Source organism: Ptychodera flava, chromosome 5, assembly GCF_041260155.1.
Source record: "Ptychodera flava strain L36383 chromosome 5, AS_Pfla_20210202, whole genome shotgun sequence".
NCBI classification, from domain to species: Eukaryota; Metazoa; Hemichordata; class Enteropneusta; family Ptychoderidae; genus Ptychodera; species Ptychodera flava.
In genome coordinates, this window is record NC_091932.1 from 27,521,466 (window position 1) to 27,665,644 (window position 144,179).

The window sequence follows — 144,179 nt, forward strand, 5'->3', positions numbered from 1 at the left end:
GGCTCGGCTTCTGCAAGGGCATTATCGTTGTTTATGAAGGATGTTTCAGCAGTAGCGTCATCATCATCATTTAAATTTGCATCATCGAAATCCTGGATTGGTATATCTTCTCCTCCTTCTGCCATATTGTATTTCTATATTACTACAATTATTTTTTATCATCCCTTACATATACAGTAAAAAAAAAATGCACATCTCAGTTGTTGAAAGCGTTGAACAATTGGCTGATTACATAGAAAGAACAAGTGCTGCATATCGACGAAGTTATAAATTAATGGGTCGAATTGATATGGCTCTCAATATTACTAAGGGAATTCTTGTAAGCTCTGCTGTAATAGCAGCAATTCCAACAGTTCCGGTACTGTTAGCCTTAACTCCTATACCAGGTGTTGTTATTGATGTAATACAAGGGAAAACGGGTGTAGCAAAGAGACGAGAGAAATATAAACATTATTATGTTCAATATAAACAGCTGCTTACACAAATACAAGAAAAAGGTGCAACAACAGAGGCTCCGGGGTCAGAACTTATTCAGGACATATTTCATCAGGCGCTAGAAATTCAAAAACAAGAAGGATTTAGTCCACCTCTGGAAAGATACCTAAGACATTATGGATTGAATGGATATGAAAGTTAGATTCAGAAAAAATTCTACAGAAACCTATCGGAACGCTGAAAACTGTAGAATGACAGACATTGAACATGACATCACAAGTTACTAAGCAACTGAAGTCCGGTATTGCGAAAGCGGTATTGCGAAATTCCCTGCTGGAAAGTCCCTGCCTGAAAACGTTCCGATAGGGGTATTGCGCAACATCCCTATGGTTCCGGTAGGGGAAAATCTCGTTCCGACGACTCCAACATAGTGAAAATGGACCAGCCAGCAGATAAAATTCACATCCAGAAACGAGACCCGCAGCTCCGATACGGGTCTTTGTAAGAGCTCCGGTACGGCTCAGTCAGAATCTATCTAACAAATGAGAGAGAGAATAGAATGTCGTTCTGTTTTGCTCAGTGGGGGTGAGTCATAGCTACTGTATTGCGCAAGTTCCATTTGGAATGTGAATGACTCAGCAGGGAATTTCCCCGCTTAGTACAGGACAATGCACTGCTGCGCGTGCGTGAGTTCGTATATAGGTCAGGGTTATACTTTAGTTACATGGATGGTTAATTTTTCCTTCGCTTCATGTAGATAAATGAATAAAATGGGTGTAAAATTCTTACTTCATCCCAGTTTGCCCCACGTTTACTTTACTACTAGCGCATTGCAATCTCCAACGAATGGAGTCAGGCAAAAATAAATTTGTCGGCATGCTTCCTTGGACTTTGGTCTTGACCAGGCAATGACCGGGTATTTTGACATCCTTTGGTGAGCAGAAATAATTTGCAATAGATCCCAAAAGTACAAAAACTTTCGTCAGGCGTCTGCCTTTCAGCGACATGAACGTGTATGTGGAAATCTGTCTGAATTTCGATGTTGCCCGCCTTCAATAATATATGACAAAAGTGCCATGTACAAAACAATGGGAACAGTGAAATCATGAGCAGAGCAATAGCAATTCTAAAGAGAATTTTCGTTTTGGTGGCGCCCAACGATATCAACAAATTCTTACAACTATGTATTGTCTGAATTTAATCATGACTATCAACATAAAATGTATCGACACATCACCATCTTCAAAGTATTTTCATTTGTTAGAAAAAAAATGGCGATATTGAACACTCGAAGACAATTATGCAAACGACGTACTACGGCGCGCCAATGTTTCAAAAATATTTATCGTCATAGAGTAAAAATAAACTGTCAAATTTTCTTTCTAAAAAAGTCTTAAACGTGTATGAATAATAAAGAAAAAAGTTCTTTCGTCCACTGATCATTGCATTTTATTAATGTACCTTTTCATAAAAATAGCATTCATTTGAAAATACGTGTCATTAAATATTTGAATGTGTCTGTACAGATAAAAATGACGTGCAACCGTCTTTCTCGATTGAAATAAAAATTCGATGGAATTACGGAAGAAAATAAACGAGAAAGGTATTAAAGCAAAAAAGGGCAGAATGTTATGTAATGCTTAATTGTAAAATATTCTTTAAACCGTAATGAGAAGATAAACTGTTTGCAAAAATTTAGAAATACCACACTCCCATACTTATTGACGTACACATACACGTGTATTTGATATAAAGGTGCAATGAATGCTGATTATAAGGGAAAAAAATCAAGTAAACACACAAAAAATATTGAAATGATTAAAAACAAAACCACAAATAGTACTCACACTACTACCAAAAACCAAAACGAACAACCATCAGGTCTGACTAAAAAAAGAAAGAGAATCACAATTGAAAAGTCGACCGAGATCGCGCCGGCGTTGAGGCTGAAAAGAAACCAAAACGAGGTCAGCTTGGAAAAAAACCAAAGCGAGGTTACCAAAAAAAAAAAAAAAAAAAAAAAAAAAAAAAAAAAAAAAAAAAAAAAAAAAAACCAAGACGAGGTTACAAAAAAAAAAAAAAAAAAAAAAAAAAAAAAAAAAAAAAAAAACTCAGTAGAAAAAAAAAGAGGCCCGTTCGAGAAAAGAAAACAGAGTGGGACACCCCGCAGAAAAGCCCAACATGAAAATTGAATAATTGTCAATGTCATCATTGTTACAGTTTAATGCCAGAGGGTTTTGGATCATCACACTCGGATGTTGGACAAGATATTTTGGGGTATTTCAGCGATAACTCTCAGCCCTTAGTCTGGGGTATTTCAGCGATAACTCTCAGCCCTTAGTCTTCAATATCATCTCATGGACGTCCAAGTTAGCGACACGTCCCATTCTATATTAAACTGTTGCAAGTGGACAAAACACTCGTGGTGGTTAGTCGGCTGCCAGCGGTCCCCTCGCTCATGGCGTGCCTCAATATACACTCGAGGTGGTAAGCCAGCGACCGGCGGTCCCGTCGCTAGTACAGTAGGCCTACACGCCGGCAACCAGCGATCCCCTCGCTGTACAGTGTAGGGCCGCCTCTCCCAAACCATAGACAGTCTAGGCCCAAACCATGGAGTCCTACCCCAACAAAACGATGGCTAGCCACTAGCCCACGGTTACGTGTGGTTCGATACATAGCGGCCGCTGTGTGGGTATGCATAGTAAAATTGCATACCACGCAGCGGCCGCTATGCATCGAACCACACGTAACCGTTGGTTTAGCCTCTGAACGGAGTGTGACAAAGGCAAAAATACTCAGGCTAAAACACTCTGTTTAGATTCGAGGCAACGTTTTCACTAGTGCATGTAGAACGCGAACGCGCCCGACTTGACAAACACTGATCAAGCAGCCGCTATTTCTCTGTATACTGTAGCTCCGGGTGGCAGGGCTGTGATACGCCGGTAGCGCACAGCCTAGTCCTGCGTACATGTCGGTGTGTTCCCGGCGTTATACGGCCTCCACTACTGTGGTGGAGGCCGTATAACGACGGGAACACACAGACCTGTACGCAGGGCTACTCACAGCCCTGGCACCCAGAGCTATGTATATAGGCTACTGCAGAAATATCGTAGCTCCATATATTGGACTGTGTGAATATAAAGTTTTCAGCAATGGGGATCGACATGTCTTGTATGTGCCGGTCGAGCCCTGCGAGTATAGTGAGAGTGTCTGGCGTTGCGAAGGCCGGACACTCTCGCCATACTCGTAAGGCTTGTGCCGATCCTGAGGGATCGCGGTTGCATTGCATCGCTCGTCATGTCGCGACCATGGAAAACGATGGACATTCTCTCAACACGCGGCAGATTTGTTCAAAACTATTCATTTCATCATGATTTGGGTGGTCTTTGAGGATAGACGAGGAATTCTACCAAACAACGAGGTGGTTTATTATCATGGTATTTGAACGCGATGTATTTAATCACACGTAACTGTGTAGAAATCATGTAACGGCGATGACAGAGCGGCTCGGTGGAAGGCCTGCAGTGCCCCCCTTGTCATACCGCACCTAAGGCATCCATATGTTCGCAGTGTTGCTATGAAGGGTCATGGGTTGTACGTCTCGCTCGTGATCTGACCTGTGGACTGCCTGAAATTGGCTCAGTTAACTTGACTCTCTGGAACTATTCACTGTTAACCTGGACGTTCTTTAGGTGATATTGCCCACTTCACTTCATCAAGTACGGTTTCATGTAGCCCTACGAGTATGGCGAGAGTGTCCGGCTTTGGCTACGCCCCTCCCGGAGGCTGGGAGGCGGCGTAGCCAAAGCCGGACACTCTCGTCATACTCGTTGGCTAGGTTTCATGTAGCTCTGCGTGGCAGGGCCCAGCCACCAAACAGAGCTAGGATTCAAGTATGTCAAAGTTATCACTGAAATGCTCAATTAATATTTCGTCAAACATTGGAGTATGTGGTGATCGGATCCCAGCTGTTTGGGATAAATCAATTGTAATTTCGCGCGTTTTATTTTTTTTTCAGTGGCGAGTGCTCGTTTTTGTTTTTTTTTTTTTTTTTTTTTTCCTTTTTTTTTTTGCTGTGGCGAGTGCTCATTTGTTTTATCTTTCCACAGGCCCACGCTTTTTTTGTATTTGCTGTGTTCATGGCATTTTTTTTTTTTTTTTTTTTTTATTTTATTTTATTTTTTTGGTAGATGATGTCCACTTTTGTTTAGAGCCATCACTGCCGAATTTTTTCTCTGATTTTCTCTCTTTACTGTCAAAGCGGCTGGTGGTTCATATTATATTTTTGATTATCTATAATACGTTTTTTATGAGACGTACTGCTTTTTAATTTTCTTAAGTACATAAATAATTTTATGTATGCATGGCTTTTTTTTGTCTGATTCTTTTATAATGATTTTGTGTATGTGGTTCACATTTTAATTTTTTGTAATTTTTTTCCGAGTGGTAGTAGTGGTTTTTAGTGATTTTCTTGTGATTTTGTATACGTACCACTGTATAACATATTTTACTTTTTGTTTTGTAAGATCAGCACTCATAGCACCTTTTACGCGAACTATTATACGTGTATGTATGTCGATAAGTATGAAGTATGACTTTTTCAAATCGTTGAAAATTGTTTATTTCCTAATTATGCTTTAAAGAATATTCTCAAGTTAAAATGAAGTATTAAATGACATTTCTGTCTTTCGATTTTTAATTATTCTTTTCTTATTTATTTCTTTCCCAATGACACCGAATTTTTATTTCAATAGAGAAAAGACAGTTTATTTTTGTACTGAATCGATAAATATTTTGAAAACATTTGGCGCGCCGTAGACAGACACACAGACGGATAGTCAGACGACAGGAAAGAAGGGGCAAAAGAGAGTCAGTCACGTTAGCAAGCCAAAGAGAAGGAATAAATTACATTATCTTTGCTAACCAACACTTTGTTTGTCTGTCTTTGGTTTCGAAAAAATCCCCACATTTGTGAGTCGGGACTTTATATGTATTTAGCTCAAACCTGTGTTGCTTGTAATTAACACTTGCCTTCAGTTATCGGCGACAGAGGTCGGGTGTACTCTTAATCAGTACATCAACCTGACGTGATGTCAGTGAGCCAGTAATGTTGGGGAGGGGGGGTCATGAAAAACTGATAACCATACGCTTTCGTGGAAACGACTGACTAATTCTGAGAATAACATCAAATAATTCACTGATATGTTTATTTCGTCATGTGTCAGAGTTCAAGGGTCACCATTCTGAAAGCAAGCGATGAACTTTCTACAGGGGAAATATCCGTTAGAAGCCGATCTAGCCATCAAACAGACTCGAGGAATTGTATCACATGGGAAGAACGAGACTCCACTTTTGGCAGTCTTGTTTTATAAAATGAAAAGAACTAAAGAAAGAGTCGGTGAAGAGATAAATTTTCTAAAGCATTACAAATTGAAGAGTAGCATAGTCACTGAATATGATCGCGTCAAATAAGGCGATTAGGCACTCCTCTATGACCCGAGGACAATTTTGTTCTGTGGCGAATACCAGCTTTTGACGCTTAAATACTGAAAATCTTTCTTTGTGTTCGTACGCCCATCCATCCATACTGAAAGTCTTTCAACCCAATGACCGTTAACTTATTCGTCTCCATGTCAGCTTTCAACAAAAACGTCTTTCAAGTTTCTTTTTCATCACAAAACAATTTAAAACGATTTCACAGAGTAAAAACAGGACGACAACGAGAAAGTCGTGAACAGTCTTATTGACCTTTATCCTCATAAATCAAAATTCACCTGTCAGTATTTCTGTTCGCACCTTTGTTCGTACACCCATCCATCCATTCATAAATCACTGAGGCAATCAGTAGAATTCACAGCATTACGCTGTTTGCAACAGTCGCCGCGTATTTACATGAAAAAGTTCTTAAAACATAATTAAAATATTCTGTTCAGTATGTTCTTTTTTAATCTCAAATGATTGGGTTATTTTTTCAGAAAATCCCTTTCTGTCGGAAAGAGGAGGTGAAATCAGCGATAATTCCACGCTGCGCAGATGTTATTTTTAAAGGTTTTTCACCAAATATTGGAATACAATAATTTGGGTTTGCATTCTAATTTCTTTTCAGCCGTCACGATTGGCGCGATTATTTGTGTATCAATCATGTCAGTACGTTGCTTAAGTCTTGCCAATTCATGAATGTGCTTCTGATTGCTTTGGTGGGGGGGGGGGGGCCGTCTGTAGAAATTCCTAGTACAGAATACTCGAATTCCTGTTCCACTGACAGCTTTAATGACCAACTATCTTTCTGGGATCGAAACAAATTATGTCAAACCTTCGCCCAGTCGTCGCGAAAATGTATAAACGAAAACAAGGTCTGCATAAGGTGTGGGCAATTGCGATTTTTCGAATGCAAGTAATCTGACAGACTGAGTATTTGCAGGATTCCTAACATGAATAATGTATCGCCATACCTTTATTAAAACACATAAACATATTTTCTATACTCCTATATGAATGTACAAACAGTCAAGTTACATAAAGGAAGTCGACGAATGGAGCAATCTTTTAAGTTACTGCAGTACGCTTGGCATTCTGTATATATATATGTTACGTGCAGAGAAACGAACAAAAGGGTGAACTCAGCAGTTTACGTTTAAAAAAAATTTATTACGAACATAAAACTAATTGCTAAGTCAGGGATAGAGTACAAGCTTTAAAAGTGTACAGACTACTTATCTCAGCTGGGACGGCAAAGCTCCAGTCTCAGAGTTGTAACAGTCAGTCGGATGAATGAACAGTCCTTTGGCTTGCAGGCTTGAAGCTGCACAAAGTCCACAGTATAAATCCAGCGTTGACAGTGAAGGTCTTGAAAAGTCTTGAGAATGACTACTGCTGGAGTTTAGTAACACACAAGAGACACGATCCCAAAAGTCTGACTGGAAGCTGTGCACGTCCCTTTTATAAAGGCATATAAGAACAATCTAGAACTTTTATTGACATGCTAATTACTGTTCTAAAATTATCTCCCTTACACAACTAATCAACTTTCCAGAACATTCCAAACATGACTAATTGAATTCAAGGTTGTGAGGTCATCAAGGGCAGTGACCTTGAGAATGTTCTAGACTAATTGAACTCAGGTCATGATGAGTGTGGGGGAAATGACCTACATAACACACCCCCTCTTCAAAAAAAAGAAAATTTTTCAAAGAAAAATCTTTCTTTTACAAATGTAATCTTGAAAAGGATTTAAGTACTCAAATTTTGTTTTACTCTAAAGTAAAATTTCTTGAAAGTGAACAACAATAAACTCTAAATACGAGAGAGACAGTCTGCAATTAAATTGTCTCTGCCTTTGATATGTCTAATGTCAAGATTAAACTCCTGTAACATTAAACTCCATCTTAGCAATCTCTGATTTTTGCCTTTAAATTTCTGCAGAAAAACAAGAGGGTTGTGATCAATATAAACCACTATTGGCTGATTTGAAGAAGTACATAAACTTCAAATGCTGTAAAGCTAATATCAAAGATAAACACTCTTTTTCAATTGTAGAGTAGTTTCTCTGAGATTTGTTAAATTTGTGTGAAAAGTAGCAAACAGGATGTCCCATGACTATCTTCTTGCAATTTGTTGTTGGAAAACTTGAAATGGCACTGAATTTGGCATAAAGTATGCACGGCAAAGTCCGGTTATTTTTACTGAGTTCGATAAAGTCATTGTTCGGCAAATACTTGGCTTCCTCCTGGAGATATTCCGCTTTCGCAGGATTCAGTCCGTCTGGATGTTGTTCCACTGGATTACTGTCGCAGACATCTTCGTTGTGGTAGATGATGTTTGTCCTCGTTGGAACATCTTGAAACAGGTGTTTATATTCATGGAGCAGTTCTTTCACCTGTTGTTGTTGTTCTGGCTGGAGGTGTGCCAACTTTGTAGACTCCAGCTTCTCCAGGATTTCTGAGTTCTGAAGCTTGACCGAGCCCAGCTTTGAGTTTAGAGTATTTTCACTCAAGTCAGTTTCAGTATCACTATCTTCATAATGGCCATGAACTGACTGCACTGACAGGCTGAGTTATAGTAGGATTATCCCTATCCAAATATGGCTTAAGCATATTTTATGTGACATAGCTGTTTTTGTTTTCGCCTGTCAGGTGTTATTATGATGTAATTTAAATCACTCAATTTCTTATCAATTAGGTATGGCCCAAAGTAACGAGCATGGAGTGGTTTGCCAGGAATTGGAAGTAGAACAAGAACTTTTTGACCTGGTTCAAACTTCCGTTTTGAGGTGCTTTTATCATATTTGGTTTTCATTGACTGCTGAGATGACTCAAGATTTTCTCTGGCTAATTCACATGCTTTAGAGAGTTTCGTTACGAAATCTGACACATATTGCAAAATATCAGACAATCATCATCGTCTGATAGGAATTTCTCTTTAACGAGCTTAAGTGGGCCACGGACTGTATGTCCAAATACAAGCTCAAATGGGCTAAAACCAAGAGACTCCTGAATTGACTCTCTAACAGCAAAGAGCAAAAAATGAATTCCTTCATCCCACTGCTTCTCTGTGTCAAAACAGTAGGTCCTAATCATGTTTTTCAAAGTTTGATGAAATCGCTCAAGAGCACCCTGACTTTCTGGATGATAGGCGGATGACCTATACTGTTTAATGCCTAGCTGATCCATTACTTGTTGAAAAATACCAGACATAAAGTTGGAGCCTTGATCGGACTGGACACATTTAGGGAGGCCAAATAAAGTGAAAAATTTGACTAAAGCTCTCACTATAGTCTTTGTCTTATATTTCTCTTTGTCTTTATATTTCTCAGTGGTATGGCTTCTGGGAACCGAGTTGATGTACACATAATTGTCAACATGTACTCATTTCCTGATCTTGTTTTTGGTAGGGGCCCAACACAGTCTATTAGAATCCTACTAAACGTTTCTTGAAATGCAGGAATTGGCTGTAAAGGGGCCTTTGGAATGGTCTGATTCGGCTTTCCTACCATTTGACATGTGTGACAAGTTTTACAGAAATGTGCTACATCCTGCCTGAGATTAGGCCAATAAAAGTGACTGAGAATTTTATGATAAGTTTTTCTGACTCCTAAGTGACCAGCCCAGGGCGTTTCATGGGCCAGGCGCAATATTTCAGCACGATAGGGCTTTGGAACCACAATTTGATGTTTTATAGCCCCCAATCGTCATCAACCAAAACATCTGGAGGTCTCCATTTACGCATGAGAATACCAGATTTTGTATAATAGGAAACAGAGCTATCTGAAGTTTTACCTTCATCATCTACCCTGTCAAACAAAGACAAAATATCTGGGTCTTTGTGTTGTTCTGCAATGAGATTTGATCTAGAAAATGTCTGACTTTGGTCAGCAGAAGTTTTACTGGAAGTTTCAAATCCACGAGGGATAACGGAATGATCCGTGTCAAACACCTGACTGAGAAAGGTGTCATTTAAGTCAACATCTGTGACATTATTTTTGAGAGTATTTTGATTCTCGGAAGTTTTCTTTGACATGGCTCGAGTAATGGCACATGAAGGAAATAAATCGGGTATCTCTTGTTCAATGGCTCTGGATCCTGATCTAAACTAGGATTATCAGTCACAAGTGGATTAGTAATGACCTTGTCCCCAGCAAGGTCGTTTCCAAGAAGAAGGTGAATCCCTTCAAAAGGCAAAAAGGCCTAATACCTAAAGCCACAGGTCCAGAAACAAAGTCCGAAGACAAATAGACATTATGGAGAGGAACAGGAATGTAGTCATTACAATCTACCCCCTTAATAAGAACTTTAGAACCTGAAAATGACTTTTCAGAAAACGGCAGGGTATCTGCCAACAAAAGAGACTGGGAAGCCCCGGTATCTCTTAAAATTTTGACAGGGGTAGCGGAAGAGAAATCACTAGAAAGTGATATAAAACCATTATGAATAAATGGCTCGAAAATACCCATAATGCTATCTTGAGAAGAATTGACCTTGACCTCATTAATTGGGGATAAGAGGGGTTTAACCTCAGAAAATGTGTTACACACATTATTAGACTCTAATTGAGTTGATGAAGAAATAAAGCCGGTGGGCTTAGATCCACTTTGACCACTTTGACCTTCACGTTTTCTTTTCAATTTGAAACACTCTGACATTAAATGGCCGTCTTTCTTACAATAATTACAAGAAAGTGTACCGAACTGTTTGTCAGAAGGAGATTGAGACTTGGGATCTGATGATGTGGGAGTGTTACTTGAATTTTGTGAACTGTTGTCATTTGATTTCCTACTCTCCTTTGAAAAATTCTTGGATGAAAAGGAGGAGTTAAATTTACCTGCATTGTTTCTGTATGAAAAGGACTGGGATGGTTTGCTGAGAAATGAAGATTTGTGGGTCAATGAATAATCATCGGCCAAACGTGCAGCAACCTCCAATGTATCTGCCTTTTGTTCATTGATAAACGTCTTGATGTCACTCCGGATGCACCTTTTAAATTCCTCAATCAAAACAAGCTGTCGTAATTTGTCATAATTCTGACTGACCTTTTCAGAAGAACACCAACGATCAAACAGTTGTTCTTTTGTTCGAGCAAATTCAACATAAGTTTGATCCTTCACCTTCTCACAATCCCTAAATTTCTGACGGTAAGCTTCAGGCACCAACTCATAACCCTTGAGAATTAATTCCTTCACAGAATCATAATTTGAAGCCTGCTCTACTGACAACTGAATGTAAATTTCTCTGGCTTTACCCACCAAAGCACTCTGCAAAAGCATAGACCAGGACTCCTTAGCCAATTCAGACTCTGAGCAATTTTCTCAAAATGAAGGAAATATTTATCAACATCCTTTTCTTGGAAAGGGGGAACTACCTGAAATGCTTAGTGATGTCAAACTTGTCTGAAGGGAAGAATTTTCCTGACTGTCCAAGCTCTAAACGTTTTATTTCTAACTGCAGTCGGTGTTCTGCTAATTCTCTTTCCTTTTCTTTTTCCTCTCTTTCTTTCTCCCTTTGTCTTTCTTCCATTTGCAATTCTTTTTCTTTCATTTCCAATTCCCTCTCTTTCTGTCTTTCTTCCATTTCTAACTGCATTTGTATTTTTTCTTTTTCTAATGCCTGTCTCTCCTTTTCCATTTGTAATTCTTTTTCTTTCATTTGTAATTCTTTTTCTTTTTCTAATGCCAATTTTTTTAGCTCGAAATCTGCCTGTATTTCTAATTCCAATTTTTTGAGTTCGAAGGAAGACTCAAGCTCATAATCTTTTAAGGCAGACTCTCAAAATGGCCAGAATTAACTAAATGTTTTGCAATCTTGAACTGTATTTCTCGCTTGCGCATAGATCTTTTGACATCTACTTTAAGGAAATTGGCCAGTGCTATGAGGTTGTCTTTTCTGAGGGAATTAAATGTGTCCTGATCAAGGTCATCCATAAATTCGTCTGGCTTGAATTCCGCCATGATTGAATTTGCTGAGTTCACAGTATACAGTAGTTTTGAAAAGGTAGGCAAAATGTTGTCAAACGGCTCAAAATATTCGTATCCCGGACAAGCCCCCAATTTGTTACGTGCAGAGAAAACGAACAAAAGGGTGAACTCAGCAGTTTCCGTTTAAACAAAATTTATTACGAAAACAAAACTAATTGCTAAGTCAGGGACAGAGTACAAGCTTTAAAAGTGTACAGACTACTTATCTCAGCTGGGACGGCAAAGCTCCAGTCTCAGAGTTGTAACAGTCAGTCGGATGAATGAACAGTCCTTTGGCTTGCAGGCTTGAAGCTGCACAAAGTCCACAGTATAAATCCAGCGTTGACAGTGAAGGTCTTGAAAAGTCTTGAGAATGACTACTGCTGGAGTTTAGTAACACACAAGAGACACGATCCCAAAAGTCTGACTGGAAGCTGTGCACGTCCCTTTTATAAAGGCATATAAGAACAATCTAGAACTTTTATTGACATGCTAATTACTGTTCTAAAATTATCTCCCTTACACAACTAATCAACTTTCCAGAACATTCCAAACATGACTAATTGAATTCAAGGTTGTGAGGTCATCAAGGGCAGTGACCTTGAGAATGTTCTAGACTAATTGAACTCAGGTCATGATGAGTGTGGGGGGAATGACCTACATAACAATATTTATATATATATATATATATATTATATAATATCATTTATATATTATTCGTCCCAAATGTATAAGGCCAAAAACCTAAGGGTAAAGGTAGTCTAATGATTGCTGGATCAACGAAACTGAAAATAACAGATGTTATAACTTTGTGCTTGAAATAATTTGTGTAATATTTATGACGCTCTTCTTTTAGCATCGAGCGATGAAACTTCCCATGAAGACATCTGTATACTTTGATAATATATATATATAATATATATATATATATATATATATATATATATATATATATATATATATATATATATATACACGCACACACATTATGTATAGATGCAAAGCCAGACAACAGACAGACAGACATACACACATATACATACATATGTTCGTACGTACATACATACATACATACATACATACATACATACATACATACATACATACATTCGGTCAGTTAGACAGAGAGGCAGACAGCCAGACAGAGTCGAGACACATCAGAATATTGATAAAATATGTCTTGTGCGGGCGCTCCACGATCTCAGCGGACTGCCTGTCCAATATTGAGGGTAAATGATGGGATGGAGAGAGACAGAGAGAGAGAGCAGAGAGAGAGAGGAGAGGAGAGAGAGAGAGAGAGAGAGAGAGAGATGAGAGAGAGTAGAGAGACAGACAGACAGACAGACAGACAGACCGGACAGACCAGGCAGTGGTAGAGGCAGACAGAGAAAGACAGAGACGGGGAAAGACAGAGTGAGATACATTGACTTACAGACAGACAGACAGACAAAAACAAACAAACAAACAAACAAACAGCTTAAAACAAATTCATCGTGATTAATATCGTCCCCCACACTAAGTATTTTTACTGAACGAAAATTTAGAAAATCGACAAAACTGTAAGACAGCATTGTTGACCATTATCGGTATTGTGACGCATTGCTGAATTCAATACAGAGAGAAGCAAATGAGAAAAATCTCATGCTATTCAACTTACATATTTCATGCAAAGCAATAAAGCCCATGTGCACACATCATCACGCTCAAAATCACGTGGAGTTAGGGGAGCGAACTTCCTTTCTTTTTATACTGTTATACACTGTTTTATACTCAGAATATTTTACTAATTGCAAAATCTGTACTATGGCGTATGGTTGGATTTTGACACATGGAAAATCAAATTACACCCGACCGCTCCCGCCCCATCCAAAAAGGAGGAATTACGTTTCACAAGCATCCGCGACAGGCTTAGTTTCGGTCCACTCGTGCGCGTTTTTGCGCATGAGCGAAGTGACACCAGTATTCTCAAGTGCTGACAAGGACGATTAGATTTACACTCGTTTTTAGATAACTTCTACAATGAACTTGGTTGAAAGCTAAGGCGATTACTATGGCATTAAGGTTTTACAGTATGATTGAAGTCATTTCAAAAACCTCGTGAGCTCATGTTGTTTGTTTCAAAAATGTTTGGTTGAGTGAAAAGCCTGTACAGACCCAATGAATAAATTCCAATAGAGATAGCTATCGAAATGCTTTCTGGCGCTAGAGGGCGAGTTTGTTGCCAATCTCAAAATTAATCCTCTAAACCCTGGCCCCTCGGTGGCATATGGCATAATGCAGGGATTTAAAGGGGCCGTAGCAATAACTTTTGATTTTTTTCACCATCTGTATTTTCATGTCAATCCGAGTTCTTCTAAAGGCATGTTGAACCATCAGCTGCTGAGCTTGTCAACAGAGGGTCTGTATGTATGCATGCAAGATGCACGGTTATTGTGTACATTTGAATTTCAGTCCGGACGAGAATTTACTCATCAACAATATCAATGCAGTTTACACATGTACAAGCTCAGTTGAAAACCCAAATACCGTGCAGCTCAACACGATTTGAGGAGCAGAACAAGAAACTGCAGTTGACATTGAAGACTAGAATGGTGAAAAAAGTAATTAACAGCTACTCTGGCCCTGTAACCCTTCCTCATACTGTTCCTTTTGATAAGCTACGCTGGATTTAATTAAACGTTCGCCGACCAGGTAGCTTCAAAGCAAAGAGTATAGCTCCAGTTGATGTCGGTGATGGGCTTCTGTGACGCTGTCCATAGTATTAGAACTAACGTGGAATGTGAGCCTCGTTCTGTTCCAACTTTATGTGTCTGGTTGCTAGGCCTGACTCCACATGACGTGCTCGGGACATAGTACTAGTGTATGCTTAAATCTTGTGCTTCTGAACCAACTTTCCTCGAACGCTGAAAAAACGAAAAATGGACATTTTATTGTAGATTTTCTTAAAGGCCCAGTAACTGAAACTGTAGACAATTTCTTCAGTATTTTTGTTCTGTGCATCAACTACAATTCCTGGCTTGGTCTACTCTATAAAGAACATGGAAGTACCCGGTATTCGGCTGGTCAGCACAGCTTGGCTTTGTCTGACATTCATATATATAATAATGAATTCATGCCCGAACAGAAATACACGTGTTAACAACAGCCGTGCACGTAACACACATACTGGCTGTGTTAAGAAAGCAAATACCTTTTTCCAGCTCTCTGTAGGCAGTGGACACTGAATTTGGAATATACAAAAAGAGCGCAAAAATCGTCAAAACGTTACTGAGTCTTGCACAAAAGCTGAGTTCAATATTTGATTAAGTTAGTATGAGCCTTGAAAGTGAAAGACTTAAACGCTTGCTCAAACTTTCCCCAATGGAACTTTCGATTATTCTCTTACCAAATCGAGGATAAAAATATGTGCAATCTGAGAGGTGTTTTTAATTTGATTTTTATTAAGTAAAACTGTTAGAACATCCGAAGGGGCAGAGCACGACAGGGGGTCCCCCTCTTGTATCGAAAATTTTGAGAAATTGATGTGTGTAATGGTGCAATCTGAGAGGTGTTTCAATTTATTTCGCAAAAAAAATTGCGTAATCCCCCTTCTTCCTCTCCACATTTTGAGCCCCCTTGAAGTTTTCAATATTTTGAGTGAACCCCTCACATTCCTCCGACCCCCCCCCCGGGCCGTCAATAATAACGGCTCCCTGACCACGGTCAACATAAGCGTTCGCCGTCAGTAAATCCTGGCATTCTGGCCCATACCGTCCTGACACTACACTGCTCGTCGACGCCCTCAGGCGGTCATGATTAAACTATCCAGGGTATCGACCGTTCTGTCTGTGATGGTGGTCCGTGTTGTAAAATCTACTGCATTGCATTGATGTCTCCCCTGTCCCCAGTACAAACTCTGTAAATACCAAAAAAATGTGTCACCAGGCGTGCCAGATACATTGATCATACATTAAAAGGAAACGTTTGTTTGTATTCATCGAATCAATGAATATGACAAATCTGAGGTACATAAGTAGCGGTTGAAGTATGGCACTCAAACGTTAAAATTTGTCAAAGTGGCGGTTGCAGTCTGGATCTCAAACGTTAAAATTTGTCGAAGTGGCGGTTGCAGTCTGGAGCTCAAACGTCAAAATTTGTCGATAAAATGTTCGGCAATTCACTGGTTGTCTTCTCCAGTGTTACAGTTTTCAGAAGAGCGTACAGTTTTACAGTTTGACAGTGATGTCACAGTAGAGTGAACAAGTCATCGTTGATGACACAGTCCCCACTTGTTAATCGGTACTTTGATTACAGGTCCTCAAAGAGGATAGAGTCCTCTTCATTAGGTCTGTGATAAAAATACTTTTGAATGAATTCGCTTGATACATGTCTGAGTTATGGTTCAGGACATGAAAAAAATGGTAACAAAATGGTCGCACAGCGGCCATATTGGATCGCATCACAAAACAAATTGATGTGCATAGCTATGACATTGGTCGATGTCCTTGTACCAACTTTGAATAAAATTGGTCAAAACATGCGGATATGCCTGAGAAATGGCTCTGTACATGAAAAAATCGTAATAAAATGGCCGCCTGGCGGCCATATTGGATCTTATCACAAAACAGATTGACGTGCATATGTATGACATAGGTCAATGTCCTTGTACCAACTTTGAATAAAATCGTTGAGATATGCCTGAGTTATGGCTCTGTACATGAAAATACGTAATAAAATGGCCGCACAGCGGCCATTTTGGATCGTATCACAAAACAAATTGCCGTGCACAGCTATGACATTTGTCAATAAGCTTGTACCAACTTTGAATAAAATCGGTTGAAACGTGCCTGAGTTATGGCTCTGTACATGAAAAAATCGTAATAAAATGGCCGCCTGGCGGCCATATTGGATCGTATCACAAAACAAATTGACATGCATATCTATGACATTGGTCAATGTCCTTGTACCAACTCTGAATAAAATCGGTCAAAACATGCCTGAGTAATGGCTCTGTACATGAAAAAATCGTAATAAAATGGCCGCCTGGCGGCCATATTGGATCGTATCACAAAACAAATTGATGTGCATATCTATGACATTGGTCAATGTCCTTGTACCAACTCTGAATAAAATCGGTCGAAACATGCCTGAGTAATGGCTCTGTACATGAAAAAATCGTAATAAAATGGCCGCCTGGCGGCCATATTGGATCGTATCACAAAACAAATTGACGTGCATCTGTATGACATTGGTCAATGTCCTTGTACCAACTTTGAATAAAATCGGTTGGAACATGCCTGAGTTATGGCTCTGTACATGAAAAAATCGTAATAAAATGGCCGCCTGGCGGCCATATTGGATCGTATCACAAAACAAATTGACGTGCATCTGTATGCCATATGAAGTAATCCTTGTATCAAGTTTGAATGAAATCGCTCCAGGCATCTCAGAGATATCTGCGTGAACGGACGGACGGACGGACGCACGCACGCACGCACGCACGCACGCACGGACATGACCAAACCTATAAGTCCCCCCGGACGGTGTCCGTGGGGACTAATAAAGGACTGATGATCTACCAGTCTGGATTACCCAGACTGCTCTGCGGGCTCTGTGTAGGGGCGGCCGGAAGAGAGCCTCGCTCTGCGCCCGGGGGGGGGGGGTACTTCCATTACTTGCCAATATGTATACGTGCCGCCCAATGGGGTGGGTATTTCAGCAACTTGGTCTAAAATGGGGGTATCAATTCACAGTAAACCAGGGTCTAAAATGGGGTCGATTTTGAGAGCCACACAAGAACAAATTCCAGCCGTCAGTTCCCGTCTTCCTAGCAGGGTTTTGAGCTGCCCTCAATAAGCATCGATATCTTTTTGTGTGGCAGGGAACCATTAAAGAGACCCCCTGCTTTAGCCGAAATAAATATAGACTTTGTTTTAAAACACTGTCACTAATTGGTCAGAATTCCATATATGGAAGAATTTTGCCCAATAGAAAATATTGAAACAAAGTTGCTATCGTAACAGGTCGATCATGGAAAACTAGCAGTGCCTTGTTGAAGAACGGTGAGGCTTCTTGTAGTTTGGAATTTTAAAAACCACCAGTTAGACTGTAACTGCAGATAGCTGATAATTTCAGAAGCTTGACAAAACTTTGGTGAGGGTGAAAAATAGTTTCTTTCACTCACCAAAACGTTTTTGGGAAATCATTGCTTGGCCAGCAACAACATAGCCGTAATGCAGTATAGTGGTAAGCTCTGCCGGTAGCTCGGTCACGCAAAATATGCTTGCTTTTTACCCGATTACGTTTTTGCAAATTTTGACACTATGACTTTTGACCTGGGTCAAAGGTCATAAGTTAAAATGGGGTCCTAAAATAACGAGATTTTAGGTCTAAAATGGGCCCCGGGTTTTTTACGTGCGGCCGCACACCCTACCACTTCTCAGAGCAGGAACCCCCCCGGAGTCTGCGTAACCGAGACAATGATCTCACACTCACAGTGCTCCATTGACTGCTAGTACTTCAATAAAAGGTTTGGTCCCAGATAGTGGTACAGACAACAACATTAGACTACATGGACGTGTTAAACAGTGCCATTGCTCTATGCAGCATTGGCAGTGGCTGTGACTGTATTTTAAAATTATCTCTCCCTCTCTTACATTCTGTAAATTTAGGGGATAATTTTTGTCAAATTTTCTCTCATATTTTTCAAAATAAAGATGTGAATTTTTTTTCGAAAAAATCCAAGATAAAGGGTGTTTTGAAATTTGAGGGAACACGAATAGGTACCCAGTAATCCCGTGATTGCCACCACCGGGGTTGTGGTTGCAATGTTTTCTTTGTAACACTGAACGCCATCAACAACTTCAACCACATCCTCTGGGAGTCTGAATGTCTAAGCGGATGTGATGGATTTACTTATGAACTTGATGAAAAGACGGAAATCTTTTTATCGTTGTGGGGCTCGTGATTGAAAAACGGCAATAGAGAAATAAGCCCCTTTACAGTTCCGCGCACCAGTGTTCTATACCCATGATGCCTTTCGAAACTAGCGGCTTCGAGGGTACATATGAATATAACAGTTCGCCAATTATTTACTGTTTTATGAAAATCTGGAGGAAATTTGTGTCGTTCTAATTTATACGAATGTTGATCACAATAAACGGCGTTGCTTTTGACAAGAGATTTCATTGAAAAGTATACAATTACTGCCGTTAAATTGAATGTAGAGACTGCACTGAACAATGTAACGATTACGTACAAAAAGTAATGGTGATTTTAATATCTACAGACGACATCTACTGAACAAAATTTTTAACTAGGAGACAAATGGGAACCCCCTCTCATGTAAACAAACACGTAAAACTTGATACGGACACAACGGAGACCGGAGAATAGAACACCACCAGTCTGACGTTAGTTGAAGGAGACATGTCCTGAAGGTGTCTCCTGTAAGGTTTTCGTTGCAACCTCACAAATCTAACTTAGTAAAATCAGGAATGCTTGCTACATGCACACTGACTGTGGATGAAAACAAACGTGAATCCCACAAACATTATCCAGATTTCCGTAAAATTGATGCACAATCGGCAAAGTGTTGCAACAGACAGCTGTAAATACACCGACATATAAAATATTACTGCGTAGCTCACGTTTTCTCACAGAATGAGTCTAAAAACACGCGAAAAATGATATAGTAGACCTGTGTTAAAGAATAGGCGATACGCACAAAGTGGTACCCTCGAAGCGGCTAGTTTCGCAAAGCATCATGGGTATAGAACGCTAGTCCGCGGAACTGTAAAGGGGGTTATTGTATCGGCTGAGCATTCGTTGTATTCTCTGTGTAGTCATCAGATACGTCATGCCAGGTCGAGTCCTAGATAATTATATGATATCAATTCAAATACATTACAGTTTTTGCGGGAGAAAGCTCGGAAGCAGTTCAGATTTTTTGCCGGTTGCACAGGAGTCTTTTATTAGGAAAAACTATTCGATTTGAAGGAAATTTTGGCTTAAAATGACAATCTGACTTTATCGACACTGCATGAAAACGCAATAATACAGATAAATTCACATTAATGAGTTGCCTGTATTATAGAATAATACACGTGAATTCACATGAATACACATGAATACAGGCTTTCTGAATACAAGCAATGGATTATTAACTGTATTCACCTGTATATGCACTATTCAGCTAAAATACAGGCAATAATTCATGCTAATACAGTAAGTATTATAGCGTTTTTATGCAGTGTGACTTTATCGACACGGCAGGCAAGCTACGAGAGGATTCTGCGATATATCCATCAACCACTGTGTAGATTTTCTTGCCAGGGGCATGCATGTGATTTCTGCAGCTAGATCTAGCGTGATCATGGTGTAAGAAGACCAATATAATTATTTTCTATGAACTTAATGGAGATAACAACTTTGAATTCAACCAAGACTCCAAACTGTAGCTGTCTGTGAGCTTCCCTTCCAGTCCTGTCTAACTCCATTTTACCACGTTCCGACTAAGGGGGTATGCTAACGATGAGAAATTGTGTTAAAAAGAGGAAGCTCAAAAACTGGGGCGAACCCTTTGACACTAGTGCAGCCGCTGTACGAAATGGGGCCACGTTAATTGGCAAGCTTTGTTACAAATGTCTAGAACGTAACGCTCTACATATAACTGTAGTTCACTGGCAAACTAGACATTAATAGTCTAAAAATATAATATTATTTTGGTAATTATTGAAAATAATAAATCGTAATTATGAAACATTGATATCACTAAAACCAAGTTAGTATTTCATCCTGGTTTAGCTTCCTGCGGAGCAGCACTCGATAAAAACATTGTATTTGTATGAGTTGTGTATGACATGGGCAGGCGGCCGGACAGCCAGGGCGTCCAATATATAGAGTATATAAAAAGAGCCCTTATTTCAAAACCAAAACAGAAGCAAAGATGTCCGTAGTTTAGTCAGAAACAAGTTTTTGAAGAGTACTATCCCAAGCATTCCATTTCAAATAATTCGCCCAAAAGTTAAGGGGCTTCTATGCAATGCGGCGGGTAATACCATCAACATTCCTCCCCGATTTAGTGCAATATCATGTTTTCGCTAATTTAAAGTCATCCGTCTTCATAGGAGAAAACAGGAAGCCGTCTTTTTATTATTTGTCGAAATTATATGAGGTTTTGAGAACTGAGATATCTCCAAACTGATTACCTGCCGGTGAGATGAGAAGTCCCATGGAATGACAGTTCAGAAATCGTTCGTTGATTGTGTCAAAGGTCAAGTATCCAAACGAGGAAGTTAATTTAATCATGTACAGGAGAAGCGCGATGATTTAAGTAGTACCTTAATCAGTATTCCGGCTTAAACGTTTGGGGAAAGAACTATTGCATTCTGTCGCTGTTATCAGAAATCGTGTATTCAGTTGAGATAGTAATTTCCCATACAATTGTCGATGATTCATTTATCTGTTGTCCAAATCACCGATGAGGGCAAAGGGAGCAATAGATTGACGAGGAACTTTACGACCTCGCTTTTTATCATTCCGCTGTTTTTTATCAATTATCATAATGGTCTGTGGATAATGGAAGCATGATTTTACACGGAAGTCGTTGCGTTTAGGAGACGGGATATAGCTGTAGTTCGATTGTCGATTCCAGACATTTTCTCGCGCACTGTTAAAAAATTTCAAGTAAATTGTCTGAATTTTACCGTATTTTATGGCCAACAAAATGAAAAATTAAAACGAAATGCTTCGACCTACGTACCCTAATTTACCGGAAATTCATTTTTAGCTCACGTGTGTAAACACGTGGGCTATTGTCATAGCGATGTCTGTCTGTCTGTCCGTGTGTGTGTGTGTTAGTGTGTGTGTGTGTGTGTGTGTGTCTGTCTGTCTGTCTGTTTACACGATAACTCAAAAACGCGTGAACGGATTCAAGTCAGATTTGGTACACAGGTACCATGTGCTACTTGCAAGAACTGATTAGATTTTTGATAGTGTGACTTGCATATTAATGAAGTTATGCAATATCGTTTTTTTCCATACAATGGTTTCCCTATGGAGACGGTAATGACAGTGTAGACATATATCAAGAAATACTGCACAAAATTTCATGAAACTTTTCACAGATGACAATCTAAGAACATTATGATGATACTGTGAGTGTCATGTCAATTATCTTCTCATTTGCATATTTAATGAACTTTTGTTATTAGTGACATAACTCTGAAATTCCTGCACCAAACTTGATGATACTTGCAACAAATATTGATCTGATATATATCTAATCATACTTCGAAGCATTAGGCAGTGTCAAGTTAATAAATAGCTCATTTGCATATTTTATGAAGGTTTGTAATTAGTCATATAACTCCGATATAACTTCACCAAATGTGATGAAATTTGCTGCAGATACTGATCCGACTGATATCTAACTGTAGTGTAAAGCATTTAGTAGTGTGAAATTAATTAAGGGTTCATTTGGGAGGCATCATGGGCAGTGGCTAGAGCAGTGGACTCACGATCACAGGATGGTGAGTTCGAGCCCCGGCATGGCCATGGTGTTGTGTCCTTGAGCAAGGCACTTTATTCCTCATTGCTTCTCCCCACCCAGGAGTGATGGGTACCTGGTAGGACAGTGGTTGCAATGTGTTTGTTTAGCTCTGCTGCGCTTATTGGCTGCACATGTGAGCTGTAGTTTGCTCCCCAGGGAGTTGAGTGGTATCATATTAGGTCCAGTGACCAGGGGAATAATAATTGTAAAGCGCCTGAGCACATGTACTTGTGGATATGTGCGCTATATAAGAAACCATTATTATTTTATTATATTATTATTTACATATTTAATGAACTTTGTAATTAGTATATAACTCTGAAATTACGGCACCCAAGTCAGTGAAATTGGGTACAGATATTGTTTTGATAAATATCTAATTGTACTAAGAAGCATTTGGCAGTGTCAAGTTAACAAATAGGTCATTTGCATATTTTATGAAGTTTAGTAATTAGTGATATAACTTCAAAATAACTGCACCAAATGTGATGAAATCTGCTGCAGAAACTGATCCGTCAAATATCTAATTGTGGTGTAGAGCACTTAGTTGTGTGAAGTTAATTAAGGGTTCATTTGCATATTTAATGAACTTTGTAATTAGTGATATTACTCCAAAATTACAGCGTTAAATTTGATGAAACTTGCTACAGATGTTGATCTGATAAATATCCAATTGTACTGAGAAGCATTGAGCAGTGTCAAGTTAATAATTAGCTCATTTGCATATTCCATGAAGTCTTATAATTAGTCATATAACTCCGAATAACTGCATCAAATGTGATGAAACTACTGCACATACTGATACGACAGATATCTAACTGTGTTGTAAAGCATTTAGTAGTGTAAAGTTAATTAAGGGTTCATTTGCATATTTAATAAACTTTGTAATTAGGTATATAACTCTGAAATTTCGGCACTAAAATTTTGTGAAACGTGCTACAGATATTGATTTGATAAATATTTAATTGTGCTATGAATCATTGAACAGTGTCAAGTTAATGTAGGGTTTATTTGCATATTTAATGAACTTTGTAATAAGTGACATTACTCTAAAATTACAGCATTAAATTAAATAAAACGTGCTACAAATGTTGATCTGATGGATATCTAATTGTCCCATAAAGCATTGTGCAGTGTCAAGTTAATTGACAGCTCATTAGCATATTAAATAAAGTTTTGTAATTAGTGATTAAACTCTGAGAGTACTGTGTGAAGTTTTAAAAAACCTGCTACATATAGTGATAACACATATCTCATTGTTCTGTGAAGCGCACTACTATTAATGAACCTGTTGTAAAACACGTGAGCATATTCAGTTCATATCTGGTTTTTATTTGGCCTCATATCGCACCCGCCGTACGCTACTCATACGACATATGCAGATATGCAATATATATTATGCATATTCGCCATTCAGATTTTTACAATTTTTTTTCAGAAAAACTGTCAAAAGTTTAAAGTAACAACAATATTTTTTACCAATTATCATACTTTCGCACTTGCAAGCTTACCTTTTAGGTTTATGAGACTGGTAGGGGTGTTTGGTCGAAGGCGATGAGTTTGGTTTGCCATGTGCGTCTTTTAATTACCCACAGTTCCTTGCGCTGCGTTAACGAACAACTCTCGAGGGGACCGCAGAGTCTAAGAATATCTGATTGCTTAAGTACCCCATACAACCTCAAAATAATTTTATTGGTCCGCCCCTTCAAACCATAATAATTTGAAGCCCCCTCCAATTACATTTTGGTCTGCAGTGGCTGTGGCGGGATGCACATTCAAATGTTTTGCACATGCAAAACATGTGTTATCTTTTCTTGTAGAAAAGCAAAACTGATCATTTAAAAAAAGGAAACTAGATTGACTTCCCTTCCTTGTATATTGAAAACTGGAAAAACAGTCTTGTTTGCATGTGATGATGAACATAGTCGTAGCAGTATAGGCCACGATAATAAACTGAACATCAGACCTTCAAGACACGCTGAAGGAATAGAAAATACTGGAAACTTAACATAAAACATTACATGTACTTCACTCCATAGAGCCTAGAAAATATCTCTTCTAGGGTCTGTGTTCAGTCTGACTCTGATGTTTAATGGTTTACATAACCAGAAAACAACAATACATTCTGGACAATACATTCTGCAATTTACAGTAGGTGAAACAGACCTGAAAAGTTGCCCGCAAAATTTAATTGATAGCCATGACTTGGCCAGTGACCGGCAAAAAAGTGTATACGCTGCAAGGAATGCAATATTTTACATATAATTGCTGGTAATATCTGGGTATAGCAATACAACGTCTTATTAGCCTTTGGCCTGTCACTTTAAATCTCACAAAAATCGTCTAATCCTTGAGACCGTATCAGAGAACCCAGGTCAAAGGGTGATAGAATTACTGTCAAGCCAAAGTTGCGAGTGGAGTGATACGTACCGGCCGCCGCGTACTATGCATAGTATGTATCACTCCACTCGCAACTGTGTGTCAAGCCAATATCGCATGGCCAGTCAAATATATGTGCATACTGTTCTACTTGAATACTCTGTCATCCAGTGTCGATGCGTAGGAAGGGGGTCCAATATGCTCTGTCATAACCACAGGTGTCTATCAGTCCCACAACTTAACACACGAATACTACAATTGTTGTGCGTAGACTGTAGGCATTAATTCCCACACATTTTGTCCTAGACGATAAGGTCACAGTAATCCAGATCACTACGCTCGTATAAGCAACTTACAAGCAACGTCTTTTTGACACAACAAAGTGGCTAGCTACATTCGATCAACAACGTTATTTTTTTCAAGTCCCCCATTTCAGTTTCTACAGTATTTTCAATCCCCTTCCTTCAAGCTTTCAAGCCTAATCAATTCTCCCCCTCAAGAACGTTTGTGTATAATAATATTTTATTGCTTGCGTGTAAATATAGGATTTACATCACATTTGTGGCAATAAAAGTGTGATACAAAAAATAGTTCAAACTTTTCTCAAGTAATACAGTATAATAATAATAGCAGCTAATAATAAATATAACTAGGTATTTCTTTGTTTTTATAAAGTAAAAATATAATCTGCAAGTTGTTCATTAAAGGATAACTCTTGTTTTGTTAGAAGAGAAATAACCTGATTTTCAATTGTATCATTTGGGAGATTGATTTTTACTGAAAAAGTTCTTTCTTTGGACTTTGTATTTCTGATAGACTAATAAAAAAGTGCATTTCATCTTCAATATGATTGTGTATGATCACGGCCCGTGGTATGATGCCGCTTGAGACAGAGTCGGGCAGTTTAATCACGATCCCTCCACGTGGTTTAATACTCTGTGAAAGAAGAGAATGCTGTACTGAATTTCGAAGATTCACTTTAAAATTGAATTATATCTCATGACAATGACCCGGGGAAGTAAAGGACTTCACAACTCCATGCTGTGACCTACATTCAGGATGCTCTTGTCCATGTCCCAACATAATGCCATTTGTCCAAATCCCACAAAACGTGCAGCAAGCAAGGAAATGGGCAGGCATGGAGGAGTCATTTTCTGGTTCTGTGCACCAAAACGCATTACGGTTTGCAGAGCTGGAAGACACGTTCACTGACGACAAAATTCGACTGATTTCATACTAGCTGAGCAATAAACGTAATGCTTGCACACCGGTTGACGCCATCCATGGTGGAGCGACCGAGCACCACCAAACACAGCAGTGAAGAACCACATTTTTTTAAAGTTGCCGCATAATTGTATTTTTTGCATGCCACAAAAACGGGTCTTAAAAAGGTATTGTGACAAAACGCTTGGGTTTAATAGAGTATGACTGAATAGACCGTATTTTCTCTTAAACGTCAATGTGAACATGCCCAAATACAGGCTTCGTCCACAGGCAACGCGACGCTGGATGACTCACTCACCGGAGTGACGTCATGGTCGGCCCTCGATTACCTTATGTAGGCAGGTTCGGTTCACCACAGCTGCGGTTTTGTAGGTCGTGTCAAAGGTCGAATTGCGATGACACTGATTCAAAGGTGAGCAGAAGGGGCAAAAGTCTTCCCAGTTTACTATTACAGGAGTATAGAGTTGATTTCATGGTGCGGGTGATTGTATGCAGAAGACACACTGGACTTCAGTGAGGCAACTGTGTTTCTGTATTAATTAACAGGGGATCAAAGATTTACGTACAGTCTCGAAGGGAAATAACTAGGTTCTAATAAAACTGGTTCGTGGACCGGACCAGTAACCTCTCTAAAAGTGTGAAGATAGCAGTCAACACTTCAGTAAACGATGTGACGTACTGTGGCAAAAATCTCTTCATTGTTTGAAGAAAGCTTTGTGTGTGTGTACCTTTTAAGGAAATGACTGCGACAGTTGAGGAGATAATCTCCAAAGCACTGTCATCCATCTTTTTATTCTCCTGTGCATTGTTCTGCATCACAATAATACTAAAAACAGTCGTGTGTGGTTACATAAATTCGGAGAATCCCCGCCCTACCCCTCCACCTCCCACCAGCAAAACAGGCCCATGCACATACGTTCAGAACCCGTATATTTCCTGGATGTAAATAGAGTATCATTCGCCCGGACGAGTTTGATGGTAGACCTATTTATGGCGTGTGTTTATCTATCGGCTTATTTTTTATTTCAATATGACACCACTATAAATGTCAAACTACACGGAAAAGGGCATAGCGAGGTATAGGTAATGTGCGATGCTATACCATGCCCAAGATCGCATCATACCCGGTAGGAAATACCGTATAACTTCTATTAGTGATTCTGTCATATAAGCGGGTTATTCATGTCCGATATTTGATCTATTTTCACGTTTTCGCCCGTTTATGGACGCACTTCTTGTTCTCATACTCCCAGTTTGTATCTCTCATGCAAGATACGTAAATTTTATCAGAACAGCTTGCCTCTGGAATTTGATTATTTGGAGACGGTTCTCTTTGAGACGGTTCTTCGCAAAACAACTGATACCGGCATACGGTATGCTTCCTTCCATCTTGAGAATATTCTTGCAAAATCAAAGACCACACTGTTTTGCTATCCTCATGATAAGCCTGTCTATTGTCCTTAAAATACAGACGCCATCACATGTTGAACCATATAAACTCCACATCCGCAAACAAATTTTGGCGCAAATTTTGAGCGGCTCCGCACCATTTCAATGAATCTGTTTAGCGACAAGATAGTACTGTATCTAATGACATACTGGAAGCAGCAAAAATACCAATTTCTAGATACAAAGGGACATTTTACAAGCAGCATTGATCTCTCCAAAGCCATATCATTATATATCATTAGATTTTGGACTGGGAACTAAAATTATTCGACTGATATCATGGCTAATATTCTTCTTCACATACTGTCGTTCAGTTCGCATACGGCGCAAATGGGCCGAAATTAAAGAAAAACATTAAACAACATCCCGAGGTATGATCTTCTGTAGCGATCGTCGTCGTTGCTGACTACTTTATAGTTTTACTATTGGCAGCATTTGGATAAATATGCTCCTCCATCAAAAAAATTGCGTCTGACGACTCAGTTTCAGAAGCGATGTAAGCAATAAAGCTTGATAAACATGATTTTAAAATAGGACGAACAGCTGTTAGGATTAACGTTCAGTCCCACTTATCTGCGTCTTTATGTTTTGATGCATATTTCCATCACAAGACATAATGCAATTTCACTTTCATCGGATGTAAATCACATCTATTTTACAAATATAAGCTGTCTCAATGTTGACTCGTCTGCCCCAGCACTGACCTAAGTGTCATATGACAACAAATTTAGCTGTTTACCCATCAGAAAATTTAGCCGTTTACCCATCAGAAATAGCCCAGCTTTTTAATATAATAATGGCTGCAAGTTGGTCAGTGAATAAAAAAGGTTCAGTTAATGCGTTCGTGTTATTTCGCTTACATAGTTGGTATAATAATGTTCAGATTTTACGTAAATCCTGTATATTAGTAGTGTCCAAGGCAATTATTATTTCTATATTAACGTTTAGCTATGTAATACCATCATAAGCCATGGTGTACTGACTACCAAGCGTTATTATATGTACAGCAACATGACTTTACATTAGTTGATGAAGACCACAGATGATCAAGATTAAATGATGAACATCCAGAGAAGCCATGATGTTGTTAAATCTCTAGCCACAGAAATATCAACGTTGCACAAGTTTACAGAAAGTATTGCAAGTTAAGACATATAAACAAGTGTTTATTTTTATTTCAAAATTTCAATGGTCGCTCTCAGGTGTAGCTAACGAGAAATACACATGTAGGTATTGGACTTGCTCCAAATCTGTGAACATACACATATCAAAAGAGGACAAATTAAAGAAACTTCAGCAGACTGTCGCGTTTAATAGTGGTGGGCTGTCGCATGGATCGTGGGGTGAACGCCATTTGCTGGGCCATGCTTGCTTGGCCGGCCCGTAACTGCTGCAGAGGAAAGCCAAGCGAGTGGGGGCAGTCTATGTAAGTATGTCACAAATTTTATCCCAAACACGTGTCGATATAATGAAAAACAAAAAGCCGCCAATGACTAGCACCCTTCGTTATTGCCTACATTGATAGTACACAGCAAACGTAGTCCTGTACTAGTAGAACTGATACAATCAGTGTCCAAACCAGAGCCATATGCGCAGCCTTCGGAAATTCAACTCAGAATAGGTGAATTTGTGTAACACCAAAAGCACTTGGCGAATACCCCCCCCCCTCCCCCCGCTTACAGGAATGCTTCACTTCCCAAAAGTACAGCTGTTCTTTTGATCCGATGAGTTACTATTTGACCAAATCCATCGTAATGCCATTTCAGCCATTTCCTGCTGGATACACATTTGTATGTAGACGTACCAGTGCTAATAAGGGTATGACGGTACGATGTTTGTTTGCGTGGGCCACAGTCCCTCAACATAGAGGTATGGCTGTACTCAGGCGATGAATATACAATTAGAATATTTGAATAGTACAGTGCGCGATTCAGTTGGGTGCCACACCTCCGTCAACGACAGTCTACCGAAGCTTGGTCCACCAGTCATCAGTTTAAGCCAAAAACCGGCGTTTTTCAGGTAAGTTGAACAACCTTCCCTCTCATGTTAACTAGGGCACATTCGTAAGCGCGTGCAGAACTGGTGAAACTGTCCACCAGTTCTCGATCAAGTGCCTGCGATTTTTTCGACTTTGCATTGACCACCCCCAGTGTGGAAAAAGGCCGTTTGAAACGTGACTGCCTCTCCATAGTGAAGCTGTGGTCTTTGGAGCCTGGACGATGTTTATTTTGGATCGTATGCCGAGAAAGCCAACGTGCGGGCATGTTGACTGCAAAAACAGCACTTCTAGATCTGTATGCTTTGGTTAATTGGACCGCCAAGGCCGGACCTTAAAGAAGGTTTCTTAAGTATCTCTTTACGGGACGGAAATTCAAGCATTAATTTACATGTAAAATTGTTGCTGTTAGAACAACCTTATTGGTGTAGGCCAACATCTGATACACTGAAAGTATTTGTCACGCATCTTCTTCCGTTTTCGGGTTGTGCGTCGTGATAAGGGCTTTAGTGGACGAATCAATGGATCGGTGAAAATGCATCACGTGCAAGACTGGCCTACAGGTGATTTTTTTGAGTCACTCGGGCGTTCATTGTGTAAAGACCAGGTCCTTCTTCACCGAGTGTATGACAAAAGAAGTTGGTGGCGTGCGGGCTTGTACGTCTTGCATTGCGTGGGTGGACCTACAAAAACACCCCACACGAATCCGGTTGCTCTCTCCAGTGAGTGCCCGTCTGACCTACAGAGGACCTGGGAATGTGTCTGGAAGGCCACATCTGGTTTGCATAACCTGTACTTGATGGAAAAAATACGTCTGGTTACTTCGTTTTTTTCCCTGGTACATGTTGGCTGTCGTTTTTTGTGTGCAAAGTTCCGGGTTCTGAATTCACGGCGAGTATTTATTGACAAGAAGTCGTGTCCCTCTCGCAATGCAGTGGAGGTAATAGACGTTTTACCTCCGTGCAGTGCAGGTGAACATCAATGCAAACTTTGATACAAGCACTATTCCTGCTTTCAGATTCAAACATAGTTTTTAAATCCAATATCGAACCGGGGACACTGCACAAATATCACTATGTTCGCGAGTTCGCAAAAGCGCATACACCAACATTCATCCGGGTTTTTTTGCGGTTGACCTTCACGTGACCTCGTTTAAATTGGAACTGATGGCACCCAAAGGGCGTGTCAGGGGTCAAAACCATACCCAGGGACATTGACAGAACCACGGTTCCTTCACAAAACCAATAGAATAAGCTCCTCATTAGTGGACATCCAAATCTTGTAATAATACAGTCCTTTAATTTGCAGCGCTGGTAACACCGCGCCCTTTCTAAAAGAGGCATTCTTTACCGTTGTACATCTTTTGTCGCGGTGTACTTTTTGTTCACAGAATGTGCAGCGCCTTTGACACGTCACTGATGCCTTTAAAATCCATACACCGTCAGTAATAAGTCCACTCAGCACCTGATTCACATGCAGAGAAAATTCCAAGGTTTGCAGTAATATCTTCAGGTGAACTAAAAATGTACGTGCCGACTAACATGCAGCTTTTGTAAAATCTGTATTATGTAATCTGTGCAGTAGTACCATGGATGTCTATTTTTTTACATCCATGGTAGTACCAAGTAAAGTAACACAAAAGGCATAAACTAACCCTTCCGTGTTCACTGACCAAAACTGCACTAGAGTTTATTATTTTAGGCAGCTACATTGAATTTGTCCGGTCTTTGAATGTGACCCCAAGTTCAGCGTGCACGGGGTGGGCATGCCAACACAGGCATGGGCTGTATTGCTAAGCAGACGACAAGTATGACAAGGGGGCGCACATGTACAACTGTCTGTATTCGCGCCTTTATGCGTTTTCTTTCTGTCAAATATTCCCTCCCTTTATCACCGAGGATGAAGGCGAGGGGTCATTTATGGGTCAGACGGTAAATTAACTAAAAAAAGTTATGAATTTCTGAAATTAAAAATAGAATAGCGCCATTGATTAACTCTATGGAGAAGGAAAGTATCTATTTTCACGTGTACACGATGCGATAAAGGCTTAATTTTTCTTTAAAAGTTTCAAAGTGGGTCCACACAAGCTAATAATAGTATGATTTTGAGATCTCAAATAATGATGTTATGTTCCCCGCATTCAACTGAAAGCTGAATTATTATGTTTGTGTTCTGCAGGCCAATTAGTTTTATGTCGATGTCTGGACGGTATAGTATAGTTTTCATGCGAGTACTCTAGAGTGTTAACGAGCTCCGATCCATGCAATCTGTGCACCAACGGAACACACCATGTCAGTTCTTCATAGAGTGAGATAAAATCGATGGTGTAATGTTCGTTGAGAGAGAGGAAAAAATGAAAGACTTCAGGAGGAAAAGTTACATAATGAAAACTGCTATTTAAACAACATATTCATGCGAGGAATATTACGGTATGAGATCTATGAAGCAACAAAAATCCGAGCTAGTTTTGTCAAAAATATAATATAAGATAAACTTTGGAAACAAAACAAAACTTGCTGAATCGAAAGTTTCTGGTTCCGCTACGCTGTTCTGTTTTCTCATAAAATTTTACGCTTTGTCAGTGAAGATACATTCAGAGTACTTCCCATTGATGTGAGGTGGCGCCATGACCTTTGACCCCGTTTCACCATATTTGTCGTGTTGTCTGTTGCCCCTTGCACTGACATCCATGGCCGCCGGCTGTGCACGCTCTGTAAAAGATATAAATGTTACGACGTGCCCTTAAGCGGCAGAAGTAAACGTAGCGAAACCGATTTAGTTGCAGCGGTAGGCGATTTGAGCTTTTGAGGGCCCTCTGTGCGAAATAAACTTTTGTATCTGTGCGCATGATACCCAGGAGTCCCTTCATGTACATACGTAATATCGCTGTCTTTCCCCGGAGATCCATCGCGAAGGTCGATGTCGATCTTGAAATTACCATAGTACATGTGACCATGCAAACATGTATGTTTGCACGTTATCCGTTTGTAGACATATCGTAAAAACACTTTCGATGACGTAAGTTTCGACTGAAAAGTTATGTCATCGAGTTGAGAAGAAATTCGACAACCGCCTATTCATCGCTGCTTTTTCTTTGCTTTGTTTTGTTTTTGTTTTTGGTGTATGGGTGTGTGTGTGCTTTAATACACCTTAAAATTGTCGTGGCAGTCTCGTTGCGAAATGTTGATCATGTACGACAGACATGGTTATTTTACGCAAAGGCTTGAAGATTTCTAAAACGATCGGTGGCTTACTTATGATATCGTTAATTTCGCACGTTTTTATCGAAGATGCACGACTTTGTGGTTGTTTTATCGCGTCTGTCAAATTTGTAAGTTGATAGCTTCAATACCTGTTTTTCCGAATACTTATGGCATTTAAAGAAGTTCTTTACAACCGTGACACTTGCCAAAAATCACGTGAAAACAAGGTGAATGTTCATGGTCATCGAATCTGTCCCTGTGGATGCAGATAGAAAAGATGACAACCTTGTGCCTTCGGTTGTATGTAGACGACCTTGAACTCTGTGGCCTCTAAGCTTTCTGAGGGCGAAAACTCACGTGGCGAAAAGCTTTCATCTCCGCCAGCGTGCTGTTCTGTTTACACATTGTCAGAAAGTGCGTTTAGAGGGCAACATTGTCTTTGATATACGATACACAATGAGGCTTTGTCACGATGGAAGGTTTACAGTAATCGACCAGTGAGAAAGTGAAATTTGAGTGACTCTGAGAAATCGACTCTAGGTGGCGGTACGGTGCTGTAGTCATACACCAGGACACAGAAAGAAACATCCCTGTATGTGCTTCTTTTTGGAAAAAAGTTTCCCAGATGATCCAAAGGCGATTACGTGATCGAATTGTACTTTAATCTTATTCATTTTCATTTTGTTCAATTATTTTTGTTGAAATAATTATTCTGCCAGGCTTCGCAAAATAACCATCACATCGCAGTATTTTTCTTTGAATAACATTTCTTCGATATTACCTCATTATTTCCCTAACTTTATTAAAGATATTTTATCAAATGTCAGAAAGAAACGTAGGAAAGAAACGTAGGTATCCAACTTGACATATACTTCCAGTGCTCGGAGATCGCAATAAGCGGTTTCGAGAACGAGAAACGCTCCGTACAGCGGCCCCTGACGTTGTCTTTGAGATTGAATATTAACTGTATCTATATTTGTACACGTATAGAATAATAAACAAAAGATTAATTTGATTGCGTTAACGTTTTTCAATGAGATGTTTCACATTCTGAACTCTGACAAGAGCTATTGTTGTTAGGTTTTTAAAACCCGAACGCATGCGCATTAGACACGTAAGCAATCCAGGTGCCTTTGATAATAAAGCATTAAACCGTAATAAACTGTAAGCATTTTATTGCTTTTCATAAAGTGAATCAAAATCGTTTATCAATGAAACTGACATGATTCTTGTATACGTCGCGAACTTTGTAGAGAGAAATAATTGTTTGCGCGTCGCCTTACTGTGTATGTCAAGACTTCAAATCCCCCTCACCGTGCGCCCAGCCAGGCTGGTTCCCGTGTCTGTTCTGCATGCGCAGGGTAGCACAGGCGTACAGTTACAGTTGTAGCTGTTTGTTTGCGTGTACATGTTCGGCATAGTAAAAACATAAAATCACAGAGAAATCCATTTGAGTCGCCCGTCAACATCTGCGTAATTTATTCATAGAACAATCGTTTCTGGTAGTTAATACAGTTACGAGCTCGAGACAGAGGTGATGGGCTTACTGTTATGGCCGAAAAGCGATCAATTTCCGGTGTCCTCGGAGGTGTCCATAATCGATTTATTCACCGTTTTGCGTTCTACAAATTTCTTCAACCAAGGTCATGGGCTCCAATTAAACCGTCCACTGGGGTTCTGAATTAGTGTGTTGAATTTATTTGTTTCACCTAAGTCACGTCACTCGACAGGTAACAATATTAGTTCTCCGAATGGTTCCGAGTCTGCGATTCGGCAGTATTCGGATTAAGAGTCATCGGCATGAGGCGTTGAGCAGATGATATGATATCCCATAGCCGGTACATGTCATTGCTCTGTCGGGAAGGCGATGAAGGTTAGATTAATTCACTCCAGTGAGCAATCGGAACTCGAATGAATAGCTCTTCAAATACGACACGTGGACGCGTGAGTCATCGATGGTCATCTGTAATTTTGCCTCGGTTGTTTTCCTTTACAAAAAACATTTTGTACAACTGTGATCCTTAAGCTTATAAACATGATAAAGGCGTAGTGCAAAGAGAAGCTCGAATTGTGTTCATGTCGTGTACAAGATCCATTCGCGAATTAAGGTAGTATGCGCCTCGAAAGTGAAAGACTTAAAATGTTGCTCAAACTTTCCTTAAAGAATATTTCAATCATTTTCTTTCAAAATCAAGAATCGACAAAAATTGGGGTCACCGTGCAAATTTTGGAACTAGAGAAACAAATTACTCAAGATTTACCGATATTTGAAATTCATAATGGGCGCCATCCCTGTGTTAACTCCATATAGAAAAAATAAATTTTTCGATTTTCGAAAAACTAAGCCAATGAAAAGTTTTCTTACACCAAGAGCTTTAAAATGAACCGCCACAAGTACTAGTGGTATATCAGAAAAAAGAATTGAAAAAGTTTGAGAGTCCGAATATCTGTCCCGAGGCGCGTTTTACCTTAAAAGCTGGAAGATGTGTCGGCAGATAGTTATGAGTTGTTACGAGTGTCCTTGCAAATTTTAGCGATGAGCTCAGAATAGAACGTGCTGGGGGATCATCTTGTTTTTCTTGAAAAGCAAACGAGCAAACAACTTGCCATTGCAAAGGTTTCGGAAATACCCGCGTTGTCGTCTGTTGCCAACGTGACGCGGGCTTGTTAGTCTAATTGGCGAGTTTTTCTACTTCGCCTCCCAAATCCGAGCTACTATTTTTCATTTTATGGATTAGCTGTGGTGCTATCTGGTGCAGAATATCTAATTAAAATGCACACCGAGTCATTCATTTGAAATTCGTGTAGTGTGTAGTCCATCACGTTACACTTTGGAAGGAAGGAAGCGCCTATCAGGGCGTAAAAAGCAAACAAACAAACCGTGACAATGGTCATGGTGATTGTGAATAGTTTCACCGTTACGTCACGACCCGGGGTTCAATCAGTGATTTTCATGACCAGATGATGTCATCGCCGTACAAGATATTATCTAGTGAACAAGATAAGAAGATTTATTAAGTCAGGCGAACAATAAGCGGATGTCAAAATGCTGAAGTTGTCGTTCGGATCATCCATGTTAAGATAGACAGGAGATTGTGTACTCAGTGATTCTACCCCGAAGAATTTTAATCGACAACTTCAACGCATGACAAATAAATTAACATGCTTTTAAACCTAAAGGGAAGTCTCCTAATCTCATTACGCCTGAGCAGTTTTTTTGCAAAGGGACAAATCCAATGACGATGCGTCGAGTCGGTATTCCTAAAATACCTCAGCATTGAGGTCAGAGGTCAACTAGGTTGACCCTCGCATCCGTTATTGAAGGCGTTTCTTTATTAAGCTTTACTGCCAGACAACAAAGGTGGCTCATTCATATTGTATGTCATCCTGGAGAGTTTAGTATTTTGTCTTGCCGAATCCTGTCATTTGTATTCTGCTTTGTTTTGATTTTTCCCGCAGATAACCGATAATCATCAACAGGTGTCTTGTCTTCCGAAGGGGCGTTGAAGTGGCGTTGTATTGTTGAATCATGTGCATACATACACGACTGACTCAATACACAGAGTTGCAGCAGTTTTGTTTGTTAAACCCCGTTGCCCTATTAATTAGTCGATGGAAGAGGTTAATTTCAGTCGTGCTAATTTGCGAGGGATTCTAACACGTGACACACTTATTCCGCAACATTGTACGTGAATAAGGACAGGAACATTGATTTCTTTGGATGGAGAAAATTGGTATGGCAGCAATTCTTTCCGTCACTTTGACAGAAAATTGTTTTCTATTGCCAGTCCCATCATCAAATTATATTTTCCGTGTGTAAAAACAATGCAAATCTGGTGGAACATTTTTTTCTCAAGCCATTATAGAATCAAGCTATTTGATTTTTCTCCTTCACCTGCCGATAATTCGTGTTTCCAAAATCCCCCACCCCATTTACAGAAATCAAAGGGCTCTCCCTTGGCTTTAAAGGGGAGACCTTGACGTCAACGGGGCAGTTATCAATAATGGTGTTCTCGTAAATCGTGTCAATGCCAGCCGTCAGAGCCTATATACTCTAATTGTATTTATTATACTTGTAAAAATAATATTAACACACCATAATAGAAATTATATTATGTCTTTGTTCTAATCTTTATTATTGCTCTGAACATACCAGAAGGGAGTGTAATCATATTACATCAGATAAAATACGAAATGTATAATGTTCAAGAAAACTCAGCGCGTGTTTTAACTATTACAAACAGCAGTGTAAATGTTAATCAGCACAAAATGTTTGTGAAAAGATTACTCGGTTCAGAACAGTGCGTGGCAATTAAAGGGAAGCGGTCGTCGGAACTGCGCATGTGCGACGTGCTTGTTTACAATCAATATATTTCGTGCACTATATATAGATGCATCATGTAAACATAGCTGCAACACTTACATTTTACGATGTACATTATTACAAACATGTTTAACTTTCATCAATCGCCAACGTACCTGGGATGCAGTGTTTACATCGGTCATAGGGGTCCCTAGCGACCTTTTAGCGCAGTTCCGACGACTGCCCCCCCCCCTAAACATTCCTTCACTTAAGTATTTGATTTTGCAGACAAGATAATTTCACAGATTGAATATACGGGGTTGATCGATAGAAATTCGGCCTCCACGTGCACAGCATGCGCAATCTACCCAGACACCACGAGGGTCAGGCCGTGACGGCTTGGAATTTGGCTCTGCTCTGCAATCTTGATATATCCACTTGCAGGAAGCATTCATGTATGCAAGACTGACGCCATTGTTGAAATATTTGCCTGCAGAACGGAGACTTTTACTTTCAGGGGTTCGATGGTGTTTTAATTGCATAGAATGTGCTCAGAGTTTCTCGCAATGGCTTGTTGCGGCTCTTTCAACCATTGATGATCGTTCTTTTTTACGGCAACGATGATTCCCTACCCCTTTGCGACACTATGGCATGGCAGAGTAATGAAACACTCTCTGCTTTGCGAGAATTCAAAAAGTTACCCGAGTGGAAGTGTCTTAGTCACTTCTTCTATTATTTTATGGGTCGTTCCAGAGTTTTGAGTTTCGTTACGTTTTCTTCAGAATAACGAGAAGCAATCATGGGGTTCGTTGAATCTATTCCAATCTGAACTTTTTCCTGTAGAATTTTACGAGAGTGTAAAAATCCATGCTTATCAATATTGAGAACGATGCTACAAGTATTTGCTCAGCATATTAAGGCACAAATTGAAAGTATTATATATAGTGCTATATGCACACACATGACCTGACCCATGCCCATTGCTACACTAATGAGTCGAGAGGTTACAAAGGTGTTTTACACTGTGTGATACGAGTCCAGTAGCTGCAACGTATGATGAGTTTTCTTCTACTTTCCACAGCATGTTATAGAATACACAAGTATCCTGCTGTCAAACTCACCATGTACCTGTGTAGACTGCATTAGGCTGCATTGTAATTGTCGACAAATGAATTCTGGTCCGGACTAAATTTCAAATGAAAACAATAACAGTGCACTTTACGCGTAAAGACGCCTTGTCAACACGGCTTGGAGAGTAAGACAAGAACTTACAATTGACATACAAATGAAAAATAGTGAAAAAAATTATCAAAAGTTACAGCTACTGGTCCTTCAATTACATCAAACTACCCGCACAATTATTGCCGGTCAGGTATTAATATTGTGAGTAAATACGGGCCAAATCATGCCACACTGATTCAGAAATCTTTGATATTAAGGTAATTGTGACTGTCCAGGCATTTTGCAGTACATACGGGCGTAGCATATTGTGACTTTAGCCGCTCGAGGTCACTTTCAGAGGTCATGACCTTTGCCATCGGTACGCCACGAATGGAGACATTTAATCGTACCCGCAGGATCTAGGTACTATTCGAGTAGCTTCTGTTAGTATTTATAAGCAAATTTCAAAACGAACTAGTGTTTACCGAAGGCTGTATCGATGTGTCTGGGTAGCTCTCCGCTATCATATCACTGATTGAACCCTGGTTCAGTATTAAAATATGACTTTAGTAGGGATTTTAGCTGTCATCCAGACTGGCAGGACTTCATTTTTGCCCAACCTAAATTATATTTTGAAACATACCTTATGAAATCACTTCAAACCAGACATTTAAAAGGTAAGGTTTGGTTTCCTGATTGAGTTTTCAGGATAACTTACCCATTTTCTTTAAAAGTAACCGAAAGGTGGAGAGAGGCTTTGGGGCTATCCTGACAATCAAGCCGAAATTTTAACGATCAGAAAACCAAAGTATTAAAGTGTTATGAACTTCGTTCTTGCTCACATTCAAGTGGGTGGATATCTGTACAGCGGTTATAACCAATAACGGATAATAGCGTACGCAGTACGGGTTATGGTTGTATATATCAGTCTTCGCATGACTATATAATTCGAGTATGTTGATAAATGTTGCAGTTCTGTCAGTCTGTGTTTAGATTTCTCAGTCTGTGTGGGATCTCCGTGACACGGAAACAACTCTAATGACCTTTAACTTTATTCGAACGTTAGCATGGTTTAGCACATTTGCAAAATGAAATAAAATCACTTCAAATCAGATCCTCTCTAGGACCCTTCATATTTAGATAGCATGCCCAGAAGTGGTTCGGAAAAGTTGACTTGTAATCAAGTCTCACAGCGGGCCTATATCATAGGCTGTGGAGTGGTCCAGAATCTATGCCCGACGCGTCGGCCAGCCAAAGCATCGGTCAGTTTGACGGGATGTCCGCATGGGTGTTGAACGGGTTGCAGACTATCAAGCCTGCCATATAATGTTTACGCTTATATTTATAACAGTAAATCAAACGGCAACATTATTCCAGTCAAGGACAACACATACATGGTGCGTATTCTCCGTATTTCCAGAGTAGGCCTACTACTTCTACTATAGTCCAGAAGCTATATCTCATTGGTCCATATTCACTGATACTATTTTCCAAAGGAATCGTGTGGTCCTTGAAGCATGAATGGGTTAGAAGTCCCCCTTGACGTTGTGTCAGCAATGACGTCCGAGAAAGTTCGAGAGTTTACAGGATCTTGAGGATATTTTTGGTGATTGCGTGAGTATGACTGTTTCCGCGTCCGTTTGTTTTCCTTGAGTATAAACATCGGCATTTGTTTTGAATCTGTGATCTACCGTGACCTCCGTGTGACCTCGAGTAAAGCCATCTGAGAGGTCACATGGCCAGAGATAATCCAATCAGCACTTTAAACGGGTTGTCGACCGTTATATTACTCCCCTGTGCCGACTGTCTGCTGATTTTTAGAATCACAGACCAATGCGCAGGCCTTCTGCGCATTATACCTATTGAAAAACACAGCGCAGTGTTGTTTTTGTCAGTACAGCGACAACCTCGGGAGGATATACACACTTAACTACGGAGATACATATAACTGGTAAGTGGACTCTCAAGAGTGGATAGCTCTCTAGCCTCTCGGTATTTAATATCGTTCAGCGTTGACAGACACGGATATAATGTGCATGCTTACATTTCACGGTGACTGTGGCTTCCATACTCTGTCACATGGCACACCCTCCATTGATTGAATCTATTGATGTCTGCAGCGCGAAAAGACGTCGCGACGGTGTAAACCTACCAGGGTCAATGAGAATGTTGGTTTTTACGTTGTACAGAGGCGTATAAACATATATTACATATATTCCTCCGCCGAAGAAAAGCTGTGGTAAAGGTCCAGATAGAAACTGAAAAGTCGTGTGCACTCTAGCGGGATCACAATAAGGGTATATATGAGACACGGTTCCCTATTAAAATATAACGAAGCTTTATACGACGCTATCATACAAATCGTTGTGTGGCGGGAAATAAACCTGTGGGAAGTTGTTCGATCAGATTACAGCATGCGCCTGTGTGCAGGACGCTTTGATACCCGAGATCAGCAATGTTTACCTTTGTCAACCTGACGCGTACATGTCGCATACGCTTCGCGCAGTGAAGTGAATTTAACAGGGCCATTTAAGTCTCACGTAGTCTATCGCGGCATCGTCGATTAATTACGAAAAATAGCCCAGGCTTTTTCGTTGTGTTGAACACAAGCGAGGTGAACAAAGTAAATTTGAGCGTTAATCATTTACCCACTCGCTCGTATCCTATCATGATCAGATGCTCCATCATGTAATGACGTAATATTCGAAACAAGCGGGGGAAGTCCGTTTGTGATCACATGTTTTGTAAGCGTGCTTCCCTCAGACATGTTCCAGCTATGCACGTGTATTTCACGCTGACCTTGGGTTTTTATATCTTCGGCAATCAGGCTATAATTTTTCAAACAATTTCATTCAAATGCACAGAGAGCTTCGGTTGACGACTTCTTGTTAACTGTTGACTGTTAGGGATTTGACTTAATACTTCTTATAACAGCGGATGTTACGAATAAACACCCAGACTCCTCGTGTACGCGTGTAATAGTCTTTACTTAATTTTCCCAATGTGCAACGCGCTGACTTGTCAGACAATCAGCTGGGCCCTGCATTGCCCCAGATCGCAAATGTGAGGATGGTAAACGGCGACGAGTACACATCGTATGGTAGTACTAAAACAACACCGAAACAAACGATGAAGTTACTCTGAATTTAGTGTTCCTATTACATCTCGGGCACCCAGAGACAAGCATTCGGCTGTCTCCCAATCCAAATAGCAAAGCCGTGACGTCATCGTTGCGCTTTAAACGACCAGCTCTTTTGACAGGAGCGCTATTCAAGGTTGAATCACACTATTGTAAACAATACAGTCTTTTTTTGACCACGACGGGCGGCATAGGACGATAAGGTGAAAAGTAAACAGCGTCTATGGACAAATGTTAGTATTGATGCAAAACCTGTGAGCCATCGACTCACCACGTGCGTGGTGTATCGAATTTCTCTCTCTTTGTTCTTTCTCGCCACGAAGCATTCTGGATGGACGTTGCAGGAAAATGACTGTCCCAGTCAACGGAACATACTTAGTTCAGTCGACACTGATGAGCTGCGTCAGGCAGTGTTTCCTGTCTATTGTGCGAATGTCGCACAATGATTAATTCGAGTCAACGAGTAAGGGAGCACGCGCTCAGTTCTCCAACAGCATGAACAGAGGGAGACTCAATCTCCGAAAGATGTCAGGGATGAAACCATCAGAGCTCAGAAGGGGGGGGGGGGGTTATTAAACGGGGAAATATTTGCAGAGCAATTAATTGCAATTTTTTAGCTATAACGATATTTGAAAAAAAAATATGCACATGGCGACAGAACAATACAAAAATTTATAAATGAAGAGAATTGTATGCATGCTACATCCCCCCCCCCCCAAAAAATCAAAATCAAAATTTGTCAACTTGTGAAACGCGAAAAAAGTGCAAGTTAGAATCCCGAAATCCTTCTCTCAAGATATAATGAAGCATTCCTTAGGAGACCACTTAAATTACAATGCGCATCAGACTCCCTTAAAATATTACTATATTTTATGGTTCAAATGTTTGTTTGTTTGTTTGAACTCATTTCATGCAGAGTAATTTTTTCCGTCTTGTTTTTGTGAAGATTTCCCTGAGGAGTTTGAGTTTATGGTAATTCATTCTTCGTGACAATTCATCAAATTCTGTTCTTGTCGATGACAGACAATAGTGTTGGGTGTCCTTCAGAAATGTTTAGTCAACGCTAAAACGGACTTGGGCCTTTCATCATAATGTCTGCGGCATGGAAAAACAATCAACCACTTTCACTGCATACGCATGTTCCAGACACCATACGTCATTTCTTGTTTACGTAGGTGCCATATTTAGCTATTATCGCAGAAGAAAGGAAAACGGGTTTGTTTGGTTTTTTTGCCATGAACAATTATTTTATTATGTCTCATTTCCGACAGTGTGCATGTCACGGCCATGACTCTGAGGCGACAATGTGATTACGTCATTGGAACAGTAGCGGCATTCGTCATACAACAACAACAGAAAAAACACTTGTTTGCCTGAAATCAATACTTCAACAATAACAACAGTTAAAATAAGGTTAATGAGAACGATGTATTTGTGTCAATACATTTTACAGTGTCAATAGACCTTTCATGTTTGTTACCTTCGATCACAATGTTCAAGGTGAATGCACTTGTCAGGTCAAAGGCCATTTTGCCGAATTGCTCTTCTTTGTTGTTGTTTAAAAAGATGCCGTCAGTGTTGTACAATAGGCTTCAACTATGCAATGACCATATCAAAATAGAGGGGAATTTTATCTCTGAATAGTGTTTATCCATAGCAGAACTGGGCAATCAGTTTTTTATCATCAGAGGAGAGAGAGAGAGAGAGAGAGAGAGAGAGAGAGAGAGAGAGAGAGAGAGAGTTAAAACTTTGAGATCCGTGAGAATATTTTGCGGATACGTAGGGTCTTGCTTGTAGTATCATGTATGGTCGTGAAACTATCTAAAGCCGTATTCTGTATTGTCTAGCAATATATGCATCAACTTCGCCTTGCATAAAAATGTTTACAATGTGTACATGATTTTAGGAGTTTATTGCTGCAGCAATTGAGATTGTTTGTTTGCTTGTAATGTAGTATGCGCCTCGAAAGTGAATGACAAACTTTTCCTGAAAATTTCCTCAATGACTCTTTTAACCATTGTCTTTCAAAAATCAAAAATAAAAATCGGGGGTTACCGTGCAAATCTTGGTTCTAGAGAAACAAATTACCTAAGATTTACCGATATTTGAAATTCAAAATGGCCGCCATCTCTGTGTTAACTCTATGGAGAAAAATAAAATTTTGGAATTTCCAAAAACTAAGCTGGTGAAAAGTTTTCTTACATCAGGAGCTTTAAAATGAACCCCAACAAGTGGTAGATCAGAAAAGAACTAAAAGTTTGAGAGTCACAGTATCCGTCCACGAGGCGCATTCTACCTTCGAAAGTAAAAGACTTCAACTTTTGCTCAAAGTTTAATCCATGAAACTTTCAATCATTCCGTCATCAAATCAATATTCAAAATCAGGGGTCACCGTGCAAAGTTGTTTGAGCCCTCACGGGTGATAGAGCACAAAAGAATTGCAAATCTGAGAATTACGAGGGCATTCTGTTTGACAGGAGGTGAAGTGGAGGAGCGCAGTATAATCCTCTTTCCGAATCGAAAAAAAATGGTGTCACCACTGTGTAAATGTTACATACATAGCGATTGGGTGTGTTCAACTCCCTAACAGACATACCAGCACAAACGTGAAGTAGCTGTGTAGTTTTAATTGGAGAAACCCTTTCAGGCCAAAGTGCTTGGCGAACACGCATGTTTAAATCCAGACGGCTGCCTTGGTACGGATCCTTGTTGAACGGTGTTCATTTCATAGTGATGTGTGGAGACGCGGTCATCGCCCTCTATAACCCTGGATGTTGCAATGCTGTGCCATCAGTGTGTATCATACAAGGGGTTTTTGTACTGATCGCCATCAGATAACACTGACAAAACCGCAAAGGAAAGTGTTGAGTCTTGAGTCATTGACTTGGCAAGCAAACGAAATGTTTGAAAACAGAGCTTTGATAAAACGCTGAAGTGCAATATTCGATCAGCGCCTGTAGTGTTGTCATCGGACAGGGTTGAAGGTCGTCTAGCATATACTGCAATGCTGTATTAACTCTTGGTTTCCGTTCACCTGTTTCCTACGATAGTGTGGCCCTGAGACCGCAGTCACTGACAGTTGATTTATACGACATTACATGGCTCCCGGGGAAGCTGATCATGTCACCTGTCAGACGTGTGAAGCTTAAGTCCTGTCACATGTCAAGAGTTCTATGACAACATGACATATAAAATTATGACTTCCCTCGAACACAAATTTAATGGTGTGAATTGCAACTGTCAAAGATGCAGACATATCTTAAATAAGCTTCAAAATGTCAGATGAATTACATGGCAAGCTTCGCCAATGGGAATTCTTTAAAACTTTAACAGCAAGGTTTTACAAACAGACTGCTGCACTATTCAGGTTTAAAAAACAATGCAATGGTAAAATTTACAGATTTTTATCGCGATTTTAGTCTCGGCCTTAATTCTCGGTACAATTTACGGTATTAAGAGTTTAGGCCTCGGCAGTCCAGAGAAGAGCTTTATTCGGAGCCCTTAGGGCTTTAATAGACCTATTTGAATCGCAACTTTCGCAGAACACGGAAAAGATAATGCGTTCACGGCAGCTAGCTGCGTGCTTTAAACTTGGATATCGTTCGTCCTTGAACAGTCTATACATGCATGTATATACTTTAGACTTTCGAGAAATACTCTAACAGTAATAGAAACATAGTTTTAGCGAGATTTTATCAAATTTAGTCCTGTAATTACTAATTTTGATTCCAGTAGTCGAACAAACTATTTTATCAAATTTCGCATTGTTGCCTAAGATTACGAGATATTTTTTGTTGTGTTAAAGTTTTACGAGGCTGGGGACGTCTGCCTTTATGTCATCGCATAGTCATGCAAAACAAATCACTCTATATTGGTGGAAGAATGTGTGAATAATGATGACTCTTTACTTTCGCTATGAGCAAAAATTCAGATTCGATTATTCAGCGTGTATGATAACAGTCGTTGTTACTTTATACGAGCGGCATTTTATCGCACTCGAGGTGTGCTTTTTCCGGCTCACGCTGGAATAAGTGTCGCAGGGCCTGGACCCCTCAGTCTCCCTTACTCTAGTACCCAACTCCCTTTGTGTCAAGGGTCCCTGGCAGACCTCTCCCAACGCATCGTCGGTGCAGTGTCGCTCTCCCCAACACCTGTTTTCTCGCGACTGCGTGCTATGCATGCTATGATATTATCGTCGTCGGAGTGTGAAATAAAGCTGATACAAAAAATGTTCAGTGGGACAATATTTTCTTCACGGGAATACCTCGATTAGAGCTGTTACCTCTTAGAGTCGCGTACTCTGTCATGTTGATGTTGTTTACTTCGTCACTGAGGATAAGCCCAACGTGTCTCATTGCAGGTTGACGACCTCCCGGGGTCAAAGGTTACACAAAACGCGTTGCATTTGTATGCGAACAAAGTTATGCTCCGCTCCACGTTACTTTCGGACGCTTGTAGGGAAAGAACGTCTGCCCGTGATGTCATGCCTTTTGGTATTTTTTTCGCCTCGTTAATTCCGTACTATACTATGAATACTTAGACAAGTAATGTGTTACAAATGTACACAAGAAGTGCTACATTTACGTAATTATTGTCCCTTGTGAAAAGAAAAAAAATCGTAGTTGGTGTTTTGCTGGGGGTTTGGTAACAGTGGTAAATGACTTGGGAAAACTGGTATACCATTTCTTCTGTCCCTTAATCTGATTGCATTGATATCCCAAGGGGGCACCAGTAAAAGTTACCCTGGTAACATGACATCCACCTGCCTACCAGTCGTAGTGATCCCTGCCATGGTGCATTGTTCCAGGACAGGCAGGCAGGGGTGTGTTGCCATGGTCTCGTTCAAGCATGCCTTCATTTACATACTTAATTTGAGGATTTGTCATTGCATACCAGCTGCCGCATACTCGGTTCAAGTCAGTGATTTGTGAATGTTTGAGTGGAGTGAACGCAATGATTTGTATTTTGCTTCCATGTGAAACGCGCGCGTGAGTGGACGCGATGGGTAGGGTGAACGCGATGAGGGAACGCTATACAGCGGAGTTTCACCCCGGCAGAAACTAACTCACTACTGCGCAGACTCAAACGTGACGCATTCAATCGCTGGAAAACCTGGCGTGAGCTGCCAAATTCCGGATAGGTTTGTACGAAATAGGAGAGACACAAGAGAAACTATTATAGATGATTTTATTTTTTTAAAATTCACCGACTTGAACCAAGTCTAAGCTGCGGCATACTCGGGTGATTTCGGTAAACGATTCTTTAGTGGACCGTGGTCATGCAAGCGTCACCGTAGAGCTCTTTGAAGGGATAAACAGTTTCCCCTTTGATGATATTTTCATTATTTCAATTTACGGAAATAAGTGCTTGTAAATTTTCTTCTTCGTCACCCTGAAGTATATAGAAGAACATTATAAAACACTGAGCGCAATATGCTATGTTATCGTTGACAAATGTCCAGTGCAGTGTGAAGAGCAGTTGTCAACGTTGGACATAATGCGTTGACAAGTTGACTGGGCATTTCGGATGTAGGAAGGACAAGGAAGTGTATTTTAGTGACAGAACTAGACTACTGGTAGAACTTCTCTGGTTTGGAAGTTCTTTCGATCAGGGCTCCGTCGCTGTTCAATGACCGATGATGCATGTGAACAAATACATACATTGGCGCGGACGGTTGCATCTATGGCGTCAAAAGTGCAGGGTATACGTAGGCCAGGAATGACATAGATCGATGTTAAAAATGCCATATCATCTGACGGAGAGGAGAACTTGTTGATCCAGTCAGATATTTCAGACTACGGACAGGATAGACCCCGCCAAACAAATGGCCTAGATGTGGGTGCCATCGAGTGACTGGCAGACTGGTACACCCTCGCCCACGTTTGGCAATGTTTAACGATTTGACTGTGTTCTCTATTAATCCATTGTTGCTGTTTAAAGTTTGGTGATACACAATTTTTCCAAAGCAGATGACACCAGTGACCTTCCCCTGTCAAACGGTGACCCTAAAGCGGTGTTGTAATGCCAGATTAAATATAAGATAAATTGCAATTTAAAAACTGTCAACCGCGGCTTTTGGAATCTATGAATACAAGCAGTGTATTTTCAACTTTGTAAGACTTCAAATAAATTTTACCCGCAAAAACAAAATGCAGTCGCGCATATGCCTTTACTTAGAATGTAAAATCCGCAATTTATGCCGGAAGCATTTCTCAGGCACTTGTACAGGATAACATGGGCAGAGAAATTTGCTGAGTTAGCTGTCTGGTAGGCTGTCCGGTACCTGAACTAGTTCAAACAGAATGTAGACTGTCAAACTCTTGAACTGGCCATGCATGCACCGTCACGTTACGCCACGCAAAAATGAAGGCATGCTTTGACAAGCTGTAGTCTGGGATGCCTCCAATACATATGCTGTAATATTGTCAGGTCACCGGAAGACGGAAAATATAAACTCTGAGGAAATCGCAGATGTTCTTTTGTTTCATCCTCCGCCCGCACATTCGTCGTGCGACCAACTCCGCTTTTCTCGTTTAGTTCCGTGCAAATGGCAAATTAAAAAAACATATACGAGATTACGTGTGCTTCGGCACGTATCCCAAAACTTCCCGTATTGCTCGATATGTGGACCCATGTTAACGTTTGTCTTCCCCGCCCCAAAATTCGGTACGGAACAACCGAGGGATTTGCCAAGGGCAAGAGTTCCTTCAGGCCCTCTCATACCTGGAAATCACTTTAATCGCGGGCTTTCCTTGAGAGCGTACCAAATAAAACTTTTGGAGGGGTTAAGGGTTAGGGTTAGGGTTAGTTTTAGGGTTAGCATACTTAAAAGTCGTATGTCCCACCTAAGAAAAAAATTGTGGACCTTAAGGAACTCTTTCCTTATTTAAAAGCCTCGGGGATTTTGACAAATTCTACTTGTATATCGAACACCTTTGCTGTGACAATCTTTCGCAGCGTGTCGATCACACTTACGCGTTCTTTATCCTGATAATGTCCGTCAGCAAGACTGTGTCCGGCAGGCTAATGGCACTGCATAGATACATCGAGCTTGATGTGGTGTCAATGTACGAGTAGAACACTCCAAGGTTTTGGATTTTGTTTACGCCAGTGAGGTTTCAAATTGATGTGCGCAATCGATGGAGTTGTTTACCATACAGCCTGTGTCGTTCTTCCTTCAAAACATGTATTGCGCATTCGTGTTGAATGTAGGTCGGAACTTAATGTATTGTTTGCTTAGCTGCTCAGAGAAAGCCGTTCAAGTTGCGCCGAGATGTTGCGATGGTGAAAAGGGTCAACTAAGGTCAGCTTTTATAGTCAGTACCTATTCACAAGGCTCGCTGTGCTCATTTCCAGGTGGAAATCCTTGCGTACGCCAGCTGTTCGTGTATCTGGTGTAATTTTAACGGCCGATCGGAAAATGCTGCAGCAACAGCGTCTGTGATATGCCGATCAATCAATTCATGAAACCCAAAAGAAACTCCAAAAGAAGATGTAAGATCTATAGTTCAAGTCATAAAAACAAATTAGATTGCCCGAGCGAACGACAGTTCCAACTCTGATGCTAAATGTGTGCACACCGATAATGCAGTTTTGTTGGTTGATGCCTATATTCAGATTTCTTGCCTGTATGTGACTTATTATGTCACTAATGGTTAGTTCATGTGTATGCTATACACACACCATGAGTTCATATTTAGAAACACACGGCTGACCACTCTCCGATTGTAACACATCTTTTCTTTAAAATTAAACCCTGCAGTGTACAGAATGGTTCTTTTAAATTTTCGCGTGACCAAGTACAGTCGCCCAGTGTTAGGAATGTCAATTGTACAGCCGACAATGTTTCTTATTGTTTAGACATTGTATTGCAATAACATGTCACTATCGAAGGGTCAAAGGTCACATAACCATCTTTCGGGTTTAGTCTAATACTTTGTTATATGAACAAGTTGATCTTAAATACACCCAGCTGTACCTTTTCAAGTGAAGGCGCGGAAAACATAGGTCAATTGCAAGAACCCCCGTTTTCTGCACAGCACCGACAGATAACTTTTGCATCCATGGTTTTGGCAGTTCGTTTTACCCGCTAAATTTTTAAGTTAGACCCATAATCTTCAGCGTTCTCCCTCAGGGAAACCATTTGTCGACTTAAAACAAGTACAAAGTCGATCAGTGCGAGTAGTGAAACCAGTCTCTGAGAGAACACGCAGTAAAAAAATAATCACCGAAAATTGACATCATATGAAACTAGTCGCCATTCACGAGAGAGTTACATTATGAAACATGATAATTATACTTCGCTCCCTTTTTCGCTTCCTGGATGAAAATACAGCGTAACAAGTCAGACAAAACATGGATTTTAACATTCCAGATTATTACGACTCGCGTGGGCGAGTGCCAGTGGGGGAGCTCGACTTCAGTTCAACCGTCCCTGTGAATGTTAAACAACTTGTTATATTAACCCGTTCACCCCAGTTCCCAATTTATAGGTTCACCTTTCTCCATTGATATACAATGCGATAGGGCCAAACCATGGTGGTGAAAAGTTTCAGATACGCCGTGCTATAGGTCTTGCGCATGCGTGCAAGACTTCCACGTTTTAACTCAGGACCGTTCTGTGCCAGTCATGCTGCGAAACGCTAGAGCTGCGGATTCGTATAGCTATCGATTTTGTTGTGTTGGGGAGGGATGGAGCCAAGATTTGAAGCAGGGCATTGCTTAAGCTACACTTTCCTGGAAAGAGATGCATCCTAGTTGGGGTTTTTTCATTGGGAGCATGATTTATATTTCACAAATCTAAATTATGTGGCGACACAAAAAAACGGTATTTGAAATGCCAGCGGGAATCTATCATGACAAACTGCGAAAAACTACAAAGTGCTCAGTGAGCTATGAAACTCGACCTATCACGGGAGAAGTATGTTACGCTCACTTGGGACATTTGTTATGAAAATGAAATCCGTGTATATATCGAATTCTTTTGGCGCCACAGTCCATTTATCAGCGTTGTTGAAGTATAAAATGCAACAAGAATTTTGGCAACGTCGAGATGTTTGTGATGCAAAGAAATAAATGAGTAATTTCAGGAATTTTTATGAATATTTACCAGTCATTTGTGTACGGTAAGCAAATTTATATAGACCACGAAGAAAAATAATCGAGCTGTCTGTTTCTGCCAGCTTAAAACATACATGTATGATATTTTGAAGTTTACATCTAAATCCCTCGATAAAACCATTAATAGTGCATGTCGGGATTTTTTTTGTGAAAAGATGGCGATGTATTCAATGTATTCAACGTTTCATCAAGACCGCTTCAAATTTTACGAAAACGAAAATGCTTTCAAAAAATCCTTATTTATGAACAACACCCTGTGCATATGGTGAGAACACGTAAATTACGAACCCAGTCTCATTAATTATAGGAAACGTATGTTTCAAGTTACTCGGGGAAATTTAATATTCTATTTCCGTACTTGATCGTCACAATATTTCATTGCCTCTCAAATTTTGACTGTGTCAAGTTACCCGCTGTGTACATCTCGATCCAAAAGACGACATATTTCACTTCGACAAAATCAAGTGACCTGCTGTATTTATTTTACCTTTCTGTGTGAATGGAAACGTGTGTAGATTCAAATTGGCCGGATATTTCCTTGGTAAAATACGTCACCATTATGATACTGTAGATTATTTGTGGAAAAAATCGATGCTCAACGCAAGCTTTTCTGTTCCTGTCGTCTGGTCGACAAATTGTATTCTTACAGGCTGAGCATGTTTTGAAGACACCGTGACAGTCATATATGTTGTTATAATTTTTGTTTAAGTTTGTGCTGTTCAATTTTCGCAAAATTGTGGAAATATTAGAATCATGTGTGAATGAAGAGTACTAACACATGTTTTCCGGTCAATTGCATAATTACCTTCCCTCGCGAAAAAATCACACCTCGGCACAGAGGGCGTAAGGCTGACGTCATGACGACACTTTCCATCTTTTCAATATTATCACCGTGGAGCGACCCGATTGAAGTTGCAATAGGGTTTAAGATAGAATGCGCCTCTGGTTCGGACCCCCAAACTTTTACAATATCTTATCGGTCTGCCATTCGTGGGGCTCATTTTGAAGCTTATATTTGTAAAGTTACAGCTTATTCTGAAAATTGAATATTTTCCCCATCACGGCAGAGCAAAACACACAGGTGGCGGCCATTTTGAATTTCAAATGTCGGTAATATAAATCTAGGAAATTTGTCTCTCTAGTACGAAAAATTTGTGGTTGATCCCAAATTTTTATTGTTAATTTTGAAAGAAAATGGTCAAAAGTTTCCTGTAGACAACTGACGCTGGAGCAAAAGATTAAGTCAGTCAGTTTCGAGGCGCGTAAAGCTTACTACCTTAAACTAAGCTTACAGCCACACGTCGGGTGAGCCTACCTATGTTGTTGTTATAAGCTGCAAAACAAGATAACCATGCACACGGGTTATCATATAAGCGCATAGGTGATATCAAGGTTTTAATTCCACATGTTTGTGAATGAAATGAGGCCGAGCGAATTATCGCTTGCCACTTCATGCTTGCGAAGGTGTGTTGCGTATTTCTAAAATTGAGAACACACTTCGGCAGCAAAGTTCTCTCAAATAAAGCCAAACGATTACATAGTATGAGATGAATATTTGATGCAAAGTCTTGCTATATTCTTTCACAAAAAAATGTCGGGTTTCCCCTACCCAACTTTTTAAACACGTACTGGATTTGACCTCAACGGACGGAAGTGACGTAATCAGTACTGCATGATCGTTTTATCAGTATATTAATAACTCTGCTTCGAATATTGGCTCACTTCCCCCCGCAGATGTCAGCAAAACACTAGTAAAAATAACTATAGAGCCATAAACTAAGGATTGTGGATAGGCTGCTCGTAATCCCCCTGTTTTGTGAGATTTTTAAGTGCTTTTCACAAGAAAAGTACACTACACATTCCACGGAGGTTTTTGTTTTTTTCATAGCACACCTACGCAATTGAGGTCATCGTCCATCGTGTACTCATGGATGTAATTCTATTTTCTACATCCATAGCCTACTGTACCGTCCCACGATGATTCGAACGTTTCGTGTGTATGCTATAAAGTTCAAACAACATTGAAAAATGTTTTCTTGTTTGATGCAAACGTCGAATGTGGCAGCCTGGACGTTCACCGCAGCGCTTCGTACGATCAAACCCGCATGAAGGAAGTTCTGTGAGAAATCGTAAAGTCCAAAACTTTTGTCTGTAATATTGATTGTTAGGCTTGTATTTATCGTTTTATTGCCGATTATCGCGATAGCGCCATCAAACATTTTCTACTTATCGAAGTGCATGCTGGCAAGCCGTGGTAGCAGACGGTGGAATGTGCCTAGGGCAAACGGGTGGAATGATGCACGGACCGTTAATCATAGACGGTACTGAACGTCATGGCCGCAATCATGTGAACAAGTGTCTCTGCGCAGTGAGAATAGAAATTACTGTCGCAAAACGTTGATAGGTAGGCCGCCTTCATATAAAAGTACAGTCAGTGGCGGGTCGATTTTATGGCCCTCGGGTTTAAGGTGTCGGGCAGTGACATGGAATGACCTTCGGGCTAAGGTCGAATTGCCTTTGTTGTCAGAAGTAGATCTAGACCAAACAAAAGGCGGAAGTGTGTAACAGTTATTAGGCCTGCATTGTTGTAAAAAATCGATACCCACCTGCCTGTCAGTATAAAAGTAGGTACGATTTACGAGCTACTTTTGAGTTGATAACACCCGCTCCCCAAGGTATTAGCTTCAGGAATCGGGAACGTCTCGCAGTATAAGCTTGCCTCGAGTCGTTGAATACGACACACTTCAGAAAAAAAGGCTTGTATTTAAATTCCTTATGTATTGGACTGAGCTAACGATGCGAATAATTACAACAGAATTTTTCTTTCTTTCTTTTTTTCTTTTTATTGCAAGTGTTTCAACAGTCACCCAACTTGCGTGCCAGATGAGGTCATTTTACGTGCGCGTAGGACATGCTCAAGGCGCGCTGTACAAATTTAACGTCTCTGTTTCAAGAGCATTATAAATTAGCATTTTTCACTCTTTTCTGTAAACTATGCTTTACCACTTTCAATCGTCAATCGATACCCTCTTTTGTACTTGTCATTTACGAGTGCGACTTTCGAGTTGTTTCATACCGCTCTGTTCCGTTCCCCACTTCAACAAATTGTTGAATGCGAGAGAAGTTACGCCGACATAATCTTTCTGTTGACAGTTTTTGTTTAGGCCTATTCCTGACATTAAACTTTGATATAAAATATTTCCACCAACATCATGAGGGTTATAGCTTACGGAAGTCTTTATAGGTAAATTAACAAAAAGTATACACAGGAATGATCGAAGATAATTTTTTAAGAAACTGTAAAAATAGAAACTTTAATCCTAATACAACTTTCAAAATAAGTAAAATGCAAGAGCAACTGAGAACATTACAAAACCGCAATAGATTAATATTTTAAAACTAAAAGATTACATTTTCGAAACGTTTCTTGGACACGGCACAATATACAACAAAACTCTTGTCAACATAAAAGAAAGCAGTTCGTATATCTGTACGTAGATCCTCGAGGGTCTTATGGTATATCTATCCCCTTAACCTTTTCACCACTATGGCTTTGAACCAATTCCGTTGTTTTCTATGGTAAAGTTGGCTTGAGAAAATCTTTAGCAAAAGTTTCTTTCATTTTTAAAGGCTCGAAATGAAAAATTGCGCCCTCTATGGCAGATTGCAAGCAAAAACGTAACCGGATGCGGATGCAGAGTACGTAGACTGCTATATCAGTGTCAAGCTGTCTACTGTCTAGCTTTCACGTGTAGCAAGCAGACTGTGTCAGCAGTTCGCTATTGTAGCTGATCTGAGCAGGTGGTTATCTGCCAACGTTGTCATTTTCCCCAGGTTTTGCTACTTGACACCACACCTTAGACCGAAAACCGACGTAGGGACCCTTTAAGTGAAATGTTGATGTTCTCGATAGATTTCATGAGTGCCCGTCGCGTCTCTGGACCCCTTCACCCCCACACAGGTTCTTCGCACGAAATTTAAAATGCGATGTCCTATCGGCCTCACCTTTTTTACAAAGCAGAACATGAACTCCTTGACTCACGATATATAGGGCACATGCATAATTATGTAATCCCAGGATAGCGGTGTATTGCAGCGCAAAATATGTGGAAGGGTAGATATAATTTATTTGTTTTCTGTTTATTTTCAGAATAAGATAATTTAATCTCGTCTAGCAAATATCATGGCTGATACTAAACCAGACGTTGGCGAAGTGAAGGATTTCGACTCCTCAAAGCTGAAACACGTTGAGACGGTTGAGAAGAACCCACTTCCATCGGCCGACAGTGAGTAACTCACCACATTATTCATTCCGGTGACGTTTTCTTTTCACAGAATCAATTTTTCCACCGTTTGCAAAGATAATGAGCAATCAGCAGAGGGTCTAGTGAGCTGGTGCTTCCCATCTTCTGGGGAAAATCGATATGTTTTGAGGCAGGGGTCAGTGCATTATAAATCCGTTCTCTCACCTTGAAAGCTGTCATGAGCCTTTGGGACGATACAGTTTGAACAGCGAATGCGTGGAATTTTGTAGGCAAGAGGCCGCCATCTTCATGGCCTTGCAGACAGTTAAATATTGCCAAATGTCCAACACTTCCTTTCGAAATTGACATAACATAAAGACAGTTTACTTTTGCCCAAAACGTCTGGTCGGGGTTTTAGTATCGTGGTGCCTTTGTCTATCCTTTTAATCTTGAGCCTGGTCAATGAATGAAATTCTTATCGAACAAGTCTGTGAAAATAGCAATCAGTTTAATCATGGCTCCTCAATTTGCTGACAAGTCGAAGTCTTTTAGCAGAAGTAAGTCAGAAAAATCTTTTGCTACATATACCACGTTTTAGGAAGTAACAAGTAACAAAATGTGAATGACCGTAGATATTTCCTTTCGTTTTGATCTGTTTAAGGTGGTAAGTTTGAAAATGATATTGCACAAACGTCTAGGTTTGACAATCTGATACTTGGAATAAAACTTGTTGCTGTGGTGCCATTTTGTCTTGACAAACAGGAAAACGACAGGGAGAAAATCTCTCCTTTTTGCAAAGTTGTGGGAAAATTTTTGTCATTTGTGTATCATTTTGAGTAGTCTTTAGATTTTTCAGAATCTTGAATCGCTTGAAGTTGGGTTTGCCGCAAAATTATCTTCAGCCTAGATGACATGCAGGTAACAAAAACAGACGAGACAAAAATGACAGCATGATGTCTAGCATCCCACAGAAAATTTTAATATATGCTAATGAGTTACTGTCGCTCTCATATAATGCAAACCTCAGCGTACAGTACTGTGAGTACAGTTTTATATGCTTTTTCACTTATTCATGATTGACACTACGACGGTTGATTATTTAACATGATCTATCACTGATTTGCAAAAATATATGTCCAAAATTTTTCGCTAATTTGAAAAAAATGATGAATTATATGAGAAACATGAAAATGATACTTTGTTACTGCATTCTGTGATCAAAACTGAAAAATCAAGTCTCCAGCCAGGAGTTGCAGCCATACACAGGAGTAAAATGGTGTCTGAATATTTATTCATGTCAGTCAATTGTCATGTACGTGATACAATATTTACTGAACAAATCAACAATTACAGTCAGTGCTATTTGAATTTGAGTTCATGGTTAATTTTGATGAGGTACTATTTCGAGACTGAAAAAATGCCAAAAAAAAGAGCGAATTTAATTGTATTAGGGGTCATGTGAAAAGCAGTGCGGTATTTTTAACAGTAGCTAGGCTCTGTTACGTAATGAGAAAATAGCATTTATGCTGGTCGAGATATTTTAAATTGTGAAACACTGTAAATATCTAGTACTGTACTGTGTATTAGTGTAGTCAGATGGAAGATTGGAAAATGACCAGGTCAGCACTTTTGTAGTATAGACGATACGAGTTCCCCTGTTCTCTCAAAATTTTTGTCAAGAAACTTGTTCAGTCGCTATCATATCCTTTCTAATGGGAGTAAACAGCTTTAGGAAATTTTTCCAACTTATTTAAATTAAATAGTGAAATATAGACATGAAAAATGTGAATTTGATAGTTGTGCATGTTGAAAGGTTGTCCTTTGTAGTGATTTGTGTCTGAAGAAGACATAGATAAAGGTCATGTCTTTTTGGATTCGCTGATGTTTTTATTAATTTTGTTTTTGTTTCTGTTTGTTTTGTTTGACCAGCCATAAATCAAGAGAAGGTTGATGCTAGAACGGAGATTAAGAGTTTTAACACTGAAAATCTGAAACATGTACAGACTCAGGAGAAAAACCAGCTGCCAACTGCGCAAGGTATGTGCAAAAATCAACCCACCCCTTCTACTAATGGATCAGTCTTTTGCTGCCATTTGCCTTGCTTTGTCGACAGATCAAACCATTAACTCGCAGGGGTGAATTAGAGAAGAGGTGAAGCCGCTGCTAGCTTTACAAGAATGTTGCAGAGCGGAAGTAGAAGTCTGTACTGTAGCTTTGAAGATAAATTGCCCAATTTCTGAGTTGATCAGCCCGTAAAGTCAACAAGCACAAATTGCAGATAAACCAATATTTGCCGGTTCATTTTTATCTGGCTGAAATAATTTTTTTTCTAAAATTACCTTCTGCAAAGTGAGTGAAATGGTCAATTGTATGTGTAGAGTTGATTGAGTGTTACATTAATTTGCAAAGATAGCTGTCAACAAAATGTAGAGACAGCTTAAAGATAAAGACAAATACTATGATTTATTATTATGTTCCTGCCTGGAACTTCAACTATGTCTGACGGAAGTTCACCGTAAAAGTCACCAGGTTAACTTTTGGTTCATATTCCCTCACGTTTGTTTGGATTTTTTAAATAGTTTGTATCTCAGTGTTTTAGAAATGCTTCTTGTTCAAATTGTCGATACAGCCTACATTTGTTTGATGTCCGGTGTTATTTTTTTGACAACGGAATTTCAGTCTGGAATTCATTGTCAACGCAAACACTGCAATAGTCTACACACTGTTGTCTTTACAACACTAATATACTATGTTTATTAGCTCACATTTGGTATACCAATGTGAGGTTATTTCAACATACCTACGGGTAATGATTAAGAAAATGTACTTCTTTTCAGAGGAAAAAAAATTAAGTAAATATCAACAAAAATTACAGCTGTCGTACCTTTAACCCTAATCATGCCAAGTTCATCTGGCACTTAATCCTGTCGACTTGGTCAAAGCCAGTGAGGTATAACATGTCTAATATGTTGCATTTTAACAAAAACTCAAACATTTGAAGGCCCCCTAGAACAAGTCCTGTAAACATGATTTACACTGTTTAATCTGTCATGACACATTGAAATGCCTGCATCCATGCCAAGTAGGTGAAAATATGTATAGGCTTTGGCTAAACACGACTTTTTACTGACTCTGCAGATGGGAAAGTGACAGACCTGGCTTGATAAGGGTTAAATGAAATCATGTCAATGTTCTTTGAAGTTAATACTTTGAGTTGACATAAGGCAGAAAACTAAATGTGACACTGTGTGCATTGTATGCATGGGTGAGCAAATCCAGTGGTCCGAGGTCCGGGACCATCGATTTTTTGCCGCGGACCATTAGTTTTTCACTTTGTCTGGTCCGACGGACCAGTAGATAATCAAAAAATAACAGATACAAAAAGATAACAAAGTGCGCAATCCGATACCCGCAAGCGTGTACACAACGGTGCCAGTCCTGCACTGCCATCATTCTCGGGTCATAATTGGTATCAGGTGACTTCCACTGCCACTTACATCATCTTTCACGCAACAGGGTCAATAAGGGTACCCAGTATTGCTGAATTGACTTGTAGTTGCCGATCATCTGCTGCTCTGAGTCAACTTTGTTCTGCATAAAGAGCAGGTTCTTTGAATGACTATAGCTAATCATTTGAGATATGATTTTGTCAGAAAACAGCTGGCAAAAAAGTCCATGGCCAGCGACAATGTGGAAACACAGTCCCGGGACACAGTCCCTCCACCTATCGGTCGGGAAGCGCTATTGTCAAAATGTGCGAACGAGGGGATTAGCTGGTAGGATGCGCGTTGCGCTGGCGTTCGCTGTTGATGACGTCACACCAGCTGTAGCGTCCCCTCAAAGAGTGGGTACGGTGGTGTCGTCTTTGACGAAGAAACTAGCCTGAATCGGCCGTAAAGTATACAGCTACTTTGAAACGTCAGTGTATTCTCGATAAGCAATATTTCTTGATAAGGAAAGTGGGTGATCTTTTTATTCCTAATCGATTTTCAGCGCTAAATCGGCGTTTGATTACGCTATCGCGTTTAGGTCATTTTCATTGAATTGCGTCTTTCATAATGTGTCAGGAGAACATGAATTTTTGTTCGCTCTACCGATACACTGCAAAATTATGACGGTCTGTTTCATTCTGATGTATGTTCTTGTGATAAAAGTATACGTAAAATTAAACTGATGAACCCAGTTTTTGAATAAAGGTTTATAATGAGACGCAAACTGATTGTTTATTGTGTAATGCTTTGCTCGGCAATTTAGAAAATGGCGTCCACTGACGATCTGTGTTCTCGTTGTGTGAAGAGTCGAAATATTCATGGTTTTTCGTTTTGATGACTGGTCAAATAAGTTCGATTGGGACCTATTTATCTGATTGAAATTATCTGATTGAAAGCAATTTCAACTTATTTTAGCGATTCAATAACTGCAAATCAAAGTATAAAGGAAGGATAGAAAAGCAGATGACCCAAACTCGGCCGAACGCCATTTTGTTTTTGCGACCCTCGCAGAGTCGATGATCGATTCTTTGAAATCTTTTCTGATCGCTGTGCCTTGCGTACTACATGGTATTTTAAGGTAGATTTTCTTGATTTGGTACTTGTAACACTATTTAAAATAAACTGACGACGCAATTTTTGTGATCAAACGTATCCATTGGCGGGAATTTTACGTGAAAAATATTGTTTTGATTCAAACCCCATTGCGATTTTTCTGGCGTGTCATGAAGCCCTATCGAGCCATGTGCTTGATGTGTCACACAGGTCTCCCGGTAGTTGTAAAACAATGCCGCTACGAATAGGAAAATTTACATTTAAGAAAGGTCATTTTTGTTTCGATGTCCTATGTCCTCGAAAACCGCTGGCTCCATGCACTTATGCACTCGTTTTCACGGACGGGGCATGTGAACTTCGTTTTAACTTAAACTTAAAGTTATACAATCGGAACACTTTAGACCTCTTCACTCTGTTCCTCTGAAATGGTGTTGAAATCGATGTCTTGTCATCAAGAGAAATGAAATCATGGTCGTAATGATTACATTGGTGTTGACTGCAAGTGTAGTCCAGTCAAACGCAACCAGCACGTGTAAATACGAAACACAGCCTATGTACGCATGCGAATTGTCCTTTAGTTCATTGCATGTCAGGTAAAAATGGTGTCATCATTTATGCTAATGTTAGACCAAGTTGCGATAATCTCTTTACGCGAATAAACAGTGTAACGGAAGCGCAACGCGCATCAGGACAATAGAAATACATTGCGTTTCCCGACCGTTTTGTGGAGGGACCGTGGTGGAAAGTACAGGCGCTGATAAAACTCAATTACCCGCACGTGAGACAGTGACAGACAGTCAGTGGGCAAAAGCAAGTGGTGATCATGGTTCTGCCCAGAGTTCCAAGAGTGCTGGACGCTCATTAATATTCATGAGCATTAATATTCATGAAAAACTGTAACATTTATATGCTTGTATTTTTACATTCTTATATACAAATAATAGCCAATTCCACTGTACCTTCAAAGTATTTTTTCAGTTTTAACTGAACAAAACAGAAAGAAAACAATCTTTAGTAGTTGTAAAGGAATCTTTTGAAGCTTCTGAAAAATAATGTACCACTTTTTTGTCATCATTTCCTGTGCTTATATCATCCCTCACCACTATGAAGTTTGGATTACCATTGCACTGTACCAGCATCCAGTGTTTTTTCAAATGACCTAGGTGGTCTTGTTACTGCTCATGCGCAGACTCTATAGAGTTTAAACCACGAACTTAGGGTTGGCTAATCGGCCATAGTTTTGAAAGTGGAATTTCTCGATGTCAAATTCACTTCAATTGCTTCTTGATAGTCATTGTAGAATGGGAAAATTCACAAACAGAGAGGCTTGTTGCCACGGACAAGTAACTTTTGGCTTATTGACCTGAAAAATAAGTGAGTGTTCATTGATAATTCAAAGACTGGATTCGTTGACACCAAACTTGCTCGTGACTTTCATTGCATGCAGTCTTTCCACAATGCCACTCATTGAGTTTGAACTCAACATTAAAGAGTACGCTTTTAGTTAGAAGTCCTGTTTTATGTGCTCATTTTCGCTTCCGTACTTCATTTTTGTGGTGTTATAAACGTGATACAAAGCAAAAAAACTTCAGTTTTTCTCCTTCTTTCGATCGAACAGAGATACTGTGTGACAGGAAAACCGGTCTAGTTCATTAGGGCGATGATCTTGTGAACGTACGTTCAACAGCTGAACAGCTTTTCATATGCAAAATCAGCGTACGGTAATCAATCAGTGGTATTGTTTAAATAGCATTTTATTGAAAGGCATTCTATAGTACCATTGTTTTCATCAACTCTTCATGCAATTTTATGAACTGCTTGACCTCAAAAGTGTCACTCATACATCATAGACATTCATGTTCATTGTTCAAAGCATTGAACTGCAAGTGCCGGTCGGTCACTTGTCAATGCTGGTCGGAAATTCTGAGTGCCGGACGGCCCGTCCAGCGCCGTCCGGCGTGGGCAGAACCCTGGGTGATGTATTGTAAGTATTGCCAATGGCCAATATACAAACGTAAAATATCTGGTGATGCATTTTACTCTAGCCTTCTTCTAACTAAAGATCAGAAATATGACAGAATTGGATGACAAAGGACATTTCTAGAACACTAGAAAGTCACATGGCCATGATTAGAATATGATGCTGAAACAGAGACGACGCTTTGCAAACCGCCTGTCGTGATCACCCCAACATCACTACGCTTGATTTTTATTGAAATTAAAGCAAATGTTGATTATGCTCGTGATTTTATTTATTACAATTTACAAAAAAAAATGGGGGAAAGGAGGACCACCAGACCAAGTTGCAGGACCACTGAATTTTTTTGCTACTGGTCCGGGGACCACTGGATTCAAAATGGATTTGCTCACCCCTGTGTATGTATGGGTGTACATTTAAATTTTATGCACATGTAGGAGAGCATTTGTTTGTACTGGAGTATATAAAATGTAAGGTACTACTACTACATTGTAGGACTGATATGGTTAACCTCTTGAACTTTGACCTCCCCTCGGTGACCGTGGACACCAGGTGGAGATGTAACCAAAACAGGTTCAAAGGGTACATGACTGAAAAATGTTTGCATTGACATTCAGGGCTCGACATAAGCGCTAGCCCACTAGCCCGAGGCTAGTAAATTTTCAAGAGGACTAGTAAAAATGTCTTCGGAGGTAGTCCTGCGGACTAGTGCAATTTTCAAGTTCCATAGTTGTCCAGGAAAGTTTATCGCTACAAAACTAATGGGACGCCGGGCCACTCATTTGATAAGAATGAACCAAGCCTAGATCATTTTATAAAAATAAACTAACTTTTACCCAAACAAATTGGACAGTGAAACGCAAACTTTATTGATCACCAACTTAAAATGAAACAGTTTACCTGCTACGGAGGATCAAATTGTACTGTACACGCCATAGTAACATGGCCCCGGGAAACATGGCTCAATGCTGAGCATCAAACGGAATTGTCTGCACGTCGTGTATTTTGGTTTGCTTGAAGCTCATCACTTCGCCTAAAAACATGAGCAACCCCACCATTTCCTTCAAACACTGTATCCTTGCCTTTCAAAGAAGATTTTTCTCAAGATTTCTTCAGGGGCATTCCCAAACAACACCTCCGATAGTTCGTAGCCAGCTTGACCCTGCTTTAGAATGCCTCCACATGCTGACCTCCATATATAGTCAAGACCCCCTAGCTTGATTGAAACTGATCTTAAAAAGAGCCATCTAGCTTGCCAAAACAGTGCTATGGCAAGTTGCTACTGCTTGTACAGGTGTGAAATTCCTCACAGATAATAACTTGGTGCTAGCAACTTATTGTTTTGCCATTTTAGTGGAAAAGTGTAAATTATTGGGGCAATAATAGTGAAGTGAACCTCAAAACAGTAGTGAAAAACAACGTATGAAATGGGTGTATCAGACTGTTGTATCCAATCACTTCTGGGAGTCATTGGTTATTTTTGTGCTAATCACATTTTGTTACCAGTAACTGGCAAAAACTCATAAAAGACACAAGCACATGAAATGGTAAAATGCAAAATTTTTACTATTAAAAACAAAATTTTTCACAAACCATTATTACAAATGAGAGGTCCTCCCCACAAGCTGGTCAATTTTAAAATGTGATATATGTCAAAAATATGATGGCACTCCACAGGAACATTTGTGAATGGCTGTATGAATTTCAGTTCTGGAGAAACAAGTCTGTCCCCATTATGAACAAACATGTTCTTTGCAAATTAATGGTGCACTACCTGAGCTATGAAGAATTTTCCAACAAATTCATTCCTACGTCTGATTTTATTCTTGATGGTAATAGGCTATTTTCATGACCTCTCCTCCTACACAGGACATTTCATTCAGGTTATTTTTGTGGTTTATATATGATTCAAAGTTAACATTTTGCAGTAAGCAAATGTGCTAGTCTTGCATGAAAGTTAGTTATTGGGTTTAAAAACCTTTGCGACAAAAAATATGAGAATGGTCATATACACCTCTTTACAACATGAGAGCAACATTTGGCTTTGCTTTAGCAGGACTAGTAGATTTCATTTAGGACTACTAAAATGAACTGCTACTAGTCCTTCGGGCTAGTGGGATGATTTGACCTGCGTCGAGCCCTGACATTGACATAATGTGTAACAGTCTGCTCATCAGAGCAGATAGATTTTGTGTATATGATTTTTTGACATCAACGAGTTTCTCTAACTTTTATTTGAATGATTTAGCATGAAACATGTTCAGATGATAGACTGGGATATTTCTGCAGGAAAAAGTAAATCACATATCGATATCCCATAATCAAATGTTTGTGGTGTTCGAAAGGCAGATCTTCAGAATTTCTTTCATCCCTGCATATTACAGACTAATTTTTATACTGTTTATTTGAGTAGTGAATGTTTGTTACCGCAGATAGTTGAGTGGAATTTCACTTTATCTTTACATACTATACATTTTTCCCCGAAAACGATGAATATAAGTATTGAATTGAGATAGAGATTGTTTTGATTATGTGGGACCGGATTCATGATAATCTTTCATGCATGCTTACAAGCTTAGATGGTCGCAAAAGTTCAGTAATTGAACTTTGTTCATTAGTGTCGAGTGAAATTCACAAACCGAATTCAGTCTGGCTGTGTGCAGCATCATGGTCAGCTGATTACCATCAATATTAACAAATCATCTCAAAACAGCCTATCAGCTCCACAATAGCCTAGGTTTCAGACTCCTTAACTTGCTATTAATAAATAACAATCTGCCAATCAGCTGTAACTGTCCAAGCTGCTGCACATTGGCCTCATTCAGTGGGTGAACTTCACTGAGACACTGATCATGACTTTGAGAATTTCTAAAATCTAAAAGCAGCGAACTACTCTCAAATCTCTTTTGAAAGCTTTGAACTTTCATTCAGGGGCAGTAGTTTTGATCTAAATGAACAGATTTCATTTGCAGAACCTGTGCGACAATTTGAGAGGGTCCCTTAGCAAATGTAGAGCACAAATTGTAAGAATGAACTCTTTGTTGCTGCATAGACCCTAGGGTCTATGGTTGCAGTTTGTTTAGTCAGCAAATATCAGTGAACCTGTGTGTGGATTCAATAAGTATGCAATTTTGTTGCTTGCTTTGTCTTTTTTTTTCCATCACATAATTTTATATTCTGCATCCTGTGCTTGTCTCTCTCTTTTTCCCCCGGAATCACCAGATATTAGAGCAGAAATGATGCCGGATGACAAACCGGACGTCAGTGAGGTCACTAAATTTGACCCTGCAAAACTTAAACACGTTGAACCTAAAGAAAAGAATGTTTTACCCACTAAGGAGGGTGAGTTCCCATGGTAACAGCACCTTGCATCTTGTAAATAACAAGTAAAACTTGCCAGTTGGCTTGCATTTGCATCTGATTGGTTTCACTGTTTTGGGTCACACGCCTTTGCAAATAGACGTCATCAATGATTTCGAGGTAGCCAAACTCATGACAATTTTTAACATCAATATTTTTGAGCCGAAAAAAAAAAAATGAAACTTGACTCTGATAGTTCACAAAAGATCTGAGATGATTTAATGTATGCAATTCAGCACAACAGGCCTTTTGAGATTTAGGATGGCTGTTGGTGAGTTCAGAGTTCAGGGCATTCTGTTTTGATACTGGACATATGGCCACACTGTGCAGTACCAGATGGACTGCACAAACCTTTCACTGCCATTACACAATACAATTACCCTGTGGCAAAACCGTTACCCTGTTTCATGTAATTTGCAATCAACTGATGCATTTCATACATCAGTCTTACTAAATCTCACAAAGAAACCCCCTCCCTCCCCCTCCATTTTAAATTTTCTGATATTTCTCAGAGTTGACACAAATTCTGCGTTAATTGTTGTAAGCTATTTTCCCCCATCCACTTTTATAATAATCTCCATCTCAATTTCAAACCTTAATTTATACCATAAAAGGATGTAACATCACTTATTATTGCCGGACATTAGATAACTCCAACAACCCATAGAAACCAGGCCATAGGTCTAATCTGCTGAACTATGTAATTTTACAGTTCCTTTTTGGTGTTGTCCATTGTCCTTTGAATAAAACATCAGCATTGAAGCGGTGTAAAAATAGAATTCTCCTTTAACAAGCATACTAATCCCATTGTGAGGATAATTAGTGCCCAGTTTGTAATTATATGGAAATTGAGTAAGAGTCCCAGATCTAATAGAGTTGATCATGCAATAGGGCGTTGACCTCAACCAGAAATCTGTTCTGTGACCCAAAACGTGAAATACCTTCAGAATAACTCCATCATTGCATTAAATCTGACCCATTTTAAACATCCCATTCATCTGTTCCATTTTTGCCAAATTTGCATTCCACTTCTTGCAGATTAACTTTGCAACGCAAACAGTTTTTGAAACATTAATTGCAAAATTTAGCATGTAAAATAAATTTCACATAATTACTTCTGCACATGGGAACATGGTATAGTCCTAAATCCATACCAATTCAGTTCTATTTTTCCATTGTATTAACTGTACATACAAAGGCTTTTACAAATAAGGTAACATTATAGAGCCTTGTGTGAATTTTTTCCAACTACAGCTTCTTTTTTTTCCCCTTCTGCAGTTAATATTAAATTCTCAAGTAATATCATTCTCATGCTCTGTTCTTTCTTGTATTACAAAAATGTCATTTAATCACTCAGAGAACGCAGTTAGCACCACAGTTTTCTCTCGATTTTTGTGGACTTGATGATCAACTTGGGTGACAGTGCCAGCCTTATGCAGGCTGTTCTAGCAGACATCATCACACCCTCTTTTGGCATTTTACAATATCGTCATGTCAGATAAACATTCAAAAGAACAGTTCTGACAGGGTACAGTATATTGGAGTTACCGAGAAAAATCTCAACCACTTGCATTCCAGTTTATCATTGGCAGTGTGGGAAATTAAATATGAAACACTCGTCACGAAAATATTGCTGAAAAAAGATAAATGAGCAATCCTTACCTGAACAGAGAATTTGATAATCTTCCATGTGTTCTGTGTAAGCCTTGTTCTGGAACTCAGACCTAGATTTTCTGATCGTGAATATCAATGTATCTCCAAGTCAGCTGTTTCACTGCACAGAGCTGTGTCACATTTAAGGTAGAATGCGCCTCAGGGACAGATATTCAGACTCAATATTTACAATTCTTTCCTGATTTTCCACTTGTGGGAGCTCATTTTAAAGCTCTCGCAGTAGACAATTTTTCGCCCTCTTATTATTTTGAAAATGAAAAATTTTATTTTTCCCCATAGAGTTAACATAGAAGTGGCAGCCATTTTGAATTTCAAATATCAGTAAATGTTAGGTAATTTGCATCTCTAGTACCAAACTTTGAATGGTGACCCTGATTTTTATTCGTAATTTCAAAGAGCAAAAGTGTTATTCTTCACTTTCGAGGCGCATACTACCTTAACATCACAAAATCTGCAATGATAACGTTTTTGAAAAAATCTGAAAACAACAAGATTCAGAAAATAATACAAACCATGCCACAGTAACCTCAAATAAGACAAGACAATCATCAGTTTACATGTGCACTGCATTTCTTTTTCTTGTAAGTAAAGCTCGTAAGGATATCTTCTTAAGTGGCTTAAGGTAAAAGCGTATACTTTTTCTATGTAAATATCACATCACAGCGTAATCATATAGCATTTTAGTGTTATTCTTCGTAAAATATTTCACTTTCAGCTCTGAGCTATGCGGGTTTAATGTGCCTTCATATAAGTTGCTTTGTATCCCACCTGTATACCCTATGACATTGGTTCAAGCCCATTGTTGTCAACAATGGAAATTGACACTTTTACCGAAAATTGGGGTGTACAGGTTGAAAAGGGAGTACTGTTGCCAATTTCTGGGTGTGATCTGTAGTGTTTCTTATCATATGAGAAATCTTGCTGTTCTTTTTGAATAACATGATGCATATTCTGCCTAGATCTTGCTCATGAAAATCTACAGCTGGCGTGACCGTGCATAGAGAAACGCTATAAACGAAATTGTATATGTTTTGTGTGCTGAGTTGATTGGGAGAACTTCTCCAATTATTTACAATTCAGCACACTCCTGTCTGTTGAACAGCATAAATATTTCTCATTTGAAACGAAATGTGCAGAATACACTGTCAGAATATGGCAACTGAGCTTGCCTGTAAATGATAATTTGTTTCTTCTGACTATCAGACACTGCAAGGCCAGTCTCGTGTCTGCCATGCTTCTGGCTGTTTAATAAATACAATCTATTTTCAGTTTTTTCCTGAAGTGTTCTGACAAATTGCATGCTTAAGACATTATTTGCCAGCTTTAGTTCTGAATGGAAACACAGTTGGATACGTAAATATTCAATTTAAAATTTGATTTTCCCTGATGGCTGGGGTCACCTTAGGTGCAATTGTACAATATCAGATCTGATAGTCAGAGGAAATTATATCTGTATGCTGAATTTTGTGTTTGCATTTTGTTCTTGCAGGCTGAAATGATAGCTGGTTTGAGCTGCTTTTCCCAATAATGCTGTCCCTCGCAGGCCTTTCCTACCCTTCGTTTGTTTCAATGAACTTTACCATTTGTGATAATTGTGTAAACACAAATCTGGCCCAGAGAATTGTGATATACATCATGGTGACGCTTTGCAGCAGATTTTAAATTCTATTTTACCTCTAGTGTAGAATATAAGTATCAAAAATCTTTCCAACACTTTGTGTCTGATGATTCATTTTGTAAATGCATACATGTATGTCCCTTACCGTGATTCCATCACCACATGTAGCATATACATCTGACCTTTAACCCCTCCACCACTGTAAGTTCAGCCCATTCCAATTGTTTACAATGGAAAGGCCAGACCTGTATAAATTGATGTAGGGGTGACTAGGTGAATTCTATCGTTTCCTATTTGTCAAGTCTTCTCAGTAAACCAGTTCTCTATATCATGTCCAACTTTGAGGTTGAACAAGCCATTAGAAGTGTGATGTATCTCGTATGGTTCACAAACCCATTTCTCAACTCCATCCAACACCTGAACTATTTATAGTGGGGGTCTCTCTGCTTTACACAGTGAGAAACTTCCTCAGGCCTCCCTCCCCTTGATCCTAAGGATTCGACCCCCCCCCCCCTCCCCCATAGCTTGTGAGTAAAGACAGCATCAGGGAAATACCAGCACAAACCCTACTCACCATTCAGTCAAACACCCCGCTGTATATCCGCATATTTTAAGTTTTGCTTCCAATTTTGCTTTGCCACCTTTTTACCATAGTCATTAAGGAAGAAGCTTTGGACAGCAGAGCTGAGGTGAAAGTCTTTGACAAGTCTAAGCTTAAGCACGTAGAGACAGAGGAAAAGAATCCATTACCAACGCCGCAAAGTAAGCAACTGATGTCTGATGATTGCCATCCAAAGTGTGTGGTATTACAATCTAACAAGTACTAACTTGAAGTGTGAATGGGTTCTATGACCAGGTTTTTATGCTTGTAAAACTGTCATAGGACACTACCGACTGTTTTGATGATCACTTAATACTTACAGGTGCAAACTCGTTGACAGGCTGACAGGGACTCTCATTACTATACTCTTGACTGTCGAACAGATTAGCTGACAATGTAGGGGACAAATTGCGTGACAGACTGACACAATAGACACGAGTGACAATCAGGAAGACAGTGACTGATACAACGTTGGCACAACTGGGTGACAGATTGATTGGCAGACTGACTGCCAACATGGCTGACAATAGTGTGACAATCTAGTCTACAGGTTAATTAGCAATCTAGGTGACAGAATGACAGATAACTGCCAAATTTGGTGGCAGAAAATGTCTGTCAAAATTGGAGTGTGGGAAAAGATAAATAAACAAAACTCTGTCCATGGAAAAGTGAATGTAGGTACAGACTGAGTGAAAATCATGTGAGTTAGATAGAGACATTGAGTAAATTATGTTAAAATACTTGTAAATTGGAATCTGTTGGCATGGTTTTAACATCTTTACCATGATACACTGGTATTAGAGTATGATAGTGTGACCAGCCATGGGAACTTGGGCCATTACAGGCTGTATCATTGTAGTTGCTATGGCTACAAATTTGAATGATAATCCGTGCTTCAGCCAATCACAGTTCTGCTTATTCCGCAAGCAACAAAAATAGGATTTCAAACAATACACAAATAACTTACTGCATTTTTGCAATTTCATTGAAGATTTAAACAAATTTTAGAAATGAGATATGAGATCTTGTTATCAATGGCAGTTGATTTGACCCGTGAATAGGTTCATGTTATCGGCCATTTGGTGGCGGATGCATTTTGTTTGTGGCAAGTTTCAGTACAACCTCTGCACTATAGCAAAATACTTCAAAATAGTCACAGCAAAGGTTGGAAAGTTGGTGAAAAAAAAATGTAATCTGTTGTGCGATCTCAAGTACTGTAAAGCAAAAGTGTGTTGTGTGAGCAGATAAATGGTACAGTGAACGATGTCAGTGAAATATGATTTAATGAGTGGGTCAGTGAATCTAGTGAAAATGGCAATGAAATATGCAGTGAGTGGGTCAGGGATTCAGTGAGACAAGGTGTACACAAAATGTGAAGGATGTGCAAATCATTGGATTAATGATGAGTAGGTGGCTGGTGAGTATACTAACTAATGCAAGGAATCAAGGGGGAGAGGCAAAGAGATTGTAATATTTCCACTTTTGCTTCTTCTATGCTGTTCTCATAACTGCTAACTCACCTCACTACATCTGAACTACTGCCATAGAAGACAGCATTCAAATCTCACACTGTGCAGAAGCCAATTATGTCTTGTTTTTCAATACAATGCTGCAATCCAAAACAAGTGGCAGTTGTAAACCTGTTTCTGATTGGTCAGCTGTTCTGGCAAATGCACAAGATTTTAAAGTTATCTTCAATTGCAGTGGTTCAGACGTAATGAAGGCAACTATCAGCAAACAAGAATGGCAAAGGAGAAGCACAGTCAGAAAAGTCGCCATCTCTACATCTGACTTAATTGGATGGGGTAGTAAATTAATGTCTTACCATTTAATCATTGGATAAATCAATGACTGAATCAATGAAATGTTACTATTCCACCAAAGGAATGTGATGACAGATCTTGACAGAGTGGCATTGACGTTGACCGACAACAAAGACTGCAACATTGTGGCATTATCCCTACCCATAATCCACTGCATGCACTATGACATATCTGTCTGTGGTTGTGCATTAATGTTTTAATTTGCTTGGTGTTTGTTATGCTAAAATCGTGATTTTTGTGGTTTTTTTGTGTGTTTCCCTTTTCTCTCTCTTTCCTGCCAGACCTTAGAGCTGAAATGATGCCCGACGAGAAGCCGGACATTAGCGAGGTCACTAAATTTGACACTGCAAAACTAAAACACGTTGAGCCCAAAGAAAAGAATGTGTTACCCACTAAAGATGGTGAGTTCACAGGAAAAATGCACGCACAACACGCAACAACTACTAACAATTTGACATTTGTTTGTTTTTTTTGCATTCAACTACACTGAATCGTTATTATGTATGGCCTTTCTGGATGCTGACCTTTGACCTGATCATTCAAAAGCGCCATCATAAATCATGCACATGCCTCACGGCAAATATCTGAATATTTTATTCATAATTCTGTTTCCATTTTACAGCCATGCAATATTCAAATAGGATGTTTCCTAATGAAATGAACATTTGATACACGTGGTGACGATAAATATCTTGCTTATAATTGTTTGTTTACTCAATTATAAAAAAAATCAAATTCATTCCGTATTACATGTAGCCTGTAATCTGTCATTTTTTCATATTATCAGATGAGTTGTCTGCATGTCGATGCAAAAGTGCTCCTCGTTTATACAGTATAATTTTTGCAGATCCCGAAAAATATTTTTTACCCATGCAGATGATAGCTACATGTATGCATAAACGGCACATCGTGATTTTTTATTCTGCATACAGACCTATCTCAATTATGATCAGGCCGTGGAAAAAATATTGCTTTTATCACTGCTGTGGGTGATATTTACCTGTACGTGGGTTTAGATATAGGTGAGATGTTTTGATATGAAACTGTATCTCTTTGCTCTTTGATGTCGCAGATGGCTGCCATAACCCAGTACTGACAATAGGCAATTCAAAATAGGGACCTCTCTCTCGGGATTAGGCAGAAAATCCTGTAATCATCTGTGAGTGTGACTGCTGCATTAAAACATTTGAAATGCAATACCTCCCTGTTGAATCCCATACACCTGACACAGCAGATTGGTTACTAAGCTTGAGATTGTCACTTCTATGACTAATAAATGAATCATGTGTATTCAAATCCCATCCAGGTATATTTTTTTTTTTGGTCTCAAATATTAGCTTCTCTTTGCATTTTTCTCCGGTAATGCTAAATTTCAAATTTTTTGTAACCTTATTTCAGTAAATGAGCAAGACTCGTTATGTAGGTTAGCATAGAATTTTCCAAAATTCCCACATGAAAATTCTAGATTCATTTATCCCACTGATATACTGAAATCATGAAGTGGATACAGTTTCAGGACAGGACAGTGTTATCCTATTGAAACATCAAAAGCTTATCCAATTCTGTAAAATGTTATCATAACACACCTAAATCATTTTGTTAAAGGGAACAGAGAGTTCCAAATGCAATTTCCTTTTGAGAGAAAACTTTTGCCAATTTTTTTCCCTGAATTTAAAGGTTTCCGGAAGTGAAAGTGAACGGCTTTCATTCCATGTTATCATCAACAGCACTGGAAACCCCAAATGCAAATAATGTCAATAAAAATTATGTGAGCCATACATTTTGTCTGCGATGATATTTCCAAGTCCATTTGTTACCATACACCTTCAGGCGATGCAGGACAGGCCATTTTACCATGCATCATCCCGGTTATTATTTGTAACTCAAACATGCACAAGTGGTGCACTGTTCATAATGTTGTTGTTCAGTTTGAAGCCAGTAATTTTCATACCATCCCATACAGGCAGCATGCTTGGCATATGCATCCCCTAAATATTATCATCATAGTTAGTTTTGTGTCAAATGTGTCCTATTATTTCCTGTCTTTGGACAGGACAATTTTATTCAGATTTCAAAGCCATATGGTAAATTTGACTTGTGGGTGATTCTCAATTGCAGCTTTCAGTGCTCTTTGAAAGTCACGAGTTGGACATCAACATATTTATCGAGTTTCAGTCTGTGTTGTATAGGCCAAGTTTTTTTCATTCCCAACTTTATGCAGTCAATAATGCAACAGGAAGGGACGATTTATCTCCAGGCAGAGATATGGATTCAGTTTATGTTTCTAAGTTAGAGGGTCTGCTTTTAATAGTTCAGACATCTAAGGGTCTGATGCTGGAAGTCACTTTGCCAGCAATTGCACCGTATTTCCACATGCAGATGAATATTGTGCCAAAACAATTGCAGAAAATACACTGTATCATTATCTGGTGTACAGCATTTTCATTCATAAAGCAAAAATATCACAGTAACCATGTTTAATTAATTGCTAAATCAGTGAGAACAAAGGAAGTTGTGTGGGTTAAATTACAGAAGTAGATGAGCATGATATTATGAAGTACAGGCCAATGTTGACTTCTGGTTGACTGCAACCCACTGGACAGTTCCCGGAGGCAATTGTGATATCCGGGTGTGTGTTGATATGCCTTATTGGGCGCACTGTCTTCTGTATAGTACAGCGATGCCAGCTATAAGGGTACAAACCAGAAAATTTTTCCATCCCTCAATATCGATGCAGTTTTGTCCATTCTGTGATCCCGTACATGCGTCCCTAATTATTAATTTGAGTGTAACCAGCCCAGCGTGAATTATCTCAGATATGTAAAGGGTGTTGAGGGCACATTAACATAGAATAGAGAGTTGGAACTCGGTGCTAACAAGGGGCTGTGTGGTTACGGTGCAGAGTGACCTGTGACCTGCACATTCCTTGGAAGTAAATCACACATTTACAGCCAGGAATACCTAGGGAATGAGTAAGGTGGCTGACACCGTTCAGAAAATGCCAATTTTGTGGGCCATGCAAGGAAGTATACATCGAAAATAAAATGTTCAGTTATGTAATGGACACAACCTTATGACTCTAGGGTGATAGAGCCATCATTTGTGAGTTTCTGTTCCACTTCCAGTGCAATAAATTTGTGCTAAATCTATTTTCAGTCATTGAGGAAGAAGCGGCCGACAGCAGGGCAGAGGTGAAGAGCTTTGATAAGACAAAACTCAAACACGTGGAGACAGAAGAGAAGAACCCACTACCAACTCCTCAGAGTAAGACCTTTTTTTTTCATTTTAGATTTTTTTAGTTAGCCTAATAACATACCTACACTGTTAAATTCAAGATATTGGGCAATTTTTGCTTCAATGACACATCAACGTGAAATCCTGAATCTTAGAAAGTATAGATTCATTGGAAGTTTGCATGAAAGTAAGAAGTGAGCCTGCAAACTACAGTAATAATAATTTTACATAGCAACTAAAATCCATGGAGACAATGATCTTAAAAATACGAATTAAGCATTCAGTAAACACTGAAACAATGAATTATAGTTCTAAGAGTTGAAGAAGGCAAGAATTTTTTTTAAAAATGTATTTGCAGCATATGTTTAAAAACATTGAAACTGTCAAGAATTCTTCCAAACACAGTCATTGACCTGTAAAACCACTAGAAACTAGATCAGTAATCCCTGTGTGGACAAGGAATGAATGTTATGACTCAACCTTTCCAACTGAGAGTTTCAATAAATCTAGTCTCTGTTTCATATACACATTGTTACAAAAAGTGATATTAAAATAGTAACCATTTTGTTTGTTTTGTGACAATCTGCTCCCTGAATGAACCCCTATCTCATTGGTCCTTACCAGAAATGTAGTTCTCATAAAGATTACAAACTACACTTTTTTGAAAAATTGTAGCTTTCTTTATGAAAGTCTGTCTCATTAAATGCAAACTTTTTGCAATGAAGTGTATTTGCCTTGGTATGTGCTTGCATTGATCCACATTCGAAAAATCGAGAAAATAAAAAAGATAGCCCTTTTCTGCAATGCAAATCAATTATTCATCGTGAAATTTTGGTCCCTATCGGATATTTTACACCGGCAGTAACAATGTTGTCACATCTCCACAGCGCTCAGAGAAGAGCTCAGACCAGAAAAATTGCCAGACGTCAGCGAAGTTGCGAAATTTGATGCTGCAAAACTGAAACATGTGGAAACGCAAGAGAAGAACAGACTGCCAAGCAGTGATGGTATGTTCTCAAAAAATCTAGCTTACCCACAATTTCTGAAAGTCATGTCTCGGTTGTGTCTTTTCATAACTTCTCTTGTTTGTCATACTGTAAATTCTCATCTATCAATCGTGTCTAGTCCTTAAAATGAGTCAAACCTGGAATAAAATTTTGCGGTGATACATGGTGTTAAATTTTAGTGACAACACTAGCTCTTCAAAAGAGAGATGCACAGCTGAAAAATTCACCCCATCAATGAAGGTTCTATTGAAAGTCTGGTACAGGTGTGTGTCTGCAAATATGGTACATAGTTGTGGCAGGGATGTGACTACAGCTCTGTACACAGTGCTGTGAGAACACTGATGTGTACATGTACACGTACACATGACTGCTGAAGGGTCTGAAATTTCCACATGTAAGAGATCTAGTGTGAATGGGATATTGTGACACGATCTAGAATTTTTTTATTCACAGTGAATTATCTGTATATACATATCACAAATATTGTCACATTTCTTTGAAAATACACATCCCTGAAATTTTGCAAGGCCGTGTAAATTTGATACATATGCATCAGTGTTTCAGGCTTGGATTCACACCACTGGATACTGTCAGAAATTACATTCTTTTATACTTACACCCAACAATATCAAGCCGCTTTCCGGCCTGAACAAACAACTCTGAAATCTGTTCAACTTTTCAGATCACAGGGGTTATCTTTCATTGCCCTGTCACATGTGATGATCAGAGCGTTGACCTGGTACAGGCTTGCCCTGAAGTTTCCAAGCTGTTGACACTCAAATGCAATGCATGGTTTTACTCCTAACATGAATGTCATAACAGCAATGTATTGAATTGTTTCGTTAATCACGTGTGTCAATCACACTTGCTTTTATTTTCCACAAAGGCTTGTTACCTTGCTGGTACTGGAAATTTACACTTTGAGCGTTAGGACCACAGAGCCGAAATACCTCAATATTTTTCTTATAAAAAGTCATTCTGGACAAAAATGCATATTCTACTCTTGAACTACACATGTGTTACAGTAGTTTCAATCTTGTCATCTGTTTCCTTTATAATAGTGTACGCGCCTTCTGTGGTGGGATAATTTATAATATGCATGTGATTCAAATGTAATCAATTCCACATGCAACAGGAAACAACGTTATCTTATCATCTTGTAGATAATGATGACATCAACAAACGTTGAAACAGGGAAATGATGATACTTAATTAATCTTCAGCCTAAGCTCTTGTTTACACGTACTGTCAGAAGTGTGTTGTTGGAGTATTTGCAGTATGTGTAAAAAGAATTTTGGAAGAAGTTGATAGCATATATTTACTGTAATTAACTTAATGATAATGTGAATCGTGGTGACATGATAATGATGGCTTTGTTATTGATTAATTTTGAAGAACGCTTTCTGTATGTTAATTCCCCTTATGTGTATCTATTGTTGGTAGAAATTGTTTGCATCGGTCGTCTGCTTGTATGTTCGTATGTCTGTCTGTCTCTAAAACTTAAGAATTGCTACAGTGTCATAATCGCATTTGGTGCATAGTAATTCTCCAAGTACTGATGATGCTTTCTATAAACAAACGAGTTTGACTCATTACATGCAAATGAGCTTGAAGAAATAAAAAAATAGTAGTTTTAGTCAGGTTGCCTAGGCATTTCATTTGTAAATATCTTATGAATAGTCTTGTTTAGATCTTACATTATATGGTGATCTCTGTTTTAAGGAATTTTTCTTTTTGCCTGTTGCTTCAATTTTGATCAAAATGATTTTCTTCCCTGCCTCATGATTTGCCTATACACAAGGGCGTTCCTCATCCAGATTTGTTCAAACTATGATGAAATTATTTTCCAGATATCAAAGAAGAAGCAATTGATTCCAGAGCAGAGGTGAAGTCTTTTGATCACGGCAAACTGAAGCATGTGGAAACCCAGGAAAAAAATCCCTTGCCAACCCCTCAAGGTATTACACACGAAATAAAACTTCAAAATTTTGTGCCTTTTACAGCAAAAAGAAGGAATCTCCCCTCCAAGAAAATTACGCACTCCTGCATGATGATGAAGGAATGTAGACTTCTAGAAACCTCATACTTGAAAGAAATATTTTGTATTGGATCTAATTATTAGTGTGGCACCCTCCCAAAAAATATTCATTATCGAGGCTCATCAGGGAATAAAAAGCTATTGCTATGACATGAAGGTCAAATGGAAGAGCCAAGTGTTTATATGTATATTAGCTATGGAAATACTCCATGCCAAAACGTAAGGGTCCCTCTCAAAAGTACGGCATATCCCTGATCTCGCTTGATAACTGCTTTCTGCAGGGCCCACCTCGCTGAATGGGATGCCTGTGGTTCGTTACGTGCTGTGTTTTTCATATGCTGAAATACAGGAGCTGCAGCATCAATGACGCTACTTTTTCTGTTTTATTGCAACAGATATGAGGGCTGAGTTGACACCGGACGAGAAACCAGACAGAAGTGAAGTAACTAAATTTGATACTTCCAAATTAAAGCATGTCAAAACAGAAGAGAAAAACGTCCTTCCAACCAAAGAAGGTATGTGCAATAAAAAATATCATCAGTTTATTGGTATATCAAAACATTTAGACATCTGTGATGTTACAACGTTCTTCATGATACTCAGAAATATAAAAGGAGAAGTACGTATACAAGGTCAAAAGTCAATGTCAAGGATAAACCTTCATTGATATTGCATTATTCCATTTGGTGATATTAACCATTTCTAGGAAATCTCTTTCTTCTTCCAAACCCATGGAATATCAACATACAGTGAAACCTGTCTAAACTGAAACCTATCTAAACTGAACCCTTTTCCCAGTCCCATTTCAATAGAATTCTATGTTAAAAGGACTTCTATAAACCAAACACCTCTCCAACAAACAATTTTCTCAGTCCCCGAAAGGTTCGGTGTAGACAGGTTTTACTGTATATCAAAGTATTGTGTAAGATCTCTGATGAACATCTTGACTGAAACTTGGGTTTTTAGAATTTTACAACCTTGTTCATAAATATCCTGTGTGTTCGCTGTCAGCTACAACACCTGACAAATATATTGGCCATGTAGTTAGTAACGTACGGTAATTTTGGCCAGCTACTTTCCTGGAAAAATTATCACATCCATGAAGGGAACTAAAGGCTGTGTGAAATACGACCATTCCTAGGCTTTGCAACATCACAGCATTCCACAACTTCGAGAAAATTGTCAACACTCAGAGAAGATGGATATGTTTCAGCACTTTTTTCAGGAGTGTTCATGTCTTCGTTCGTTGTGGATATGGAATTCATCATATTCTGACAGTTTCTTATCCTTTCCATGTCTTTTTTTTACCTTTCAGTTATCAAGGAAGAGGCTGCCGATTCTCGAGCAGAAGTGAAGACGTTTGATCACGGGAAACTAAAACACGTTGAGACCCAGGAGAAGAACCCCTTGCCTACAGTAGACAGTAAGTACTAGAGCCAATCAGTCAATCTTCCCCGTTCTCACATCTGCACCATCAACCGTATTGACCCTGTGTACTCATTTTTCAGCCGGAACACTGCACACAAAGTAAGCCGTAGTCACAAATTTTGGTTTGCTGTTCCCCCCCCCCCCCCTGCCCCTACACTTGAGTAAACCCTCTTTCTAACTTTCATGGCTACCCTACAAATTATAATAATCACCCTTTCAGAAAATATTTGAATTCTCCATGGCACTTCAATGTTACACAGCCGTCAACCTATTTCTGCTAAAAGCACGTACATTGTCCCTGGGTTGACATAATTTCTGTCACTCTGATACTGTATGGTTATTAAGTCTCTCTGGGACTATATACAAATATTAACACCATTCGCAAAAAATAAAACTGTCAAAAAAGGATTGAAAAACAACATATGGTCTTCTAATTATGTCGCGATGAAATGAAGCCCAACACAACGTGGAAAAAACTTGGAATATTTTCAAAATGAGAAAGTTGGATCATATCCCAAATTAGGGAAATCCAATCATACCGAGACAGTCACATGTGTTACGCAAAAAGTTGAGTGACTTAGCTGAAACAAATTTCTGAGTAATTTAAAAGTTTTGAATACCCTGAAACTGAAAGACTTCAACTTTTGCTTAAGTTAAACTTCCTTCAAGGAAACTTGAAACCTTAACCTTTCTCTTTCAAAATCAAAAGCAAAACTTTAGGGGTCACCATGCAAATTTTGGTATGAAAGAAACAAATCATCCAACATTTACCAACACTTGAAATTCAAAATGGCCGCCATTCCTGTGTCAGCTCTTTATGGGGAGGAATTAAATTTTCGATTTGACAAAAATAAGAGGATGAAAACTTTCCAAAACAAGCAGAAAACCAGAAAGGTACAGTAAAATTGTTCGGTTCCAAACATCTGTCTCCGAGGCATATTCTACCTTAAGGTAGTATGCGCCTCGAAAGCAAAAGACTTAAACTTTTACTCAACCTTTCCTAAAGGAATTTTTCAACCCATCTCTTTCAAAATCAAGAATAAAAATCAAATTATAGTACTAGATTTACCAATATTTGAAATTCAAAATGGCCACCATCCCTGTGTTAACTCTGTGGAGAAAAAATAAAATTTTCGATTTTCAAAAAGTTTTTCTTTCTCCAAGAGCTTCAATATGAGCCCCCACAAGTGGTATATCAGAAAAGAATTGTAAAAGTTTGAGAGTCTGAATATCTGTCCCCGAGGCCCGATCTACTTTAATAATACTGAAGGGGATTTTATCCAAGAGACACTTGATGACCCCATCATAAAATTACTTCATAAATTTGATCTGAGAGTCGTGCTGCTTCCTGCCACTTCAAAACCAAACCTGAGTGCGTAATGACTGACATAATAACAAACCCCTTCTCTTTTCTCACTTCCAGCAATCAAGCAAGAAATCGAAGCTACCAAGTAAATCATGTCTGCGTGATCACAGTCTGGTATTAAAAGAATTGAAAAACAAGCGTTTTATATTCTGGACATTTACCTCCATGCTAGTCATGTATTTCAGACAACCGGATAATCGAAATAGCATTTTTTTTTCCTTTTTGATAATGTTCATTTTGTTGTTTACGATACAAAATTTCTGTCTTCTCCCATAGCGTAATGCATAAAAGAATTAATTTTAAATTTATTATTACACCGCGAGTCGGCACGGCAACTTTTACTTCCATGCAAATTAGTTATCTTTGCACGTCATATTGAAGTAGTTATAGCCAATTTAGTAGTGTATTTTAAAATAATTTGTTGACTTGGCAAAGAAAAAAAATTGATCTCAGTATTGTTATGTTCAATCAAAAGGACAATACATGCAACATTTTGTAATATTTGCATTGTTTTTGTTCTACCAAAGAAATATTTGTTCTTTTCCACCCAAAAGTATATGCTCCAGCACATGTATGCTTGCCAACACAGGGCATCATGTACAACAGACAATGCTATTTGTTGACAAATGAATTCTACTTCCTACAAAAAAATTCAGGTATCAACAATAATGCTAGGCATGCATACAGGTTAAATCAACATGTTGAAAACTATGCATTTCGACGTGATCCGTGGTGTAGAACAAGAAGATTGATATTTCACCGATCAGAACAAAAATGCTTGAAAAAGACATCGAAACTTACAGCAAACGTAGCTTTGACAGTCAAAAGTTTCTGACCCCAGGATAACGAGTGCATCTTCCTGAACTGAGCTGCCATGACCAATACTGTTTCACCTTCATTGTGTCTTGCCGAAACATGAATCAATGACAGGTGAAAAGGATATTGAATAATGTGTTTCCAGATTAAATGTGTATAGACCATCAGCATAGCATTGGATATTTGGCTTTTGTGAATAAACGTGATAGACCAAGTGACAAATTATCTTATTTGGATTCTTAGCGGGCTTTGGGGATAGTTTGGAGTCACTATGCAAATGAGATTATCAAATCCCATGTGCATTTCTCGCCAAGTGAGTCACAAGTCTTCCTGCCGTCATTTACTTTTCATTTTGGTACTTAATTCAGTCATCTCTTGACATCCATGCCAAGCTTGGCTTGATATTCTATGGGGGGAGTTTCACGAAAGTATTCCATCCCTGACAAGATCAGCCCCCCTCCCCAGGGGGGAAGGTTACATGAGGGTGTACCATCACTGACAAGATCAAGCCTTACCCCATGGGGAAGGTTGCATTTGGGTGTGTCATTGCTGGCAAGATGATCCCTCACCCAGAGGGAACAATTTATGAGGGTGTGCCCATCACAAGCAGTGGCGGGGAGTTTCATGAGGGTGTGCCATCACTGACAAAGTCGGCTCTTTGTCCCAGGGGGAAGTGGCATAGAGTGTGCTACCTGTTGCCGCTTGCATCTTTATGTTTAGACCCCCATGCAGTGGCCTTTTCCTGTGCATCATGTGTCCCCCATATAACAATACTCCATCTTGTGTGTGATCCCAAAATTCAGATTGTATCCACTTTTCTCAAACACTGCAAACCAAATCACTGAAACAGAGGCAGATCTCTCTGTATCCAACCTGCCACTCAAATATCCAATGCTATGATGAGATGTTTCAGAACGGATAAAGAAAATCAAAAAAGTCTTGCCATGGTAAAGATGTATAATGCACAGCGATACATTTAATATCGTTTTTAAATTCAACAATGAAGTTGCAGATTCCGAATATTGATATTGTAACCAGTTGATGTACAAGATTATGTAGACTTAATGGGATGATGTTATAACAAGAGCTTGACTTTTTGTCCATTTTTAAGTATGTACATACACCCTGTGAAAGTTTTTTTTTTAAGTGACTGGGTTCTTTCATAACTCTGGTCCCAATGGTAATACTGATGTTGGTGCTCCGAATTGTAATGCACTGGTGTTAGGTGTAATGTAACTCAATGCAGGACATTTTGCTGCAAAATTTGAACCTCCCCTCCTCCTCCTCCCCCCATTCCATCTTGAAGATGTTCTGGATTCAATCCATTTGCACTTTTGCTGTGGATTATACCATTTCAGTTGTAGGGGGCGTCAGGGGTTTACAAAACACTCTATCTGCTTGGACGTTTTTTCTGTGTGTGTGTTTTCAGATTTACCTGTGCATGAACTAAATGTAGTATGGACCGCAGCATATCGTTGGCAGACCAGGCAAGTCTGGTGTCTAGGCCGGAAACTATTTTTGGGGAAACGAAACGTAGAGACCCTCCCAGAAGTACTTTTATATGACTATCAATCATGGAACAAGCCCTGTCCATGCAATAAAACTATGCCATAATATGTTGAGTGGAATCACAACATGGTACCAGGTTTATTGATGGACCATAAATTCACCAAGGCAGAAAAGTAATTAATGTTCCTGGCAATAAACCCTTTGTTTCATCATTCATATACAACCGGAAGCAAAGGGAAGTGTATGGTACGGTCATGCTTGTGATCGTCTGTTCTGTGATGAGAACTGATCAGTTGTATCTGAAATATAACAACTTCACAAATTTAAGACTCTTTACATGTAAACTTTCGAAACTTTTCTTGATATTTTTATGATAACCTGGGCCATGGGCAAATTTTGGGCCACATTTTGAACAGAGCGGAGGCATTCAGGCATACAAACATGGGCCTTGACCAAATATTTTTCAAAAGTTTCAATAATGTTTTGATGTATCACCGTGTTGAATACCATGGGTAGTGTTTGTAACTGCACTGCACCCAGCATTTTGTACGCAAACAAACTGGTCAAAGGTCATATCCACCTTGCCTGCCAAGTATTGAATGTAAAGCGACGTTGATGAGAATGTTAATTAGCCAGAATCACTACATTCTCGGTGGGATATCTTCAATAATTTTTGGTATCGCAAGTTCATGCACAGTTTACATGTACATTAGATGAACACAGGTACTAAAATGCCTGATCATACTAGATTTGTTTCATTTTTTCCCCATTCTTAATTATTGAAACGGTAAGCTAAAACACCACTTGTACTTGAAAAAAGAAAATCTGCTGCCAGTTGTTATTGCTTTTTTTGACATGCTCAGAACAAAGTCGTGTGTCATATCTATGTTGTGATATTTTCAAAGACAGAGACATTGTCCTAGCATAATGACAGATCATGACAAGGCAATATAGATTGTGTATAATCGTGATAGAATTATGCATACTGTGTGCTTGTAGTACTCGGCTGATCTTCAGTATGTGAATAGCGCCCTCAGTGAGCAATAGATGTACTCAGCGATTTCTTTCCTATCCAGTAATGTAAGCCTTCCACATTGAATACTGTGAAGATTTTTATCATAAAAGAGACATAAATGCATCATTGTTGAAAAAAGTTGCTGATTTTTTGGTATTCTGTTTTAGTTCAGAAGATAAATAAATCAATGATTGTCAAAAACAAACCAGAAAAAAGGGAAGCAGTTATGAAGAGTTGTATATCATGAAATGTGTGTGCAGTGATGAAATTACAGTTCCTGATTTTTCCATGTTTTATTTTCATTTGTGTTCCTCAATACATCTGAAAAAAATCAGTAACTTGAGCTGTAAATTGTTCTCTGCCTACAGGTCCTGTTAAACATCAATAATCTATAGTTGATGTGGTCAGGCCACAGAGTTGAACAGTTTACAATAGTCGCTATGTAATAGACGGCCAGAGTAATAATTCTTTGTGGTGTGTCCAGGCATATGTTGGTGTTCAGAGGTTTCATAAAAGACACTGTGTATTTTCAATAAACTGTACTTAACCCTTTGCACCCTGACCCCCTGGTACTCTATGATGTCATCGGACATTTATGTCCGAGCCGGGTTCAAAGGGTTAAACACCTGTGTATGCTTGCAAATTGCAGTGTAAATTTTGGAGGTGAAAAAACTTAATTCTTGAATGGACACTCATATTACATGGACGCAATCAAATATAAAACCTGCACGTGTATAATTTTTGTGTTTTTTACCCTATAAAATTTCGAGTGGGTGTAAAACAAAGAATTTCATTACTCTGGCCTTACGAAGGGTGCATAGTTTTAGTTTTGAAAAGGTAGAAAATTGCATCGCTTTCCACGTGAAAGGATAACATGGAATTTTGAAAACTCTTAGCTGTCCTCAAATTTTGACACATTGTAGCTTGAGTATCAGGAAAATACATTCCCCATTGTGTTTACGAGAAAAGATGAAAATTGCATGACTCTGTGAAAATGGTCGATCGACACTGTTAAAAAAAAAGTCTAGCACATGGCCACCATCACTGACTTCAAATAGTCAATATCAAAGACAATATTGCAACTAGTCGGATTTTTTGAGCATTTGGTGAGACATATCTGGTTTATTCAGTTGATAAATTGCACACATCTAGCAGTGCATCATAATCCCATGTCATCTGCACATGTATTTTAATTTAGCGTAAAACTACATACACGTCATCCATTCATAAGATACAATCCCAGATACCAGGTTTACAGAGACCTGAGGCAGCCATCTTAATCACATGACCAAACTTTATCTACATAATCAATCTAGAGAACCACCTGAGAGACAAAAACACATTGTATTTCAACATGACAAGCTGAATTTCTGATTATAAGAAGGCATGTTAAAATTACCCCTGAAAATGTGACCAATGTCAGATGTAGCTTTGTGTAAAGAGAAAACCCCAATAGTCTTTGAAACACATTTAATATGGTATCCTATATCACCATGCCTTCGAACCATGCTCTTTCAAAGAAATGCCTCCATCATGTCAATATGACTAAACTGCTAGTCAGTGTTTTTTCCATATAATTTTCTAATTCCTTTTGCCTCCATTTTGTCCCCAAATGCTTTGTCAATCACTCAGCAATGTTATCTTCAGGATTTATATGTCCATGTTCTGGATCATTTGATAAAAAAGTAAATTTCTGATGATTTTTTTCTCAAATCACCAAAGCATGCTCAGTACTAAATTATGAAAAAAACAAGTCATCGTTGATGACACAGTCCCCACTTGTTAATGGGTGCTTTGATTACAGGTCCTCAGAGAGGATAGAGTCCTCTTCATTAGGTCTGTGATAAAAATACTTTTGAATAAATTCGCTTGATACATGTCTGAGTTGTAGTTCAGGAGATGAAAAAATCGTAATAAAATGGCCACATGGTGGCCATATTGGATCGAATCACAAAACAAATTGATGTGCATAGCTATGACATTGGTCAATGTCCTTGTACCAAGTTTGAATAAAATTGGTTGAGATATGCCTGAGTTATGGCTCTGTACATGAAAAATCGTAACAAAATGGCCGCACGGTGGCCATATTGGATCGTATCACAAAAAAATTGATGTGTATAGCTATGACATTGGTCAATGTCCTTGTACCAACTTTGAATAAAATCTGTACAAACATGCCTGAGTTATGGCTCTGTACATAAAAAATCGTAATAAAATGGCCGCCTGGCGGCCATATTGGATCGTATCACAAAACAAATTGACGTGCATATGTATGACATAGGTCAATGTCCTTGTACCAACTTTGAATAAAATCTGTACAAACATGCCTGAGTTATGGCTCTGTACATAAAAATCGTAATAAAATGGCCGCCTGGCGGCCATATTGGATCGTATCACAAAACAAATTGACGTGCATATGTATGACATAGGTCAATGTCCTTGTACCAAGTTTGAATAAAATTGGTTGAGATATGCCTGAGTTATGGCTCTGTACATGAAAAAATCATAACAAAATGGCCGCACGGCGGCCATATTGGATCGTATCACAAAACAAATTGATGTGTATAGCTATGACATTGGTCAATGTCCTTGTACCAATTTTGAATGAAATTGGTTGAGATATGCCTGAGTTATGGCTCTGTACATGAAACAATCGTAACAAAATGGCCGCCTGGCGGCCATATTGGAATGTATCACAAAAAGAATCGATGTGCATATCTATGACATTAGTCAATGTCCTTGTACCAACTTTGAATAAAATCAGTTGAAACATGCCTGAATTATGGCTCTGTACATGAAAAAATCGTAATAAAATGGCCGCCTGGCAGCCATATTGGATCGTATCACAAAACGAATCGACGTGCATCTGTATGACATATGAAGTAATCCTTGTACCAAGTTTGAATGAAATCGCTTCAGGCATCTCTGAGATATCTGCGTGAACGGACGGACGGACGGACGCACACACGCACGCACGGACGCACGCACGCACGGACGCACGCACGCACACACGCACGGACATGACCAAACCTATAAGTCCCCCCGGACGGTGTCCGTGGGGACTAAAAAGACATTACTTGAGAGAGGAATCAAAAAAGTGCCACAAAGTTTGTGTTTGGGACAAAATGTAAAAGTGCATTCTTTGGCAGATTTTTGTCACATTTATTTCATCATTTTATGAAAAATTGAGTTGTTGGTGATTTTTCAGTACTATATTTCAAAGTGATATAATACATGGTAATTAACTCATCCACTCCACTATCTATATGGGTTACTGTATTGAGTTGAACAGCTGGGATTGAGAAGGAAGCTAGGACAGACAGGCCGACTGAACAGCGCCCTCAGTAGACCAGTATGCAATAGTGTGGATGTATCACATTTTCATTCTGCAAATTCATAAAAAACCCAGTAATCACAGAAAAGTATACTGTTTGTGCAAAATTTGCATGTCATGGGTTTATCTGTAATAAACAGGAAAACTGGTCGGAAAAAAGTTAAGTACGGTTAACAACATTGTGTTTATTCTTTTTGTTTGAGTTGTTTTGCACATTTTTGATCACAAGTTTTCACCAAGTTTTATTACTAGCTCTAAAATTCAGCATCTTTTATCTTTTTCATTCAAGTACAATGAATGTTGGGTTAGGGTTAGGCTTGTATTGATAACGAAAGTAGGTTAACTGGATGCCAGTAAACCAGTGGTAAGTTTAAATTGGTTTCATAAAGAGTAAAATTGTACTATTCAGATACATGTACAGTGTTATGAATAAAAAGGTATGCATTGATATCACCTTGTTTTGGTCCCCGAGCATCTTGTAATTACATAGGCCATTGACACATACAAAGTCATGTGGGCTTCTTTGTGGGCTCTCTCAGCCCCTTGTTTGCCATGCAGCTCCTATAAATCTCTGCCAAATACCCATGTTCCCCAAACAACCTAGCTTTGCTAGCTACACTGGCCTACTACAGTAGCTGGGTATCTTGAGCTTCATTTTGAGGGGACATGTACCAGCTGAAGCAAGGCCAACCATGGGCAGCAAAAGAGTCCTACTTTATTTTTAGTCTTCATGGAATTTTAAAATAATGTTTCAGTCATAAAACTGGAAAGAAATTATATACTTTTACCTACAAAACAATGCCAATGATAGAATGTTTTATTTTTTTCACATTGTAGGATCATTCTTCCACAATTTGTTAAATGGACTTTGAATAGATTGTTGGTTAAAATCAGTACATTAACAGGTAGTCATGTTGCTCCTGTAAGGGATAGCTCCTCTTGACATAGAGGGCGCCATTGTACAACTCGCAAGCAGCAGTTTCCAGGAGGCACCGTGGACCAGTGGTTAGGGCAACGGACTCACTATCAGAGGATGGTGGGTTCGAGACCCGGTTCAAGACCCGGTAGGTCCAGAGTAATGGACTCACTGTTGGAGGACGGTGAGTTCAAGACTCTAGCACGGTGTTGTGCCCTTGAGCAAGGCACTTTACTCCTCATTGCTCCATTGGGGGTTAGTGGGTTATGCGTACCTCATCCTGTAATTGGGCTAACGCCTGTTGGATGATGGACTGACTAAAAGAAAAAAGTTCCCACTTATCCTTGACAGTACTGAGTCACAATGGCTGATGTGCATTGTACTCCGAAGGTTATAAGTATCTAATTGGTCGATTGTCACTATTCACAGCAACTTATGGAGTCTATTTGCATTATTCAATTATAATCGTAAGATTAAGCCACCCAATTGGAAAACAGCTTCCAAAGTGCTGCACATAAGCCTAGTCACAACCCTGAATTTTCATCAGCTTCATCGATCCTACCAATCTGTACTGTCGCATTGTTGGTAGCCAAGTTGTCTTACTTGAAAGTCAACCACCGTCTTGGATTGTCTATCAGAATCTTGTCAATAGTCTCCTGGGAAATTCCTCGTTTCAACATCTTTGGAACGACATTGAGCAGAATGTGAGAGTATCCATGACCACCAAACTTCATCTGTATCCATGGAAACAGGAAACAATCAATTAGTATATGATTACATGCACTCCTGTCACCAACATTTCAGGGCCCATGAAATGGTCTTTGTCAGGATTGCATTCCTAGAGGATCTTGGACATGTTGTTTATTTCTGCAATCATTTATTGCGCATGTATTTCACACCTCTCCCTGATAATGACAATGACATAACAGATCCATTTGTATAACATCTTTATTGAAGACGAGCACTGTAAGTTGATGGCCTGCTATCCCTGCTTTGAATATGAATAGGATTCACTACCTGGTGCTAGGCCTATCTGAAAAACCAGTAAATATGCGTCAAAAAGTGTCATCCACAAATCACAGATTTTGCAAGCTGCGTAATTTTTTTGGTTAATATACCATCACGAATACAAACATAGGGCCAAAGTCCCTGACGCTACTACAGACATGGATACAAAATCAAGTATTTCCTGACTGTATGAAATTATCTCACTAAGGTCATCCTAGGGACCTGTAAACCAAATATTAAAGCTGTCTGACCAGCAGTTTTGAAAAAACAAGCGACACAACAGTCGACAGAGCTCTGCTGTGTTATGTAGAGAATAACTTTTTGTGACACATGTATTGATGAAGAAGGTGGATATCTTTGATAGCTCATTTCAGGATGGCCTGACCAAAAATGGCAAAATTAGCTGCAAAAATACAAAATTGAAGATTTCATCATAATTTCAATATATTACATTAAGATAAAGCCTAGAAACCTGTATACCAAATATCAAAGCTATCAGATGAGTAACTTTTGAGAAAAAAATATTTTGACCAAAAATCGCAAAAATTGATCCAAAAATACAAAAATTGAAGATTTCATCCAATTTCAATATATCACACTAAGACAACCCCTAGGAACCTGTATACCAAATATCAAAGGCATCAGACAAGTACTATTTGAGAAACACATTTTTTGACCAAAAATGGCAAAAATTGCACCGAAAATACAAAATTGCAGATTTTATCATATATTCAATTTATCATATTTAGTTTATCTGTAGGAACCTGTATACCAAATATCAAAGCTGTCAGATGAGCGGTGTTGATGAAATAAAGTTTTGACCAAAAATGACAAAAAAATTCCTTAGAAATACAGATTTGCATATTTCATCACAATTTGAATAAATCTAAGTTGGGTTATCCCAGGGACCTGTATACCAAATAACAAAGCTGTCTGACCAGCGGTTATGAAGAAAGATTTTTTACCAAAAACGCCTTTTTGGCACTAATTTGCATATTTTCAACAATATCAAAAAATTAAAAAAACAATTTCTTAAAATCATATTTTTCATCTACACAACAAATATCAAATCAGTAAGTACTGCGGTTCTCAAGATATTTGAGTGGACGGACGCCTCACAAACGGACATACATACATACATACATACATACATACATACATACTGACGACGGACTCCGGACGGATACCCATCCCAATAGCTTCTATAGACTAATGAAAAATGGAAGGTAAGACCAATCGTTGGCCCTTCAAAGCGCAAAAACTAAAACTTCAGGTTATGGTTCATTAATTTTGCTGTATAAGAAACTGATACCTTTTCTTAGTATGTAGTAGTCTTGCCAACACAGTGTGTTGTATTAATAAAATAAAAATAATATATAAAATGTGCAATATTATTGTCAACAAATGATGTCTAGTCCAGACTAGAATTCAGTTTCCAAATCATTATTGGCCATTATATTACCATGCCCTGTCTGTCGCATTTTAATTGGTCGAGCTGAACCATGTGACCGACCACAAATACACAATATGGTTTGTTTATGTGCCTGTGAATATGAATAATATTGTAACATCCTAAAACGTAAATTGTAATTTGTGCAAAGATCATAATCAATCACAAAATAAAATAGAACACTTGAGGACCAAGTTTAGACAATTTTTTGGAAAAAATCTCCGGATTTGCAAAATTTTTACAGTGCACGGACTACTCACTGACAAGTTCTGGGGCCCCTTTGTCATTCGTGTGGGAAATTTTCGTAAATTTTGACTGTTTTGGGTTTCACTTTATAATAAATGGAAATAACAGACTCCCGCACAGACCATAACGTTTATTTATGGGCGCAGGCGAGAGGAAAGCCACAATTAATGGGCTCGGCGTTATTTTGGCTTCCTCTCGCCCTTGCCCATAAATAAATGTTAATGGTCAGCCCGTGGCCCGTTATTTCTATATTTCACGAATGCGGACTGTGTTGACAAGTAAGATACCGGGCCTTTCTACATGATTTACGGGGTAGAGCAAGAAATGTATGGTACAACACAATCAACAAAAGTACTAGAAATATAACAAAGTTATATTGAGGTTTTTCGCACTTTGAAATTAAAAGACTTCAACCTTTGCTCAAATTTTCTTCAAGTAAACTCTCAATCATTCTCTTTCAAAATTAAGAATAAAAATTGGGGGTACCGTGCAAATTTTGGTACTAGAGAAACAAAAGTACCCAATATTTAACAATATTTGAAATTCAAAATGGCCACCATCCTTGTTTTATCTCCATGGGGGAAATAAAATTCCTGATTGTCACAAAAGTAAGTCAGTAACAACTTTATTTACTTAATAAGCTTCAAAATGAACACCCAGCAAGTGGTATATCAAAAACTTTGAGAGTTCAAATATTTGTCCCCAAGGCAAATGGCTAATTTTAAAAATCTGCCTTTGAGTACACAGGAAATCTATGTCACCAAGACAGTGAAACGTTCCTATATCATTGTGCAGAAAACCACCAGTACTATATCCTTAAGGAGTCAGTAAAACACTTTGAAAGTAATACATCTTCCTACAACAAACAAACAAAACAACTCACCAATCTATGGCGTGTGTGGATGTCATGTGCAATGACAATTCTGTCGGAGAGACCCTCCTCAGCCAGTCTCTTGATCAACTGAATTCTTTGTGCGTCAGTGAGGAAGTCGATATCATTGAAATCCCAATTTGACATCTCAAGGCCAAAGAAGTCCAACTCCAGGTATGTTCCCAGCTCTGCAAATTCTAAATACTCTTCCGGAGTGAAGAAAGTGTCTGAAAAAGGAAAACAGTCAAGTAATTATTTTGTGAACAAAAGCCCGAGCAGCTTCCACAATTAGAAAGTCTGTGGTATGGTAAATTTGTTATCACTATAAAAACAATCCTCAACAAATAAATATCTTTATTTTCACTGATAACTGTACATGGGCAACTGCACATTGTTCTTGTAGAAGCGAATTTGAATATACCAGATGTTAAGCAACTTGTGACGTCCTTTGATTTACTATTTATGGGCAGAGTGTGCAAAATTTAAAAATCAAAAGGAAAGTAGGAAAGTGTCAATTCAGGAGACAATCCTGAGAATCCAGCATCTTGTGACCATTTCTTAATTTGAGTAAACCATGTTGTCGCAAAATTCAGTTTGCCATCGAAAAGTAAACTTCTCAAAAATTGTCAAAAGTTTCTCATTGATTTCATGAGATCCACACATAATTCCACGGTGAAATATTGACATCAGGTATAAAATGAACATGTGGGAAAACAAAACTAGAATTCTATAGAATGGTAAAAACTCTGGATTGCAGAGGTATTCACACATAAAAAGCAAATCAACTTACAGTCAAGATGTGACATCACAGTTTTCTCACAAAGCCCCCCAGCTTCCTGGAAAATCCTCATGATGTCGTATGGGCATTCTTTGAAATCTTCTGGGTGAAATATTACCGGGCATCCAAGTTGATTCTGAGCCAATGCCACAGATTTTATGACCTTCTTCTCTACCTCTGTAATGTAGGGGAGGACAAAAATTGTAACTTTTGATGATGTTTTCATTTATTTTTGTTTGAGAAGACATGTTCTTTATTGTTCCGTCTAAGGAATGTTGAAATATGAACCATTAGCCTTACAACCTCTGTGCATTGTGTGTAATATGCCATGTTAACTCTTTGAGTACTGTAATTTTTCCCGCCAAAATTTCTGGGAAAAATTTTACCAATTTTTATGAATTTCTTGTCATTTGTTTTATAGTTTTTGACCAAACAGACATAACTTTTCATTGGCTACAATTTTAGACAAAAAGTTTTTGAGATTTCAGAAAACAAATTGTCTCAATCTGGAAAAACTTGACTTTGGCACTCAAAGGTTTAATTAATGTTGAGAAGTGAATTCTAGTCTAGACTAAAATTCTTAGTTGAAGCAAAACGACAATTCTGTCACAAGATGATGACAGCCCTACAGATACAAGACAGAAGGAGAGTGACACAGGAAAGGAAGACAATTTAAATCAACAACTAGGGATCAATTTTGACATCTGCAACATTTCTGACGAAAGTATGTCTGGGGAGAAACTATAATCTTTCCAAGAAATTTGATGTGGTTAACACACTGCAGTTACTTCCTCTCAAAATATACTTCCAGAACATTTAATATTTTGATGAATTTCACAAGGCAATTAGCACAGTAATGTGTTTCCATGGGTCGTATTTTTAATCAGCGTATCTGTTGGGATGCATGGCAGTTTTTACAATGGTTGCAATTCTGGGCTTTGAACATGAAAGTCCAATCTCCTTGCTTCAAGCTGTAAAAACGTTTCACTCATTGCCTATTCATGATTCAAATGAAAAACCTAACACTTATCCCTAAACTCTCCAAAGTGGTCATTCTCAGGTTTACATCAATGCCACAGTTGACTCAGCATAACACAGACATATGAATATTTCGACTGCAAGTAACCTGGACTTATTATTATTTAAATACTGTCTTGTTTAAAGGAAAAAACATGACATATACCTTATATCAAGTTGAAACATACTGTTTAGCATTATGCTATTGTTGTGGAGACCTGTGGATTGTATTGTGTGTTCAAGTATAGTACTGTAACAGTCTTTCTTTGTTTCACAAAAATGTTGTATGTGGGTCACCATGTTTTGCAAGTTGTGGTAGTAGTGTACCCCTCAGTTAGAGTGCCACCACTGAATTGAAAGTGGCTCAAGCCAAACCCATCATCCCATTCCCACATGCCTTATGCATCAGTCTTATTCACCACAAAAACACAACAGAATTGAACCAAAAATGTGGCGAAGACAATGGTAGGATTGAAATCTGATCTGTCATTGGATTACAACTTGCCACTTCACCAATCACACCACACCTTACATCAATCCCATCAGCACCTTAAATAGTAGAATTAAAATCTGACCTGTCATTGGATGACAGCTTGCCACTTCACCAATCACACCACACCTTAAATCAGTCCCATCAGCACCTTCCATGATATCTCTAACCAACATGGCTGATATTTCTTCCTTACTTTTCTGGTTCAAACTCAATATGATTTCTTTGTCTGCTTCCAAAAGCAACTCAGCACCTGGCAAATAAAATCCTAAATAAAAGACAAAATCAAATATGAAAATTGTGAAAATTTCCATCTTGCAACTTTATTTTCTAGAGATTTTTAAAGCACTTCGTAACTGTAACTTTTGATCTTTTTTTCACTATTTTGGTTTTTTACGTCAACTGGAAGTTCTTGTTCTACACTTTAAACCATGTTGACAATATACTATTTTAATAGGTTGTCAACACAGCTTCTATATGTGTAAAATGCACTGTTATTATTCACATTTGAATTCTAGTCTGGATCAGAGTTCACTTCTTAATACAGTCTACACATGTACAGGCTGAGTTTGCAAGCTGAATACTGTGTATCTCAACATGCTTTTGGGAGTAGAACAAGAAACTGTAGCTGACGTTAAAATAAAAAATAGTGAAAAAATCATCCAAAATTACAGCTACAGGTAGTTTAATATTTAAGGCCATGGGACTTATACCCATGGGCAGTGTAGCGTCAGCTCATCCCATTACTTTGCATGTTGAAGTACCGGATGATGCTGCTGTACTGTCTTTTTTGTTGACACTTTCAAAAAAGACTTGGTTACAGAAGCCATTTCGTAAAGTGCATTCAAAAAGCAGTGCCATTGTTATTATTCTAAAAGCAGTGTACCATTATTCTAAGGCATCGAGAAAGTGAAAGTTATTTTTCACCAAGAACTTTAAAATGAACCGCCACAAGTGGTATATCAGAAAATAATTGTAAAAGTTTGAGAGTCCGAATGTCTGTCCCCGAGGTGCACTCTACATTAAAGGGACATAAGCTGTAACTTGTGGCAAGTTTTTCAATATTCTGCTTCTGTATATCAATTACCGTGTCTGACCCAAATCTGTTTGTCATGCTGGAATTTTGAGTATTCTTTTTGTCAACACAGCTTGTATGTGCGTAGTGATCATTGTTTATTGTTTATTATAATATGTTCGGCTGGAATCCGGCAATCTGATTGGCTGGAGCCGGGGTTTATATTCTCTACAAGAAGACCTGCGTGCCGCCAATCTCCACCGCAGAGTTCTTATCGGCGTGTCTTTCCCACAATTGCTTGCGCTGTTGCGCGATAAGAACTCTGGTTCGAGAGTGGCGCGCCGCGTAACATGTTTGAGCTCACACAAATTTCGAACGCCAACTTGAGAGTTCAACGCGCCGTAATGTCGAACAAGTCTATGGCTTCAGATTGTTTTTGATCGTTAAATTTTAGGCTAGTGCAGCTTGACGAACCAAAATATGAAGAGTTTCTGTAAGCAGCGGAGTCTGTGTAACAACACCACAATTTTTTAAAGTTTTATGAGCGTTTTTTTTTTAAAGAAAAAATTCTTCAAGTTCGATGTCTAATCGCGATATCGATGCGTTGCGTAACCGTAGTTTATGACTGCAACTGTGCACGCGAGTGCGTTCTGAAACGTTCTTTTTTAGAGTTTGTATGACGCTTGGCGCTCCTGAACTGTTGTGCCAACTTCGGCCCTAAAAATAACGAAATTGTCCACTTGTATTTAACTTCATCATATAATAATGAGGTTATAAACTCGGGTATTTGGTTGCTGATATAAGACCTCTGGGGTGAAAATTAGCATATTTGGGTGAAATAATCACCTCGCTTCGCTCGGTGATTATTTCCCGCCAAATATGCTAATTTTCAGCCCAGAGGTCTTATATCCGCAACCAAATACCCTCGCTTGCCGTTTATAACCTCTAATAAATGAATTCTACTCCGGACTTGAGTCCAATTTTCAACAATAACAATTTAGATTATACTCATATAGGTTGTGTTGATATGCTAAATACTTGACATTAAATTACAGTTTACGGACTCAATGCAGAAAGTGTATAGGGAAACCACAAAACAAAAGTTCTGAAAAAATAGCCTAAAGATACAGCTTATAGAGCTTTAAAAGGGTAGTAATTATCAAAATGTGTCACCTGTTCCTGATATGATGTTGATTCCTGATGATTCTGACATCTCTTTCAGTTTCTTGATGTTGCGACAAATGCCTATGGTTGTACACTCAACTATGGAATTGCCACCATTTTGTTTCAAGTATTTTAGGTCCTCCAAGACAGCTTCAAACCAATCTTGGCCAAAAAGCCTTAAGTTTTCCATATTGCTGTAGCTGTAACAGTGTGATAGAATTAATGGAGCTCTTGTAATTGTGTAAGCATTGACATTTTCCTAATCAGGTCACGAGGTTTGTGAAACTTTACCAAGTAATATTAAACATTAAGCTTTCTGAGGCCAACAAGAAATTCCTGTAGTCTCCAAGTATCAGGGGCAAGTAAGGCTAAAACGCTTACATGTAATATGGTGAGTACTAACCTTAATAGCATGGTTTGTTTGTCAATTTTGTCTCAATCATGCTGAAAGGAAAGCAACGGACTGACAACATATAGCAAAATTTCCACAAGAACTAATGTGATACTGTAGCTGATGGTTTCGGGTTGCTGAATAACCTGGTTAGTCATTTTGTACACAAAAATATCTTCCTACTGTGAAAAGTCATGCCCATCTTTCCACCTACAGCAAATACTGAGTAAATGATAAAATAAAAAAAAATTCATTCTTCAAAGCAAGATGTTATAACCATACTGATGGAAGGAAGTGGTGTGTGTGTCTACTTACGGGTGTTGTTTGACCCACCATGCATTTTGCAAAGTCAGTGGTTCATTGGCTATTTGGGTCACCGGTTCTTTATCGACATCGGTGAAAGCACGTTCATAGTTCATCACGACATGTTCATGTGTGTACGTTGTTCCCAGTTCTTCAGGTGTTATCGGACCAGTGACTGGGGAGTAAAGTGTGCAGTGATCATATTGGTTAGTTGGTTAGTTCACAGTACCTCTGAGGACAGTGAGGTTAATTTTTGTACTGAAATGCAGACACCAGGTGGCTGCAGTTTCGTAGCCCCCCAACTCTCCTTGAAGGTTTTTTTTGTGTCGGATTTTCAAGGGGAGTTGCGGGTCTACGAAACTCCAGCAAGACATCAGGCTGTCCGCCAGTATTGGTACAGGTAGCCCTGCGTGCGATGCTGTTTATTCCCCCCCCCCCCCCCCCCCGGCGTTACACGGTCTCCCAACCACGTGGGAGGCCGTTTGAGGCAGGGAACGCACAGCGTCGTACGCAGGGCTATAGAGGATAACATCCAAAAATATGTAAATATATAAGACAACCAACCAACAACTCCAGGCAAAACCTCGAGCTACTGTATGCTAAAGTATATCACCTTGGACGTGGCCATGGGACACTGACGCTGTGACAGTGCAAGTCCCCGAAGGTTCCCAAAGCCGGTCTTGCCACTAAATCTTACCTGTGAGGATTTTTCCTGAAAGAGACTCATCTAAAGAGGTCATCGTTACATCATATTCATGGTCGTTTGGAATCACAGACTTCAGCTACACACAACAAACTCAGTCAAAGTTGAACGTGCTGAACGTGTGAGGCCGATTGCCTCAGTTGGCGCAAAACAAATTGCTTACTAACAGGTGACCTGTCAGGTGACCTATTTCGGTCGATACTATTTGTACAACGGGATTTAAGATGGGCGGACGGTAATAAAAGATATTTGACTGCAACCACCGACTTACTTAGCCTCATCATGCTGAAATCATGCACTGTCCAGTCCTCATGGTTTGGCTGGACCAGCATGAACAACAGTCGTGAGCGACAATCCCTACCTGAAGTAATGGACGATTCCATCACTTGTTACCCAAGTCAGGCAGCAGAGATGATGTTGCATGAATATTTCCGAATGTTGACCGTCACACAGACTTTGTTATTCCGTGATTATTCCACAGGATATTAAAACTATCAACGGAGAAAACAGAGAAACTGCCAATGTTAGTACACAGAAAAGAAACCAATTGTTTAAAGTGTAATGTTTTTGGAGCAGTCATTTGGTCTAGACCTATCATTTGGTCATGAGAATATCGGCAATGGCAAACAATGCAAATTACATAAACATTATGATCTCGAGAAAACTACCGAAAGTTTGCTTTTGGAGGTGCCCTAGCAGAGTGTAAACACACTTTAGGTACCGTTCAGTTTTTACGGCCGGGGGGGGGGGCCGGCAAAATCCAGGGGGGTCATCATAATTTTGGAATCCGCAAAGGGGGGGTCATCGCTTTTTCACTGGTAGGAAAGGGGGGTCACCACATTTTCAAAAACATAATACCAACAATAAAGTTCACTTTATGCCATGGCCATGATCGACCCTCTTTACCGGCGGGCCGCCTTCGGCGGCCACTACAATAAATATACTGGTACATTATGTATTACCCATGACCCTCTTAACGGGCAGACGCCTTTGGCGGCCCACTCCAATTAGGTTTACTTCATGCAATGGCCATGATTGACCCTCTTTACCGGCGGGCCGCCTGCGGCGGCCCACTACAATAAATTGACTTTATTCCCAATTGAAGCCGCGGCTTGTATTAGAAACATTTTTGAGGGACCCCTGGGATCACGCACTGAATAATGGCAATGGCCGCGCGCCTTCAGCGGCCCTGTCCAGTAAAGTCTACTTTATGCAATAGCCATGATCGACCCTCTTTACCGGCGTGCCACCTTTGGTGGCCCACTAGAATAAAGTTGACTTTACGTAATGGCCCATGACCCTCTTAACCGGATGGCTGCCTTGTCCATGGACATGAGTTGTCTATGGAAATGAAGTTAAAAATTGCCTTACAGTCGTCCTAATTAACAGACGTTTCAATGGATGTGGCTGAGAAGTTTGTGCACTGGCATCGAATAAAGAGCGCCGCATACCGGAGTTCAAATCCAAACCATGCGGGTAAATTTGACATATGGGTTTTGGTATTTTTCAGGGGGGGGTCATCAATTTTTTTCTTCTGACAAAGGGGGGGTCATCTTTTTTTCACAAAAAATGCAGGGGGGGTCTATATTTTTTTGAACACCGGCGACAAGATTTTGCCGCCCCCCCCCCAGGCCGTAAAAACTGAACGCTCCCTTAGAAAGAGTTCGAGGTCATCAAATAAATCCGGCCCACAAGAAAATTACTTCAAAAAGATGAATTTCTGTCCGACTCGGTTTTAATGAAACTTAGTTTTGAAACTCATTGTACATTGATCTTGCTGATGATTTAAAGTTTCCAGTTCAAATTGTTAGCAAAATGTTCGCAACAGAGAGAAAGTTTCTTTGACGTACTCTTAAATGTATTGTATTTAATCCACCTAAAGATATATTGTTTCATAAAATTTGCGGAAAAGATTTCAAATTCACAATTTCAAAAGCATCGTCATAATGTCAATTGTACAGAATTATTCATGAAAATCCCCCAAAATCTTCAAAATTAATTCAAGCTTTAGCATCAACCAGATCAGACAGAAAACATCACACTGTAACATACCTTGTAAGGTCAGAGAAAACAGTAATTGTTCTTCTGACTTGTTTAGCATAACGAAAAAGCAAAATCTTACACTAGTTTTATTGTAATTAATGATTATGGGTCTAGATATTACAACTTTTCGCGATAATAAGGGCATTTCGACCTACAGACAGTGTTGACAGGACAATTTCTTAGCATTTTGAAAGAGACTTAAGGGCTCCATAAGGAATGCGGAAGTACATAGTTGCCTTGTTTCAAAATTAAAAAGTTCCAAATAATCTAAAGTAGGAGGGCGATTCCGAGGAACAATTCAAATTATTCTTAGTGGCCTGTGCATTATTCTTACCGGTTCACTCAGCTTTGCGTCGACTGTGTGTGATGGAATTACACCTGATTGTCATATTTCCGGACAGTCAAGTTTGACTTGTAGCCTTTGCTGACAAGGGATTTCAAATTAAAGGTGATCTTGACTTTCGCAACCACCTGCGTTCGTGGGCTGGGTAGTCTGCTTGATCGACCGATCGTCTGCTCGATCGATTGATCGCATACTCGTTGCTCTGCCTTCTGCCGCAACTAAAATATACTTTGCTTAGTTTCCATTATTAGACCGAATGACACTTTATCCCCTCCGATCACTGCAAGCTCTTCATTCAAAACGCTGTTAAAATCTCCTATTAGAATGTATTATCATTGTTGTCAGATTTTTCTATCCAATAAAGAAGAAGGGGTGAAAAAGTTCAGATTCTTTCTCTAAATTTGTTTGGGGGATACACTTTGCAAAGCCGGCATTTCCCCAACAATTTTTAAGAAAACAAGGTATCGATCCCTTTGTCATCCCGACTGCTCTTACAACAAATTACATTCTTATTCAAATTTTTCATCAGTCACATTGTTATCCTGAGGCTCGAAATATTGTGAGCCTTATAAATTACGAATTAACCATCATGACTTCATGACTTTTCTATTTCTTGAAGCATTTCTTCACCTATGTAGATTGTCTCTTGTAAAATAAGTATTTGTGGGATTTTTTTCCTCTGCGCCACTGAAATATCTGTTGTCGTTTTTGGAAACCTCGCAATCCTCTAAATTCAGTACCAAGAAATAAAAATTACTTACTTCTTTCGTTCTCGTTGAACGTTCTTTCTGGTCCGAGCCACGCAGATCACTGACTGTCGTTTCAAAATTATCTTTCGGATTGGAAGTCACCATCTGACAGCTTAGATGTTGATAAATCTGTTGTTGTTCTTTATACTGACACGCTTACGCTTGGATTCACCGTCTTCAAGGTAGTAGGCCTATGTGCCTCGAAAGTGGAGGACTTAAACTTTTGTTCAAGCTTTCTTCAATGAAACTTTCCGCACTTCTCTCACCAAATCAAGAATAAAAAGCAGGGGTCACCGTGAAAATTCTGGTACTAGAGAAACAAATCACCTAACATTTATCGATATTTGAAATTAAAAATGGCCGCCATCCATGTGTTACCTCTATTGGAAAAACTAAAATTTTCAGAAGCTCGAAAATCTGAGACTGTGAAAAGTTTTCTTACTCCAATTCAAGAGATTTAAAATGAGGCCCTACAAGAGGTAGAGAAGACACAATTGTAACGGCTACAAACTTCGTAATTTTAGATTGTATCGACAGACTGTCTGATCATCCCTGATGGTATATGCAACGCTTTCTAGCCCCGTCTTTCAAGTGTCTTTACTTAGCCATTTTCTTTTATTATTTCGATGTCGATGTTCTTATCATTCCTATAAACCTATTTCTCGTTTTCAGCTACTGGCTGTAGCGAACAATTTGATAGTAAGCAACAGCCTTTTCTGGAGATAATTGGAGATAACAAGTCATTGCAATGGAGGGGAACAGATATCAATATCAACATCCTAACAGTTTCGCTTTCTACTACTATAAGTCTCGTTTTAATACTTGACATGGTTCATCATTTGAAGTACTTTGCCTGAAGTTCACATGCTTTATCGATGTTTTCTGGCAAATTGATTGCTTTCATCTTTTCCTGTTGATCAAGTTATTTCTAATCCGATTACTGATAAGTTCATAAGCGTAAGAAAACTGAGCCTGGAACAAAGCAAAATACGCTACCCTATTTTTGTCATACAAGCTCTGGTAATTGCTTGTGTTACAAAGGAAATTTGTTTCTCAGAAAACTTTTAGTGTGGTACGAAGTTCAAACTTTCAGTATGGTACAGAGTTCAGTGTGTAACAGTTTAAGTGAACCTACTCTGTGAATTTTACGTAACTTGACTTCATGAAATCTAACAGTTATGTGTTAATTGGGTACTGTGACAAACAACACAAAGTTGATGGTAATTTAGCATATAAGTGTCATCTAATTCACGCATACTCTTAATTGTTGAAGCGACAAAAGTTAGTTGAGCAGATGTTTGCTCAGGATGATGTCAGCATAAACGGATGTTTGTATGAACAAGTTGAAAGTTTAAGGGTAGACGTTTCTAATAATATATGTTGTTTTCGCCAGTGTCTAATTAATTTACGAGAGTTCTCCGGAAGAGTAGCTTATGAAACAGTTTCACTGATTAAGATTTGTAATTCATTACCCGCTGATTGTTTTTATGGTTGTTTGTTCAATTAAGTTTTACCTTGAATTATTGTAATGGGTTGAATCGCATTTCCATGTATAATTAAGTTAAGGAGTTATATAGTTAGGTGTTAAGTTGATAGAGTAGCCTTTTAACATCAGTGGCTCTTCTGTAAGCATCTTTATCGAAGAAATAAAGATTGCCATTTGTCATCCACAAGCCACTACTCTGGTCGATCTCTGGTATCCTACTCGTAAGACGATCGAAGTCAGCGCTATAACAAGTGGTGGAGAACAAACGGGTAGACCAAGCAAGTTTGTGGTTGATTTATGACAACGAGAAGTGGAAGATCTTACAGAAAAATGGCAGAAGGACAAGCAGATCTCGCAGGCGAAGACTGGCAGAGAGCAGTCGACGCCCAACTTGTTAAGATACAGCAAGCCTGCGGAGATACGTCGGATGGTTTGGCTCCTGGTATATTCAAAGGCCGGGAAGACGAGAATGTGAGGCGATGGTGGCAACGGTACAACGCCTTCGCCGACTTCCGAGGTTGGCCAGCTGAAAGAAAACAAAAGGGCTGGTCTGTATTTGGCTGGTGAAGCAGATCGATGGTACCAGGGCCTGACTGATGCTGTAAAGAACGACTACACAGCATTAGAGATTGCCTTTATGGATCGCTTCGGTAAGTGTGGTCCCTTATGGTTGTACGATCAGAAACTATATCAACTCAAGCAACTGCCCAATCAGACTGTTGAACAGTATGCTACATTATTGAAGGAAAAGGCTGAGAAAGCTCAAAAGACGGACAGAGAACTTTTGTCTTTCTTTATCAACGGGTTACGGCCCGAGATAAAGGCCTTCGTAGCAGGGAAGACACCGGGGGACTTTGCTGCTGCGTACGTACACGCAAAGACCGCAGAAGTGGTGACGAACCTTCCCAAAGAGCCAGAGGAGATCAGTGGGGGGATGAAAGAAATAATCGGACATTTGCATAGGTTAGAAAAAGAATTGAAAGATATGAAGAATAAGGCCGAAGATCGTGAGCGGACATTTTCCCGACGCGAGTTTTTATTTCCTCCATAGATGAAGCTGCCGACTTTTATGACTGAGACGATATTTTTTCTTTTTCCTTTTCTACTACTAATCATAATCACCATAGTATCTTTATTAATTCAAATTTATATAATTCTTAAGATGAAAAATCTGCGATGCACAATTGTAGTTTCTAAGGCTGTTAATGCTGTTAAGGGTCAAATGAGTCCAAATCAAGCTATTTTGGCAGCTCACCACAACAGACACGCCTCAGAATTCTACTGAAGTTATAGTCAAAGTATTTCTCCAAGTTTCATTTCAGACTCTTTTCTCACTATGGTAGTTGTTGTTCTACTTTTATTTCTTTTGTACGAATTATTGAAATTATGTAAGCGCTTTGAATTTCCCTTTTTGTGTGCTGCTGTGCCTGCAACAAAAGGAAAGCAAAATGATTGAAGAGGAACACGAATATCGTAATATTCCAAAACAGTATCAAAAGATGCAATTACAATATAGGAAAGATTCTCTAAGTCCTGATATTAAGGAAATCTCAGAATCGAAAGAATTGACATCTGTTTTGGTACTCGAAGGCATGCCCAACGATAATGTACCTTTATCGCAAGATATGCATGCTCAGGCGACTAAAAGGAAACATGTTCACTTTGTCGGTGAACTTGGAAGAGATTCCACTCACTGAAATTGAGGAGTCGAAAGAATCTCCAAATCCAGAATTTGTAGAGGAGGCCGTCGATCAATTCGGTACCCCTCCTTAAAATTCCCGTTTTCTTGGAAAGTTTGGAGTCAATAAAAAGTGTTAGAAGAATTGCGAAGTAACATAAATAAGTATTAGTTTATTTAGGCGCCCTATAAGTAATTTGATTGTTTTATTTAGTATACAGATTTTTTTGTGTTATTCTTGACAAGATTGTCGGTGATGGAATAATGTAAGTGCAATTATTTTTAGTTATATGTAAGTGAGATTTATAGAGTTTAATTAGATTTACTGTTATTATTGATATGTAAGTTTTATTGTGATGGGATAGAAGATATTGAAATATTATTATATTATTATTATTATTATTATTATTATTATTATTATAGTTGTTGTTGTTACTGTTAAATCTTGATAGAATAATTAAATTTAGTGGATAATTCTTTTTGCAATACGAGGACGAATTGCCTTAGAGGAAGGGAGTGTTACGAAGGAAATTTGTTTCTCAGAAAACTTTTAGTGTGGTACGAAGTTCAAACTTTCAGTATGGTACAGAGTTCAGTGTGTAACAGTTTAAGTGAACCTACTCTGTGAATTTTACGTAACTTGACTTCATGAAATCTAACAGTTATGTGTTAATTGGGTACTGTGACAAACAACACAAAGTTGATGGTAATCTAGCATATAAGTGTCATCTAGTTCACGCATACTCTTAATTGTTGAAGCGATAAAAGTTAGTTGAGCAGATGTTCGATTAGGCTGATGTCAGCATAAACGGATGTTTGTATGAACAAGTTGAAAGTTTAAGGGTAGACGTTTCTAATAATATATGTTGTTTTCGCCAGTGTCTAATTAATTTACGAGAGTTCTCCGGAAGAGTAGCTTATGAAACAGTTTCACTGATTAAGATTTGTAATTCATTACCCGCTCATTGTTTTTATGGTTGTTTGTTCAATTAAGTTTTACCTTGAATTATTGTAATGGGTTGAATCGCATTTCCATGTATAATTAAGTTAAGGAGTTATATAGTTAGGTGTTAAGTTGATAGAGTAGCCTTTTAACATCAGTGGCTCTTCTGTAAGCATCTTTATCGAAGAAATAAAGATTGCCATTTGTCATCCACAAGCCACTACTCTGGTCGATCTCTGGTATCCTACTCGTAAGACGATCGAAATCGGCGCTATAACACTTGTGTGTCGATGAAATGTATGTTTAGTGTAACTTCAGTTGAACACCAATTTCCGACATGCAGAGCAAGCTGCTGTAAAATGATTTTGTACATTTGTTGTGAATAATCTAAAGTTTTATATAAGAAACTAAAGATTAGGATGGACCTGCTTGAATGCTGCTCGACAAACACCCTATGCTCTATTGGTCAATGAATATTCATGTTTAATAAAATACATATTTAAACATACATTTTATTATAAAAACAACGACAACGAGAAAGATTTTAACTTGTGTACTCTGTCTCAAACAGTTACCCGCGGTAACAATTCAATGGTAAGGTTTTTCATCACAAAACACACACGCATTTTCAGCCAATGACATAACGTGTATGATATGGCTAGAACTGTAAACTGACCTGACACTCTCGACTGCTCAATAAAAATGTGTTTGTTGAGCACGAACATCCACCGTTATGCTTTAAGTTAACGCTTGGTATATATCTTGTAATTATTTATGAAGTAGTCATACATTTCCGTGTTATTCAGTACTATTTCTCCTAAATCCTAGCTTTGGAAAAAACTACCACAGGGGCTTCAAGTGCAACGACTGCCAACGAGCATACTTGTCTCAGAGCAGACGGGAACACCAACAACCAGAGAGATACAACCGCGGCAAAGCCAGTGCATAGATAACTGATTGTAATACAAACAGAAACTACAATAGCAACAAGTACTGGAAGAACTTAAAGTATAGAAGCGGCACCTTTATTTTACTGACAAAGAGCTAATAAACCACGGGGTGCTTGGTTTAGATATGAGAAGTCTCCTTGCCAAACATAAATATAAGAAATCAACTTGGCATGGACTTCCTGCAGACAGTACCGTTTAACGCCACCCTGCTGAGATTTCTTACTGACAGCGACAAAGTATAGATAAACAAGACGCCGTTAGACTACATATTAATTACTATTAGTGTTTGTATTACAAACACTTACCTATGCACTGGCTTTGCCGCGGTTGTAATAACTAGGTTGCTCCGTATCATTTTGGCCCTCGCAGTTGGCTTAGCCCATCTAAGTGGGCCTCTGTCATAGGGTGGCGTTTGTTAGTCTGTATGGTGTCTGTAATATGTACGTGTGTGTGTGTGTGTGTGTGTGTGTGTGTGTGTGTGTAGAACAGCAACAATTCAAGCACAATGCAATGCCTAAACACAAAAATTACACTCAAGCCATGATCGGCAAGCCAGAGCAGGACACGGGAGATGCTGTTGCTTCGATAAGGGAGATATCACCGCGTTGACATACACGGATATATGAGAGAATCCGGTCCCACAACGAACTTGGCCCAGGACCCACTGTTGATCACCATTTCTTACTTCTTCAAGTAATACGTACGTGGCAAGAATTAGTCAAATGATATATGACACAATAGACAGACCAAGCAGGTTTTTCGCGGCATTTGGCAGGAAAATTGCACGGCTACTGATAGGGACGTATTGAGAGATACTGTGCACGGTCATGGCAGAGATCCAACGGCTAGCTAGTGTAGGCCTACCGGTGCTACGCATAACTTCGTTGTTGTATCTCCTGATTGCCGGGTAGGTCTGAATCCTCTTTCCAATGAGAAAACCCTCACATAACAAGAAGACCTATGAAAGGTCCTTCGCTTGACTGGATACCTGTGCTCGGAATTCTTGTTTGCACCCCCAATTAATGGGGTAAACTTCGTAGTGGAGTTGGATTCTCCACAGCCGAGTGTAGCGCGCCATACCCGGTTCTCTTGACTCCGACGTTCATGCAGGCCGCGGAACAGATGATTCTTGCTGCAGCGGGCACAATGCTCTGCAGCTGTAAGATTTTTGTAGCTTGCATATTTGTCAATTGTATCCTGTTGGGCCTTATCGGAGATGAAAGTTTATTTTCGTGGACTTGTGCGGATTCAGACTTTGAACTATGATAGCCAATCAGCTTTCAGTATTCATTAGCCAATCACATCGAGTTTGTGATGTTGCGGTATCCCGCCAAAAATGGATACTTTTCTCACGTTCTAGATGTTACTGTTCAGTACTAGTTTTAGTGTTGTGGAGTTCTAGTCAATAAAGCGGTTGAACGCTGATTCGGGTGTCGATCCAGTTATTATACTGACCCAGAACCTTGCTCAAATCCCCATCCCATACATTTTTTGGTGCCGAGACCAGGATGGCAGACGCTCCAGAGCAACCCGTATCGACACCACTCACGAGACTGAAGGGAACGCGAAGAGGCCATCGGGCTTCGCTGACCAAACTCTTCAACAAAGCCGAAAATCTCATCGCCTCATTCGACTCAGAAGCCAACAAGACGACTGCCCTCGACAATCTCATCACTCTGAGTGAGTTGATAAACTCTAAGTACGATATTCTTGCATCAGTAGATTTGAAAATAATCGAAAGTGTTGACGAGGGTGCACTCGAAGGAGTCATCGAGGAGGCCGACGACTATCTCCATAACGTGTTCGACAGGAAACGTAAGATATGCAGATTTATCGACAGAAATTCGGAAAGCTCATCACCAGTCAGATTTAACAACGGAGGAGCTTTACCCACGTCGACTCAGTCTACTTCTGTGAAAACCACTAGTCAACTACCCACCTTCTCCGGGGACATACTGAAATGGGTGAGTTTCTTTGACGCCTTCAAGTCTGCTGTCAATGACGACAAAAATCTGGGAGACGTACAGAAATTCCAGTACTTACGCGCTCAGCTTCAAGGTGAGGCAGCTCGGACCATCGAAGGTCTATCTCTCACAAGTTCAAACTACGGACATGCACTTCAACTTTTGGATGAACGGTATGGCCAGAAACACAAAATCATAAGCGCCTACATGAAAGCGTTGTGGGACATGCCTACTCCCACAGGAGAACTCAGTAGTCTCAGAAATTTCTACGACACCCTTGAGAGCTACATTCGCGGCCTTCAATCTCTTGGGAAAAGTGAAGAATCGTACGGAGATTTACTTGTACCCATAGTGTTGGAAAAACTTCCAGTAAATACTCGCAAACAAATCGCACGGGAACACGGTAACAACGAATGGAATCTAGCCGATCTACGGAAAGCGATTTACAAGGAAATCGACGCACTACAGGCTGGATACTCAACCGATGAACTTGACTGCGGTTCCTCCGACAAACCATCCATGACTGCCGCATTTCACGCCAAAGCTTCACCCGCTAAACCCAAGAAATCCAGATCGTGTGCCTATTGCAAGGACTCTCATTTTCCCAACGACTGCATTGTCGTCTCAGATCGCGCCAAGCGACTTGATATTGTGAAACGCGATAAACTTTGTTTCAATTGCTTGGGAAAGCACCGAGTCAGTGAGTGCAAATCAAGATTCAGTTGTCGTGTATGCCGCAGAAAACATCACACGTCTCTCCATCAAGATCGCACGGACAATAACACCGATAAAACTGCAAAGGCAATCGAAAATACCCCAGCTACTGAGACACACGTTCAATTTGCCAAGACGGAGGAGAGCTACAATGCCAGTAACTCGCGAAACGGACCAATCCTTCTCAAAACAGCCGTCGTTCCAGTCTCTACGAAACGCCAAACAGTTGACGCCACGGTGTTATTCGACGAAGGTGCTACGCGTTCATTCGTCACGAGAACTTTCGCTACAAAGCTCGGTTTGAAGATTAAAGGCACTGAAGTAATTCGGCTGACATCATTCGGTGACAATCAACCTCGCGAAAGATCAATCGATGTAACCACGCTTACACTGAATACGCTCTCTGGACAGAAAATAGACATTTCTGTGCTCATAGTTCCTCAGATCACCACAAGAATGACCAACTTTGTCACACGATCGCTCATCAATGTACCCTACCTACGAGAATTGACCCTAGCTCACCCTGTTTCGGATGCCACTTCGTTCGAGATATCTGTGTTGATCGGTGCAGACTACTATTGGGATTTTGTAGAAGATCGCGTGATTCGTGGCTCAGGACCTACCGCCGTGTCCTCAAAGTTCGGATATCTCCTTTCCGGTCCCATCACTCAGGAAAGGCGACCAAAACCCAGCCACGATTCTACACATTCTCACAGACACCTGCGAAGAAGAGTCTCAACTCAAAGTTTATTGGGATCTCGAGACAATCGGTATCAAAGACGAACTACTCGCAAACAATAAAACGAAAGATGACTTCGAACTGTACAGAGACACTCACTTACGCATTGAAAATGGCAAGTATGTAGCACGGTTACCATGGAAACCAGACCACCCGGCCCTACCTACAAACTACAATATCGCGGAGATGCGTACGCGTTCTATGGCTCGCAGACTGACACCGGACATTCTAAAGGCTTATGACAAAATCATTTCCGACCAAAAGGCACGGGATTTCATCGAAGAAACGACAGATGATGAAAGCGAGCGTCGCAGCGGCCACTATCTGCCACATCACCCAGTCAAGAAAGATTCAGCCACGACGCCAATACGGATTGTTTATGACTGTAGTTGCAAGCAGTCGACCGATTCTCCAAGCTTGAACGATTGCCTACTAACGGGCCCGCCTCTACTGAACGACCTAACGCAAATTCTACTTCGATTTCGGGTAAACCGCATCGCCTTTTCGAGCGACATCGAAAAGGCCTTTCTACACGTGCGATTGGATGAAAGTGACCGTCAGTTTACAAAATTCTTGTGGTTATCCGAACCGATGAACCCGGAAAGTCCGTTCAAAACGTATTGTTTCAAGGTGATACTCTTTGGCGCCGTCAGCTCTCCATTCATCCTCAACGCGGTTGTAAAGACCCACTTAGAATCTCACGAACGCACTCCAACTTCGACCGACCTCGAGAACAATATTTACGTGGACAATATCCTCAGCGGAACCGATAGCAACGAAGATGCGGTCGAATACTATGAAGAGTCAAACCACCTGTTTGAAACGTGCGGATTTAATCTACGAAGCTGGTCGTCTAACTGTGAAGATATTCGCGTGCTTGCAGAAAGAGACAATAAACTCGAACCGGACACTACCGTAAACGCACTTGGACTCCGTTGGTTGACCGAAACAGATGAACTAACGTACGCCAAGAAAGATCACAAACCGGTCGATAGTCTCACCACGAAACGCGAAGTCGTCAGAACAACAGCGAGCTTGTACGACCCGCTTGGCTACCTCTCTCCAGTTCATGTCAAGGCAAAGGTGTTCATACAGCAATTGTGGAAGAAAGGACTGGCCTGGGATGAACCCCTTGGTGACGAAATGTGTAAACAGTGGACAGATATAGCGCATGATCTGAGTAAAACTACAGAGCTGAAATTCAAGCGACAGTACTTCGATTCTACAATTCAACCTGACAGCCAAGACTACGACTTACACGTGTTTGCCGATGCAAGCAAGAAGGCATATGGTGCGGTCGCATACCTTCGTCATGGCAACAAGACCGCAATCGTGATGGCCAAAACTCGAGTTGCACCTCTCAAAGAACTAACTTTACCTCAGTTGGAGTTGATGGCTGCCTTGGTTGGCTCAAGGCTAATCAAGTTCTTGTGCAACGCATTTACAGATAAACTACGTATTCAACAGTGTATTTTATGGTCAGACAGCGAGATAGTTCTACACTGGTTAAACAGCGACAAGAAACTTCTAGTCTTTATTGCCAATCGCGTCCAGGAAATCAGAGGAATTTCTTGCACCGCTAAATACTGTCCTACAAAGGAAAATCCAGCAGATTTGCTAACCCGAGGGATTTCTGCGCGTAACCTAGAGACAAACAAACTTTGGTGGAATGGACCCTCTTGGTTACACCACGGCGACTGGCCAATCAGCGAATTGTTTGACAGTGCCATACACCACGTTTCACTGTCAGCTGCAAGAGACGACGATCTCCTTGGTAACTCAGATCAGACAGGAGATAACAAAATTGTCAGCGAACCGGAACGCGAAATACCAGCGACTGGTATTCAATTCATTGTGGACGCGAACAGATACAGCAAACTGCCAAAACTCCTTCGCGTGTCTGCCTTGGTCCTAAGATTCGTCTCGAATTTGAAGAAATCAGCTGTTCGGAAACGCGGACCCATCACTGCAGATGAAATACAACACGCGGAACTCGTTTGGATCAAACATATCCAACAAGAGACTTACGGCAGACGTTCAGTGCAACAGAAAGGACAGTTTGCTACAACACAGAAACAGCTGAAACTTTTCGCCGACGAAAGCGGAATACTGAGATGCGATGGAAGATTACAGAACGCGCCTATCGGCTACGATGTGAAATTCCCGATTTTATTGCCGAATAATCATCGATTCACCGATCACTTAATTCTCGACGCACATTCACGACTTCTTCATGCTGGAGTACAGTCAACTGTAACAAACTTACAGCAGCGATTCTGGATCCCGAAACTACGACATACTGCGAGAACTCTCCTGAGAAAGTGCGTCACCTGCCGTAAGATAAGCGGAACTTCGTACACATATCCAGTACAGGCACCTCTCCAAACAGATCGTGTAAACATTACACCACCGTTTACTGTGACAGGAGTAGACTTTACTGGAGCGTTGTACATCAAATCTACGAAAACTGTACGTGACACAAAGGTGTACGCGTGTCTATTCACCTGTGCAGTAACACGCGCGGTTCATTTAGAGCTAGTCACTGACTTATCGACAAGAGGTTTCCTGCAAGCTTTCCGTCGCTTCGCAGCGAGACGTTCACTTCCTAGTAAAATGATCTCGGACAACGCGACTAACTTCATATCAGCATCGGACGAATTGAACCGATTATTCGACGCGCCTGAAGTGAAGGACTACTTGGTGAATAAACGAGTTGAATGGAAATTCATACCCAAACGAGCCCCATGGTTTGGGGGGTTTTGGGAGCGATTGATTGGGCTAACGAAGAACGCCATAAAGAAAACTCTGGGACGTGCGTATGTAACCTACGATGAGCTGAACACCCTGCTAACTGAAGTCGAGGCAATGCTGAACGACCGGCCGATAACTTACGTCTCTCTGCCGACGTTAGAGACAATATACCGTTAACTCCAGCTCATCTACTGCATGGTCGTCCCTTGACTACGTTGCCATATCTATCCGTTGACGATGACGAACTTTCCGACCCAACGTATGGCAACCACGATGAGTTAAACAAACGCTATACTCTGCTATCTACACTTCACACGCGATTCTGGCGTCGATGGGTGTCTGAGTATTTACCAGTCTACGCGAGAGCCATAACTTGTCCGGAAAAACTGCAAATGCCATCAAGGTTGGAGACATAGTACTTGTGCAGGACGACGTAAAGCGACGCCTAAATTGGAGTTTGGCTAAAGTTGAAAGACTCAACTACGGACGCGACAACCTTGTAAGATCAGCGGAGATTAAGACAGCCATGGGACATACAAGTAGACCCGTGAACAAACTTTACCCATTAGAAGTTAACTCTTGCTCTCATTAATGTGCATTACAAGAACTGAGTAAAGACACATTTCCGCATTTCATTTGGTGTTTAGATAAAACAATGTTCATGTTTCATTCGATATATTGATTGAGCTATTTCTCAAAAATTCCGCGGCCCGGGAGAAATATCGGAGATGAAAGTTTATTTTCGTGGACTTGTGCGGATTCAGACTTTGAACTATGATAGCCAATCAGCTTTCAGTATTCATTAGCCAATCACATCGAGTTTGTGATGTTGCGGTATCCCGCCAAAAATGGATACTTTTCTCACGTTCTAGATGTTACTGTTCAGTACTAGTTTTAGTGTTGTGGAGTTCTAGTCAATAAAGCGGTTGAACGCTGATTCGGGTGTCGATCCAGTTATTATACTGACCCAGAACCTTGCTCAAATCCCCATCCCGTACAGGCCTCTTGAAATGAAAGTTTTCGTCCATGCTAGCGATGTGTAGACCAGAGCCTGGTCATTGATAGTCTGTTGGCATATACATGCGTACGGGTGTTTAGCTCAATGGCTCGAGCGAGCCCCATTCAACTGATTCAAGAAAATCATGATCAAATGTGATCTCAATCCAGTGTGTAATTACTGTTCAATATTAAGCAGATATTTAACTTAGATTAATTGACCTTTTATTGCGTGTTATATTTGGTAAGTTGGTATGCTTGTGACATATCAGCCGCCATATCAGCGGCAATATCGCAAACATGATAATCAACTGTAACCTCATGCGGCATTCTCGGATATGTTGTCAACAATGGGGGACCCCCTCAGGAGCATGCGCAGCACGACGACCACTGGGCTTTAAATTGGAGCTGTTGTAAGTTTCCTTCTCACCAGTTGTTTATTTGGTGTGTATATTGCACATTGTATTCTTGGTTCATCTGTGTATAACTTAACTCCAAGTAAATCATCCGAACATTTCAAGCAAGGACCATCAAATTTTTACTGTTGATCTACAAAATTGAAAAGTGGCTGTTAAAACGGAATTCTGCCTACGGAAATTGAAAGTTCAAACTCTTTGCAAACACAATAGCATTTTGAGTGAACAAGTGGAAATAGGAATACCTGTTTTTGTTTGTCAGATAGGAGCAACACTGCCCTTGGTGGTATATTTTTAAATGACTTGCAGAAATTGATATTTATTACTACTGTTATTATTGCTAATTGTTGTTTTGCCTGATTCAGGCACACACCTAGCTATCCCATGGATTATCTTGAATATTATCACAGCACAGCTTACATGAGCCACCAGGCTGCTAGTTGAAACACATATTTGTAGGGGTTTTAACTGACTGCGAAGCTAGGTGAATTAGTATTGTAGATATTGTGAGTGCAAGCCCCATAAAAATGCATCAGCAAGACTGCATCAAATTTGACCACTTTTACTGTACATGTTGTTCACAAATTAATAGTTCTAGGCCATTAAGAATATTTTATGGGGTCTTTTAGAGTAATTTAATATAAGGGCCTGGTCAGACGAATGTGAGGGTAGTCACTCAAAAACTTGAAAGCTACAAGGGGGTTGATCAAAATGTGGAGAGAAAGAAGGGGGTTGCTCAATTTCTGGTACAAAATGAATTGAAATACCTCTCAGATTGCACCATTTCGTCAATTATTTCTCAAAATTCTTGATGTGACACCCCATTCACTTCCCCTCCCCCTGGGGTGTTCAAACAGTTTTACTCAGTAAAAACAAATAAGAAAACACCTAATATTGCACAAGACCGAATAATTGCACTCATTAATTTCTCGAAATTTTCGACGCAGGAGAGGAGACACTCCTCTCACACTTTCCCCTTTGGGGTGTTTTAACAGTTTTACACAATTTGATAACATCTCTCATATTGCACCAGACTGTATTATTGCACACATCAATCTCTCAAATTTTGGACACGAGAGGGTACAACTCCTCTGACACTGCCGCAACCTCCTGTGTGTTCTCCTGTACTTTCAAATTCTGCCCTGTCAGATATCCTAATAGTGAAAACCTTGACATGATACCCATCCAAAGTAAATAATACTGTATGGTAAACAATACTATATGGTTGGATAGTGGTTACAGCATGAGCTTTTGTATCTACATTTTATTGTGACTTTGAATTTCCTTTTGCTGGTTTCATCTTTTTTGTCATGAGGTACCTGATGATATTCTAGCAGGATATGAAAGGTTTGTACTATGTTACAAATACATGTCTTGATATTTAACTGTTCTAAGTGGGGGGATCAGTCAAAATTTCTGTGTTAGAGACTGGGTTACTCAAATGCATCGGGGTTGGCAAGGGGTTTACTCGAAATTTCAAAATACCATGAAATTTCCCAGACTTCCCCCCAAAGGCTGTAAATAATGACGACTCCCATAAGTAAGTTTTTTACCACAGAAAAACGTTAATTTTATTCACTCTTCGTCCTTTGTTATCCTTAGAAAGTTTCATCATGTAAATTTGTGTTGTTATTAGTTGTAATCTTGAATTGTTGAAATGATTAAAATCTTTGAAAGTAAACATGATCCCGTGTCACTGTTGTTCCTGGCATGTTTCACCATTAGAAAAAAAAGGGATTCTAATAATTCACACCTCTACCAAAACCGTAAAATTATTGACATTTTACATGCAAAACACAAGAAGTCTCACCAGTAATACCTATAAGTTCAAGGCAACTCTGCATAACACATTCACTTGAAGTTCAATATCTTTATTGTACGTGCTAATATGCCAGAGTGGCATACGGTTCAATAAAGATCAATTCTATTCTGTATTCTGTTCTGTTCGGACGAGAGAGGTGACCATAGAGGGCGTACGGCCTACTGGTACTCCTTTGACAGGCTTGCAACCACATGCCATAGTCCGGGTACGCGCATACTGGTTTACAGGGAAACTTTTATCATAATAAAGGCCAGGAAATCCCCTAAGCAATGATCAATTGGGTGTACCCCTTGGGCAGAACTCTTTATTCAAATAGGGTTTTAAGTTCAGCTACGGCTTTTACGTTTGTTCGCCTGTTCGGGCGCCTCAATTTTCCTTTAGGTGCATGATAGGTCATGATAGTTCTTTATAGGTGTGCTTTACCTACACAAATCTATTTGTCACCTGCAGTTGATCTAACACAGAAGTATATGTGCAATATAGGTGTTATTAGGTACTAAGTAGATGCATAACAAGACTTATTCCTGAAGACCTACAAGTAAGATGACACCTATTTAACACCTCTTGAGATCTACCAAAACACCTAAGAACCTACAAAAATAGCACTATATCTACTATAAATAGCGCTATCTTTTTGGTAAGGGAGCATTTCAGATCACAATGTTCAAATAGACTAGAAGGTCAATTCCAAAAGTTCCTGCAAATGAAAAATTCTGCAAACATTGTAAGTCCTTAGAGGAGATGAATTTCACTTTGTTATAGAATGTCCAAATAGAGAATTTATCGAGACATTTTATTTTCATCCACATTGAAAGTTTGCATAATCCCCTGAGGCTTTGATTTGAATGACAGAGAAAAGTTCATGTATAATTATCTCACAAAGATAAATTACCTCTTGTGAAATTTCTTTCTTGTACTTTAGTTCCTCCCGAGCAGCAGCTCAGGTGTTTGTTGAAGGTTGCATCTTTAAGTTTTGTAATTGTTGCCTTTAACCACACTCCCTGAGTGTGTTAATTGTTGAGCAAGTAATGTTTTCTGGACCTTTGGACCTTTATAGTGTAGGTCTACAAACCTAGGTAAAGAAAATAAATGATTAACCTTAAGTTCTATAGTTGACGTCACGATGTCATTGAGTATACGTGCATTAATTGCCATATTGGCAATACGATGGCGGTCAGTGTATGGTCGCTATTTGATTTGTGGCACGGGATGCCCAGAGTAGAGTCATCCAGCGGAAGTAAGTATATATTAGGTATTCATGTTATAACTTTCTGTTTAATTTGTTTTTTTGAAAATGTGGTCTGGGGCGATGCATCTATAGGTACTCTATGATTCAGTCAATTAGCAATGCATGGATGCATGGTGCGGGCTGCACGATCACGACACGTCAATTGGGGTTTCTTTTCAAAGCCTAAAGGGTGTGTGATCAATCGTCAGTCAATGTTAATCATACACTACCAAATACTTTTGAGAACACTGCTGTTATTTAAAGGTTTTAATGGTTCCACTCCAGAATAAAAAAGGACTCAATGCACTGTACTACAGACTGAGTACACCCAAAAGATCATTGGCAGTCACAAAATTTAATATTCTGAATATGGCCGCCATCTACAGTGTGCCTATGGCCCCTCAGTATTTGTCTTTCTTTGTGCAATTCCTGTATTAGGAACGGCCTTGTTTGTATGACCCTAACGCAACAAAAAATGCAGTATCACTCGTACATTGCGAGTAAATTTCAATACAGTCTACAATAGAATTATTTCTTTTGATATTTTTTCTCCAACAGGGAATAAGGGGTGGACCATTTGATATCCTGGGGGGGGGGTTCTGGAAGATTTTTTGGAAAAAAAAAATTTCCCTGGAGATACAAGGGGAAAAAAATTCTGCCTTAGATGACTTATGAAAAAAACTGGCAAGCTAATGTGGAAGAAAAAAATCTATCACAGTATCAGCAAGAACCATTTGGGATGTAACTTTTTCATTTCCGTGCACCCTTCTTGTCTTTCCAAAAGCCTCTTGAAATTAATTTTCAGTTACATTTGGCTTTTAAATTGTTCACTGATTCTAGATAAGTGAACACACTCTGTAGATACATGCATATCATCTCTTGTGTGTTGACCAATAAATATTATTGTTCTCTGGTATGGTTGTGACATGGACAGATTACACTGACAAGTAAAATGACAGCATTTCAGAAGATTTTAAAACAAAACTGTTATCGTCAAGTATTATAATCCGTTGCACATTTTGGCCAACTAAAAAAACCGATTTGCATTTTCAAAAAAGAAAATCAAAATGGAACTAATTTTCAATTTTCAAATGGTTTTAACATCTTGATTATTAACTTTTATGCCTAAAATATTTGGGCTGAGATTGAAATGTAGGAAACAGGTATGTATACTGTATATGTATAGGTGTGTATACTGAGGATGGCTTTTTGTGACCATTCAATGCACATTTCTGTGTTTTCAGTTTCCAGTATTATACCACAATTGTCCAATTTTGCCATTTCATTTGGGGCGTGGCCCAGTATCTTTCATTACTATGGCTGAAATAACTGTATCGAATTGGAATTAAGGTGTAACATTTATCGCAGTGTGACCAAATATACTGGGGGAGGGCTTGGTTATGATAATTCGCACAAGATGGTTTTAGAAATTAGTGGGAATGAGGGACTGGTCAGTTTCTTTGCCTAGGAGCCAGTGGATTCATGGAGTCACCCTCTTTTTTACTTTGGTGATGGGGTCACCTATTTTAGAGAGACATGGCCATCTCTCTTACAAACTTTTAAATCAAGGTTACACCAAAGCAAGATTTGTCTCTACATTCAAACGCTTTTTTGGCAGGTATCGCAAGCTGGTATATACATACAATATCTCTCTTCGACAAATGATCACTGATGGCATCGGTGACATTGGGCCTTAGTTACTGACCACTACCTATCTGACTTACAGATTGATATATTATGGCGGGTGCCACATGTGGGGCAGGATGCGCTTACTATTTTCGAAACACCTGACATTACTTCTTGGTCTTTGGCCAGAGGTCCATATATCTTTCTTTCATGAATTTGACTTTGTTTGTGTACCGTCTATTTACTGTCTGTTCTGTGCTGTTTTGTGTCTATGTTTACAACTATTGTCTTACAAATTCTGACCTAGTGTTATTGGATTATGGATTGGTATGATTGCGATTATTGAAATGCCCAATAGGGGGTCAGTGTGTTTTTAAATTTCGACGTGGCTCATATTTGCCTAAAATGCATCAAATGCATGCTAGCCATGAATTTCATCATTCAGTTTCATATCCTGTTTTTGACTTTGGGGGTCACCATGTTTTCGAAATGCCTAATATGGTGGATCAGTGTGTTTTTGAATTTGGATACGGCTCACACTTACATAAAATGCACTGTGCCAGCCACAAATTTCATTATTCAGTTGCATTTTTCAGCACGCCCTTCAGGCGCGTAATTTTAATGATAATAAGACATGTTTTTCAGAGCCCCGTCCTAGTGCAATATCAGACATACATATATCTGAGATATCTGTATGTTTAAATTTTTTTTTAATTTCAAACAATATTCTTCAGCATGCCCTTCAGCTGCATGACTTTCATCTATCAGATATATATATATATATATTATATATATATATATATATATATATATATATATATATATATATATATATATATCAGAGATATCTTGATATTTAATATTTTTCGGCGCGCCATTTGGGCGCATTAAATTAATATATTATTTCAGAAATATCTTGATGTCTTTAAATTGAAAGTCTGTTTTGCAAAGTGTACAAACCATTATAAAATCTGCAGTTCATATGAAAAGCATGACAAGTTCCTGACTCTTTACTGTTTCCTCTATGAGAATTCAGTATTTGAAAGCAACATGCACTAATATTTCACAATCACATTTTTCTTACAACCTTTCGGGACATCTGGTTATGCATAAAAAGAGTATACATTTACAGCTCGAATTGCCAGGATTCACCAGGGGAAAAAATACATCCAGTGGAACATGTGGGAAAATAATAATGCCCCCCCCACCAAAAAAAAATCTTCCAGACCACCCAGGATATCAGATGGTCCACCCCTAAAAATATTCATGGGGCACAATATTATGAGCGAGTCTTATTGAAAGCATTGTACAGTTGGTCATGTAAATTTATTTACAACACACACACACACACACACACACGTGTGCTATGTGTTTCCCATGCCTGAAGTCCAGCTTTATTCAGTTATTTTAAAATTTAACACTCTGTGGTTTTGACTGAAGAGAAAGTTAGGGAAGGGGAAGTCAGCTAATTATTGAATTTAATCATATATGGTAAGGTCAATGATTGAACAGATCCTGTCTCCTTGAGATAATGTGTAAACACTAATGCTTTTGGTGTTAGATATGTTGTTGTACCAACAAATTTTAAACAATGAATAAAACCCTAAAAAGAAACACAGACATTCATACTATATGCTCAAAGAAAGAACACAACAGGCAATTTATACTTTAGATTCAACAATAAATGCACAGAGTATTTAATAACATGATAGCAATTTCATTACTGAAATTTCTGTTTGGAAAATCACACACGTACAAATCCTATTTCAGAGAATAATTTGATTAGTTCATACTTTAACATTTTTTTTTTACTTGTCATTCACTAACTCGTGGCTAAAATATAATGCAATGTGCTGCATATTAAATAATAGCCTAGACTGAAAGCTGGTTTAAATTCTTTCAAATTTACTTTTTGTATGGCCCTCTTGATTTAATTTCCGGTTTTTCATGTATTGGGTTTGTCCTGATGTGATGATCTTTCACAAGATGCTCAAGTTTCTTTAGTTTGTCACCTGGCATGCATGAATAGTGGCAAGAAACTTGATTAAATTTATGATGGACTTGCTCGATGCCCTGCTCTCCGAAGAAGCCAAGTCCTCTTTCATGGAATCTAATCCTATCCATAGTGTGGCATTCTAAAATGTGTAATTTTGGGAACACACTTTCATCAGGAAAATTCTTCCTGTACAGGCCCATGAAGTTTGATATGGCAGTATCTGAAATAAATGGGTTTTGAAAATTACATTAGCGCTTTAATATTTGTAGTAATTAAACAGTCAAGCAGTATATGTTACCATTGTATCTATCGCTTGTCACAGCCTGAGGGTCTGTCTGTCTCAGAATCTGTCTGTCATTCTTTTTCCGGATTTATATATATGTGGCCTGGTTGTCTGTCTGTCTGCCTCCATATTTAGCTCACGTGTGTAAACACGTGGGCTAATGTCATAGCGATGTCTGTCTGTCTGTCCGTGTGTGTGTGTGTGTGTGTGTGTGTCTGTCTGTCTGTCTGTCTGTCTGTTTACACGATAACTCAAAAACGCCTGAACGGATTCATATCAGATTTGGTACACAGATACCATATGCTACTTGCAAGAACTGATTAGATTTTGGTTAGTGTGGCTTGCATATTAATGAAGTTATGCAATATCGTTTTTTTCCGTACAATGGTTTCCCTATGGAGACGGTAATGACAGTGTAGACATATATATCAAGAAATACTGCACAAAATTTCATGAAACTTTTCACAGATGACAATCTAAGAACATTATGATGATACTGTGAGTGCCATGTCAATTGTCTTCTCATTTGCATATTTAATGAACTTTTGTTATTAGTGAGATAACTCTGAAATTCCTGCACCAAACTTGATGATACTTGCAATAAATATTGATCTGATATATATCTAATTATACTTAGAAGCATTAGGCAGTGTCAAGTTAATAAATAGCTCATTTGCATATTTTATGAAGGTTTGTAATTAGTCATATAACTCCGATATAACTTCACCAAATGTGATGAAATCTGCTGCAGATACTGATCCGACTGATATCTAACTGTAGATTAAAGCATTTAGTAGTGTGAAATTAATTAAGGGTTGATTTGCATATTTGTAAAATGCATAACTCAGTAACCACAAGTTCTATACCCTCCAATTCTGATAGGATATTAGACCTTAAGATGTCACATCTTGTACCTCATTTATTATGCGCATATGTATTTCTTGGCTGGCCAATACAGCTAGAGGTCTGATCTTTTTTCCCGATTTAGAACCATAACTTAGACATGCCTCATGTGTTTCAAATTGGGAACAACGACATAGACCTATGCGCCCATAGATCTCAACATATACACTCCAGTGATACTTCTTAATGACCACATTTCCCTGCCCCATCAAGACTAATACTCCTATTACAAGTGGGGACTATGTCATTGTCAATGACTTGTTTATTGTAGTTTTGCTTGTATATGTGATGACTTCCTGCCTATCATCTAGGGGGATCTACTTAAGATGAATTCGTCCATATAAAAGTCTAAATTAAAACTAAAGATTTGGTACGTCTTTTTTAATAAAAACCCAGTTAACATAACAGATTACATGTTTTGACAAAGTACAACATTAAACACCAATAAAATTACAAATAATGCCGTACACAGATGAATCTAATGTTACATTCAGAAATAGAATATATTCGGAGTACTAACAATCATTTAAATTATTAAAATTGCATGACTTTCTTACATCTGAATAGTAAAAAAATCAATTTTTAAGTCGTATAAGTAAGTCAGCAAATTTCGCTTTAACGTTTATTTGCAAAATACAATATATTTATGGAGTATTTTAACACATTCAGGTACCACAAACACCTATTAAAATAAAATTTATTTCTGAAATGGATCGTTTATAAATAAATTTATAGCATACTTTCCAAATTTTTAAAAATAAATGTCAAGGACTTAACAGTTTCTTCTTGATAGATTCCTAGTGCTAAAAACTATACCAGAACCTTATTTATATTAAAACCTATTGAAATGGCACATTAATTTGGCTGTCATATTTGACTTATGCAAATTATAATTATAAAAGTGCTTTTTTAAAACATTGAATCATCAAAAGTGTCCCTTTATGCCCAAGAAATATATTTAAACTTCAATATCACTGAAATAGCTTATTTAATACGTGGTATATGACCAAAAATGTCCTTTGTATAAATGCTGGCCGCCATATTGGATTTATGCAAATTAGCAAAGTGCCTATTCTAACCATTGTATCTCCAAAATCGTTTGTTCATGCCAAAGGAATATACTTTTTACCTTAAAATCACTGAAATAGCTTGTTTAATATGTGGTTAATGACCGAAAATGTATTCTTTAGGAATGTTAGCCACCATATTGAAATTATGCTAATTAACAAACTGCCTATACGCAACATTATATCTCTAAAATGATTCCCCGTGCCAAATAAGTAGTGTCAGACTTTGAAATCACTGAAATAGCTTGTTTAACATGTGATATATGGCCAATTATATTATTTTGTAGGAAGACTAGCAGCTATATTTGATTTATGCAAATTAGACATATTTCCCCAAGGTAGATTCGAGTAAACTTTTGATATGTTGTTCTGAGTACTTCTCAAAACTGCTTCTGAAGAAAAAAAATTCGGTTGTAATTTGTGGTGGGTCTAACCCTATTTTGACTGGACTATTCTGGGGGATTAAAAACGTGATCAGACTACATACAAGTCTATTACATCTTGGTAACCGTGGAGAAGAAAATATACTATCGGGTGCCAAAATCTCGTAGATTGACTGGACTAGAAATGTGGCGGGTAGGTACAGTACAAAGGTTTGAGAACTGTGAAGAAACTATTGCGCACGTCTTTCGACACTGGAAATCTTGACACATATTTTGATAATGCAAATACGGATAGTTTTCAATCGGATTCGAACCCACAACATACGGCATCAGTCGCCTAGCTGAGAGGCCAGAGACAGAACCAGTCGGCTAAATCTCCACTCCCAAAAAGAGTGGTCAATAGCCGGCTAAGTTGTTACATTTTTCTGACTGAGACCGCTCAACACGTTGTAGAGTTCGTGAAGCACTCACGCACGCATGCTCACTATCATACATCGCACATACACACTACATCGAAGCGAAGAAACGAATTTCATCGCTTTAACTGGGCGAACGATAACCTCGGGGACAATTCTGTCCACCAGCAGTGTTACCAACCCAGGATAGAAAATACGGATAGTTTTCAATCGGATTCGAACCCACAACATACGGCATCAGTCGCCTAGCTGAGAGGCCAGAGACAGAACATTGACATTAGGTACACATCCAACTGATTCGTGCCTACTTTGCACATGGTTTGATTGGCAGTGACATTCAAATCCCCATCAGCGTCCCCTCGGTCGACGTTCTCACTGGCCACGCACAATTACTCACTAAATTGGCCCGAAAACTTATCAGTTCAAAAAATATGGAGTCCTATGCATTGATAAAGTATTTACTCTGCTGAAGAGCACTCCCATATCATAATTTTTCATAAAAAAACACGCAAAGCAGCAGAGTTTCTGGAGCTCTCAGTTCGAGCTACTCGTGCGGCGTCCTTTGCATAATGAGCGTCCTTTCATGTAATCCGTATTTATAAGCAATGGGCATCTTTAAAGTACATTCAAACATAATAGCAACAGCTAGCCATTTAAACTGTACATGTACCTTCTAGGAACTTTTTCAATTCTAACTGAACTGTGTGCACGTACACAAAGCAAGGAAAAGTCGATTTAGTTATAAAGGAATGTTTCTATCTTCTGAAAAAAATAATGTACTTGTTTTTCATCTTTTTACTGTGCTTATACATCCCTAACCACTGTAGAGTTTGGATCAAGATTGCCCCGATACAAACCAGGTAGCTGTATTTTTCTATTGACCTAGCTGGTCTTGTAGTCTTGTGCGCAGACTCAGTAGAGACAAAACGAACAACGTAGGAGGTCAGACTAGTCTCAGTCTGCCATGTTTTGAATGTGGAGTTTCTCGATGTCAGATTCACTCAATTGTGCTTTTTGTCAGTCATTTTAGAATGGGAAAATAAAAGGCAGAGGAGCTAGTTGTCATCGATAGTTAATTTTAGGGTTTATTTGCCCGAATAATATGAACGTCATGTTTGTTCACTGAATTCAAAAACCGGGCCCATTGACATTACAGCTTGCTTGTGACTCATTGCATGCAGTCCCGTCACAGTGCCAAGGCCATTCACTCAACTGAACATGTTTCTGTAACAGTAAAGTCCAATTTGCGTGTCAATTGTTGCTAGTACCAGAATAATTTTCATAGTGTTATGGACATTCATACGATGCACAAAAACTTCTGCAGTTTGTCTCCTTTTCTCAATTGTACGAGATATGTGACACAGAAACCTTATCTAGCTAGGGTAATGAACTTTTGTAAACGTAACTCTCAATTGGCTGACAGGCTTTCATATGCAAAATCAGCGCACAGAAAGTACAAAAAGTATCAAAATCGAACTATAATTAGTCCCTTCCATGCAAATGTTCTTGCTACACTAAACAATGCCTGTTGCCAAAGTATTAACAGGTGCCGATAACGGGTCAAATGCATCGAAGTGTGACACCCATGATATTTGATATATGCCATTCTAGCCAGCTCAGTGCAGTGCGCGATGGTCGCCCCTTCTACGTATAATTGGCGGCGCGAAGCACACCAAAGAGGGGGGGGGGGGGAATCGCGCAATCGCGCAGCAAAGATGAAACGCTGAAGTACCAAGAACAAGTGTGGACTATGTCATCAACGATGACTCGTTAAAAGTATTCTGTGCTCAAATATTGTCAGAAGAGAGCTATTCAAAGTGTCTTTAATACCATATGTTGATTTTCGTTGTTTAGCTCCCATTTGCCATACATATATGGCAATTGGGAGGTTATATGGTTGAAAAAAGTCTGTATGTGAGATGTCTGTCTGTCTGTATGTATGTATGTATGTATGTATGTATGTATGTATGTATGTATGTATGTATGTATGTATGTATGTATGTATGTATGGATGGATGGATGGATGGATGGATGGATGGATGTCCGTCCAACGCAAAAACTCACGAACCGCTGCACGTATTGAGCTGATTTTTGGTGTAGTGATGCCATATATGATGTAGATGTGCCGTTGTTAAAATGAACTTTTTAGTCTCATAGATATGCAAATAAGGTAGAAAACCGGCGAAAATGGTCAAAAATCAATAACATAGGAAATACTCATCTGATCTTTGTCATATTTGGTTTTTAGCTACCTTAGGCCCAACTCATTTAAACAAATAGATTTGATGTCAATATTTGATGCTTTCTATTTTTAATAATTTTTTTTTCTTTTTTTTTGGCCATTTTAGTAAAAAATCTTTTTCTCTGAAACCAATGGTTGGATCGCTTTAAAATATGGTGTGCAGGTGCCTTGTGATAACTCAAAATAGAATTCATCAAAATTATGACAAAATTTGCATATTTGTATTTTTGGGCAATTTTGCCATTTATGGTTAAACAAAATCTTCTTTGAAACTGTGTATGCCATTACTTTCTAATTGGGTGTGCAGGTTCCTAGGAGTGACCTGAAGATGACTCGGTGAACTCAAGGCGAAATTTTCAAATTTGTGGTATGTTTAAGCCATGCTTTCAAATTTGGTACACAGGTGAAATGTAGTAGGTCATTCATTTAAAGTCAAGTACTGCCTGTGTGAATGAGCAGATTATGATTGTGCTGTTCCAGGCTGAGGTGTTATTTATAGGAATGATGCAATATTAGACGGTAATTGATATTTAACTGAATTTGACTTACATTGTATGTAACTCTTGTACTGTATAAACCCTATCAATTCACCCAGAAAAATAATTAAATATGATTTTATATAATTGAATTAATTAGCCAAAATAATTGTAGTGTAGAATTACTAGAAAGTTCAACTTTTTTGACAGTTTATAGTGAAATGCCTACCATCTTGGATGATTAAAGCATATAAAGGCAACTTTCCTGAATCCCACCTTTGACATATTCTGTACCGTCATGTATTGTTCTCTGCATTTTATCAAAAAGAAATTGCTCAAAATAGTTTTGTCATGATAGGTTGATCAAATAAATAGAGATAGAGAAAGTTCCAATTTCCATTTCTGGTCAACTTGATAAGGATAAAATAAATTACATTTTGAGGAAAAAACAAGATGGTCAATTAAAAGAGTGGTCAAAATGTTAGGGTTTTTATGGTAAAGCTGGGCTATAAGATATGGGGTGAGAACACCGCCAAAATTATCTTGAAAACTTTATTTAAACTTATCTCATTATTATTATTCCATTGTTTGGTGATTTAATGATAATTATGTCAGTATTTGGCCATTATTTTGCAATTATTTGATCATTATATGGATATTATTTTGACATGATTATGAACTTATTTGGTAATTCGGTTGTTTTGACATTATTCAGCATTGATGTCTTGATTTAGAACTTATCATTATTATTCCATTATTTGGTGATTTGGTCATTTTTATGTCATTATTTGGTCTTTCTTATGCGATTATTTGGTCATGATTACAACATTATCTTGATATTATCTTGACATTATTATGAATTTATTATGTTAATTCGGTTCTCTTGCCATTATTCGGCATTGATGTCTTGATTTAGAACTTATCTTATCATTATTATTTCATTATTTGGTGATTTGGTCATTTTTGTGTCATTATTAGCCATTATTATGCGATTATTTGGTCATGATTACAATATTATCTTGACATTAGCTTGGCTTTCAATTATTTGACCTCCTTTATTATCTGAACTCATTATTTGACCTGCATTTGAACCCTACCCAGAAATCATTGCACATGGAGATTCACAATGGCGGTGTTGATACGGTCTGTCCCCTCGCATAGAGAGAGAAAAGCGGGCTTTGCGTAAGTTTTAAAGCGCAGATCAGCACATCGCGTATCTAGAATAGTTGGGCGTGCTCGAAAACTGAGATCGACCACAATTTTGGATTAAAAATCGATTGTTTTTGGCGGCGGAACTGGGCTGTGAGCTGAGGTTGGTAGCCGACGGTGGCCTATAGTATTACCATAGGGGATAGCCTATGTGTCCGTCCCCAGGGGTGGGTAGTGTTTTGTTGTATTGCTAATAAAGGTTTATTCTACCAAACTTTGGTGTTTTGGTCTTGCACTGCCCTTGACAATCTTGCGTAAACGTTTTATCAGCATGCTGCATCTATTATCTGACCAGTTTGATTGCCTAATTCGCCAAAGCAAGCAAGGTGGTAATTTAGTCTATTATCTGATGAGTTTGAGTGCCTAATTTGCCAAAGTAAGCAAGGGTAAATTACTAATCTGTGGACGCTGTCACCAGATTATCACCGGATTAACTTTGACAAAGTCAACAACGAGCGCACCAGCAAGGTATAACTGAAGAAAGGGGAGAAACTCTCAAAAGCCGTGTCCAGATGTGGTCCGTAAAACTAGTGGACACTTTATATTCATTTATTCAGAAACAATCAGGTGGCAAAACAAACTTGAATATTCATTTGTAAACGAACAGGTCGGAAAGGAGGACTTCCGAGGAATGCGTGGTATGTGTTCAACCATCTCTGCTACCTCCATGGTTCAACACACCTTGCTAACGTATCGGAGGTGTGTTTATACTCTTCCGGCTGGCCCGGCAAAAACCACGTTGGTCGACGTGCCTAACACCGCATCGAACTGAATCAGACTTCATGGGTATACTGAACAATTCCGTGTAAGTCAAGAACAAGAACGGAAAATGCTTTATTAACTCGACGTTCGCGTTCGCCTTCAACTTGTTCAGTTTATCAACTGCGTTCTTGCAATACGTACACTTTCGTATCAGTCATTTTTTAAATAACAAAACAAGACATGTTTTACATACGACCGGTTGTGTGCTCTACAAGCAGGGTTGTCGGTTGGTGACTTATATGGTGACTGCGACCCTGCCTGCAGATTTTATACACCGCGGTATTTTGCTTTGAATTTTTCAATTGACCCCATGTGCTAAGTTAAAACAAACAAAACAAGAACAAAAAAGAAGAGTCGAATGTTCTCTCTGCAAATCAAGAAGCATTTCGAACACGAACGATTCGGATATCTTGACTTCAACATTACTAGCTACGCAGCTCGAAAGTTATTCTCGGAAACAGGACGGGAACATTAGTCAAAACCGGATTTTGCATGGTAGCTAAGGAAACCGGCTTTTCTTTCTCAGAAAGCATGCAATGTACTGCGTACTGCTTATACTCCCTTGGGTCTGAAACTTTCGCCCTCTCGGCCATGTACCGTCAGTGAGCTACCAAGAACATGATAGTTCAGTCGCGTGAAACTGTGTATATTTTGTTACATTAATTTATCAATCTTTATACTCAACTACCTAACGCATCAAACAAGGGTCACAGTCAGGTTCTTAGGACGTTCTCCAAAAAACATAATCGATTAGTGTCGTGGAATGATTTTCACTAGGTTTGAGAACTAATAAATAACTGGTCATCAATGTGTCTTCGCATATCAAATCGACAAGTGTATTTGTAACTTCGAAGGTTTACATCGTTCACTGTAAAGTTACATCCTTCACTGTCAAATTGTTTTTATACATTATCAAAAAGACATGGTCCGACGGAGGCGCAAAAAACAGTGCATCCGCATTTGTGTACGATGTACACATCTCTGTGATTCCAGTTTCTCAATCGACGAACCCTACGTCAAAATTGTAGTGAACTCCGAGCACAGTCCCCGGCACAGTCCCGCATATATAGGCGAGCCAGTGGCCAGATGATGTTGGATTGCATAAACTTCGAAGTCTAATATCCTTCACTGTAAAGCTGGGGTTTTTATACAAAAAAACCCACTTTTTGGGAAAGCGAATGTGCGAGGGAAAGACCCCGCGATCGCTGAGTCCGACAGCGGCGCAAGAAGTGTTTCCCGACAGTCAGACATACAGTATGCTATATCATGCATTTTTACAGCGTGTCAAAACGTTGACATAAAAAGATATGTCCAAAAGTTTTTGTTTATATATAGTTATATATAGTTACGCAGGGTTTCACGCGAGTTCAAAAACTGACATAAAAAACATATGATGTCCAAAAAATTCGTTTTATTCAACTGACTGATTAATCGTCTTTGCTATGGCCTAAACATCCCCATTTCTTTGTTCGACAAGACTGACATCAATATCTCCCCAACGTATAGATCAACCTGGTTGAGTACTACTGTGCTTTCAATGTGTCTTCGCAGTTCTACAGAACCTCTCGTCTTGAAACGAATGAGGATATTAGTCATGAAAATACTTTTACCGACTAGTCAGTTTTTATGCAACAAGCGGTGAGTTTCTTCCCTGAAACGATGACCGGCTGTCATCAAAAGCACATAGATTGTCATGTCCGTGTTTATAAACACCGATGAGCTTGACCCTCGAATCGCACATCCCAAAGCGTCTTGGGTATTTTGTTTACCAGTGTCGATCATGTGAGTTCAACAATCTCAAGGTCAAAGGTTTCTAGTTCCGGCTTCCGGTCTGACGGACCACATCGGGACACTGACTCCACGGCTTCGATTAGCGTTCTGCTGCTCAAAGAAGCAACCGACGAAGTCATAAATAGGCCTATCCCCGTTTGAACATGTCAGAAAACTGTTGGCGTTCGTAAAATTGGGAATTGATTATTATAAAATCGGTTTCTGTGGACACGGCTTTTGAGAGTTTCTCCCCTTTCTTCAGTTATACCTTGCTGGTGCGCTCGTTGTTGACTTTGTCAAAGTTAATCCGGTGATAATCTGGTGACAGCGTCCACAGATTAGTAATTTACCCTTGCTTACTTTGGCAAATTAGGCACTCAAACTCATCAGATAATAGACTAAATTACCACCTTGCTTGCTTTGGCGAATTAGGCAATCAAACTGGTCAGATAATAGATGCAGCATGCATAAAACGTTTACGATAAAACGTTTACGAAAGATTGTCAAGGGCAGTGCTAGAGCAAAACACCAAAGTTTGGTAGAATAAACCTTATTAGCAATACAACAAACACTTACCACCCCTGGGGACGGACACATAGGCTATCCCCTATGGTAATACTATGGGCCACCGTCGGCTACCCACCACAGCTCACAGCCCAGTTCCACCGCCGAAAACAATCGATTTTTAATCCAAATTTTGTGGTCGATCTCAGTTTTCGAGCACGCCCAACTATTCTAGATACGCGATGTGCTGAGCTGCGCTTTAAAACTTACGCAAAGCCCGCTTTTCTCTCTCTATGCGAGGGGACAGACCGTATCAACCGCCATTGTGAATCTCCATGTGCAATGATTTCTGGGTAGGGTTCAAATGCAGGTCAAATAATGAGTTCAGATAATAAAGGAGGTCAAATAATTGAAAGCCAAGCTAATGTCAAGATAATATTGTAATCATGACCAAATAATCGCATAATAATGGCTAATAATGACACAAAAATGACCAAATCACCAAATAATGGAATAATAATGATGAAATAAGTTCCAAATCAAGACATCAATGCCGAATAATGGCAAAAGAACCGAATTAACATAATAAATTCATAATAATGTCAAGATAATATTGTAATCATGACCAAATAATCGCATAATAAAGACCAAATAATGACATAAAAATGACCAAATCACCAAATAATGAAATAATAATGATGAAATAAGTTCCAAATCAAGACATCAATGCCGAATAATGGCAAAAGAACCAAATTAACATAATAAATTCATAATAATGTCAAGATAATATTGTAATCATGACCAAATAATCGCATAATAAAGACCAGATAATGACATAAGAATGACCAAATCACCAATAATGGAATAATAATGATGAAATAAGTTCCAAATCAAGACATCAATGCTGAATAATGTCAAAACAACCGAATTACCAAATAAGTTCATAATCATGTCAAAATAATATCCATATAATTATCAAATAATTGCAAAATAATGGCCAAATACTGACATAATTATCATTAAATCACCAAACAATGGAATAATAATAATAAGATAAGTTTAAATAAAGTTTTCAAGATAATTTTGGCGGTGTTCTCACGTGCACCCCATAATAAGATTCCTTATGTTCTATTTATAGCAATAATGCAATCTGTGTAAACAGAGCAATGAAAGTGTTACGTGATTCTTATAATGCTTTGATGACCTTGAACTTTTTAAGTTACAAACATTTGTCTCTTCAGTGTGCTTTCTCTGAGTACCTAGTCTCAACTCATTCAACAAGACTTAGTTTGTGAAAAAATAGCAATGATAATTTGAGAGTTAAATTGTCTTGGTTAAATACCAGCTGAAGATTCTTTATAACCTGACAGATATGCTGTTTTTTAGTCCCCACGGACACCGTCCGGGGGACTTATAGGTTTGGTCATGTCCGTGCGTGCGTGCGTCCGTGCGTGCGTCCGTCCGTCCGTCCGTTCACGCAGATATCTCAGAGATGCCTGGAGCGATTTCATTCAAACTTGTACAAGGTTTACTTCATATGTCATACAGCTGCACGTTGATTTGTTTTCTGACACAATCCAAAATGGCCGCCCTGCGGCCATTTTGTAACGATTTTTTCATGTACAGAGCCATAACTCAGGCATATCTCATTCGATTTTATTCAAAATTGGTACAAGGACATTGACCTATGTCATACATATGCACGTCGATTTGTTTTGTGATACGATTCAATATGGCCGCCAGGCGGCCATTTTATTACGATTTTTTCATGTACAGAGCAATAACTCAGGCATGTTGCAACCGATTTTATTCAAACTTGGTACAAGGACGTTGATCTGTGTTATACATATGCACTTCAATTTGTTTTGTAATACGATCCAATATGGCTGCCAGGCGGCTATTTTGTAACGATTTTTTCATGTACAGAGCCATAACTCAGGCATATCTCAACCGATTTTATTCAAACTTGGTACAAGGACATTGACATATGTCATATATATATGTACGTCAATTTGTTTTGTGATATGATCAAATATGGCGGCCATTTTATTACGATTTTTATATGTACAGAGCCATAACTCAGACATTTTTCAACCGATTTTATTCAAAGTTGGTACAAGGACATTGACCAATGTCATAGATATGCACGACAATTTGTTTTGTGATATGAGCCAATATTGCTGCTGTGCGGTCATTTTGTTACAATTTTTTCATGTACAGAGCCATAATTCAGGCATATCTCAACTGATTTTATTCAAAGTTGGTACAAGGACATTGATCTATGTCATGCATATGCACATTAATTTTTTTTGGTGATACGATCCAATATGGCCACCGTGTGGCCATTTTTTCACGATTTTCCATGTCCTGAACCATAACTCAGACATCCACAAGCAAATTTATTCAAAGTTGGTACAAGGACATTGACTTATAGTTTACATATGTACATTGATTTGTTTCTCGATATGGTCTGATATGGCAACATGGTGGCAATTTTGTTATGTTTTTTTCATGTCGAGAGCCATAACTCCGGCAAGTCTCAACTGATTTTATTCAAAGTTTGTACCTGGACATTGACTTATGTCATACATATACGTGTTGATTTTTTAAACAGTAAGATCAAATATCGCTGCGTGGCGGCGATTTTGTTATGATTTTCTCATGTACTGAGCCATAACTGAGACATATTTCCACCAGTATCATTCAAAGTTGGTACAAGGACATTGACCTATTTCATACATGCTCGTCAATTTGTTTCATGTCATGTAGCAGTATCATGTCAATTATTGAAGTTTCATAATTAGGCTGATATGTCAAGAAATACTGCATCAAATTTCATGAAACTTTGTACAGATGTTAAGCTCACATTGCTTTAACAGTGAAAAATACATTTATCAGTGTCATTTTAATTAATTTGTAATTGCATATGTAATGAACTTTCCTAATTAGAGTGATATATCCACAAATACAACGTCAAATTTGATGAAACTTGATACAGATGTTGATCTCATAGTGTTGTAAATATTGCATCAAACTTGATGAAATATGGTACCAGTGATAATCTATTAGTGTTAGGGATACTATGAAAAAATGTTTTGCAACATCCTGTCAACTAATTCCCAGTTGACTCATTTAATGACCTTTAGGATAGTGGCCTAAATTGGTTTTATGTTTTCATCAGCATGGAACTCATTCTTGGCCATTGAGTGCCATCTGTATCAAAGTATTTTTATCACAGACCTAATAAAGAGGACTCTATCCTCTCTGAGGACCTGTAAGCAAAGTGCCCATTAACAAGTGGGGACTGTGTCATCAACGATGACTTGTCTATGACGTAATCTTGATAACAAAGGCATGTTTACTTTAATTAGAATGTAATTAACTCTTGTTTATATTATTATAAGCAGTAGTATCAAGTTGAACAAGCTGATATTGATAGGTTGGTCAGCTGTTGGAGGTTAAAAGCTGTAAAAATAAATGTATGTATGTATGCATGTCTGTCTGTCTGTCTGTATGTATGTATATATGTATGTATGTATGTATGTATGTATGTATGTATGTATGTATGTATGTATGTATGTATGTATGTATGTTAGTTAGTATGTGCGGATGTATGTCCGTCCACATTAAAAACTCCTAAACCGCAGCACCTACCATCTTAGTATTTGGTGGACAGGTGCACCCAGGGGTGGAGATGTGAATTTGTTCAAATGAACATGTCAAAGTCAAAAATATGCAAATGAGGGGGGGGGGCGAAGAAAACATCCTGCAAATTGCTCTGTAACCATTGGCCAGATTTGGTTGAAACTTGGTATGCAGGCTCTTTATAGTGACTTAGTTACATTTCTTCAAATTGTGGTGAAATTTTGAAAGTTGTATTTTTTATGCGATTTTCCTGTTTTTGGTCAAAAAATCTTTTTTTGAAAAAGCTCATCCCATTGCCTTGAAAACTTGTATGTATGATCCTAGGGTTGGCCTTGTCACATTTCTTCAAATTTTGGTGTGAAATTTGATATTTGTATTTTGGGGCAATTGTTTTCCATTTTTTGTCAAAAAATCATTTTCCCAAAGTATTTGTTAGATTGCTTTAAAAATGATATTCTTGATTGTTTCAGTCAGATGTGTAAATGTCATTATGAGATGGAGCATTTCATATTGCTGGGGATAAGATTTATTTGGACTTGCAATGGAATTTTCTTAGTAATCAACCTGTAAGAATGCAATGTCATGTGTGTACTAGTACTTAGTATCTCTGTAAAATGGGGAGCACAGTGTCATTGACACTATTTTTCATGACCCTTATAATGTCCAATATTTTAGAATATTCTTTGTATTGTTCATTACCAGGGATAGTTGAAGACTATTTTTCTCTTTAGAAATTACAAAAGCTGTATCAGCATCCAGGGTTTCTTTTTCCATATTTTCGTTTTCCAGGCCACATCAATACAAATTTTTCATGTCTCAAACCTTAAGTAAGTCTCACTACACAAATTGATTTCTCAAAGTTGCCAGTTTTAACAGCCAACCTTTACTGACATGCACCTGGCAGAATCTAAGGTTAAAGATGCCAGTTCAAGAAAAGGGACATTATGCTACAAGAAATGTTGCAGGTTTTAGATGGTAATCTGAAAGTTTAATTCATTTTCAAAAACACTTAACATTGACACAGTCTGCATCTTTTCTCTCTCGCAGATTCATCCATGTTTATGGAATATTGCTGGTCACTGTTATTGGATGCACATCAGCATTCCCAGTGTTGCCAATGCCAACAAATGCATCCATTGAACAAGGTTAGTACCTATATACATGCAACATGCCAGACAGTAAAATTACAACATAAGTTTTTAATATTTTTAATAATGTTTATGGAATATTACTGGTCACTGTTATTGGATGCACATCAGCATTCCCAGTGTTGCCAATGCCAACAAATGCATCCATTGAACAAGGTTAGTACCTATATACATGCAACATGCCAGACAGTAAAATGACAACATAAGTTTTTCAAGTATATCCATCCACATTAACATAAAACAATTGCCAAACCAGCATGTGATCATATAACAATGAAAATCGATTCAGTTGTGGATAAGCAATGGTCACAACACCATTAACATGATCAAAGCCATTCTTTGGGTATAAAAGGCGCGCAGCTTAACTTCAGTGGGTTCATTGTTTCGAATGACTGACACATTGAAGCATCGCGAGCAACTGCTTCAGAAAACTGGCATAAATCTTCACAAAGCAGATAAATGTAGCTCTGTGCCACCATAGTACCTTTCGTGAATACGTTGGACATATAGCATTGTAACTGAAATACTGTCTATTTACGGTTTCAAGTGAGTTATCGATGAAAGGTTTGTTTCTGTACATGGTCAGTGGCGTCGACAACATAGCCTTTGACCATTTCAAACTGCTGTCAATCACAAAGTGATGCGCAGAAGGTGCTAACTATCAAACATTTGCTGTGTACCCTGGATCACCTACGATATACACAAAGCAAAAAAATCCTCAAATAAACAACATTCAATCGATACAAACCTGAAAACGGGCTATTAATGCATACTCCACTACAGCGATTTAGCCACGAAAGTTTTTTTATATTTTTATGAGACTGTGCACGTGACAATTCGCATGAGGTAGAAAGTAAATATGTGTGTGTACTTGCCTCTATGCCTTCTATATAAAGCCCGCTAGTGTGCGATCACTAGAACTAAACAATATCACCCATTACATCAGTGAAATGCCGACGTCCTAAAGAAGCACAACCATAACTTCGTCGGTATACTAATTCTTTTTGACCCCAAAATGTGGCTTTTTATGGTTAATGTTATGATGGCTCATCCAAGGCCCGCTGAACGATTCCCACCTGTGATTGCCATCAATATAATATACACGAACCACGGCATGATCATGATCGATCGTGACCGGCGGAACGAAACTGACCGCACTGTTCATCTCATCCACAGCACAGTCGTGACTGTGATCCACAGGCTCTCTGAACGTTTCAAGGAAACAGTCTCAAACAGCAGTGTCTTACAACATTACATTTGAGTCCGTTTGCGGCTAAATTTGAAGTACTGCTGGGACTGAAACCTAAACACACTGTTGAGTTGACGTCTTCAAGAGACGCCAGCAGTGTACCCGGTTGGCCTTGGACAGCTCGGTACTGTACACAATGATTTCTGAGTGTAACCACAGGTGTCCGGAGTTGCCGGTGTACATGCATAGAGAGAAGGGAAGGTTTGACATGATTTTGCCCTCCGGACCGTGAATCCAAACAAATATGGAGTTTAGAGTCAAATAAAAGGTCTACGCCGATAGCAAAATACCTCTTGCCTTTAACCCTCAAGTTTCAAGTGGGCAAACCAGCCTTTAGTCTCAATATCGGCCCGAAACTCTCTAGTTACCCTGGTCATCAGGCTGTTACGTACAGCAGCACCGCGGTTCCATTAGCATTCCATTCCAGTCGTGGATCCTTTACTATCATTAGCTTGTGAGTATTTTAGAAAATATTTTAGCGAAGGTCACGAATTCAAATATAACACCAATTAATCCACACTGAACTATGGGTAATTTGCCAAACTCAAAATGTCTGACGTACGTAAGACCCTGATAATGTACTTGACCAGCAGTTTGGGGCCAAAAGTGGGACTTAACTAACGATGAACGCGTCTCAGAGTTGGACATTAAACATCAAAGGTATTTATCTATCGAAGGACGGTAATTTTTTGACTGCATGCGTTGATATACGTGGAATTTATCGTGTCAAACCTTCCCCTTCTCTCTATGCATGTACACCGGCAACTCCGGACACCTGTGAGTGTAACGAACATGACGGTAGAAACTACCGCATCTTTTTCTAATATGATCTGTTTTGACCCTGGGATTGCGAGCAATGGGTTTAACAGTCATTGAGAATGAAGACATTTCTTTGAAAAACATATTTTCTGACCATTTTATGCAACTTCATTTGTCAAGGTGTTTCCCTTGGTGGATCTAAATAATGTATCCCTTGAAACAACAGGAGACGATGTTGTGCTGACGTTGCCAATTGCAAGCTGTGTGGACCACACGATGATTTTTTGCAGATTATTTACATAAAGATTTTAATGCAATGTTTAAGGCCAATTGAAGTAAATTGACCACGGAAAACAAAAACACATTATATCACTGATCTACTCATCAGTTGTATACTTTGTTTGTCACTACATTGAAGTTGCATCCTTAAAGGGTATATCTCACCTAGAAAATACTTTTTTAAATTTTTTGCCAATAAATAATAATATTTCGACGCTAAATGGTGGTGTTTTTTTTGTCCCGTTGATAAATAAGAGTGAGACTGAAAACTGTTCATGGCTTGACGAAAAAACCTCCGGGGGAACGCGTCCAGTTCTGTGCCGTCATTGGTGGCATTCCTGAGTGTAGAACGGAGTACAGGCGGCCAAGACACTATTAATAAGCTTATTATTGAGATTTTTCAGTTTTCTCTATCAGTTCCTCTCCTTTCTTCATGCTCTGACTGATCGTAGTATGTAAAATAAATGAATATAAAGCCTAACCTAGCCCCTTGACCCTTTATTTATTTTACACCCCATTACAAGGACGTTTTCTCTTATACACACATCTTGTAATTAATTAGTCAACACAACTAATTATGCTAATCCCTGTTTTAAGAAACTTTTAATTTCTCTATGAGAGGAATATTCTAGCTCGTTGTATCCTCGAATTAAATTGGTCGATTTTCTTTGATACAGTTATTAATGTGGTTTGGAGAACTCTTTGGGGTGGCGACAGATAACAAGTGGAACAAAATTTCGTTTATGTAAGGAAACCATATAGCAAGTACTTCTTGTTGGTCCAAACTCTACGAACTATTTTGACATCAAAGATGTTTGCAATGATAGTTCACAAGGTTTCCTGTCTAATATTAACGTAAATCATCAAGAATATCTAAAAGATACAACGCGTAATTGTGACTACATTTTGTATGTGTAGAGGTGTTGTTTGCCGTTCCGAACGTCTGTTCTACACGTAGGCGATGTCTGGTTATCACGTGACAAAGATCCTACCCGTACTGATGATGGCACGTAATTACGTGTAACTAAACTTCTCTATGACGATATGTTACCAGCAGACATGGAGTTAATGGCGAGTGAATGGAAATGACGGTGACTGGTTTAAAAAATCCACAGTGCTGGCAAAAATTCTCACAGGTGGCCGACATCATCAGTGATGTCAGTTTGTGTTTCGAAGTTGCGAGGTCACCGCTCACAGGCTGCACTGAGCCTCGTCCATCGCTTGTACGCCAGAAAAAGAATGGTCTGCGAGTAGTCATGTCGGGGAAAAAAAATGGGGAAAACGGCGATAGTTGGTGATTTTTTAGCGGATTTCTGGTCGCGCTATAACTAGGTATTTCTTTGTTTATATAAAGTAAAAATATAATCTGCAAATTGTTCATTAAAAGATAACTTTTGTTTTGTTAGTAGAGAAATAAGCTTATTTTCAGTATAGTCGTTTGGGAAATTGATTTTACTGAAAAAGTTCTTTCTTTGGACTTTATATTTCTGACAGACTAATAAAAAGTGTGTTTCATCTTCAATACTGTTGGTGTTACACTGATTGCAGTATCTTTAGTAATTGGGGTTTTGGGAACAGTGTGTCTCCTTTTTCAATTGCTAGATCATGATTGCTAATGCGAAGTTTGGTGAGTAATTTTCTTTTCTCACCTTGTAACTGTGTTAAGTAGGGTTCTAATCTAAAATTACGCTTTATTTTGGCATACATTCTTAGTTTACTATTTTCATTAGTGATCAAATTTTTCCAAAAGACTTCATAATTGTTTGTTAAATTTGTTTTCATTAAACCAGTTATTACTTTGTGGTGTTTAAGTGATGGAGCTTTATCAAGGAGAAAGTCCATTCCATTGTCTTTACTTAAAGCACTTAAACGGTTAAACCAGGATCTATTGTTAGTGTTGTTTACCATTTGCTCAAGAAAAGCTTCTTTAGCAAGATTACAAGGTGGCAGTTGTACGAATAAGCGCGAGCAACATTCCATTCACCCCTCATGGGCAGGCGGCGCCAACATATAGGGAAAAAGCGCGTGACTAGAGCGAGAATCTGACGCTTTCTCGCAATCGGTGAGAATCTGTTCTTATTCTCACCTCTGTCGGTGAGAAAATTTAATCTCCACTGGAGATTGGTGAGAAATGCACTCCTTGGCGAGAATCAAGTGCAAGAACAAATTATCACCGGTGAGAATGGAAATTCTCACTAAGTACAGCGAGAATTGAAATTCACTGGCGAGAATCATCAAGACTCACCGTTCGGAGTCTTTGTGATTCTCGCCAATGAACGGCAAGTCTTGATGATTCTCGCCAGTGAATTTCGATTCTCACTGTACTTAGTGTGAATTTCCATTCTCACCGGTGCGAATTTGTTCTCACCTTGATTCTCGCCAAGGAGTGCATTTCTCACCAATCTCCTGTAGAGATTAAAATTTTCTCACCGACAGCGGTGAGAACAAGAACAGATTCTCACCGATTGCGAGAAGGCGTCAGTTTCTCGCTCTAGTCACGCACTTTTTCCCTATAGTGAAAGTGGAGGTGCCCAAGAGGTGACCGGAATGTTGCTCATGCTTATGTTTTGGCTTTCTTCTCGCTTATGACACTCGTCTATGGGGCGAATAGTCCCAGAGCTGAATAGCACGAGTGACTGTGCTGAAACTGACAAGATGCAGTCCATCCAAAGTTGATTGAATATTGCCGGTTGTCTAGTCGGTACCCCGCTGCATGCTGCACTCTGGACCTTGTCAAATGATGAACTCGTCCTTACTTCTCTATATTTAACTTACTACAGTGATGCAAATAGCCAGTTCGTGTTCTCTCTTAACATGTATTTTGGAGCACTTCGCATGCGCAGATTCATATTTGCATAAGCGGCCTGTTAAACACGAAAATGGATTTTCTCAGGGCCCACGTCCCGCACCAGGTGCTTTCGGCTCTTGTGTAAAGGTGATGGAGAGTCATATTGGGGTCAAGCTTGGAAGCAGAAGCAGTGTGGACTTTCAGTTAACGTCATGGCTACCAGCGAGGATGGAAAGTTCGAATTTCGGTAGATTTTATGCAACACTTTCAGCGGTCCTCTCAGGGTTTCCGCCATGTTGTTTCTGTCAGAATATCCATGATTTCATTCAGCTATATTCAAATCCATCGTACAGTGTCTTTTTTGGCCGATTTTTGCATCCCACGTGAACAACACTGTCAATGAACAAAGGTCAGCATTTTATGGACGTTGCGCCATGGGGACATCGGAGGACACTCAACATTTCCTTACATGCATGCTTACTTCTATTTTGGGAAATTCCGACGTCTTAGCTTTGTATACGTATCAAGAATATAACCATCTTATGCATGGCCACTTTTAGAACAGCCCGCGAAGGAATTCTATCAGTGAAAAAAATACAGCCTTCAATTGTCCACAGTTTCATCCAAGTGTTCAGCTGTGTCAAGTGGTAGCCCTGCGTACGATGGTGTGTGTTCCCGGCACTATTCTCGACCGCGGGCCATCCGGGTACTTGCGGGTTTTTACGTCATTTTTGCGTCACACCGCCATCGGGAAGTTCTGATTTTTCAACCACCAAAGCAATATTCAAAGTTTCAATATACATAAATGACATAACTTTTAGTTCTGATTTTTTCCACACAATTTCTGTATCATTCGCTCTTCTGTATTTCTGATCTCTCATTCAACTCGCTCGTATGCGTTTCACCTACTGACATCACTCCGCAGTCGAGAATAGGGCCTCCCATCCGTGTAACGCCAGGAACTCACAGCTTCGTATGCAGGACCGGCTACGTCCAGTGGCAGTATATGAATTGAATAAAGAAACGTACCGCACTTTAGATGGGTTCAAACTTAAACTGAGTTCGATGTTAAGTGATAAGAGGGGAAATACACCATTATAAATATTTAGGATTTTGCTCCCATTTTAAGATAAATATTGCATGTATCAGATATTGTAGAGTACAATAACAAATGTGTTCTAGAGAGTCAAAAAATTTTGATGTTAGGGTTACCAAGCATTTATAATAATATCAAATTGTAGGGAAGTGTTCTTGCTGTCTGAGTCAGAATTAAGGGGAACTTCAGACCATCATTGGCCTCCGTCCGTCTCGAGAGACAATGGATTGAGTCATGTTGAGCTGGAACAGTGTCAACTATAGCTGTGGAGACCTATCCGTGAGTGGCAGTCCTTGTTACAATTGTTGCAGATAAAATCTGTGCTTTTGGGTGTGGTTAATACTTTTCTCTTCTTGTGTTTTTGTGCCCATGATTGGAAATGATCCCCATCTGCTCTTTTCACCCTGCTTTCACAACATGTCTCCATGATGAACGATCTGATGCAATGTCCTCCCATGACTCTACCTCGATGTGCGCAGACCTAAGGTCCCTTTTGCATGTATCTTTGTATCTCAAGTGGGGATGGCCTCTTGGACGTGATCCGCACTCAAGCTGACCATACAGTAGATCCTTGGGAATGCGCCTTTATCCATGCGACGCATATGACCGAGCCATCTCAGACAGCGCTCTCTCAGCATTGCAAATATGGTACTAGATCCTGAGCGTCTAAGAACCTCAAAGTTGGAGACCATGTCTTTCCAAGCGATGCCAAATATCCTGCGAAGACATCTCATGTGATAGGCATTCAGCTTTTTCTCTTGTCTGGTATATGTTGTCCATGTTTCACTGCCATAGAGAAGGGTGCTTAAGACACATGCCTGGTAAACCTTCAGCTTCGTGTTGGTAGTCAGATTTTTGTTACTCTCTTGTTCAGTTTGGATATCACAGTGGCTGCTCTACCAATCCTGCCATTGATCTCATCATCCAGAGACAGGTTGTTAATAATGAGAGATCCTAGATATCTCAAACTGTCAACTACAGAGAGCATAGAATCATTGACCAATATACACTGATTCTCAGTTAAAGTGGACAAAGTGGAGGCTAAAATGGTTTTGTATTTGATGTCGGCTAATCAGTATAGTTTTATATCCTGAGTATTAGGGACATGACTTTGCGCTAATGTGCAAATTTTCCACACATAAATCAACTAAATTTTTATTTTTTGTGCTATTTAATTATCAGTATGCAAATTTAACAAGTAATTTACGTTACCAAGGAATGTTTTTGAAGTTAATATACCCATTAAAGTAGACACTGATATTTCGGAAAGTAATGTTTTCATTTAAGAGCAAGTTACCCGTAGCCTCTATGGAATAGGTAATTAACACTTACAACACAATGTTGATAGACAAAAAATACTGCGAAATTCGTGATACCATCAATCTTAACAAAATTTTCATGAACTTTGATATCATCTTTTACGATATATAAAAGTGACTATAGTTTCGCTGTAAATTGTTTGTTTGTTTACTTGTGTTGAGTGAGAAATAGGAACACTGAGATTAACAACTCCGCTACGTTGTTAATAAAAACATTATATGGTCCTAGAAAGTTGTAACGTAGATTACGTCAATATTGTCGGTGGTAACGTAAATTAAAGAAACTATTACAAGTTACATGGTTCTTGTCATCTTTTAAACATTTTGTTTTGTCATAATTAATATCAAAGGAACAAATTGACTTTATCAAAAGCAATCTTTCTGTTAACAACTGAGTCACTTTGATTCAAAACTGTATGTTATCTGATCTCTCCTAGGAGGGATTATGGAATGTTTTATCCATCAAATGGAATGCTATCGTAGCAGTTTCATTACATTAAGAAGTCACCCTTGTTTAAAATATTGATCAGTTGGACTTAAGGAAACTTAGATGGTATTTTAACGAACTGTCTCATCCTTTTCCATCGCAAAACCTCTTCTCATGCGAGTTCATCTGTTAATGAGCTTACATGCAGAACTCTTCCACTTTTATATTTTTACTTTTGTTCAATACAGCACAATACATCTTTCAATGAGAACCTTGACCTGAGCATTTTTCCCGTGTCGTATTATGTGACTGACATATTACTGAGTGTTTTTTGACTTTCTGTCTCCGCCGACAACAACTGCATTGACTTTGGAATTCTCTTTTGTCTTTGCTGTGCTGCCCTCTTACTTTAACTATTTTACTGGGTTGTAATATACGTACTTCTTGACACGCTCCCTATCCTTCCTCTAAAAAAACTCTCCCCTCTTTAAGTCACTTTTCATTCTCTTTAGGCTCTATGAATTTCTACTTTATCTTTCCCCATTCTGCAAATAGTAGACATATTGCCAATGACGATGTTGAAAAAAAACAAGAACACATTGTTGTCACATATAATTGTAATCTACGTTACGGTTATTGCAACTAAATATTATCTATTAGAAAATTACAGTATGTTTGAATATGGCGTTTTGAGGAAGTCACAACTTTGTTGTTTACTACTTAGTACTTTTACAAACTTTAAAATATCAAATGTGATTTTATAACGACTGCTTCTTCGCAAATGTAACTTACGTTACCGCTACTTTGAAATTTGTTAATATTTTCAATAGATATATGATTATATATATTTCTTTGCCTTTGCTGATTATTAGTTTGCTTCGTTAATTTGGATATTATGTCAAAATACCAAACGTTTTACTGAAAATCATATTTCGCCCTATTCAGTTTGCTTTTTAAAACCAAAGTAATTTACGTTACAATGCCCAGCTGCAAACATGGTCAGTCATATGATCCAGATTTATGTACAGTTTTGCGAAATGAAGTTGATTCTCAAGTTGTAATGTACCCGAACAGCAAGACAGCAATATGACAAATCCTATACTGACACGTATTGTTACTGTATCCTGGACGCATCAAGATGAGGCAACACCGTACATGAGCAAAATATTCACAGGGTCTGTCTTTTAGAATCATTTCGTCACATTTTGGTCTGTCTGAATGGTGATTTGAGTAGTCTGCTGTTGTCAGCTACCGGACAGCGTGTCGGCCTCGTTGTGAATAGTATTGGGGTTAACACCAAGTCAGTGTGCAGTGGCCTCCTTTAGGGTAATACGCTGGTAACGTTTTTTACTAGTAACGTAGTTTACGTAACGTTCATTACATTTTATAACCTTTTTACACAATTTCTGCATGAATTCAGCCTATTGAAAACAAATATGTGTTTCATATGAAAGATGACCTTGTTCAAAAATAAATTATGTGAATTGCTAAAACTTATCTACTTGAGCAATCAGAAAATTTACGGTAACGTTTATTACATGATTATCTATACGGGTAGAAAGGGCGAATATAGCAAATGAGCAACTTCATGTTGTAGGGAAAATATTGATTACTTACTACTGAAACAAAACTAGAGCAAATCATGTCCATGTATCGTTTCTTTTTATAACAGAATAAGGAAATATATCCGAATTAATTGCGTACATCAACAATGGACAAAAATTGCTTCATAAATGATAACGTAAATTACCTTGATTATACGACAACGAAAATTCATGAAGGAAACGATGAAGGCAGTAATTCTTCAGCATAGAATTTGCTTTACTAAATGCGTGACATATTACTACAAAGAAAAAAGGAACGAAATATTTCGATACCTCTGCAAATTTTCGGAGAACGGAGTGAACGTAAAGAGTATACTGAATGCGACATTCGTTTTACTGTGGATTTGATGAGAAAAACAAATTCAAAAAAGGGTACACTTATTTAAATAATGCATTTAAATGGTACATGTAGATGTTTCTAGTGTAAAATAGCTATTTTGTTTAAAGTTTTAACATCCGATAAGACTTTCCTACGCACTGTTCATTTTTATAGCCATGCGACACCGCTCGCACCAATTTGTCCCTGTTAACTGAGAATCAGTGTATAGAGGGAGGGTTTGGGTGTTCTTGGCCATCACCTCAGTTTTCTTGATGCTGATGGTTAAGGCAAAGTCTCTGCATTCATTGGAGAATTGATCCATGAGACACTGTACCGGTAGGCCATCTTGTGTATGACTTGCAAGGGCAGCATCATCTGCAAATAACATCTCCCTGATAAGGACACACGTTATTCTAGTCTTTGCACGCAGACGGGCCAGATTGTATAGTTTACCATCATGCCGAGTGTGGATATAGACACCATCAGTAGAGGATTGAAAGGCATGGGTCAGGAGAAGTGAAAAGAAGATGCCAAAGAGGGTTGGGGTAGGACACAGCCCTGTTTTACTCCGCTCAAGATAGGAAAAGGTTTAGATGTATCTCCATCAAAGCTAACGGTGCTTTTCATGTTGGAGTGGAAAGACCTGATGATGCTGAGTAGCTTTGGTGGACAGCCTATGCTCTGGAGTAGTCTAAATAGTCCACTATGGCTGACTAGGTCAAAAGCCTTGTGAGATCGACGAAAGCCAGGTACAGTGGTA

At 39.0% G+C, this 144,179-nt stretch overlaps 4 protein-coding genes across 18 annotated transcripts; 3 read left to right on the forward strand and 1 right to left on the reverse strand.

Moving 5' to 3' along the window:
- Positions 1–29,307: 29,307 nt before the first annotated feature.
- Positions 29,308–80,339, forward strand: LOC139133413 (uncharacterized protein PF3D7_1120000-like). 15 transcript variants are annotated; one of them, XM_070699985.1, is made up of 12 exons: positions 29,339–29,483; positions 54,537–54,672; positions 56,560–56,667; positions 64,375–64,494; positions 68,459–68,566; positions 70,510–70,629; positions 73,385–73,492; positions 74,350–74,469; positions 76,320–76,427; positions 76,903–77,022; positions 77,823–77,930; positions 79,359–80,339. In XM_070699985.1, exons 2-12 carry the CDS (start codon positions 54,570–54,572, stop codon positions 79,388–79,390), a joined length of 1,155 nt encoding a protein of 384 aa, XP_070556086.1. In that variant the 5' UTR covers positions 29,339–29,483; positions 54,537–54,569; the 3' UTR covers positions 79,391–80,339. The 15 variants fall into 15 exon arrangements, with proteins under 15 accessions (XP_070556097.1, XP_070556095.1, XP_070556100.1 ...); XM_070699984.1 differs by lacking the exon at positions 29,339–29,483 and adding an exon at positions 39,892–40,078; XM_070699987.1 differs by lacking the exon at positions 29,339–29,483 and adding an exon at positions 54,088–54,187.
- Positions 80,340–82,919: 2,580 nt separating this feature from the next.
- Positions 82,920–96,494, reverse strand: LOC139133415 (N-acetyltaurine hydrolase-like). Its single transcript, XM_070700000.1, has 7 exons — positions 96,322–96,494; positions 95,637–95,799; positions 94,940–95,130; positions 92,837–93,019; positions 91,257–91,421; positions 90,479–90,693; positions 82,920–87,625 (listed from the first exon to the last, which is right to left on the reverse strand). Exons 1-7 carry the CDS (start codon positions 96,362–96,364, stop codon positions 87,491–87,493), a joined length of 1,095 nt encoding a protein of 364 aa, XP_070556101.1. The 5' UTR covers positions 96,365–96,494; the 3' UTR covers positions 82,920–87,490.
- A 9,533-nt stretch (positions 96,495–106,027) lies between these two features.
- LOC139133621 (uncharacterized) lies at positions 106,028–107,998 on the forward strand. The gene has a single exon (XM_070700368.1). It carries the CDS (start codon positions 106,028–106,030, stop codon positions 107,996–107,998), a length of 1,971 nt encoding a protein of 656 aa, XP_070556469.1.
- A 139-nt stretch (positions 107,999–108,137) lies between these two features.
- Positions 108,138–110,864, forward strand: LOC139133622 (uncharacterized). The gene has a single exon (XM_070700370.1). The coding sequence runs from the start codon at positions 108,138–108,140 to the stop codon at positions 110,862–110,864; it is 2,727 nt and encodes a 908-aa protein (XP_070556471.1).
- Positions 110,865–144,179: the final 33,315 nt, after the last annotated feature.

Excerpts from the sequence above, each read along its gene's own strand:
- LOC139133413 (XM_070699985.1), top strand. The coding sequence starts at position 54,570 with ATGGCTGATACTAAACCAGACGTTGGCGAAGTGAAGGATTTCGACTCC. Across the intron at positions 54,673-56,559 it reads CCCACTTCCATCGGCCGACA|CCATAAATCAAGAGAAGGTT; the intron begins GTGAGTAACTCA and ends TTGTTTGACCAG. Across the intron at positions 70,630-73,384 it reads TGTGTTACCCACTAAAGATG|TCATTGAGGAAGAAGCGGCC; the intron begins GTGAGTTCACAG and ends ATCTATTTTCAG.
- LOC139133415 (XM_070700000.1), bottom strand. The coding sequence starts at position 96,364 with ATGACCTCTTTAGATGAGTCTCTTTCAGGAAAAATCCTCACAG. Across the intron at positions 93,020-94,939 it reads CAACATCATATCAGGAACAG|GATTTTATTTGCCAGGTGCT; the intron begins GTGACACATTTT and ends TCTTTTATTTAG. Across the intron at positions 90,694-91,256 it reads TGTGATGTCACATCTTGACT|ACACTTTCTTCACTCCGGAA; the intron begins GTAAGTTGATTT and ends TTCCTTTTTCAG.
- LOC139133621 (XM_070700368.1), top strand. The coding sequence starts at position 106,028 with ATGGCAGACGCTCCAGAGCAACCCGTATCGACACCACTCACGAGACTG.
- LOC139133622 (XM_070700370.1), top strand. The coding sequence starts at position 108,138 with ATGGCTCGCAGACTGACACCGGACATTCTAAAGGCTTATGACAAAATC.